General features: G+C 47.7%; 5 protein-coding genes, 5 long non-coding RNA genes and 3 pseudogenes across 16 annotated transcripts; 6 read left to right on the top strand and 7 right to left on the bottom strand.

Annotated features, from left to right (window-relative positions):
• Nucleotides 1–27,941: 27,941 nt before the first annotated feature.
• On the bottom strand, nt 27,942–28,623 carry LOC117191891. The gene is made up of 3 exons (XR_004474104.1): nt 28,527–28,623; nt 28,101–28,474; nt 27,942–28,030 (listed from the first exon to the last, which is right to left on the bottom strand). It is a non-coding gene; the product is annotated as an uncharacterized LOC117191891 (long non-coding RNA).
• A 9,676-nt stretch (nt 28,624–38,299) lies between these two features.
• LOC117191884 lies at nt 38,300–38,981 on the bottom strand. Its single transcript, XR_004474100.1, has 3 exons — nt 38,885–38,981; nt 38,459–38,832; nt 38,300–38,388 (listed from the first exon to the last, which is right to left on the bottom strand). It is a non-coding gene; the product is annotated as an uncharacterized LOC117191884 (long non-coding RNA).
• A 13,165-nt stretch (nt 38,982–52,146) lies between these two features.
• Nucleotides 52,147–53,012, bottom strand: LOC117190446. 3 transcript variants are annotated; one of them, XR_004473692.1, is made up of 3 exons: nt 52,910–53,012; nt 52,387–52,606; nt 52,147–52,325 (listed from the first exon to the last, which is right to left on the bottom strand). It is a non-coding gene; the product is annotated as an uncharacterized LOC117190446 (long non-coding RNA). The 3 variants fall into 3 exon arrangements; XR_004473693.1 differs by lacking the exon at nt 52,910–53,012 and adding an exon at nt 52,698–52,903; XR_004473691.1 differs by lacking the exon at nt 52,910–53,012 and having other exon boundaries at nt 52,387–52,903.
• A 1,647-nt stretch (nt 53,013–54,659) lies between these two features.
• LOC117190444 lies at nt 54,660–60,897 on the top strand (annotated as a pseudogene).
• Nucleotides 60,898–60,995: 98 nt separating this feature from the next.
• LOC117190445 (angiotensin-converting enzyme-like) lies at nt 60,996–63,441 on the bottom strand. The gene is made up of 4 exons (XM_033395521.1): nt 62,294–63,441; nt 61,665–62,228; nt 61,285–61,598; nt 60,996–61,229 (listed from the first exon to the last, which is right to left on the bottom strand). The coding sequence occupies exons 1-3, from the start codon at nt 63,334–63,336 to the stop codon at nt 61,574–61,576; spliced, it is 1,632 nt and encodes a 543-aa protein (XP_033251412.1). The 5' UTR covers nt 63,337–63,441; the 3' UTR covers nt 60,996–61,229; nt 61,285–61,573.
• Nucleotides 63,442–64,306: 865 nt separating this feature from the next.
• Nucleotides 64,307–80,311, top strand: LOC117190056. 5 transcript variants are annotated; one of them, XR_004473640.1, is made up of 4 exons: nt 64,307–64,372; nt 65,249–65,416; nt 66,960–67,626; nt 80,288–80,311. It is a non-coding gene; the product is annotated as an uncharacterized LOC117190056 (long non-coding RNA). The 5 variants fall into 5 exon arrangements; XR_004473641.1 differs by lacking the exon at nt 80,288–80,311 and adding an exon at nt 69,055–69,281; XR_004473638.1 differs by lacking the exon at nt 80,288–80,311 and adding an exon at nt 69,018–69,281.
• Nucleotides 77,529–79,006, top strand: LOC117190053 (loricrin-like). Its single transcript, XM_033395137.1, has 2 exons — nt 77,529–77,627; nt 77,706–79,006. Exons 1-2 carry the CDS (start codon nt 77,610–77,612, stop codon nt 78,786–78,788), a joined length of 1,101 nt encoding a protein of 366 aa, XP_033251028.1. The 5' UTR covers nt 77,529–77,609; the 3' UTR covers nt 78,789–79,006.
• Nucleotides 78,996–80,302, bottom strand: LOC117185713 (annotated as a pseudogene).
• A 2,756-nt stretch (nt 80,312–83,067) lies between the features above and the next one.
• LOC117190055 lies at nt 83,068–83,378 on the bottom strand. The gene is made up of 2 exons (XR_004473637.1): nt 83,268–83,378; nt 83,068–83,159 (listed from the first exon to the last, which is right to left on the bottom strand). It is a non-coding gene; the product is annotated as an uncharacterized LOC117190055 (long non-coding RNA).
• Nucleotides 83,379–85,354: 1,976 nt separating this feature from the next.
• On the top strand, nt 85,355–102,748 carry LOC117190052 (sodium channel protein 60E). Its single transcript, XM_033395135.1, has 23 exons — nt 85,355–85,642; nt 85,710–86,120; nt 86,186–86,405; nt 86,470–86,604; nt 86,669–87,404; nt 87,470–87,684; nt 87,739–87,909; nt 87,974–88,167; nt 88,230–88,332; nt 88,394–88,522; nt 89,863–90,114; nt 90,175–92,306; nt 92,381–92,708; nt 92,768–92,868; nt 93,460–93,634; nt 93,749–94,045; nt 94,357–94,511; nt 95,227–95,360; nt 95,442–96,111; nt 96,239–96,598; nt 96,705–96,813; nt 96,871–97,052; nt 101,930–102,748. Exons 1-23 carry the CDS (start codon nt 85,404–85,406, stop codon nt 101,940–101,942), a joined length of 7,461 nt encoding a protein of 2,486 aa, XP_033251026.1. The 5' UTR covers nt 85,355–85,403; the 3' UTR covers nt 101,943–102,748.
• Nucleotides 99,246–100,321, top strand: LOC117190054 (sodium channel protein 60E-like). Its single transcript, XM_033395138.1, has one exon. The coding sequence runs from the start codon at nt 99,549–99,551 to the stop codon at nt 99,855–99,857; it is 309 nt and encodes a 102-aa protein (XP_033251029.1). The 5' UTR covers nt 99,246–99,548; the 3' UTR covers nt 99,858–100,321.
• An 8,070-nt stretch (nt 102,749–110,818) lies between the features above and the next one.
• Nucleotides 110,819–111,677, top strand: LOC117191938. Its single transcript, XM_033396685.1, has 2 exons — nt 110,819–110,853; nt 110,919–111,677. The coding sequence occupies exons 1-2, from the start codon at nt 110,837–110,839 to the stop codon at nt 111,529–111,531; spliced, it is 630 nt and encodes a 209-aa protein (XP_033252576.1). The 5' UTR covers nt 110,819–110,836; the 3' UTR covers nt 111,532–111,677.
• Nucleotides 111,678–134,848: 23,171 nt separating this feature from the next.
• LOC117191622 lies at nt 134,849–137,029 on the bottom strand (annotated as a pseudogene).
• Nucleotides 137,030–144,179: the final 7,150 nt, after the last annotated feature.

Here is a 144,179-nt window from a genome sequence, read left to right as displayed (position 1 = left end):
TCGGGATCAGGAAGACAGCGACACGAATAGCCCAGAGGTACTACTGGCCCGGACTGCACCGAGATATCGCCCGCTATATCCGGCAGTGCGACAAGTGCCAGCAGTACAAGGTAAGCCAAACCAAAGCAGGAGGGAAAATGCACACTCGCCAAGCCCAAGAACCATTGGACATCGTCTGCGCCGACTTCATCGGACCATTGCCCCGGTCCAAACACGGCAATACTATGTTGCTGGTGTTCTTCGACGCGTTCAGCAAATGGGTGGAGTTGGTCCCCCTCCGCAAGGCCACCACCGCACTACTGGAGACCGCTTTCCGGGAACGGATCCTAAGCCGCTTCGGACTCAAGGAAATCTTCGCCATCGTACAGGAAAATACCCAGCAGGCATCACAGACGCAGAGCAGGAACTACAACCTACTTCGACGCGAATGGAGACCCACGATCGGGACGCTCGTGATGCTACGCCAACATCACCTATCCAAAGCGGCGGACAACTTCGCTGCCAAACTGGCTCCCAAATATGAGGGGCCTTACGAAGTAGTTAAATTTATTTACCCCACCATAGCACGACTCCAGAAGCACCCGGGAAGACAACGACGAACGGCCGGACTAGCCGACCTCAAGGCCCACCACGACCACGAGCACACCCTCACCAGCGATGACGAAGAAGACAACGATGAGGACGACCCCATCACCAGGAAAACCGCGAGTTCATGAGGGCCACTTATGGTAATGCGCTGCCATATTGTCCTCGCCCCACAAGGGGCAACCGCGTACACACGCAGTAAAATAGCTTAACTCCCCTTAAGGGATTAGAGTAAGAAATAGCCAGAAACTAGAAAACGCACCGATCAGGAAAACCCAGGGCCCAGGGCACACAAGTGGCACAGGTCAGGTTTTAACCAAACAAGGTTTCTTCCCCCCACCAGATCCGACATGGACAACCCAAGGACGAGCGACGCACAGCCTCTAGAGGCAGAGGATGGCACGGAGGTACATCCTAGGGGTGCGTTGCCGCCCAGCTCAAGGCAACCACGGTCCACGACCAGCCAAACACAAGCAACTCACCACTCCCCGACCCCGCAAGGAGAACAGGGCAACACCACGCAGCATGGCCCATCAACTGGAGCGATACCGCGACCACCTAGGCCGCCTAGGCCATCCCGACGTCGGGCCCAACGACATCGTCCATCCGAGCACGTCACAAGACAACCCGTCTGGGATCCTCACAGTGGAGGCAATGCGATCATCGGACTCAGACGAGGAGGTCCGAGCAGGCCGGGCCCAGCAGGAGCCCCCCAGACGCCCACGCCGCCGCAAGCATCCAGGCCAAGGAGCAGGCACCGCCGTCACCCCACGCGTGACTCGAAGATGCGTCGAGCCAGGACACGTCGACCTGGACCCCAACTCCGAGGTGCAGAACAGCTCCCCAGTCGCGCACAAACTGCGGCTGCGGTCCCCACCACCACCGCCCTATTACCTGTACCGCATGGAAAACCCGCAGACCCCACGGCCGAACCACGACAGCAGTCCCGACGAGGGGTTCACCAGCCAGACGATGGAGGCCGACAAGCACTGGGAGCCGACCCACCTGGAAAGCACCGATGATGAGGTCTTGCATGACCAACGTTTCGGAAAAGCGGGTGGCCGCCCATGGGTCAAGCACTCCGTCCTGGACCTAAAACGCCAAATGGAGGCCGAGCGGGCCACGACGGGCTCATACTCGGACGTGAGCGAGGACGAAGATGGGCCGGCCGATTGCCAGAAGAGCGCTCCAGCCAACATCGCGGTTGACGTGGCACCCTGGACCACCTGGAAGGACGCCGACAAGACCCTGCAGCTGCTGCTCGCCCATCCACGACCCATCACCCCACCCAGGCCCGAGAGGGAGATCATCCCTGCGTCGGACAACGCCACAGCAAGCAGCGACGAGGTACAGCTCCTAGGAGAGGACGAGGAAGCCTTGCCCCGACTGCTCCGGAACATTGCCCTTCACGGCGAGGACGAGCCACCGAGACGCGTAACCGGCAATGAGCTGACCCAGCTACTCCAGGAACTCGGCCTGGAGGACGGACCCGTGTCCCCGATACCCATGGATGACGGGGACGAGGAGGTAGCCCGCATTCTGGGAGGGCAGGAGAACCCAAACAGCCCGATCCCGGACACCAGCTGGGACGACGGTTGGCACGCCCAACTGCAGGAGTGGGCCGCGCAGGAGGAGGCGGCAGCCCCGGAAAGAAAGAAGAATCGCGATTGGCAGCCGCTGGACTACGCACCAATGGAGTGGCTATCGCCAGCTCCCACCGACCACAACGCCCCGAACCCGGACCCGACAGGCTGCACGGCCCGAGAGACCGAACCAGGAAACCCGAGTCACCCAAAGGAGGACAGCGACCTGTCATTGGGCTTGGAAGAGGCCGAGGCGGGCGTACTGCTCACAGCGTTCGAGGAGATGCCCGAGCTGAACGTGTTGCAGGAGGAACAAGCATGGTCAATCGCCCCAGTCGCCTGGCGGGTAAGCACGCCTGACCGCCGCATCCCGCAAAGCCTGCTGGAAGGCGCCAGCGCTCAGGCAAACGCGGCGCGGCACGAGCGCAGCCGGATCCGCAGCCTAGAATACCACGACGGCCAACGCTTCCGCGTGTCCATCAGCGGAAATTTGGTGCGCATTTCACCGCGCCCCACCCCGAAATAGGAAGGGAGTGTGAAGGCATAAGCCTCCACAAAAGAAAACCTGACCACAACACTATCCCCTGAAGGGACAGCCCCGGGGGGCTTATTATCCCATTATTACTTCATTTTTTATTACTTCATTTTTTAGTACTATTATGACAAAGACAACGCTGAATCTTTATTTTCCCCAAATTAAAAGTAAGAAATAGGCTAAGAGAACCCCAAATCGTGAGGCCTTTTTACTTAGTAGTAGGCGTTCCAACATCGCTGTGAAAGACTTTGCAAAAGCAATAAAAACGGACAAGCCCACTACAGTGGCAACAACAAACAACTTACTTGTGTGAAAACGTTTAAGCGCGCGGTACTCGTGAAACTAAGTGCCGCTCGTGAATCTAAGCGCGCGGTACCAGTGGGACTAAGCGCCGCTCGGGTTCCTTAGCGCGCGGTACTCGTGTGGGCCCCGTCGCTCGCGGGCCCCCAAAGCGGGCGCGACCTACGGTCAGTGCACGCGCCTACAGACTAGACCTCAACTTCGTCTGGGTTAAACGCCCAAATCTACCTGACTTAAAAATGGAACTACGTTCATCTAAGTCCCTTCCTAAAGTCTCTCGTAGCATTAACAAACCGTCAACTGCTAATCCAATGAGTTCTGCTACTGCCTCAGCTTTTAAAGCCCAGCTCACTTCAGAACTGACAATACTTAATTCTACGCAAAAGTAAGTTAACGACCAACGTGCTACGGATGGTCCCAATAACATTCCCCACTACCATGCCCCACAGCCAACTGACGACCCTCATGTTTCTTGGCAGGACAGAGGAGCTCTCCCTCCTCCAAAAAGGAAACTTCACTCAACTGAACGCAGTCTCCCAAGTAGTCGAAACCCTTCTTTCGCAAACTACTATGCGCCACTCGCGGACACTGACGACCCAACTGCCGACGGTACCGAAGATATGGACCTCAGCCCTCACAAGGAGTGTAATGAATCCCCTATAACCAAACGCAACCCTCTGCCTCCTCCAATCATCATACCCGGGGTAAACGACATCGCAATGTTCTGGTCAATGCTGGATACGTTGGCAAGCCCCGAAAATTACCGTATAAAAACAAGCACTGGAGGACAAATTAGACTCCTATGCAACGACTCAACCACTTACCGCAAAATCGCCTCCGCGTTGATGGCTAAAGGCGTTCTCTGTCATAGCTACCAGTTGAAAGAAGAACGGTCATATAGAGTAGTAATCAAAAATCTTCACCACTCCACCCCAACTGATTATATTAAGCAAGATCTCATGGCCAAGGGGCATCTAGCCCGATTCATCCACAATCCTCTTAACAGAGCGACCAAGAAGCAGCTCAGCTGTTTTTTCGTGGACTTAGAGCCAAATGAAAATAATAAAGAGATTTTCAAAGTATCAGACCTCTGCAGACAAAAGATAACTGTTGAGCAGCCACAACGCAAACAGGAGATATCACAGTGTCACCGTTGTCAAGAATACGAACACACCAAAAGATATTGCAACAAAAAATTTGTTTGTGTTAAATGCGGGGGTCCGCATGCCACCATAGAATGCTCAAAGCCACAAGACGTCGAGCCCAAGTGTGCCAACTGTCTTGGCTCCCACACTGCCAATTATAGAGGTTGTAGGGTCTACCAACAGCTTCTATTGAAATTGTACCCACAACCACCACAGGTAAATTGGGAAAACACTCATCAGGCGCAACCTAGGGGAAAGAATACTTCCGGGCGCACCCAGAAAAACTCTCGCTCGCTCTCGAGAAGCAGCAGACAGAGGGACATGCCACGCAACGATATGTCCATTTCCCAGCCAAAAAGTCAGGAAAAACATATATCCTATGCTGAAGTCGCTAGAGGAGCCCAGCACCGATCAAGGAGTATAGCAAGAGAACCAGGAAACCGGAACCCATCCCGTACTCGTACCCAACCAGAATCACCTCACAACACGCCTCTTGAGAACAAGCTAATGAATCTTGCAGATAAGGTAGACCAATTCATGCTAATGCAAAACAGGCTTATGAAAATGCAAGAGCAGATCCTCAAGATTCTCTCAGCCACTAGCCTCTCAAAATGCCTTACCGTATAGGTATTTGGAATGCGTCGGGCATAGCCAACAAAAGCCTAGAACTCAAAAACTTCATTGCATCGAATCAAATCGACATAATGCTTCTCTCGGAAACGCACTTCTGCAGCAGAACAACATTCAAACTAATAGGATACGAACTCTACACTGCAAATCATCCCTCCGATAGTTTCAGAGGAGGATCTGCTATCCTCATCCGCAGCAGCCTCAAGCACTTCCCAATCAACCCCATTACAGATGGCCAAATTCAAGCCGCTAACATGGTGCTAAGCACCTCTCTAGGAGAAACAACTATCTCGGCTATCTACTGTCCTCCTGCTACCTTATGGACAAGTTCTCAGTTCCGCTCTTTATTATCTAGTTTTGGGCCAAAATACATTGCAGCTGGGGACTGGAATGCGAAGCACCAATGGTGGGGAAACCCTCGCTCCTGCCCTAGATGTCGCGAAATCCACGACTATATAGTCTCAAGTGGAGCCAACATTCTTGCCACTGGCTCTGCAACCCACTACCCATACGACTCCAACAGATCGCCTAGTGCCTTGGATTTCGCTATCTACAAAGGCGTTCCCCATATATTCCTGCACATACAAGCGAACTTCGACCTTCCCTCCGATCACCTACCGCTTCTCATAGAAATGCACTTATCCCCTGTCAACTACCCCACTAAACAGAAGCTCCTGCACAGTCGAGTAAACATTGAGATTTTTCAAACCCATTTGGAAGATCACATCCGACTTAACGAGAGATTCGAGTCTCCAGAAGACATTGACGCGGCTGTACGCTCGCTTAATAGCCTCATCCAGGAAGCAGCTCTCTCCGCAGAACCACCCACGTCCGAGGAGCGCTCGACCCGACCTGCTGCATCACCTGACCCTCACATCGAAAACCTTGTGCGTATCAAGAGAAGACTAAGGAAAGCTTTCATAAGAACTCACGACCCAGACACTAAAGCTCAGATGCACAGAGTGGGCAGAAACTTAAAAAGGGCCCTCGCTGACAAAAGCAGCAAACACTTCGACGAAATGCTAAAAAGAGCCGATACAACCGAAAGTAGCCAGGTCAATCTCTGGAAACTCACCCGTGGCATCAAGAGGCAGCCACTGTGCAGCTTTCCATTAAGAAACGACAACGGTACCTGGGTGAAGTCTGACTTGGAAAAAGCAGAAGCGTTCGCTAGAAATTTAGAGACCAGATTCACTCCAGCCGATGTAGCACCTCAAGATCACACGCGAGCACTCTCCTGGTACTTAGAAGCGCCCCTACAGATGTCGATACCAACCAAGCCAGTTTCACCTTCTGAAGTCCAAGCGGAAATAAAAGCTCTTGTGAACAACAAAGCTCCTGGGCACGATTTAATAGATGCCCGCATCGCAAAACTGCTTCCACGCAAGGGAGTTATGTTTCTAGTTGCACTCTACAACGCCATCCTTCGCATCGGCCACTTCCCCACCCAATGGAAGTGTGCAATGATTGTGATGATACTAAAGCCAGGTAAACCAACGTCAGCCCTAGAGTCATACAGACCAATAAGCCTACTGCCAGTTTTCTCCAAGATATTCGAAAGAATATTCTTGAGCAGAATGGTGGCTGAAAGCTGCGTCAAGGAAGCTATTCCACAGCACCAATTCGGTTTCAGAAGACAGCACGGGACTCCGGAACAAGTACACAGAGTGGCTCAACAAATCCTCAACGCTTATGAAACTAAGCAATACTGCTCAGGGGTGTTTCTCGACGTGAAACAAGCTTTCGACAAAGTCTGGCACAAGGGACTTTTATATAAATTAAAGATTCTACTACCCGCCCCCCAGTATTCAGTCATAAAGTCATTTTTGGGAGAAAGAACGTTTATTGTCACAATCAAGGACGCTATTTCAGACATAAAAATTATCAGAGCTGGAGTTCCACAAGGCAGCGTCCTTGGGCCAATCCTGTACACATTGTTTACACGCGACATGCCGCTACCGCACGTCAACCCAAGCAACTTCCTGGTCGCCACTTACGCTGACGATACTGCTATTCTTTCGTCATCCACCTGCTACAGAGCCGTTGCTGAACAACTTCAAATCTACCTCGAATCCGTGGAAAAATGGGCAAAAAAATGGAACATCACAATTAACGAAACAAAGTCAGTTAACGTAAATTTTACTCTAAGAAGCAAGCACCCACCAGACCTAACCTTCAACGGAAATATAATTCCGCGCAAGAGCAGTCACTGCTACCTCGGTGTCCACTTCGATAAAAGCCTAACTTGGGGACCGAATATCAGAGCTACAGTCATCAAATGTCAAAACAAACTCAAAAAGTTGCACTGGCTCATGAACTCAAAAAGTAAGCTTCCCCTACGCAATAAAGTCATATTGTACAAGGCAACTATAATCCCTATATGGACATATGCCATTCAAGTCTGGGGATGTGCAGCGAAGACGCATCTGAATAAAATCAGAGTCATGCAAGCGAATGCTCTAAGGGCGATGACAGGTGCCCCGTGGTTTGTTCGGACCACAATGCTGGAAAGAGATCTCCTCATCCCAAAAATTGGAGATCAAATAAACCATCATAGCAGTCGATACAACGATAGGCTCATTAACCATCCAAATGAAACAGCTAGAGGATTACTGCACCCCCAAATCCCACGCAGACTCAAACGTTACACATCATTAAAATGTATATATAAACCTAATCATTAAACTCTTATAATATGTAGTAAGCCAATGTAAATATCACTAATATTAGATTATAGTTTAAGTAAAGCTGATTTCTAATAAAATAAAAAAAAAAAAAAAAAAAAAAACAACTTAGTAGTAGAATTAAGAGAACCGACACGAAAGAGAGACGCATACTACGCAGCAAAGAGAGCCAGCATGGAAGAGAGCGAAGCGGCAGAGAAGCCGTCGATCGGTCTTACGCCCACGCAGCCGAGGGAGAGAGCCGACGGCGAACCATGCAAACACCCCCGAGCCGAGGCCGGCAGCCGAAAGCAGCGCAGCAGCGAAGCAGCAGAGAAGCGGCAAAAAGAAAAGCAGAGGCCTGGCACGGGCCAGGCTCGGGAGTGATCTCCAAGGGCTGAACCAGAACGGTTGGGAAAAATAAACAGTGCCCCGACCCCGCGAGAAGTGAAAAAAAATATATATGTAAGTCGTGACCACCGTGACGAAGACCGGCCGCCGGACCCAAGGAAGGGAAAACAAGGGTGAGCCACCTCACGTATGTGAGCTCTGGGGGGGATAGATCGGTGCAGTGGGCAGGGGGTAAGCTCAGGAGTAGAAGTTTCCCAAAATGTTAAATGCGTATCGATATCCACATGGTAGCTATTAAATTTTTGTCGTTTATTCCCCCACAATAAAGACACCCACCTCAACCCACCGGTTTCAAAACTTTCGCCCGTAGGAGTCCCTCAGCCCCTCCCCCTCTCTTCCCTATTCCCTGGGGGCCCGGCGAAGTGTGTAAGGAAGTTCTCAGGCCGAGGTACAGCTTCTCAGTCTGTCTAGGGCCCGGTCCTTCCCCACAGCAAAATTTGTTGTGTGAGGACCTAAGGGGAGAGCCGTTCGCAGCGAAAGCGCACCCGTGGGGTGGATCGAGGCGCGGGTGAACCCGTGCTTAGGGAGCTGCCGAGACGTGTGTTGGGGGTCATGCGAGGCGGGAGGAGGGGGTTTGGGTCAGAGGTCGGAAGGGTAGGGGAGAGGGGAGCCCAGCTTAGCAGATGCCGCATGATCCACGACTCAAATCTGCGTCGCCGGGTCCCCAGGGCGAGGGTGTAGGAGAGGGAACCCAGCTTTGCGGATGCCGCGTGAATCCACGACTCACATCCAGCATCGCCGGGTCCCCCAGGGCGAGGGTGTAGGAGAGGGAACCCAGCTTTGCGGTTCGGTTCCGGGTTCGGGGCGTTGTGGTCGGTGTGAACTGGCGATAGCCATCGGGATTCCCCCTTCTTTCCGGGGCTTCCGCCTCCTCCTGCGCGTCCCACTCCTGCAGTCTGGCGTGCCACCCGTCGTCCCAGCTGGTGTCCGGGATCGGGCCGTTTGGGTTCTCCTGCCCTCCCAGGATCCAGACTACCTCCTCGTCTCCGTCATCCCTGGGTATCGGGGACACGGGTCCGTCCCCCAGGCCGAGTTCCTGGAGCAGTTGGGGCAGCTCATTGCCGGTTACGTGTCTGGGTGGCTCGTGTTCATCCTGAAGGCCGAGGTTCTGGAGCCGTCGGGGCAGCGCATCGCCCAGACTGCCGTCGCGGATCCGTAGCGGAGTGGTGTCGTCCTCTCCTAGGAGCTGTACCTCGTCGTCGCTTGTTGTGTCGTTGTCCGACGCGGGGATGATATCCCTCTCGGGCCCGGGTGGGGTGATGGGCCGTGGATGGGCGAGCAGCAGTTGCAGGGTCCTGTCGGCGTCCTTCCAGGTGGTCCAAGGTGCCACGTCAACCGCGATGTTGGCTGGAGTGTTCTTCTGGCAGTTGGCCGGCCCATCTTCGTCCTCGCTCACGTCCGAGTATGGGCCCGTCGTGGCCCGCTCGGCCTCCAGTTGGCGGTTTAGCTCCCGGACGGAGTGCTTGACCCATGGGCGGCCACCCGCTTTTCCGAAGCGTCGGTCGTGCAAGAACTCTTCATCGGTGCTTGCCTGGCAGGTCGGCTCCCAGTGCTTGTCGGCCTCCATCGTGGGGCTGGTGAACCCTTCGTCGGAGCTGCTGTCGTAGCTCGGCCGTGGGGTCAGCGGTTCTCCCATGCGGTACAGGTAATAGGGCGGTGGTGGTGGGGACCGCAGCCGCAGTTTGGGCGCGACTGGGGAGCTGCTCTGCCCCTCGGAGTTGGGGTCCAGGTTGACGTGTCCTGGCTCGACGCGTCTTCGAGTCGCGCGTGGGGTGACGGCGGTGCCTGTTCCTTGGCCTGGATGCTTGCGGCGGCGTAGGCGTCTTGGTGGCTCCTGCTGGGCCCGGCCTGCTCGGACCTCCTCGTCTGAGTCCGATGGCCGCATCGTCTCCACTGTGATGATCCCAGCCAGGTTGTTTCGTGACGTGTTCGGATGGACGACGTCGTTGAGCCATGCCCAGGTCATGGTTGTCGCCCGGCGGGGCGACGGTGGGCCTTCGGGGCGGGCCCGACGTCGGGATGGCCTAGGTGGCCTGGGTGGTCGTGGTACGGCTCCTGTTGATGGTCCAGGCTGCGTGGTGTTGCCCGGTTCTGCTTGCGGGGTCGGAGAGTGGTGGGTTGCTGGTGGTTGGCTGGTCGTGGACCGTGGTTGCCTTGAGCTGGGCGGCGACGCACCCCTAGGATGCCCCTTCGTGCCATCCTTTGCCTCTAGAGGCTGTGCGTCGCTCGTCCTTGGGTTGTCCATGTCGGATCTGGTGGGGGGAAGAAACCCTTGTTTGGTTAGAACCTGCCCTGTGCTACTGATGTGTCCTGTGCCCAGGGTTTCCCTGATCGGTGCATTTTCTAGTTTCTGGCTATGTCTTACTCTAATCCCTTAAGGGGATAGCTATCTTACTGAGTGTGGACGCGGTTTCCCCTTGCCTGGCGAGGACATTACGGCAGTGCACTACCATAAGTGGCCCTCATGAACTCGCGGTTTTCCTGGTGCTGGGGTCGTCGTCATCGTTGTCTTCGTTGTCTTCGCTGGTGAGTGTGTGCTCGTTGTCGTGGTAGGCCTTGAGGTCGGCTAGTCCGGCCGTTCGTCGTTGTCTTCCCGGATGCTTCTGGAGTCGTGCTATGGTGGGAGAAATAAATTTAATTACTTTGTAAGGCCCCTCATATTTGGGAGCCAGTTTGGCAGCGAAGTTGTCCGCCGCTTTGGACAGGTGATGTTGGCGTAGCATCACGAGCGTCCCGATCGTGGGTCTCCATTCGCGTCGACGTAGGTTGTAGGTCCTGCTCTGCGTCTGTGATGCCTGCTGAGTATTTTCTTGTACGATGGCGAAGATTTCCTTGAGTCGCTTGGCCTTGTTGGTTGGGGTCTCTGTCACTTCGCCTAGTCCTGGGGTCGTCTCTTCGTACAAGGCTCCAGGCAACCGAGGTTCCCGTCCGATTACGATGAATGCTGGGCTGAAGCCTGTGGTGACCGATGTGCTGCTGTTGATGGCTAGGCTGAGTTCGGGCAGCAGCTCGTCCCATGTCCGCTGGTCTCCATCGATGTACTGGGCGATCATGGTTTTGATCGTCCTGTTGGCTCGTTCCGTGGGGTTTTGTTGTGGCGTATAGGGCGCCGTATACTCCAATTCCATGCCTGCTAGTTTGCAGAACTTTCGGAACGAGCGACTTGTGAATTGGGTCTCGTTGTCGCATACGAACTTCCGTGGGGTTCCGAATCGGCTCAGGATCCGTTCCCGGAAAGCGGTCTCCAGTAGTGCGGTGGTGGCCTTGCGTAGTGGGACCAACTCCACCCACTTGCTGAAGGCGTCGAAGAACACCAGCAACATAGTATTGCCGTGTTTGGTTCGGGGCAATGGTCCAATGAAGTCGGCGCAGACGATGTCCAGTGGTTCTTGGGCTTGGCGGGTGTGCATCTTCCCTCCTGGTTTGGTTTGACTCACCTTGTACTGCTGGCACTTGGTGCACTGCTGGATATATCGGGCGATATCTCGGTGCAGTCCGGGCCAGTAGTACCTCTGGGTTATTCGTGTCGCCGTCTTCCTGATTCCGAGGTGTCCTGCTGTCGGATGATCGTGGCACTCTTCTAGCACGCGTCGGCGGTGGTCCTTGTTGACACATAGCTTCCATTTGATAGGGTCTTCTTCGCTGGTTCTGCTGCTGGCTCGTTTGTATATTTGGTCGCTCTCGATGATGAACTCCGGGTGTCCTTCCGGCTGTTCCTGGATCCGCTTGCGGAGCCTCTGCAGCCGGGGGCAGGGGCAAGGGTCCCGGTCTTCGTCCGCTCGCTGCAGGGTTTCTACTGGTTGTCGTGAGAGGGCGTCAGCCACAACGTTCTGGCTTCCTCGGCGGTAGTGGATGTCAAACTGATATTGCTGGAGCTCCAAGGACCAGCGGGCGATGCGTCCCGTTGGATTATCGATGGAGTTTAACCACTTCAAGGCGAGGTGATCCGTGACTACATCGAAGTGGTATCCTTCCAGAAAGCATCGGAGCTTCCGGATTGCCCAGACTATGGCAAGGCACTCTTTCTCGGTGGCTGAGTAGTTTTCCTCTGCCTTGAGTAGTCGACGGCTTGCGTAGGCGATGACTCTTTCTGCTCCGTCGATCTGTTGTGTCAATACTGCTCCGAGGCCATACGAACTGGCGTCCGTTTGGAGTACGAATCGCTCGGCGAAGTCGGGGCATGCCAGGACTGGTGCTTGCGTGAGGCTATCCTTGAGAGTCTCGAACGCCTGATGTTGTTCCTCTGTCCACTCCCACTTTTGGTCCTTTTTGAGCAGGTTGGTCATGGGCTGGACCACCGTGGCGAAGTTGGGGACGAAACGTCGGTACCAGGATGCCATCCCGATGCAGCGTCGCAGTTCTTTCAGTGTGGTGGGCGGTGCTAGTTTCTGGACTGCGCTTACCTTGTCTGGGTCCGTGTGGATGCCTTGTTCGCTGATGACATGGCCGAGGTAGACTAAACTCTTCCTGAAGAAGCTACACTTGTTTCTGTTCAGTCGGAGGTTCGCCTCTCGCAGCCTCCTGAAAACCTCGCGAAGGTGGTCGATGTGTTCTTCTAGCGTGGCTCCGATGACGATGATATCGTCGAGATATGCGAACGCATACGGCTCCATGGTGGGTCCGATGACGCTGTCCAACGCTCGCTGGAACGTCGCTGGGGCTGAGTGCAGGCCGAAAGGCATGACCTTCCACTGAAAGAGTCCTCTGCCGGGGACGGTAAATGCTGTTGCCTCTCTGCTGCCCTCGGCCACCGGGATCTGCCAGTATCCGTTTTTGAGGTCCAGCGTGGAGATGTAGCGAGCGTGGCGTAGTCTCTCGAGAATGTGGATCCAGTGGGGCCGTAGCTGTCTCTGCCAAAGTCCTTTGCTTCCTGCTGTGTCCTGTTGGTGACTCCTGGTTCGACGAGCTGGCCCTGGATTGATCCAGGGGGGCCGTAGCTGTCTCTGCCCAAGTCCTTTGCTTCCTGCTGTGTCCTGTCGGTGACTCCTGGTTCGACGAGCTGGCCCTGGATTGATCCAGTGGAGCCGTAGCTGTCTCTGCCCAAGTCCTTTGCTTCCTGCTGTGTCCTGTCGGTGACTCCTGGTTCGACGAGCTGGCCCTGGACTGATCCAGTGGAGCCGTAGCTGTCTCTGCCCAAGTCCTTTGTTTCCTGCTGTCTCCTGTTGCTGACTCCTGGTTCGACGAGCTGGCCCTGGATTGATCCAGTGGAGCCGTAGCTGTCTCTGCCAAAGTCTTCGTTTTGTTGCGTTGTCCTGTTGGTGTCGGGGTTCGTGCTGGGGAACTGGCCATGGTTGGTTCCATCGGTGTCGCAGTTCTTTCCGTCGTAGCTTTCTTCGTGTCCTGTTGTGGTGGCGTAGTCCTGGGGTTGTTGCTTGATCTTGTCTGGTAGGGCTTTGTTGTCATTGCGGTTGGATGGTTCGTGGTTGGCTGTGGGGTGTTGGTCTGCAAACGTGACAGACCGTGGGCGTGGCTGGGCGGTGCATGATGGTATCGTCCCGGCGGGTTTCTGCTGCAACTTCAGCTGTAGATATGCCCGTCCGCAGTGGATCCTTGCGCGGATGCCACAGAGGAAGTCGAGCCCCAAGATGAAGTCGTCTAATACCGTGGGGAGTATAAGAAGAGATACCTGTGTTTCTTACTGATCCAGGCGCACTGTGACTGCTATCGCTTGGTTGATCTCCTTCCTGGTTCCATCTGCCAGGCGGATCCTGGTTCTCACCTCTCGCTTGTTCTCGGTCGTCCCTATCTCCTTCGCCAGCCGCTCACTGATGAAGGATCGTGTGGCTCCAGTGTCGAGGGTGGCCGCAAATGCTCTCCCATTGATGTCCACCAGGGCAGCGATCCTTCCTCCGGTCATGCTTAATGGGTGGGTTTCTCCTGTTCCTGGGTGCGCGCCTCCGTCCATGTCCCAGTTGGGCGGAGACCCGACGTTTCCCGACGCTGGTTTCCGGCAGCAGTTGATGGTCCGGACCCCTCGGTGGCCACATTCCCAACAGAACAGCTTCTGTCGGTTTGTGCACGCACCACTGAAATGGCCGTTTTCCCCACAGTTCCGGCAGGCTCGTTGTACATCGATCGCTTGCTCTTCCTCCTGGCCGATTCCTCGGTTGGCGATCTCGGTTTTCCCCGGCTTCTCGTGTGTGTGTTGCCCCGTTGGGGGTTGGTTCCATTGCCGGTAAAGGCGGCACGGGGTCGATGGTTCTGCGTGGTCCCGATGCTGCGGAGTGCGTCTCGGTCCCGCGCGGTTTCGTAGGCCGAGACGAGCTGGGTCAATTCTGTGAGTGATCGGAAATCTTGTCTGCGCGTATACATTTGATACTCCGGACGGAGATTTTCGTAGATCCGCTCGAGTTCCTGTTCCCGAGTATACTGTGCTCGTTGCATCATCAGACGCAACTCGATAAGGTAATCCCGGAAGGATTCCTTGGGCTTCTGTTCCCGACTTCGTATGGTGTCTTCCAGCCGCTGGAAGTATCTGGGGGGCAGGAAGAATTCTAGGAATTCTTTCCGAAAGTCTGTCCAATTCTGTCCCTGCATCTGAAAAGTGCGGAACCACCCTTCGGCCTTACCTGTAGGGAGCCCGGAGATGGCTCGCGGCAACTGCTCTGGGCTCCCGCCGTATGATTCCACTCGCTCCTCGAGCCTTTCGATGAACGCTAGTGGGTCCGCGTGGCCGTCGAAAGTAAATACCCATTTCCGGAGTTTGTCCGCCAGTAACGAGTACGAGATCTCACCCCCTCCGGGGCGTGAAACCCGATGTCGCTCTGGAAAACGTGGCTGTTCTCCTTCCGTGGTTGTCGGGTGGCTAGGCGTGACCAGGGGTCCAGTGGTCGTGGGTCCTGGCTCGTGGTTCTTGCTGGACGCCTCTGGTCTGGTGCCTTGGAGTGGTCCTTGGGCAGCTCGTTGTGGTTGCTCGTCCTGGGCGGCCGGTGTCTCGGTTGCTGACTCGCGGTATCCGTGGGTGGATCCTCGGCTCGTGCTGGGCAGCTCGGGTACAATTAATCGCAGTTTTGGTCCCTCCTTGCTGTCTTCCATCTTCGTCCGGCTCTCTGGCCCGGGGGACGTGGCTGGACTCCGGTGGTCCCTGGGGCTCGGTATGTTCCCAAAGTGCGTAGCCAATTCGTCCAGCCTTGCCTGCACGGCTTCGGGGTGCCCAGGGCGTGCGATGAATGCGGTGATCCGGCTCCGTAGGTCCTCTACAGTCCCAGTTTCTCCTAGTCCAAACTCCTTAGCTAGGCTCTGCAGCTCGTCCTTCCTGCGGGACGCTATCCAGCGGATGTTCATCCTGATCCTGGTACACTAATCGGGGCACCGGTACGAGTCCTTATCAGCACGGTACTGGGTCTGGGGCTTCTGTACTAGGATACTCGGCACTGGGTGGAGAGTCCTGTTCGAAGTACACGCGGCACGGTACTGGATCGGTGATCCTATACTAGGATCCACGGCACTGGGGTGGGGGATCCTGTTCGAAGGGCACGCGGCACGGTACTAGATCGGTGATCCTGTACTAGGATACACAGCACTGGGTTGGATGATCCTGTCGAAGGATACGTGGCGCGGTACAGGGAAAGGTTCTGTCTGACTGCTCGGTGGTAACTGTGTGACTGCTCGGTAACAACTACCTGACTGCCCGGTAATGACTGTCTGACTGCTCGGTAACAACTGCCTGACTGCTCGGTAATGACTGTCCGACTGCTCGGTAACAACTGCCTGACTGCTCGGTAATGACTGTCCCGACCGGTGTTCCTGCTCCGCCTTATATTGGCCGTGGCGTGGCCATGGCTTTGTGGCCGAGGGCTCCTCTGCCATGTAGCTGCTCCTCTGCGATCGCCCTCTGTCCCCCGCTGCTCCGTTGTTCTACCGCTGCTTCGCTGCTTGGCTGCTCTGTCACTGCTTGGCTGCTCTGTCACTGTCTCGCTGCTCTGTCACTGCCTCGCTGCTCGGTCACTGTCTCGCTGCTCTGTCACTGCCTCGCTGCTCGGTCACTGCCTCGCTGCTCTGTCGCTACGCCTTCTCCGCTCTGCCGCTGCCACGTTGCTCTGTCGCTGCTGCTTCTCCGCTCTGCCGCTGCCACGTTGCTCTGTCGCTGCTGCTTCTCCGCTCTGCCGCTGCGCCGCTGCTGCTGCTTTGCTACTCTGTCGTTGGTGTCGCTTTGTCGCCGTCGCGTGCCAAAGTTTTAGGCGCCGTCCGCGGCCATTTTCTCCCGGCACGCGGTGCTGTGTCTTCGGCGTCTCTCCCCGTCTCTTTCTGTCGCGTAGGTGGCTGTCTGCGTGGTTTTTCGCGTCTCTCCCCGTCTCTTTCTGGCGCGTAGGTGGCTGGCTGCGTGGTTTTCGCCGGCGCGTCTGGGACACGTGCCGGCGGCTGTTGCTTGGGGGGTATTAGAGAAACCAGCCTCAGCTGTACATAAGTCGAGGGATCAACGATTGGTGCTGGCTATTTGCCGGGACTTTGATTTTTGGCTGCTGATCACTGATTTTAAGTTTTCCTTCCTTTTCTCCTGCTGCTTTTCCTGATCCGTCGCTCCTAAACATCGTTTGCCTTTTTGCTTTTGTGGGTCTTGACTTTTAATTGTTGACTGCTGCTTGGTTCCCTTTTCACTTCTAACTGCTTTTCACTTATTCCCTATGCTCACCGACTCTCCCCTCGTGTCCCTGCTCGGGCGCCATCTGTAAGGAAGTTCTCAGGCCGAGGTACAGCTTCTCAGTCTGTCCAGGGCCCGGTCCTTCCCCACAGCAAAATTTGTTGTGTGAGGACCTAAGGGGAGAGCCGTTCGCAGCGAAAGCGCACCCGTGGGGTGGATCGAGGCGCGGGTGAACCCGTGCTTGGGGAGCTGCCGAGACGTGTGTTGGGGGTCATGCGAGGCTGGAGGAGGGGGTTTGGGTCAGGGGTCGGAAGGGTAGGGGAGAGGGGAGCACAGCTTAGCAGATGCCGCATGATCCACGACTCACATCTGCGTCGCCGGGTCCCCAGGGCGAGGGTGTAGGAGAGGGAACCCAGCTTTGCGGATGCCGCGTGAATCCACGACTCACATCCAGCATCGCCGGGTCCCCCAGGGCGAGGGTGTACGAGAGGAAGCCCAGCTTTGCGGATGCCGCGTGAATCCACGACTCACATCCAGCATCGCCGGGTCCCCAGGGGAGACAGGTATGGGGAAGGGAAGCCCAGCTTGGGGGATGCCGCATGATCCACGACTCCCATCCCCTTCGCCGGGCCCCCAGGGAATAGGGAAGAGAGGGGGTGGGGCTGAGGGACTCCTACGGGCGAAAGTTCTGAAACCGGTGGGTTGAGGTGGGTGTCTTTATTGTGGGGGGAATAAATGACAAAAATTTACAACATTTTCGGGAAAACTTCTGGTTCTGTGCGTACACCCTGCCTACTGCACCGATCTATCCCCCCAGAGCTCACATACGTGAGGTGGCTCACCCTTGCTTTCCCTTCCTTGGGTCCGGCGGCCGGTCCTCGTCACGTCGGTGGCTTCCTTTGCACACCGCGGTCACAGCTGGTTTTTATTCATCGCGTCCGGCTTATTGCGTACACGGCGCGGTCACGGCTAGTTTTTAAATCTATTTTGGCTTCCGCCGCACGGTCTGGCTCAGCCCTCCGAGATCACTCCCCAGCCTGGCCCGCGCTGGACCGTGCCAGGCCTCTGCTTTACCTTTTGCAGCTTCTGCGCCGCTTCGTGGCTGCGCAGCTTTCGGCTGTCGGCCTCGGCTGCGTGGGCGATCGGCGGCTTCTCTGCCGCTTCGCTCTCTTGCATGCTGTTCCTTTGCCTTCGGCCGTTCTCTCTCTTGCTTTGGCTGCGTGGGCGTAAGAGCGACCGGCGAGTCTCTTCGTTTCCTTCTCTTCCATGTCGGCTCTCTTTGCTGCGTGGCCGTAGTAGGCGTCTCTCTTTCGTGTTGTCTCTTCGCTGCTAATAAGTAAAACGCCTCACTATTTTAGGGGTTTTCTTAGCCTATTTCTTATTTTAATTGGGGAAACTAAGGATTCATTGTTCGTTGTCTAAGTAATACTAATTATAATAGAAGTAATAAGAATCGGATAAAAAGTGATAATGAAATAATGAAATTAGATAACCAGCCGTCGGGGCGGTCCCTCTAGGGGATGGTGTCGTGGTTAGTGCTGTGGAGGCTTATGCCTTCACAAGTGGATGTGAGTCGTGGATCATGCGGCATCCACCAAGCTGAGCTTCGCTTTCCCATACCTATCTCCCCTGGGGATCCGGCGATGATGGATGTGAGTCGTGGATTCACGCGGCATCCGCAAAGCTGGGTTCCCTCTCCTACACCCTCGCCCTGGGGACCCGGCGACGCAGATGTGAGTCGTGGATCATGCGGCATCTGCTAAGCTGGGCTCCCCTCTCCCCTACCCTTCCGACCCCTGACCCAAACCCCCTTCTCCCGCCACGCATGACCCCTAATGCACGTCTCTGCAGCTCCCCAAGCACGGGTTCACCCACGCCTCGATCCACCCCACGGCTGCGCTTTCGCTGCGAACGGCTCTCCCCTTAGGTCCTCACACAACAAATTTTGCTGTTGGGAAGGACCGGGCCCAGGACAGACTGAAAAGCTGTACCTCGGTCTGAGAACTTCCTTACAAAACCAAAAATGTAACAAAAACGAGGGGGAACGCTGTGAGTTGCTGCGGAGACCGCAACTCTACATTTATACCCGATACTTAGTCAGTATGGCTCTCCTCCGGCAGACGCCGCTAATATTAAACGACACGACAAAGAGTGCGTGCGGGAGAGACAGAAAATCAGTATGATCGTGACGTCGGGAGCTGCGTAGCCACTGCAAATTGATTTGTTCCTTTTGGTTATAAAAGTTATCTGATCTGATCCAGATTCAGCAATCTGATAGATATGGTCATTATCTATGATTTTGCGTTTTTAGTTTTCTCGAATGTGCAATATTGTGGATGCAACAGATTTTCGTCCTTTGTGGGGGCGGAAGGGGGTGGGGCGAAATTCTGAGATATACGTTTTATAGTGAGATCTAACAGAAGTGTGGATACCAAATTTGGTTACTCTAGCCTTAATAGTCTCTGAGATTTGTGAATGCCCCAGACTTTCGTCCTTTGCGGGGGCGGAAGGGGGTGTGGCGAAATTTGGACACGAAACGGTCAAGGTCCGATATCACAGGAGTGTGGGTACCAAATTTGGTTGCTATGGCTCTTATAGGTTCTGAGATCCTTGAACTCATACTTTGCAATTGGCAAAACAGACCATGAAACCTGTGTGTTTGAGAGAGACAGAGCGAGAAAGAATGAAATTGTTTTCTTGATTCTGGCTATAATAATTATACGATCTGGTTGAGTTACAATCTAGAACATATAGTCATCCTCTACGATTCTGCGTTTTTGGTTTTATCATATCTTTAAAAATGTGGATGCCACAGATTTTCGTCCTTTGTGGGGGCGGAAGTGGGCGGGGCGAAGTTTTGAAATATTTTTGTAGCAGTGACATATCACAGAAGTCTGGATCCAAAAAATCGTTGCTCTAGCTCTTATAGCTAGTGGGACGGTCGGATAAAGGCTGATGGCTGGCTGGATAAGGCGAAGGTCACCCCAGATACCCACGGATATCCGGATGCGGCGAAGAGGCCAAGGGCCCCGAGAGGAGAAGTGTCCCGCTCTCGGAGAGAGAGAAACGCGAGAGGCAGAGGAGACGGCGGGATCGGGCCGGCAGCGATCCGACGCATGACCAAATAAGGGCATGGGATCACGCCACCGGCCAGGCCCCGTTACGAAACCAGGAGACGGCGATGGAAAACTACCAACGCCGAGCCGGGGCCCGTCAAGGGGCTATAAAAGGAGGCTGCGGCGACGAAGCGGGTCTCTTTTTCCGTGGAGAAGTGATCGCGCGCGCACGTTGAAACCCCGCCGCAACGTAAGAGTGATACCCGGTACGGTTCGAAGAAGTGCAGTGAAGTGAATAGCAACAGGAAGACAGGCCCCGCCTGCCCCCAGAGTGAGTCTAAGTTAAGAGGTGATCCACAGTGGCCGGCGGAAGCTAAGAGGGGAGTGCGAGACGTAGAGTGCGGATTTGCGTGGCGGGCCAAAGCAATAGCGGAGGTCAAATTGCCCCAATCATTAGCCTCAACGCTGCCACACCCGACGAGAGCCCACGCGTGGTGGAGATCCATAGATAAGTTAAATTGTAGCATCTAGCCCTAAGTCCTAATATAATTACGAATAAAGAGAAATTCGATTAAAGACGAGGGGGAACGTTGTGAGTTGCTGCGGAGGCCGCAACTCTACAGTTATACCCGATACTAAGTCAGTATGGCTCTCCTCCGGCAGACGCCGCTAATATTAAACGACACGACAAAGAGTGCGTGCGAGAGAGACAGAAAATCAGTCTGAGCGTGACGTCGGGTGCTGCGTAGCCAGTGCAAATTGATTTGTTCCTTTTGGCTATAAAAATGATCTGATCTGATCCAGATTCAGCAATCTGATATATATGATCATTATCTATGATTCTGCGTTTTTAGTTTTCTCGTATCCTCAATATTGTGGATGCAACAGACTTTCGTCCTTTGTGGGGGCGGAAGGGGGTGGGGCGAAATTTTGAGATATACGTTTTATAGTGAGATCTAACAGGAGTGCGGATACCAAATTTGATTACTCTAGCCTTAATAGTCTCTGAGATTTGTGAATACCCCCAGATTTTCATCTTTTGCGGGGGCGGAAGGGGGTGTGGCGAAATTTTGAAACAAACTCGTCTCGGTCCGATATATTAGGAGTGTGGATACCAAATTTGGTTGCTCTAGCTTTTATAGTCTCTGAGATCTAGGCGCTAATGTTTTACTCTAAGCAAAGCCGGCTATGCTACGTGTGTGTTAGAGAGAGACAGGGCGAGAAAAAATGAAATTGTTTTCTTGATTCTGGCTATAATAATTATACGATCTGGTTCAGATTTTGCACTCTAAAAGATATAATCATCTTCTACGATTCTGCGTTTTTAGTTTTCTCGTATCGTCGTAATTGTGGATGCCACAGATTTTCGCCCTTTGTAGGGGCGGAAGTGAGCGGAGCAAAGTTTTGAAATATTCTTGTAGCAGTGACATATCACAGAAGTCTGGATCCAAAACATCGTTGCTCTCGCTCTTATAGTCTTTGAGCACTAGGCGCTGAAGGGGACGGACAGACGGACAGACGGACGGACGGACAGACGGACAGAAGGACAGACAGACATGGCTCAATCGACTCGGCTATTGATGCTGATCAAGAATATATATACTTTATGGGGTCGGAAACGATTCCTTCTGGACGTTACACACATCCACTTTTACCACAAATCTAATATACCCCAATACTCATTTTGAGTATCGGGTATAAAAAGGAAGGTCTTATCATTTGTCGTTGGTGGCAACAATAAAACGAGGGGGAACGTTGTGAGTTGCTGCGGAGACCGCAACTCTACAGTTATACCCGATACTAAGTCAGTATGGCTCTCCTGCGGCAGACGCCGCTAATATTAAGCGACACGACAAAGAGTGCGTGCGAGAGAGAGACAGAAAATCAGTCTGAGCGTGACGTCGGGGGCTGCGTAGCCAGTGCAAATTGATTAGTTCCTTTTGGCTATAAAAATGATCTGATCTGATCCAGATTCAGCAACCTAATAGATATGATCATTATCTATGATTCTGCGTTTTTAGTTTTCTCGTATCTTCAAAATGGTGGTTGCCACAAATTTTCGTCCTTTGTGGGGGCGGAAGGGGGTGGGGCGAAATTTTGAGATATACGTTTTATAGTGAGATCTAACAGGAGTGCGGATACCAAATTTGGTTACTCTAGCCTTAATAGTCTCTGAGATTTGTGAATATCCCCAGATTTTCATCCTTTGCGTGGGCGGAAGGGGGTGTGGCGAAATTTTGAAACAAACTCGTCTCGGTCCGATATATAAGGAGTGTGGATACCAAATTTGGTGGCTCTAGCTTTTATAGTCTCTGAGATCTAGGCGCTAATGTTTTACTCTAAGCAAAGCCGGCTATGCTACGTGTGTGTTAGAGAGAGACAGGGCGAGAAAAAATGATGCTGGCTATAATAATAATACAATCCAATTCAGATTCTGCAGTCTAAAAGATATGGTCATTCTCTACGATTCTGCGTTTGGTTTTATCGTATCGTCGAAACTGTGGATGCCACAGATGTTCGCCCTTTGTGGGGGCGGGGGAAGTGGGCGGGGCAAAGTTTTGAAACATTCTCCTAACAGTGACATACCACAAAAGTTCGGATATAAAATTTCGTTGCTCTAGCTCTTATAGCCTTTGAGCACTAGGCGCTGAAGGGGACGGACAGACGGACGGACGGACGGACGGACGGACGGACGGACAGACAGACAGGGCTCAATCGACTCGGCTATTGATGCTGATCAAGAATATATATACTTTATAGGGTCGGAAACGATTCCTTCTGGACGTTACACACATCCATTTTCATCACAAATCTAATATACCCCTATACTCTTCGAGTACCGGGTATAAAAAAATACGTTGCGACGAATCGGCCGACCGCTGAGCGAGCCCAGCAAACTCAAGCGAACCAAAAAGCTGGTTCGTTACAACTGGCGCCCAACGTGGGGCCTACAACGACAAATAGTAGAACAAAGGGAGGAGAAATATAGACGAGAGAATGGGGAAGGGACAATGGATCCACCGGTTGAGAAAGGAGTAGCTTGTCCAATGCGGCCACGCCTTCGGCATGCGGCTGGAGGGCACAGTGGACGAAATGAGAAGAACATTTAAGGAGTGGATGAGGGAACACGAGGATGAGTCGGAGTGGGCCGATCTGATTGAGGTATGGGAGTGTCGGGCGGACAGGTCCTCGCCGACACCCCGGGCGGACGACAAACAAGCCGCGTACGAGCACCTGGCACCCCCACCCGGCGCAGCCGCGACGGCGCTGTGGAGGTCCCCAGTCGACATACAGAGAGAATTGATCGCGAGTCTCTCAGTGCCAATACCGGAACGCTCGCACACAGGGACGCCTAGCAGGCCCCGCCACCAAGGAAGGGATCGAAGCCGAGAGACCGAAAGAGGGAGAACCGAACCAGCCACCATACGGCCAGCACACCTGGACTACGCTAGAGTGGCGAAACAGGTGAGAGAGTGGTCGTTCCGGTTCGACGGGACGACGAAGCCTCTCGAGTTCTTGGAGCAGGTCGAGTGGTCGAGTGGTGGAGACGTACGGTCTGGATCCGGATCTGATCCCAAGGGCGATGCCGGAGCTGCTAAAAGGGTGGGCGCTGATGTGGTTCGTGGCGAACAATCAACAGTGGAGAACGTGGAAAGAGTTCTCGTCCAGCTTCAAGGCTTACTTTCTGCCGCGGGGATATTTTGAGAAGTTGCTGCAGGAAGTGAGGATGCGGAAACAGAAATGGGGTCAGCCATTCAAAGAGTATATGGTAGAGATGCAGACACTTATGCGACCCCTGAAATGTCCCCAAGAGGAGCAAACGGAGCTGATTCGTGAGAATAGCATGCCCGATCTGAGAGCGTACATGAGGCCGCACCGGTGCAAGGACCTCGACACCATGATGGAACTGGCAGACGAGTTCGAGGCGTTGGAGAGGGACCCTTCCACAAGCCAGCCGAGACGACGGCATGTCGGCGATGCAAAGACGGCCCGCTGGACGGAGCAGCACGGGAGGAAAGGCGAGCGCGTGTCCTTAAGCCGACACCGACCAACGGCAATATCGAGAACGGATATGTCAAGAATCCGGCCCAGGCGTGCCGAAGGCGTGGGAGCGCGGATCATTGGAGCCGGGAGTGCAACGGCCGACCTCTCACCTACTGCTGGAGATGCGGAAAAGTGGGCATCTCGGCATGGCAGTGCTGCAGGAAGACAATAAACGCCCCGCGACCCACGCCGCGGAGGGCCGTGCCAGGGTCGCAAGAAACGGTCCCTCAAGCCTAGTCGGCAGGCTGAGCAGCGAGGAGGAACAGTTATCCGCAGTAGTGGAGGTCGCGGGCATGGAGCTGCAAGCCACGGTGGATACAGGAGCTACCAGCAGTTTTGTGAGCCGCGAGCTGGCGGACCGACTAAAGGGTGAAGGCCGGGAGGCGGCGGAAAGGAAAAGGGTGAGGTTGGCGGATGGCCATAGCCAGGAGGTCACGTGCCAGATTGAAACGAAGGTATGCTTTGGGAACAAGGAGATCCCAATGGTGCTACTCGTATTGCCGGGTGTGATTGATGAGTTAGTGTTGGGATGGGATTTTCTCCGCGCGGTCGGGGCAGTGGTGACCTGTGCAGGGCACAGGGTGGTGATCCCTGCCCAAGATCGGGAACGAGGAGACCAGGAGGAAAGACTGTCCGTGGCGAAGGCCGAAGCTGGAGACACGGCTCCGGAGTCCGACAACAAAACTGACACGACCCTAAGAGTGGCCGCCAGAGAGGTGTCAGCGGGCATGGGGCAGAATGAGGGGGCGAGGGAAAAGCCAGTGGAGGACTTCTTAGCCCGAGAGTTGGAGGCATTTTCCAAGATCGAGGGGGTGTCTAATGTGGCGGTGCACACAATCACCATGAGTGACCCGCAACCGATTAAGCAAAGATATTACCCGAAGAACCCCAAAATGCAGGCCGAGATTAACCAGAAAGTGGACGAACTATTAGAAATGGGATGCATAGAGCCGTCAAAGAGGCCCTACAGTTCGCCTATAGTGATGGTAAAGAAGAAAAATGGCAAATTGAGATTGTGCGTGGACTTTCGTCAAGTTAACGCGAGATCAGTAAAGGACGCGTACCCAATGCCCAGGATCGATTACATACTCGACCAACTGCGGGAAGCGAAATTCATAAGTAGCCTAGATCTGAAGGATGGATATTGGCAGATCCCCCTGGCCGAGAGCAGGCGGCCGATCACGGCATTCACGGGGCCCGGAAAGGGGTTATACCAATGGAAGGTGATGCCATTTGGGTTACACTCCGCGTCGGCCACCTTTCAACGGGCGTTAGACCAAGTGATTGGGCCAGAAATGATGCCGCACGCGTTCGCGTACCAGGATGACATAGTGGTCATCGGGCGAACAGAGGAAGAACACCGAAGAAACCTGAAAGAGGTGTTTCGACGGCTGCGCTTGGCTAACCTGCGGCTGAACGCAGACAAGTGCGAGTTCTTTAGGAAAGAGCTGCGGTATCTGGGCCACAAGGTGACCGGCGAGGGGATATGTACAGACCCCGAGAAAGTCGCAGCCATAGCCGAACTGAAACCGGCGACAAATATCAAGGAGCTGAGACAGTACTTGGGAGTGGCCTCATGGTACCGGAGGTTCGTGCCCGACTTCGCCACCCTCGTGCAGCCCCTGACCGGGCTCCTCAAGAAGAAGACGGAATGGGTCTGGACACAAGAACGGCAAGAAGCGTTCGAGGAGGTGAAAAGACGACTAGTGGCGGACCCCGTGCTGGCGTGCCCCGACTTCTCGATGAAGTTCATTCTGCAGACAGACGCCAGTGATTACGGGCTGGGTGCGATTCTCACGCAGGAGACGGAAAGGGGCGAACGGGTAATATGGACCCGAAAGGAACTATTCGGCGACCGAGAAAGAATGTCTGGCCATTGTATGGGCCATCCGCCGGTTGAGGCCATACTTGGAAGGATATCGCTTCAAGGTGGTTACGGACCACATGGCTCTGAAATGGCTAAATAGCATAGAAAGTCCGTCGGGGAGAGTGGCGAGATGGGCATTAGAGCTACAGCAGTACGACTTTGAAGTCGCGTACAGGAAAGGACAGCTCAACGTGGTAGCCGACGCACTCTCCCGACAACCGGTGGAGGAGCGAGGCCGTCGGATAAGAAATGAGGAGGGAACACAACCAGTAGGCGAGCCTGCAAGTTGTTAGAGGGCATGGTAGAAAAGATCAGAAAAGAATCCCCAAAGTACCCAGACTATGTGGAGAAGGGGGGAAACTTGTACCGGCACATTCCTCACCGGGCAGTGAGCGAAGAAGTCGCCTCGTGGAAGTTATGTGTGCCGAAATATGCCCGAGAAAGGGTTTTAAAGGAAAGCCACGATAGCCCGGAAGCAGGCCACGCCGGCGGAAGGAGAACCGCGGCACGGGTGGCGGCAAGATATTACTGTACATCCCAGGGATGTACAGGGACGTGAGGGCCTACGTGCGGAAGTGCGAACTATGTCTTCGTTTTAAGCCAAGTCAGCTACAAGCGGCAGGAGAAATGTTGACACAGGTGCCGGAAGAACCATGGGCAACGGTATGCGCGGACTTTGTGGGTCCTCTGCCGAGGTCGAAGCATGGGAACTCGATGCTGTTGGTGCTAGTGGATCGATTCTCCAAGTGGACCGAGTTGGTGCCGCTGAGGAAGGCCACAGCAGAGGCACTAATAAAGGCCTGTCGAGAGCGCATAATAGCCCGTTTTGGGGCGCCCAAAGTCTTCATTACGGACAATGGGCTGCAGTTTGCAAGCAGGGCATTTACAAGATTCCTGGAACAGCTAGGAGTTCGCCACCAGTTTACGGCGTCATACACGCCGCAAGAGAATCCGACAGAGCGAACGAACAGAACGGTAAAGACCATGATAGCTCAGTTCACCGAGGGTGATCAAAGGTGTTGGGACGGAAAATGGCCGGAGCTAATGCTGGCCATGAATTCGGGAGTGTCGGATACAACGGGATATTCACCGGCGTTCGTGGTGCAAGGAAGGGAACCCCGGCTGCCAAAGGCCCTATATGACGAGGAGACGGTAGGCACGGGACAAGGCACAGAGACGCCGGATGAAAATGCGAAGAAATTAAAGGAGCTGTTTCAGTTGGTTCGACGCAACTTGGAAAGGGCAGCCCAGGATCAGGCCAGGCATTACAACCTGAGAAGAAGACCGTGGAGACCCAAAGTGGGAGAGGTCGTGTGGGCCAAACAGCACCACCTTTCCAATGCAGCGGAGGGATTCGCCGCGAAACTGGCACCAAGGTACGATGGGCCATACCAGATAGAGGACTTTATATCCCCAGTTATCTGCAACCTAAGAAAGGAGGGCGACAGGAAGAAGAGAACGGCACACATACGAGATCTGAAACCCCAACCCGAGGAGCGAGAGACACAGGGGTGAAGGAGAATGGCTGTAACAGGTCGCCCTAAAGGGTCAGGACACGCACGAGACTCGTCAGCACGCAGGGTGATGGACTTGTGCACTTAGTTTAAAAAAAAAAACGAGGGGGAACGTTGTGAGTTGCTGCGGGGACCGCAACTCTACATTTATACCCGATACTGCAAATTGATTTCTTGCTTTTGGCTACAAAAATGATCCGATCTGATCCAGATTCAGCAATCTGATAGATATGGTCATTATCTATGATTTTGCGTTTTTAGTTTTCTCGAATCTGCAATATTGTGGATGCAACAGATTTTCGTCCTTTGTGTGGGCGGAAGGGGGTGGGACGAAATTTTGAGATATACGTTTTATAGTGAGATCTAACAGGAGTGCGATACTAAATTTGGTTACTCTAGCATTAATAGTCTCTGAGATTTGTGGATGCCCCAGATTTTCGTCCTTTGCGGGGGCGGAAGGGGGTTTGGCGAAATTTGGACACGAAACGGTCAAGGTCCGATATCACAGGAGTGTGGATACCAAATTTGGTTGCTCTAGCTCTTATGGGTTCTGAGATCCTTGAACTCATATTTTGCAATTGGCAAAACCGACCATGAAACCTGTGTGTTAGAGAGAGACAGAGCGAGAAAGAATGAAATTGTTTTCTTGATTCTGGCTATAATAATTATACGATCTTGTTCAGAATTTGCCCTCTAGAAGATATAGTCATCTTCTACGATTCTGCGTTTTTGGTTTTCTCGTATCGTCGAAATTGTGGATGCCACAGATTTTCGCCCTTTGTGGGCGCGGAAGTGGGCGGGGCAAAGTTTTGAAATGTTCTTGTAGCAGTGACATATCACAGAAGTCTGGATCCAAAACATCGTTGCTATAGCTCTTATAGTCTTTGAGCACTAGGCGCTGAAGGGGACGGACAGACGGACGGACGGACGGACAGACATGGCTCAATTGACTCGGCTATTGATGCTGATCAAGAATATATATACTTTATGGGGTCGGAAACGATTCCTTCTGGACGTTACACACATCCACTTTTACCACAAATCTAATATACCCCAATACTCATTTTGAGTATCGGGTATAAAAAGGGGGAACAGGAAGACCGTGGTTGGAGAAATCTGGAAAAAAAAAGCGAAAATTAGTAGAAAGAAAGAAAAATAAAACGAGAAGAGGAAAAGCTCAGCAAACCTGAACAGGAAACGCGTCACCCAAAGCTGGGAGGCGAATCCAGGGTCGGGGAGGGTAATCTCAGACAGCGGATGACCAGGAAAAAAAACGCAGGGGCCAGGCTCACGCCTCAACGCGGACTCACGGGGCAACTACGAGCGTCGGGCCGGAACGACGGGTGCCGCTCATGCGTGGACTACCGGGCGAGGAGTCGGATGATCCTCGGGTCCGAGCCGCTGTGTGAGGGAGACACCTGTCAAAAGAGTCCGGCCGGTGGCGCATAGGAGTTGCCCTGGGATGTGAGCCAAAGATTGAAGCCCGGGCGGAGGGTCGGAGCACCCATTGTTCACGAGCGGAATCGCGGCAAGCGGCCCGCATTGAGGGCAGAGGGCGAGCTGGATAGGGAGAAAGGGTTGAGTAAAAGTCATCCGGGTCGGGAGAACTCACCCAGGCCAAGGAGGGTCCAAGCAGCACGAGATGAAGAAGACAGGTCGACGGTAGCATGTAAGAATAAATAGCAATTTGTATAGCAATTAAAAGTAAATAATTAGCAATCCATTAATCCATTAAATAGCAATTAAAATAAACAAAAATAAAGGGCTAAATAAAAATTATGAATAAGCAAAATAAAATGGGGGAATAAAAAGCCTAATAATCATGAACGGGAAGGGGGTGGGTCCATCAAAGATGGAAAAGTGTTATCCAGTAGCCAACAGAGAAACGCGGCGAGAACACAACAGTATCCAAAACGAGGTGGAACGTTGTGAGTTGCTGCGGACACCGCAACTCTACAGTTATACCCGATACTAAGTCAGTATGGCTCTCCTCCGGCAGACGCCGCTAATATTGAACCACACGACAAAGAGTGCGTGCGAGAGAGACAGAAAATCAGTCTGAGCGTGACGTCGTGCGCTGCGTAGCCACTGAAAATTGATTTCTTGCTTTTGGCTACAAAAATGATCCGATCTGATCCAGATTCAGCAATCTGATAGATATGGTCATTATCTATGATTCTGCGTTTTTAGTTTTCTCGAATGTGCAATATTGTGGATGCAACAGATTTTCGTTTTTTGTGGGGGCGGAAGGGGGTGGGGCGAAATTCTGAGATATACGTTTTATAGTGAGATCTAACAGAAGTGCGGATACCAAATTTGGTTACTCTAGACTTAATAGTCTCTGGGATTTGTGGATGTCCCAGATTTTCGTCCTTTGCGGGGGCGGAAGGGGCTGTGGCGAAATTTGGACACGAAACGGTCAAGGTCCGATATCACAGGAGTGTGGATACCAAATTTGGTTGCTCTGGCTCTTATAGGTTCTGAGATCCTTGAACTCATACTTTGCAATTGGCAAAACAGACCATGAAACCTGTGTGTTTGAGAGAGACAGAGCGAGAAAGAATGAAATTGTTTTCTTGATTCTGGCTATAATAATTATACGATCTGGTTGAGTTACAATCTAGAACATATAGTCATCCTCTACGATTCTGCGTTTTTGGTTTTATCATATCTTTAAAAATGTGGATGCCACAGATTTTCGTCCTTTGTGGGGGCGGAAGTGGGCGGGGCGAAGTTTTGAAATATTTTTGTAGCAGTGACATATCACAGAAGTCTGGATCCAAAAAATCGTTGCTCTAGCTCTTATAGCTAGTGGGACGGTCGGATAAAGGCTGATGGCTGGCTGGATAAGGCGAAGGTCACCCCAGATACCCACGGATATCCGGATGCGGCGAAGAGGCCAAGGGCCCCGAGAGGAGAAGTGTCCCGCTCTCGGAGAGAGAGAAACGCGAGAGGCAGAGGAGACGGCGGGATCGGGCCGGCAGCGATCCGACGCATGACCAAATAAGGGCATGGGATCACGCCACCGGCCAGGCCCCGTTACGAAACCAGGAGACGGCGATGGAAAACTACCAACGCCGAGCCGGGGCCCGTCAAGGGGCTATAAAAGGAGGCTGCGGCGACGAAGCGGGTCTCTTTTTCCGTGGAGAAGTGATCGCGCGCGCACGTTGAAACCCCGCCGAAACGTAAGAGTGATACCCGGTACGGTTCGAAGAAGTGCAGTGAAGTGAATAGCAACAGGAAGACAGGCCCCGCCTGCCCCAGAGTGAGTCTAAGTTAAGAGGTGATCCACAGTGGCCGGCGGAAGCTAAGAGGGGAGTGCGAGACGTAGAGTGCGGATTTGCGTGGCGGGCCAAAGCAATAGCGGAGGTCAAATTGCCCCAATCATTAGCCTCAACGCTGCCACACCCGACGAGAGCCCACGCGTGGTGGAGATCCATAGATAAGTTAAATTGTAGCATCTAGCCCTAAGTCCTAATATAATTACGAATAAAGAGAAATTCGATTAAAGACGAGGGGGAACGTTGTGAGTTGCTGCGGAGGCCGCAACTCTACAGTTATACCCGATACTAAGTCAGTATGGCTCTCCTCCGGCAGACGCCGCTAATATTAAACGACACGACAAAGAGTGCGTGCGAGAGAGACAGAAAATCAGTCTGAGCGTGACGTCGGGTGCTGCGTAGCCAGTGCAAATTGATTTGTTCCTTTTGGCTATAAAAATGATCTGATCTGATCCAGATTCAGCAATCTGATATATATGATCATTATCTATGATTCTGCGTTTTTAGTTTTCTCGTATCCTCAATATTGTGGATGCAACAGACTTTCGTCCTTTGTGGGGGCGGAAGGGGGTGGGGCGAAATTTTGAGATATACGTTTTATAGTGAGATCTAACAGGAGTGCGGATACCAAATTTGATTACTCTAGCCTTAATAGTCTCTGAGATTTGTGAATATCCCCAGATTTTCATCTTTTGCGGGGGCGGAAGGGGGTGTGGCGAAATTTTGAAACAAACTCGTCTCGGTCCGATATATTAGGAGTGTGGATACCAAATTTGGTTGCTCTAGCTTTTATAGTCTCTGAGATCTAGGCGCTAATGTTTTACTCTAAGCAAAGCCGGCTATGCTACGTGTGTGTTAGAGAGAGACAGGGCGAGAAAAAATGAAATTGTTTTCTTGATTCTGGCTATAATAATTATACGATCTGGTTCAGATTTTGCACTCTAAAAGATATAATCATCTTCTACGATTCTGCGTTTTTAGTTTTCTCGTATCGTCGTAATTGTGGATGCCACAGATTTTCGCCCTTTGTAGGGGCGGAAGTGAGCGGAGCAAAGTTTTGAAATATTCTTGTAGCAGTGACATATCACAGAAGTCTGGATCCAAAACATCGTTGCTCTCGCTCTTATATTCTTTGAGCACTAGGCGCTGAAGGGGACGGACAGACGGACAGACGGACGGACGGACAGACGGACAGACGGACAGACAGACATGGCTCAATCGACTCGGCTATTGATGCTGATCAAGAATATATATACTTTATGGGGTCGGAAACGATTCCTTCTGGACGTTACACACATCCACTTTTACCACAAATCTAATATACCCCAATACTCATTTTGAGTATCGGGTATAAAAAGGAAGGTCTTATCATTTGTCGTTGGTGGCAACAATAAAACGAGGGGGAACGTTGTGAGTTGCTGCGGAGACCGCAACTCTACAGTTATACCCGATACTAAGTCAGTATGGCTCTCCTGCGGCAGACGCCGCTAATATTAAGCGACACGACAAAGAGTGCGTGCGAGAGAGAGACAGAAAATCAGTCTGAGCGTGACGTCGGGGGCTGCGTAGCCAGTGCAAATTGATTAGTTCCTTTTGGCTATAAAAATGATCTGATCTGATCCAGATTCAGCAACCTAATAGATATGATCATTATCTATGATTCTGCGTTTTTAGTTTTCTCGTATCTTCAAAATGGTGGTTGCCACAAATTTTCGTCCTTTGTGGGGGCGGAAGGGGGTGGGGCGAAATTTTGAGATATACGTTTTATAGTGAGATCTAACAGGAGTGCGGATACCAAATTTGGTTACTCTAGCCTTAATAGTCTCTGAGATTTGTGAATATCCCCAGATTTTCATCCTTTGCGTGGGCGGAAGGGGGTGTGGCGAAATTTTGAAACAAACTCGTCTCGGTCCGATATATAAGGAGTGTGGATACCAAATTTGGTGGCTCTAGCTTTTATAGTCTCTGAGATCTAGGCGCTAATGTTTTACTCTAAGCAAAGCCGGCTATGCTACGTGTGTGTTAGAGAGAGACAGGGCGAGAAAAAATGATGCTGGCTATAATAATAATACAATCCAATTCAGATTCTGCAGTCTAAAAGATATGGTCATTCTCTACGATTCTGCGTTTGGTTTTATCGTATCGTCGAAACTGTGGATGCCACAGATGTTCGCCCTTTGTGGGGGCGGGGGAAGTGGGCGGGGCAAAGTTTTGAAACATTCTCCTAACAGTGACATATCACAAAAGTTCGGATATAAAATTTCGTTGCTCTAGCTCTTATAGCCTTTGAGCACTAGGCGCTGAAGGGGACGGACAGACGGACGGACGGACGGACGGACGGACGGACGGACAGACAGACAGGGCTCAATCGACTCGGCTATTGATGCTGATCAAGAATATATATACTTTATAGGGTCGGAAACGATTCCTTCTGGACGTTACACACATCCATTTTCATCACAAATCTAATATACCCCTATACTCTTCGAGTACCGGGTATAAAAAAATACGTTGCGACGAATCGGCCGACCGCTGAGCGAGCCCAGCAAACTCAAGCGAACCAAAAAGCTGGTTCGTTACAACTGGCGCCCAACGTGGGGCCTACAACGACAAATAGTAGAACAAAGGGAGGAGAAATATAGACGAGAGAATGGGGAAGGGACAATGGATCCACCGGTTGAGAAAGGAGTAGCTTGTCCAATGCGGCCACGCCTTCGGCATGCGGCTGGAGGGCACAGTGGACGAAATGAGAAGAACATTTAAGGAGTGGATGAGGGAACACGAGGATGAGTCGGAGTGGGCCGATCTGATTGAGGTATGGGAGTGTCGGGCGGACAGGTCCTCGCCGACACCCCGGGCGGACGACAAACAAGCCGCGTACGAGCACCTGGCACCCCCACCCGGCGCAGCCGCGACGGCCCTGTGGAGGTCCCCAGTCGACATACAGAGAGAATTGATCGCGAGTCTCTCAGTGCCAATACCGGAACGCTCGCACACAGGGACGCCTAGCAGGCCCCGCCACCAAGGAAGGGATCGAAGCCGAGAGACCGAAAGAGGGAGAACCGAACCAGCCACCATACGGCCAGCACACCTGGACTACGCTAGAGTGGCGAAACAGGTGAGAGAGTGGTCGTTCCGGTTCGACGGGACGACGAAGCCTCTCGAGTTCTTGGAGCAGGTCGAGTGGTCGAGTGGTGGAGACGTACGGTCTGGATCCGGATCTGATCCCAAGGGCGATGCCGGAGCTGCTAAAAGGGTGGGCGCTGATGTGGTTCGTGGCGAACAATCAACAGTGGAGAACGTGGAAAGAGTTCTCGTCCAGCTTCCAGGCTTACTTTCTGCCGCGGGGATATTTTGAGAAGTTGCTGCAGGAAGTGAGGATGCGGAAACAGAAATGGGGCCAGCCATTCAAAGAGTATATGGTAGAGATGCAGACACTTATGCGACCCCTGAAATGTCCCCAAGAGGAGCAAACGGAGCTGATTCGTGAGAATAGCATGCCCGATCTGAGAGCGTACATGAGGCCGCACCGGTGCAAGGACCTCGACACCATGATGGAACTGGCAGACGAGTTCGAGGCGTTGGAGAGGGACCCTTCCACAAGCCAGCCGAGACGACGGCATGTCGGCGATGCAAAGACGGCCCGCTGGACGGAGCAGCACGGGAGGAAAGGCGAGCGCGTGTCCTTAAGCCGACACCGACCAACGGCAATATCGAGAACGGATATGTCAAGAATCCGGCCCAGGCGTGCCGAAGGCGTGGGAGCGCGGATCATTGGAGCCGGGAGTGCAACGGCCGACCTCTCACCTACTGCTGGAGATGCGGAAAAGTGGGCATCTCGGCATGGCAGTGCTGCAGGAAGACAATAAACGCCCCGCGACCCACGCCGCGGAGGGCCGTGCCAGGGTCGCAAGAAACGGTCCCTCAAGCCTAGTCGGCAGGCTGAGCAGCGAGGAGGAACAGTTATCCGCAGTAGTGGAGGTCGCGGGCATGGAGCTGCAAGCCACGGTGGATACAGGAGCTACCAGCAGTTTCGTGAGCCGCGAGCTGGCGGACCGATTAAAGGGTGAAGGCCGGGAGGCGGCGGAAAGGAAAAGGGTGAGGTTGGCGGATGGCCATAGCCAGGAGGTCACGTGCCAGATTGAAACGAAGGTATGCTTTGGGAACAAGGAGATCCCAATGGTGCTACTCGTATTGCCGGGTGTGATTGATGAGTTAGTGTTGGGATGGGATTTTCTCCGCGCGGTCGGGGCAGTGGTGACCTGTGCAGGGCACAGGGTGGTGATCCCTGCCCAAGATCGGGAACGAGGAGACCAGGAGGAAAGACTGTCCGTGGCGAAGGCCGAAGCTGGAGACACGGCTCCGGAGTCCGACAACAAAACTGACACGACCCTAAGAGTGGCCGCCAGAGAGGTGTCAGCGGGCATGGGGCAGAATGAGGGGGCGAGGGAAAAGCCAGTGGAGGACTTCTTAGCCCGAGAGTTGGAGGCATTTTCCAAGATCGAGGGGGTGTCTAATGTGGCGGTGCACACAATCACCATGAGTGACCCGCAACCGATTAAGCAAAGATATTACCCGAAGAACCCCAAAATGCAGGCCGAGATTAACCAGAAAGTGGACGAACTATTAGAAATGGGATGCATAGAGCCGTCAAAGAGGCCCTACAGTTCGCCTATAGTGATGGTAAAGAAGAAAAATGGCAAATTGAGATTGTGCGTGGACTTTCGTCAAGTTAACGCGAGATCAGTAAAGGACGCGTACCCAATGCCCAGGATCGATTACATACTCGACCAACTGCGGGAAGCGAAATTCATAAGTAGCCTAGATCTGAAGGATGGATATTGGCAGATCCCCCTGGCCGAGAGCAGGCGGCCGATCACGGCATTCACGGGGCCCGGAAAGGGGTTATACCAATGGAAGGTGATGCCATTTGGGTTACACTCCGCGTCGGCCACCTTTCAACGGGCGTTAGACCAAGTGATTGGGCCAGAAATGATGCCGCACGCGTTCGCGTACCAGGATGACATAGTGGTCATCGGGCGAACAGAGGAAGAACACCGAAGAAACCTGAAAGAGGTGTTTCGACGGCTGCGCTTGGCTAACCTGCGGCTGAACGCAGACAAGAGCAAGTTCTTTAGGAAAGAGCTGCGGTATCTGGGCCACAAGGTGACCGGCGAGGGGATATGTACAGACCCCGAGAAAGTCGCAGCCATAGCCGAACTGAAACCGGCGACAAATGTCAAGGAGCTGAGACAGTACTTGGGAGTGGCCTCATGGTACCGGAGGTTCGTGCCCGACTTCGCCACCCTCGTGCAGCCCCTGACCGGGCTCCTCAAGAAGAAGACGGAATGGGTCTGGACACAAGAACGGCAAGAAGCGTTCGAGGAGGTGAAAAGACGACTAGTGGCGGACCCCGTGCTGGCGTGCCCCGACTTCTCGATGAAGTTCATTCTGCAGACAGACGCCAGTGATTACGGGCTGGGTGCGATTCTCACGCAGGAGACGGAAAGGGGCGAACGGGTAATATGGACCCGAAAGGAACTATTCGGCGACCGAGAAAGAATGTCTGGCCATTGTATGGGCCATCCGCCGGTTGAGGCCATACTTGGAAGGATATCGCTTCAAGGTGGTTACGGACCACATGGCTCTGAAATGGCTAAATAGCATAGAAAGTCCGTCGGGGAGAGTGGCGAGATGGGCATTAGAGCTACAGCAGTACGACTTTGAAGTCGCGTACAGGAAAGGACAGCTCAACGTGGTAGCCGACGCACTCTCCCGACAACCGGTGGAGGAGCGAGGCCGTCGGATAAGAAATGAGGAGGGAACACAACCAGTAGGCGAGCCTGCAAGTGGTTAGAGGGCATGGTAGAAAAGATCAGAAAAGAATCCCCAAAGTACCCAGACTATGTGGAGAAGGGGGGAAACTTGTACCGGCACATTCCTCACCGGGCAGTGAGCGAAGAAGTCGCCTCGTGGAAGTTATGTGTGCCGAAATATGCCCGAGAAAGGGTTTTAAAGGAAAGCCACGATAGCCCGGAAGCAGGCCACGCCGGCGGAAGGAGAACCGCGGCACGGGTGGCGGCAAGATATTACTGTACATCCCAGGGATGTACAGGGACGTGAGGGCCTACGTGCGGAAGTGCGAACTATGTCTTCGTTTTAAGCCAAGTCAGCTACAAGCGGCAGGAGAAATGTTGACACAGGTGCCGGAAGAACCATGGGCAACGGTATGCGCGGACTTTGTGGGTCCTCTGCCGAGGTCGAAGCATGGGAACTCGATGCTGTTGGTGCTAGTGGATCGATTCTCCAAGTGGACCGAGTTGGTGCCGCTGAGGAAGGCCACAGCAGAGGCACTAATAAAGGCCTGTCGAGAGCGCATAATAGCCCGTTTTGGGGCGCCCAAAGTCTTCATTACGGACAATGGGCTGCAGTTTGCAAGCAGGGCATTTACAAGATTCCTGGAACAGCTAGGAGTTCGCCACCAGTTTACGGCGTCATACACGCCGCAAGAGAATCCGACAGAGCGAACGAACAGAACGGTAAAGACCATGATAGCTCAGTTCACCGAGGGTGATCAAAGGTGTTGGGACGGAAAATGGCCGGAGCTAATGCTGGCCATGAATTCGGGAGTGTCGGATACAACGGGATATTCACCGGCGTTCGTGGTGCAAGGAAGGGAACCCCGGCTGCCAAAGGCCCTATATGACGAGGAGACGGTAGGCACGGGACAAGGCACAGAGACGCCGGATGAAAATGCGAAGAAATTAAAGGAGCTGTTTCAGTTGGTTCGACGCAACTTGGAAAGGGCAGCCCAGGATCAGGCCAGGCATTACAACCTGAGAAGAAGACCGTGGAGACCCAAAGTGGGAGAGGTCGTGTGGGCCAAACAGCACCACCTTTCCAATGCAGCGGAGGGATTCGCCGCGAAACTGGCACCAAGGTACGATGGGCCATACCAGATAGAGGACTTTATATCCCCAGTTATCTGCAACCTAAGAAAGGAGGGCGACAGGAAGAAGAGAACGGCACACATACGAGATCTGAAACCCCAACCCGAGGAGCGAGAGACACAGGGGTGAAGGAGAATGGCTGTAACAGGTCGCCCTAAAGGGTCAGGACACGCACGAGACTCGTCAGCACGCAGGGTGATGGACTTGTGCACTTAGTTTAAAAAAAAAACGAGGGGGAACGTTGTGAGTTGCTGCGGGGACCGCAACTCTACATTTATACCCGATACTGCAAATTGATTTCTTGCTTTTGGCTACAAAAATGATCCGATCTGATCCAGATTCAGCAATCTGATAGATATGGTCATTATCTATGATTTTGCGTTTTTAGTTTTCTCGAATCTGCAATATTGTGGATGCAACAGATTTTCGTCCTTTGTGTGGGCGGAAGGGGGTGGGACGAAATTTTGAGATATACGTTTTATAGTGAGATCTAACAGGAGTGCGATACTAAATTTGGTTACTCTAGCATTAATAGTCTCTGAGATTTGTGGATGCCCCAGATTTTCGTCCTTTGCGGGGGCGGAAGGGGGTTTGGCGAAATTTGGACACGAAACGGTCAAGGTCCGATATCACAGGAGTGTGGATACCAAATTTGGTTGCTCTAGCTCTTATGGGTTCTGAGATCCTTGAACTCATATTTTGCAATTGGCAAAACCGACCATGAAACCTGTGTGTTAGAGAGAGACAGAGCGAGAAAGAATGAAATTGTTTTCTTGATTCTGGCTATAATAATTATACGATCTGGTTCAGAATTTGCCCTCTAGAAGATATAGTCATCTTCTACGATTCTGCGTTTTTGGTTTTCTCGTATCGTCGAAATTGTGGATGCCACAGATTTTCGCCCTTTGTGGGCGCGGAAGTGGGCGGGGCAAAGTTTTGAAATGTTCTTGTAGCAGTGACATATCACAGAAGTCTGGATCCAAAACATCGTTGCTATAGCTCTTATAGTCTTTGAGCACTAGGCGCTGAAGGGGACGGACAGACGGACGGACGGACGGACAGACATGGCTCAATTGACTCGGCTATTGATGCTGATCAAGAATATATATACTTTATGGGGTCGGAAACGATTCCTTCTGGACGTTACACACATCCACTTTTACCACAAATCTAATATACCCCAATACTCATTTTGAGTATCGGGTATAAAAAGGGGGAACAGGAAGACCGTGGTTGGAGAAATCTGGAAAAAAAAAGCGAAAATTAGTAGAAAGAAAGAAAAATAAAACGAGAAGAGGAAAAGCTCAGCAAACCTGAACAGGAAACGCGTCACCCAAAGCTGGGAGGCGAATCCAGGGTCGGGGAGGGTAATCTCAGACAGCGGATGACCAGGAAAAAAAACGCAGGGGCCAGGCTCACGCCTCAACGCGGACTCACGGGGCAACTACGAGCGTCGGGCCGGAACGACGGGTGCCGCTCATGCGTGGACTACCGGGCGAGGAGTCGGATGATCCTCGGGTCCGAGCCGCTGTGTGAGGGAGACACCTGTCAAAAGAGTCCGGCCGGTGGCGCATAGGAGTTGCCCTGGGATGTGAGCCAAAGATTGAAGCCCGGGCGGAGGGTCGGAGCACCCATTGTTCACGAGCGGAATCGCGGCAAGCGGCCCGCATTGAGGGCAGAGGGCGAGCTGGATAGGGAGAAAGGGTTGAGTAAAAGTCATCCGGGTCGGGAGAACTCACCCAGGCCAAGGAGGGTCCAAGCAGCACGAGATGAAGAAGACAGGTCGACGGTAGCATGTAAGAATAAATAGCAATTTGTATAGCAATTAAAAGTAAATAATTAGCAATCCATTAATCCATTAAATAGCAATTAAAATAAACAAAAATAAAGGGCTAAATAAAAATTATGAATAAGCAAAATAAAATGGGGGAATAAAAAGCCTAATAATCATGAACGGGAAGGGGGTGGGTCCATCAAAGATGGAAAAGTGTTATCCAGTAGCCAACAGAGAAACGCGGCGAGAACACAACAGTATCCAAAACGAGGTGGAACGTTGTGAGTTGCTGCGGACACCGCAACTCTACAGTTATACCCGATACTAAGTCAGTATGGCTCTCCTCCGGCAGACGCCGCTAATATTGAACCACACGACAAAGAGTGCGTGCGAGAGAGACAGAAAATCAGTCTGAGCGTGACGTCGTGCGCTGCGTAGCCACTGAAAATTGATTTCTTGCTTTTGGCTACAAAAATGATCCGATCTGATCCAGATTCAGCAATCTGATAGATATGGTCATTATCTATGATTCTGCGTTTTTAGTTTTCTCGAATGTGCAATATTGTGGATGCAACAGATTTTCGTTTTTTGTGGGGGCGGAAGGGGGTGGGGCGAAATTCTGAGATATACGTTTTATAGTGAGATCTAACAGAAGTGCGGATACCAAATTTGGTTACTCTAGCCTTAATAGTCTCTGAGATTTGTGGATGCCCCAGATTTTCGTCCTTTGCGGGGGCGGAAGGGGCTGTGGCGAAATTTGGACACGAAACGGTCAAGGTCCGATATCACAGGAGTGTGGATACCAAATTTGGTTGCTCTGGCTCTTATAGGTTCTGAGATCCTTGAACTCATATTTTGCAATTGACAAAACCGACCATGAAACCTGTGTGTTAGAGAGAGACAGAGCGAGAAAAAATGAAATTGTTTTCTTGATTCTGGCTATAATCATTATACGATCTGGTTCAGATTTTGCACTGTAAAAGAGATGGTCATCCTCACCGATTCTGCATTTTTGGTTTTATCGTATCTTTAAAAATGTGGATGCCACAGATTTTCGTCCTTTATGGGGGCGGAAGTGGGCGGGGCGAAGTTTTGAAATATTTTTGTAGCAGTGACATATCACAGAAGTCTGGATCCAAAACATCGTTGTTCTAGCTCTTATAGTCTTTGAGCACTAGGCGCTGAAGGGGACGGACGGACGGACGGACGGACGGACGGACGGACGGACGGACGGACGGACAGACAGACAGGGCTCAATCGACTCGGCTATTGATGCTGATCAAGAATATATATACTTTATGGGGTCGGAAACGATTCCTTCTGGACGTTACACACATCCACTTTTACCACAAATCTAATATACCCCAATACTCATTTTGAGTATCGGGTATAAAAAAAGGGATAAGGCGAAATCGCATAGAGAGCGGAGAGCGTGACGGCACTCACACAACCAGGGGAAAGATGCCGTTAGAGAGCGCGGCCGGCAGAGAGACGAGGCTGAGGGCCATGAATACAAACGCAACAACCGTTAGAACCAGGCAAGAGAGACCGAAACACGGAGCACCGGCACCGTTAGAGGGAACGATTGGCTATGCAACGCGTGTATATAGGCGGGTGGAAAACGGAACACCGAACACTTGAAGGTAATTATCACCAGAGAGAACGCAAGAAAAAGTAGCAAGGAAAAAAAGATGGAGATGAAACGCGGGCTCAACCACGAGGATGGCAGCCCAACCGCTCAAGAGAAGGCCAGGTGGAGACGGCAGCAAAGGGCGGAGCCGGAGACGAGGAATAGAAGGCCGCTGACCCTGCGCGACAAAATCGAGGCGGTGAGGCGGAGATTTCAGGAGGCGACGCCGGAGGAGACGCGCCGGATGCACCGAGTGCTAGAGGCGGCGCGGGCGATCAGGCGGCGGAGGGACGAGCGGATGGAGGCGCGGCGGCGACAGGCGGAAAGAGCCGCCAGTACGGAGGAGCACGGCCAAGAGAGCGACGAGGCGCCGCCACCCCCACCATTCCGGGTGGTGCTGCCGCCGATGCAGCCCCGGACCGACGAGGCGGAGACCGAGGGGGCGCAGCCCCAGGCCACGGGCAAGCAGGCTACGAACCCCGAGGCCGAGTGGCAGCGGCGGCTGCAGCAGGCCGAGGAGGAGGAGGGCGAGCTGTGGCAGCCTACGCCACCGGCCGAGGATGACGAGGGCCCCGAGAGGCGGCAGCCGCAGGCCGAGGAGGAGCAGCACCAGCAGTACCAGCAGCAGCAGCAGCAGCAGCACCAGCAGCCGCATCACCAGCAGCAGGGGCAGGAGCAGTGGCAGCAGCAACCACAGTGGAGGGGACCGGAGGCGGCCGTAATGTGACCGTACGTATCGCAGGAGGTGCGGACCGCCGTGCGCCAGGTGATGGTGTGGCACCACCAGACCCTGCACATCACGTGGGCCTCGGGGCCCGCCCCGAGCGAAGCCCAGCCAGAGGCCGGCGCCCGGGTGTGGGAGGAGAGTCCACGCGGCAGCAACAACGGGGACCCGCGGAGGAGGGACCCCGGACCCGCCCCCACGACCTCAGAGGCAGCAATGGCGACGGCGGAGGCAGCGACGCGGACTGCAGAAGCGGCGAAGGTGACAGCAGAGACGCAGGCCGCGGAAATGGCGACGGCAGCCCAGACGGCGACGGCGGTCCAGACGGCGACGGCCGAGGCAGCGGCAGACACGGCGACGGCGGAGGCGGCGACGCGAACGGCAGAGGCGGCGACGGCGGCAGCCGGGACGCACACCGCGGAAACGACGACGGCGGTCCAGACAGCGACGGCCGAGGCAGCAGCGACGGCGGCGACAGCACCGACGAAGGTGGAACTCGCGGAAGTCGGGGCGTGGGAGCGCGGACCGTGGGTGTGGCCCGCACCGGAGAGGTCGACGGCGGCCGAGCGCCCGGCTCTGAAGCGGCAGGCCTCCTGCCCGGGGCCCCGTGCAGGACCGAAGCGGCCGGCCCTGCAACGGCAGAGCTCGGCACCGGCAGCCACTGGACGGCGATCCCGCGGGAGGAGTGGCCGGCGGCGGTGGTCCGCGCGCAGACCCAGATTGGCCTCGTGGGTAGGAGGGTGAAAAAGCTGGTGAGTGAGCGGGGTACCCGGTACCGCATTGCGATGTCGGCCACACGCACGGAGGTGTTCCGCGAACAAAAGTAGGAAAAAAAAGAGCAAAAGGGAACGAGGAAAAAAAAGGGGGGAAAAAACAAGGGCGAAACACGCGGGAAGAAAGTGAATAAAGAGAAGACGAAAAAGAAAGAAGTGGAATACTTACTGGGGAGAAATATCGAGTGGATCGCCTAAACGCCCCTACACCTTATCGATAGGCGGGATTCGGCCCCAGCCAGAAAATTGCAAGGGCTGGCAGCGCCGCCCGAGCAAAGGCGGCAGAGGGCGCCAGGGCGCCCGTGATCCCAGATGCAGTAAGGAGCGCGCTTAAAATGGGGCCGTTTGAATGGGGAAAGCACACTCCGTCGCAAGGTCGCGGAAAACGGGAGTATTCCGCTGCGGGAAGAAAGAGGGGGGCGTGAGGAACCGCGGTTCCCACAGGCCGAATTCGACCAAAGCATAGCCGGATAAAGGCGGTGGGACGGTCGGATAAAGGCTGATGGCTGGCTGGATAAGGCGAAGGTCACCCCAGATACCCACGGATATCCGGATGCGGCGAAGAGGCCAAGGGCCCCGAGAGGAGAAGTGTCCCGCTCTCGGAGAGAGAGAAACGCGAGAGGCAGAGGAGACGGCGGGAGCGGGCCGGCAGCGATCCGACGCATGACCAAATAAGGGCATGGGATCACGCCACCGGCCAGGCCCCGTTACGAAGGCCGTGGAAACCAGGAGACGGCGATGGAAAACTACCAACGCCGAGATGGGGCCCGTCAAGGGGCTATAAAAGGAGGCGGCGGAGAAGTGGAGAAGTGGAGAAGTGATCGCGCGCGCACTTTGAAACCCCGCCGAAACGTAAGAGTGATACCCGGTACGGTTCGAAGAAGTGCAGTGAAGTGAATAGCAACAGGAAGACAGGCCCCGCCTGCCCCCAGAGTGAGTCTAAGTTAAGAGGTGATCCACAGTTGCCGGCGGAAGCTAAGAGGGGAGTGCGAGACGTAGAGTGCGGATTTGCGTGGCGGGCCAAAGCAATAGCGGAGGTTAAATTGCCCCAATCATTAGCCTCAACGCTGCCACACCCGACGAGAGCCCACGCTTGGTGGAGATCCATAGATAAGTTAAATTGTAGCATCTAGCCCTAAGTCCTAATATAATTACGAATAAAGAGAAATTCGATTAAAGAAAAGGAAGGTCTTATCATTTGTCGTTGGGGGCAACAATAAAAATACGTTGCGACGAATCGGCCGACCGCTGAGCGAGCCCAGCACACTCAAGCGAACCAAAAAGCTGGTTCGTTACACTACATATATTGTGAATAAAGAGTATAATTTTATTTATTTATTTATGATAAGCGTAATAACACAAATTATACAATATGCATACAAAATAAACTAAACTAACCCAAAAAATCCTATCCTTTTGAATTTAAATTCAAATTATCATAAAAATAACTCTAACACCACCATTAAGCATTTTATTTTTTTTTTAAGAGTTGAAAGGCTTTATTTTGTTCACAGGCTTCCGTTTTTTGGGCTTAATTTTATTTCTTCCATTAATTCAAAGGCGATCATCTTTTCGGTCCATCGATTGACGCAAACATCGATAGTATCAATAGTGGTAATAGGGGTACTCTTTATGGTCGGTTTCCACTACACTACGTTTCTTTCCGTACAAAATTACGTTATTGTGCCTTGAGTTTATTCGTTTAAACCTTATTTAATACAAAATGCAAAATAAGGAGAATTTAAAATAACCCAGTCCAGTAGAAAATTGATTCCTTAATCGGATAAATTTTAGTGGGCAAGGCTGAGAGTCTGAGTTACTCAGCATTATTCAACGGAATATCAAAATTGAGCAAAAGGAACGATTTTTCTCTTACGTCTTATTAAGTTTTTTTTTTATTTGACCTTCTTCGCTAAAACCTTTTTTTTAGACTAAATCCAACAAAAGCAAGAGTTAAAAATCAACTAATCAAGTAGAAAATTTATTCATCAATCGTATAAAATTATGTGGGCATGGCTTAATGTTCTATGTTGCTGGGAATATTTGACGGAAGATCAAAAACTAGGAATTCGTTGTAAAACCCGTTTGACAACAATAATTTTCATACCCTATGGAAAAGGATATTTTAAATTGAGAAAATGTTTGTCATCCCAGGATGTGTAGGTATCAGGATCGAGATATATATATATACAAGATAATAATTGTCGGGTCAAGCAGCTTAAATATTTTAAATTATTGCCAGTGGTGCGGCCCAAAGGAAATGCATTTTGGTGTTGTCGTTTCCAATGCCCCCACTGCAAAGATCATTTGCTACCGCATATGCGCGTGCAGCGGAATTCTTTCTTCTCCTTATGTCGCAATCTCTCGGACTCGGCTTAACAGCGTCGCCGAGCAGCTCTAACGCTCTCGGGCTATCATACGCTCTCGCTCGCGTCTAAGCTTGCTGCATAGGGCCCGGCAATTTGGCCCGTCAGCCCTTGCATGGGCAGTCTTGAGCTAATCGTCGCTGCTATTAGACTAACATCCTCGCATCAATCGTTCGCCCCAATCATCCCCATATGTACATACGCGATAAGTTGGTTTACATATGCAAATAAATTGTGAATTATAAACAGCCTCTCGACTTTCATTAACTTCAAATTGCAACAGTTGTTAAAAACGCTTAATAGCTAAACATTTGGTGACCCCGACGTGATTGTGCAATAAATAATCCATCAGTGCAATCACAAACTAATATAGCATTCAAAGATCTTAACTAATTGCCATCTCAACCAGTGTCATCGACCACATAAGTTATCCATACATATATACACCGGCCTACACCGGTCGCCTTTGTATATACAGTTCGTACATAGCTGTTCGCTTGCTGGGCTCGGTTCTTGTCATCGTCTATTGCTCGTGTTACTCTTTGCGATCATCTTCCCGCTAGAGACGTTGGTCTTTCTGCTAACGCTGCCGCTACCATGGAAATTAATGCTGCTAACGAAATTCCAATGACTAGTGAGCAAAACAGGGTGTCTTTTTTGAAGCTTAAGTCAACGGAATTATGCGAGAAAATGAAAAGGTTAGCTACCGCTTGGCAGAATGAGTCGTCAGACTGTGACTACTACATGCTCGTGGTAAAGCAAGAGCAAGTCGAGAAGTTGATCAGCAAATTTGAGATGTTTCACGGCGAGCTTGAGGAATTGGATCGAAGCGAAATTCACAGTGGTTTGTGTGACATTTTTGAGTCACTTGCAAGCTCGCTGAAGGCGGCGATTATGAGGGAAATGGCTAAGAGTAGCGGCCGCATGCCGTTTCATTCTACCTTGGCTGGAGGAAATACTACGGTTGAGTTTGCCGGCTCGCAATTTCTACCTCACCGTAGACAAGTACCATCCCTGCCTCCTATAGAATTGCCGGCGTTTAGCGGCGGGTATGCGAACTGGACGGACTTTTATTCATCCGGACTTAACAAACATAGAAAAGCTCCAGCATTTGCGTTCCTGTCTGCGGGATTTGGCATTGGAGACTGTTCGGTCGCTGGAAATCTCAGATGGCAATTATGCTGTGGCATTAGATTTGTTGGAAAACAGATTCAATAATCGGCGATTGGTCTTTCAGGCACACATCAATGAGATCTTGGCGCTCCAGGCTGTGGAACCTGGGTCAGTGGTCATGCTTCGGGAGCTTTCAGACAAGTTCAATTCACATATGCGCGCGCTCCAGCGTTTGGGCACCACTGAGCAGATCGCAGGATGCATCGTCGTGCAGGAAATTCTCCGAAAACTGGATCCATCGAGCCAAGAGAAGTGGGAGGAACGATTCAACGACCCCGCATTCGCAAACTTAATTCCGTCGTGGGAATCATTGGAGACGATGGACTTTTCTATGGCAAGCTATGCGTTGAGCAATCAGGTGGGCTGAAGTAGAAAGCATAATAATTCTAGGTCCACATTGGTTACAACGAACCAAACCGTAGCACGCTGCGCGCTGTGCAACGATGGTGCTCACGAGGTCCAGCACTGCCAGAAGTTTAAAGCGCTGTCCCCCACAAATCGCCATAAAGAAGCCAAGCGGCTTTCGTTGTGTATAAATTGTCTCAGAACAGGGCATCGATTACTTTAGTTTTTTTTTTTTTTTTTTTTTTGGTCTCATTATCTTCTTTGTATTTTACTTCCGGGAAAAAAGATCGCGCGCGCACGTTGAAACCCCGCCGAAACGTAAGAGTGATACCCGGTACGGTTCGAAGAAGTGCAGTGAAGTGAATAGCAACAGGAAGACAGGCCCCGCCTGCCCCCAGAGTGAGTCTAAGTTAAGAGGTGATCCACAGTTGCCGGCGGAAGCTAAGAGGGGAGTGCGAGACGTAGAGTGCGGATTTGCGTGGCGGGCCAAAGCAATAGCGGAGGTCAAATTGCCCCAATCATTAGCCTCAACGCTGCCACACCCGACGAGAGCCCACGCGTGGTGGAGATCCATAGATAAGTTAAATTGTAGCATCTAGCCCTAAGTCCTAATATAATTACGAATAAAGAGAAATTCGATTAAAGAAAAGGAAGGTCTTATCATTTGTCGTTGGGGGCAACAATAAAAATACGTTGCGACGAATCGGCCGACCGCTGAGCGAGCCCAGCAAACTCAAGCGAACCAAAAAGCTGGTTCGTTACACTACATATATTGTGAATAAAGAGTATAATTTTATTTATTTATTTATGATAAGCGTAATAACACAAATTATACAATATGCATACAAAATAAACTAAACTAACCCAAAAAATCCTATCCTTTTGAATTTAAATTCAAATTATCATAAAAACACCACTCTAACACCACCATTAAGCATTTTATTTTTTTTTAAAGAGTTGAAAGGCTTTATTTTGTTCACAGGCTTCCGTTATTTGGGCTTAATTTTATTTCTTCCATTAATTCAAAGGCGATCATCTTTTCGGTCCATCGATTGACGCAAACATCGATAGTATCAATAGTGGTAATAGGGGTACTCTTTATGGTCGGTTTCCACTACACTACGTTTCTTTCCGTACAAAATTACGTTATTGTGCCTTGAGTTTATTCGTTTAAACCTTATTTAATACAAAATGCAAAATAAGGAGAATTTAAAATAACCCAGTCCAGTAGAAAATTGATTCCTTAATCGGATAAATTTTAGTGGGCAAGGCTGAGAGTCTGAGTTACTCAGCATTATTCAAAGGAATATCAAAATTGAGCAAAAGGAACGATTTTTCTCTTACGTCTTATTAAGTTTTTTTTTTATTTGACCTTCTTCGCTAAAACCTTTTTTTTAGACTAAATCCAACAAAAGCAAGAGTTAAAAATCAACCAATCAAGTAGAAAATTGATTCATCAATCGTATAAAATTATGTGGGCATGGCTAAATGTTCTATGTAGCTGGGAATATTCGACAGAAGATCAAAAACTAGGAATTCGTTGTAAAACCCGTTTGACAACAATAATTTTCATACCCTATGGAAAAGGATATTATAAATTGAGAAAATGTTTGTCATCCCAGGATGTGTAGGTATCAGGATCGAGATATATATATATACAAGATAATAATTGTCGGGTCAAGCAGCTTAAATATTTTAAATTATTGCCAGTGGTGCGGCCCAAAGGAAATGCATTTTGGTGTTGTCGTTTCCAATGCCCCCACTGCAAAGATCATTTGCTACCGCATATGCGCGTGCAGCGGAATTCTTTCTTCTCCTTATGTCGCAATCTCTCGGACTCGGCTTAACAGCGTCGCCGAGCAGCTCTAACGCTCTCGGGCTATCATACGCTCTCGCTCGCGTCTAAGCTTGCTGCATAGGGCCCGGCAATTTGGCCCGTCAGCCCTTGCATGGGCAGTCTTGAGCTAATCGTCGCTGCTATTAGACTAACATCCTCGCATCAATCGTTCGCCCCAATCATCCCCATATGTACATACGCGATAAGTTGGTTTACATATGCAAATAAATTGTGAATTATAAACAGCCTCTCGACTTTCATTAACTTCATATTGCAACAGTTGTTAAAAACGCTTAATAGCTAAACATTTGGTGACCCCGACGTGATTGTGCAATAAATAATCCATCAGTGCAATCACAAACTAATATAGCATTCAAAGATCTTAACTAATTGCCATCTCAACCAGTGTCATCGACCACATAAGTTATCCATACATATATACACCGGCCTCCCCTGCATATTCGGTAGTGCACGGAGCTGTTGGCTTGCGCTTCTCTTTTCGGTCATCTTCCCGCAAGAAACATTTCTTACACCGGTCGCCTTTGTATATACAGTTCGTACATAGCTGTTCGCTTGCTGGGCTCGGTTCTTGTCGTCTATTGCTCGTGTTACTCTTTGCGATCATCTTCCCGCTAGAGACGTTGGTCTTTCTGCTAACGCTGCCGCTACCATGGAAATTAATGCTGCTAACGAAATTCCAATGACTAGTGAGCAAAACAGGGTGTCTTTTTTGAAGCTTAAGTCAACGGAATTATGCGAGAAAATGAAAAGGTTAGCTACCGCTTGGCAGAATGAGTCGTCAGACTGTGACTACTACATGCTCGTGGTAAAGCAAGAGCAAGTCGAGAAGTTGATCAGCAAATTTGAGATGTTTCACGGCGAGCTTGAGGAATTGGATCGAAGCGAAATTCACAGTGGTTTGTGTGACATTTTTGAGTCACTTGCAAGCTCGCTGAAGGCGGCGATTATGAGGGAAATGGCTAAGAGTAGCGGCCGCATGCCGTTTCATTCTACCTTGGCTGGAGGAAATACTACGGTTGAGTTTGCCGGCTCGCAATTTCTACCTCACCGTAGACAAGTACCATCCCTGCCTCCTATAGAATTGCCGACGTTTAGCGGCGGGTATGCGAACTGGACGGACTTTTATTCATCCGGACTTAACAAACATAGAAAAGCTCCAGCATTTGCGTTCCTGTCTGCGGGATTTGGCATTGGAGACTGTTCGGGCGCTGGAAATCTCAGATGGCAATTATGCTGTGGCATTAGATTTGTTGGAAAACAGATTCAATAATCGGCGATTGGTCTTTCAGGCACACATCAATGAGATCTTGGCGCTCCAGGCTGTGGAACCTGGGTCAGTGGTCATGCTTCGGGAGCTTTCAGACAAGTTCAATTCACATATGCGCGCGCTCCAGCGTTTGGGCACCACTGAGCAGATCGCAGGATGCATCGTCGTGCAGGAAATTCTCCGAAAACTGGATCCATCGAGCCAAGAGAAGTGGGAGGAACGATTCAACGACCCCGCATTCGCAAACTTAATTCCGTCGTGGGAATCATTGGAGACGATGGACTTTTCTATGGCAAGCTATGCGTTGAGCAATCAGGTGGGCTGAAGTAGAAAGCATAATAATTCTAGGTCCACATTGGTTACAACGAACCAAACCGTAGCACGCTGCGCGCTGTGCAACGATGGTGCTCACGAGGTCCAGCACTGCCAGAAGTTTAAAGCGCTGTCCCCCACAAATCGCCATAAAGAAGCCAAGCGGCTTTCGTTGTGTATAAATTGTCTCAGAACAGGGCATCGATTACTTCAGTATTTTTTTTTTTTTTTTTTTTTTGGTCTCATTATCTTCTTTGTATTTTACTTCCGGGAAAAAAGATCGCGCGCGCACGTTGAAACCCCGCCGAAACGTAAGAGTGATACCCGGTACGGTTCGAAGAAGTGCAGTGAAGTGAATAGCAACAGGAAGACAGGCCCCGCCTGCCCCCAGAGTGAGTCTAAGTTAAGAGGTGATCCACAGTTGCCGGCGGAAGCTAAGAGGGGAGTGCGAGACGTAGAGTGCGGATTTGCGTGGCGGGCCAAAGCAATAGCGGAGGTCAAATTGCCCCAATCATTAGCCTCAACGCTGCCACACCCGACGAGAGCCCACGCGTGGTGGAGATCCATAGATAAGTTAAATTGTAGCATCTAGCCCTAAGTCCTAATATAATTACGAATAAAGAGAAATTCGATTAAAGAAAAGGAAGGTCTTATCATTTGTCGTTGGGGGCAACAATAAAAATACGTTGCGACGAATCGGCCGACCGCTGAGCGAGCCCAGCAAACTCAAGCGAACCAAAAAGCTGGTTCGTTACACTACATATATTGTGAATAAAGAGTATAATTTTATTTATTTATTTATGATAAGCGTAATAACACAAATTATACAATATGCATACAAAATAAACTAAACTAACCCAAAAAATCCTATCCTTTTGAATTTAAATTCAAATTATCATAAAAACACCACTCTAACACCACCATTAAGCATTTTATTTTTTTTTAAAGAGTTGAAAGGCTTTATTTTGTTCACAGGCTTCCGTTATTTGGGCTTAATTTTATTTCTTCCATTAATTCAAAGGCGATCATCTTTTCGGTCCATCGATTGACGCAAACATCGATAGTATCAATAGTGGTAATAGGGGTACTCTTTATGGTCGGTTTCCACTACACTACGTTTCTTTCCGTACAAAATTACGTTATTGTGCCTTGAGTTTATTCGTTTAAACCTTATTTAATACAAAATGCAAAATAAGGAGAATTTAAAATAACCCAGTCCAGTAGAAAATTGATTCCTTAATCGGATAAATTTTAGTGGGCAAGGCTGAGAGTCTGAGTTACTCAGCATTATTCAAAGGAATATCAAAATTGAGCAAAAGGAACGATTTTTCTCTTACGTCTTATTAAGTTTTTTTTTTATTTGACCTTCTTCGCTAAAACCTTTTTTTTAGACTAAATCCAACAAAAGCAAGAGTTAAAAATCAACCAATCAAGTAGAAACTTGATTCATCAATCGTATAAAATTATGTGGGCATGGCTAAATGTTCTATGTAGCTGGGAATATTCGACAGAAGATCAAAAACTAGGAATTCGTTGTAAAACCCGTTTGACAACAATAATTTTCATACCCTATGGAAAAGGATATTATAAATTGAGAAAATGTTTGTCATCCCAGGATGTGTAGGTATCAGGATCGAGATATATATATATACAAGATAATAATTGTCGGGTCAAGCAGCTTAAATATTTTAAATTATTGCCAGTGGTGCGGCCCAAAGGAAATGCATTTTGGTGTTGTCGTTTCCAATGCCCCCACTGCAAAGATCATTTGCTTTCGTCTCCTTATGTCGCAATCTCTCGGACTCGGCTTAACAGCGTCCCCGAGCAGCTCTAACGCTCTCGGGCTATCATACGCTCTCGCTCAATCGTTCGCCCCAATCATCCCCATATGTACATACGCGATAAGTTGGTTTACATATGCAAATAAATTGTGAATTATAAACAGCCTCTCGACTTTCATTAACTTCAAATTGCAACAGTTGTTAAAAACGCTTAATAGCTAAACACTAATCAGTTGTATAAATATGTCTAAAACATATAAATTTGAGAAAATTTCTTTATTAATTACGTTTTAAAAAAAGTTTGGAAAACAGGATCTTCATATTAAATTAACGAAATAGGGTATACACAGCTTGATCAGGGGTGACATAGGCAGCCCTGATCTGTTGAGCCGCATAAACTTCACGATTCCTATTAGACTTACAGGAAATTTTATACCGTTGTTCCTTCCACTTTTTTAAATATTTTGTTTATGCCTTGTTTTAGCCAAAATACAATAAAAGCAAAGACTCAAACTAGCCAACCTCGAAGAAAATTTATTCATCAACGGCCTAAAACTATGTGGGCAGAACTAAGAACTTAAGCTAGTAATATTCGACGGAATATTAGAATCGAGGAATATGTATGATAGAACTAGAATTCGTCAGTATATTTACGGTATATTTTGAAAAAGAGATGGTATATATTGGTATATTTCTGAGGGTCGATCATATCCCAGCAGTACTGGGAAATAGTTCGGAGGTGGTGATATCACCACTCCCTAACAGACCAGGGGTACTTTCTTTACTAACCCTTAACAATGCTTTTCATCATTTCCATTTTTAGCCGCAATGTCCTACGACATGGGGACCAGCGACACCACATCGTTTACCCCCGAACTAGTAATATGGGTACTCGTCTAGTAGCTAGTGAAAGGAGTACCCATGTAGTAGCTAGTGAAATGGGTACCCATGTAGTAGCTAGTGAAATGGGTCCCCATGAAGTAGGTTATCAATCTTCATTTCATTTCATATTTAAATTTTTATTTTATTATATATTTCATTTAAGTTTTTAAATTTACTAATTAAGGTCTGCTGTTCGCGGTGGTACTGTTTTTGAAAAAATGTTTTTTTTGCAGCTGTAGGGCCTTCCTAATCTGGACTTCAGCTGATCCAGTCCCCGTATCTACAGTTATGGCATCTATAAATATAAAATACAGATATAATAGGCATACAAAAAAACCAAAAGCATATAAGCTTACCAATCAAAACTCTAAAGAAGTTCTTTAAATTTTTCAGTGTCACTTTCCATTTGTTTCATTTTCGTCGATTGTCTCTCCTATTTCGCGGCCTTAAACTTTTTCTATTTCACTGCACGACACTGTTTCTCCGCTAACACGATTATGTTTGGCTGCATATTTGTCTTATATTTCTTTATTGAGCCTACACAAATGCCGTTTGCTATACATTTGCTTTGACTTACTGTTTAAAATTGAATAATTATAATCACTTGGACAGCCGCACTGACTTGCACAAACGCCAAACGCAAAGAACATTCCAGCAATGAAATTACCGAAAACAGAAAAGGGAAAGGAGAAGAGCAGATCAGCATCATTTGTAGCTACCTGCTCTCTTCATTTTCCTCTCATGCTTTTTCGTTTCTTCGTCTACTGGTGAGACGTTGCATCCAAACCGAACTAGTTCGGTGGCTGGTGCGCGGTGGGTTGTAGAGTATACAGAGCAACATTTTTTGTCTCTTCTTTGAGTGGTTCGGCGTACGTTTACCATAGGGTTAGTCCGGAAAGTACCCATGTAGGAACCAGCCAAATCAGTAGTTCGGGCATGGTCAATCGCCACCGCCAGTACTAGAGGGATACTTTATCGGATTTTCTTATTTTCTTGCCACCACGTCTAGCTCACACATCTTGCAATTTTTATACTTTTCATAGTATTTTGTAGTATTTTCCAGTATATTTTAAGACGCGTTATGGACTCACCCTCTTGTCCATTACACCAATGTAGAAACCGTGTAGAAATGCCACTTAAAGCTATGTCCCAGGCCACATTGAATGCTTATTCGTGATCAGCACCGAATTCCTGATCGTTTGCCATCAAAATCTCACTTATTAAAAAATGTCGGAAAAAAGGCATGTCAAACAGTGGATAACGGGTTTTTTCACACTGGCGCTTCCATGGGGATAATATGAAAAAAGCTACGGGCAAACGTACACATTTCCCAGTCAAGTGTAGCCTTAATTACATAAAAATGTATGTATGTATGTAGCAAATGTGAAGTTTTCGTGTAGTTACCATGTAAGGCTATTAATTTAGTGGAAATTTTTGTTGACCGGTTTTGTTTAAAGTTTATTTAAAAAATATTAAACTCTGCTCTGCCTGCTTATGTAAAATGGACAAGTGCAGATAGCGATAAAGCATTCCCAAACATATAGAAAGGGGTCAATTTTGTGATGCTTGTGCGTGTGGTTACACGTGAGTGTGAGTGAGACAGTGTGGGGCTTCCGTGTCCCCAACGAAATGAAATTCTGTTTTGTTTGACTCATATTCAGAAACGGAACCGAACCCTGAGCGCGTCATTCGTTTTATATTGAATTATTGCTGAGCCTGAAGCTATAGGGTTTAATTTGATTGCCAGAGCCAGTCACACAATCGAATTAGTATGCGAAACCAGAAAACTATAGAAACAAATATAGACATGGCGTAATTGAAGAGCGAGAGAGGGCTGCTGTGTGTTAATTAATTAATTGCTTATACTTGACCTGGACACTAGCCAGAACAGAACCAGAAAGCAAGAATATATGTACACATGCATATGTATTGTATATGTACACCAGAAATTGGGTAAAAGGCGAAAACTAGTGCGTGTGTTTAGTTTACGTTACGTTACGTGAAACCCTCGTGTGTTAGTGTAGTTGTAGTTATGTTCTGTGCCTGTGTGTATGTGCATGTGTGAGCAAAGTTTCTCTCGGTAGCTCCTGCTTCAATTATAATTTCAATTATAATTTCTTTTTATTTACTTTTAGTTCACACAGATCAGGTTTTGTTCAGCTTCATTCTTTACCCTCCAAGCGTCTACCCCTCCCCTTAGCATACTTGCAATAGCCACACATAGAGAAAGAGAGAGAGAGCGAATGAGAGAAAGAGGGAGAGGGACAAGTGTCTGCACCATGATGCAATTATACAAGGTGGTCTCGTCGGCAAAAGTTAGTCCCTTAACGTATGCTAGCAATAAGTGCGAGTGAAGGGCACATAGTATAGTGAGTGTGAGTGAGACGGTATATGTTGATGTTGATTAACCCTTAACAGGCCCGTGGGTCTTAAAATTTTAAAATAAAATGATTTTACTGATATATTAATATTTAAATTTTATGCAACCATTAATAAATTTTCTTCAACATTTTTAGTTATATTAAAATGTTCTTTTACATAATATATAAAGATTACTTCTAATTCTCTGGTATTTTTTTTATATGCTTTTTATAATTTTGTTGTTGTCGGGACATAAGGGTTAAGAATATATCAAAAAATTCGTCCGTGAACAACCTTCATCATCAACAAGCAAGCATGCACTGACGATAAGGGACAACACGAACGAACTTCGGCTTGACTTGACCAAATTCAACTTGCAGCAGCAGGCTGCCTGCATGTAATGTGGAAACTGCAGATAAAAGCGTAAAACACAAAAAACCAGATAAAAAGAGGCAATGCGATCAGGCTGAAGCGGAATAGCTGCAGCGATCGCAACAAAAGACCGGTAGAGGGAGAGTTAAAGAACCTTTAGCATACATTTCTGAATGGAATAATTATGTGATGGGCTCGTGCTCGTGTACGCGGCGACACTTTTTGTTGTCAATATGCTTCCTGCAAGTGGTGAGTATTTACTTGAAAACCTGTTTTTGTTTTTGCTGTTCCAGTTATCTGCATATTAAAAATCGATTGCATTTCCCCATTTCACAATGTATAGATTACGACTCTCGAACGCCAGGTATTCGACTTTCTCGGACTCATGTGGGCCCCCATCCTGGTGAATTTCTTTCACATTCTATTTATCATATTCGGATTCTATGGCGCATATCACTTTCGCGTTAAATACATCATCACAGTGAGTGCCCTGCCCCCAATCCCTTTTCCACCATTATCATGTACAGATAACCCAAATTTGTTTTCGTTCTGTATTTTCGTTTTACTGTGGCAGTATCTAATATGGAACTTCCTATGGATCGGCTGGAATGCTTTCCTCATTTGCTTTTATCTGAATGTGGGGCAGTTGGATAGGGTGAGTATTATTAGGCAATGAATAACTCTGGATACATATTCCAACATATGCATTTGTTTGTGGAAACAGGACAGTGATCCACTCAATCTCGGCACGGGCAGCGTTTCCTGGTTCGAGGGGAACGGTTATGGATGCCGGCCCACCTACAACATGACGGCGGATGATCCGTTCCGTCCACAGCGGCCGGAGACCGTAGAGGGCTGCCTGCTCGACTATACGCTGGTGGAGATTATTCACTCGGGAGTTCAGTGCGGTCTGGCGGTGAGTGGTTAACAGGCCTTAAGTGCCCTGAATTGTTGTAAATTGTTTTGTCTCTCTCTTTCTCCAGCTGCTCGGTATACTCGGTGCGATTCTGATCAGTTGCATATTTCTGGACGAGGACGATAGATGTAAGTGGCTGCCACCAATTCTATTCTATGTCGTTTGTCATACTCTTTCATTAACTGGAACCGGCTATTATCTAACCGCATCTCTGTCCTCTGTTGGGTATCACTCCGCACGGTATATACTGGTACATCATATCTTTTGTGCCCTTCCCCCTATTTCCAACTTTCTTGTCACCTAAACCGGATGTATGTATAAATACATGTTGTATATCCATGATTAAACCCAACCCCCATTGTGATCGTATCGTAGCCATGTGAACTGTGAACAACGCAACATAATCATACATATTTATATATACTCGTGCATATACATATATACTCGTTATTGTAATCAATGTTATATGTATGTCTAAGCCGCCATCAACTCATAACAACAAGAACAACTACAACATTGTATTTGCTTATCGATAACGACACTGTGCAACAAAAACCGAACAAGATCGATTCAACAGATAGATAGCTACTCGGTACTGGGATTTTAATGACATATTTTACATGTTCAGTACTGTTAAGGATCCAAAAGCTTTAGTTTCCCAAAAATGAGTTCGATTTCTGGTTGCTGTTGCACAGTGTCTTTCGACATTCGAAGTATCTATTGGATTGTTAAAGCATCTTTAATAAATTTCTGGCTTACAGTCGATTTCATGAACGGCGACGCGAAGAGTCCCCAGCACACCGTGGTGCACCCAATGTACGTGAGCTATACAAGTATACCCAGAACATCCGCAAGTGCCACAATGCAATCAAACAAGCATCTGCAGCTGCAACTGCAGAACCAGCAGCAGCAGCAGCAAAACTCACTGAAACTCTATCATCATCAGCAACAAGTATCACACTTAAACCAGAACTACCAACTGAACAACAGCAACAATAATACACTCAACAATAATCTTCACCAGCGTCAGGCGCCGCCTCAGCCGCCGCTAGGCACACCAATTAACCACAATGCATCATTCCAACACCACCACCAATCAGTCAATCATCTAACCCAGCGCACAAGTGGCGAGAACAGCAACAGCAGCAGCCTGAGGCGCCAGCGGCACCACCAGACCAGTGGCTCCGGTCCCAGTCCCATGTCCCCGCAGACTACTCCCTCGCTTTCGTACGCCTCGCTGCAGAACTCCAATCCCTATCTGGCCAACTCGCTGAGCAACAGCAACTATAGCATCTTCCAGGGCATCCCCGAGTGTGTGGGCAGCGGCACCCACTTTGCCCGCATCCACCACAAGGCCAAGGCTCCCAAGTCGGGGCTAATATCATCACCAGGTGTGGGTGTAGATTCAGGTGTAGGCATCGGCATGGCAGGCCACTCCCCAGTCCGTCCGCTCGATCGTCTCTCGCGCAATCTCGAGGAGGAAGAGGACAACTTTTCAATGCAGCAGCTCTCTTCTGGGGCAAATGGCGTCACATATGTGCCCTTCAGGAGTCCCACGCCCAGCACTCTCTTCGTGCACGAGAAATCGAAATGCGGAAAGGCCCCCTACATATAACACACAAGAGAGCCTGCATAATTATACCCGATACTCAAAATGAGTATTGGGGTATATTAGATTTGTGGTAAAAGTGGATGTGTGTAACGTCCAGAAGGAATCGTTTCCGACCCCATAAAGTATATATATTCTTGATCAGCATCAATAGCCGAGTCGATTGAGCCCTGTCTGTCTGTCCGTCTGTCCGTCTGTCCGTCCGTCCGTCCGTCCGTCCGTCCGTCCCCTTCAGCGCCTAGTGCTCAAAGACTATAAGAGCTAGAGCAACGATGTTTTGGATCCAGACTTCTGTGATATGTCACTGCTACAAAAATATTTCAAAACTTCGCCCCGCCCACTTCCGCCCCCACAAAGGACGAAAATCTGTGGCATCCACATTTTTAAAGATACGATAAAACCAAAAACGCAGAATCGTAGAGGATGACTATATGTTTTAAATTGTAAATCTGTAAATTGTTAAATCTCAACCAGATCGTATAATTATTATAGCCTGAATCAAGAAAACAATTTCATTCTTTCTCGCTCTGTCTCTCTCTTACACACAGGTTTCATGGTCAGTTTTGCCAATTGCAAAATATGAGTTCAAGGATCTCAGAACCTATAAGAGCCAGAGCAACCAAATTTGGTATCCACACTCCTGTGATATCGGACCTTGACCGTTTCATGTCCGAATTTCGCCACACCCCCTTCCGCCCCCGCAAAGGGCGAAAATCTGGGGCATCCACAAATCTCAGCGACTATTAAGGCTAGAGTAACCAAATTTGGTATCCGCACTTCTGTTAGATCTCACTATAAAACGTATATCTCAGAATTTCGCCCCACCCCCTTCCGCCCCCACAAAAAACGAAAATCTGTTGCATCCACAATATTGCACATTCGAGAAAACTAAAAACGCAGAATCATAGATAACGACCATATCTATCAGATTGCTGAATCTGGACCAGATCAGATAATTTTTATAGCCAAAAGGAACAAATCAATTTGCACTGGCTACGCAGCGCCCGACGTCACGCTCAGACTGATTTTCTGTCTCTCTCGCACGCACTCTTTGTCGTGTCGTTTAATATTAGCAGCGTCTGCCGGAGGAGAGCCATACTGACTTAGTATCGGGTATAACTGTAGAGTTGCGGTGTCCGCAGCAACTCACAACGTTCCCCCTCGTTTTATGTTGATCTGTGATAACTCTAAAAAAAAAATAGCGACAAAACGATTAATTATATAGCGAAAATGTCACAAAGAAAGTTGAACAAAAGTTGAAATTGAAAGAAACTAAAAAAAGAGATAAGGAAAAATAATTTATAGAGCCAATTGCAACCAGATGACTTGGATTAAGAATGGACTAGAGATTTATATACAAAAAGAAAATATATAGATGTGTTAAAAATGTGAGTGGGAGAGCGCAGCCTCCCACCATCAGCTGCCTTTTGTTGTTTAACTAATTAAAATACGATTTACAATACATACATATACCAAGCGTTACGACATAGACGTTAGTTTGTCAAACAAAGAAGTTGCCTAATGGAATAAGATTCGTGCGAGATTCGTTACTTAGACAAATAATTACATGAAAACGATCGATCTATATAGATATACACAGACATACATATATGTGAATGTTTAAGTTTAGTGTTAAGCTTGAAGCCACACAAAAAGTAGTTATAGACGCGCAAGCAACGCCAAGCAGAGCAAATCCAATTCATAGCTTAGTAGAATATCTAACTATTTACCTTATAGATTGTCACTGTGCTGATCTATAGTGGTGCGGATTGTGGTGCCAATTATCGACGACATTCGAAAGCGTTTCCAATAAATGTTCATTTACACCAAAACTCTCTGGAGTCTCTCCTCTTCTTTCTCTTGTATTTTTTAGTTTGTATTATGGGTATAGCTCTACAATATAGTATCACCTGGTAGAAGGCTTTCTGTAGCATTTGTGTCTCTAACCAATCGCTAACGACTTTCTCTCTCCGCCAAGTAGCTAATACAACTTACTTAACAGCCCCAATCACACAAAACATACACTATCAAACCTAACCCCAGGTAACTGCTATTAGATATTGTTTCTTATAGACTACCCCATCACGATCACTTACTGATATTACATCTTTTTATAGTGAAGCATATTAGCGAGCAGTCGAAACATCGCCAGTCGTTGTACTCGATGGAGTTTTGCAGCAGCAGCGACACCATCCGGCATGGCAGCAGTCACACCATTATGGGCATGGGGCTGGGTGATCCGCGAGGGGACCAGGATGGCGGAGAGCTGAGCCCCAAGCCGATGACACCAAGGCGCGTGAAACGGAGGTCGGTGATGGCCAGGGGCAGCCAGGGGAGGCAATCTAGTGGAGGAGGAGGCAGAAGTCGTCGTTCTCATCATGGCTCCAGCGGCACACTGAGATCCAAGCATGGAGGCGGTCATGGAGGAGGAGCCGGGGACAGCAGCAGTGGCAGTTATGTGAGAAGCAGCACTCGCAGTTCCCGCAGGAAGTACCAACAGAACCCGGTGACAAAACTGATCGACCAGCAACAGCTGCAGCAGCAGCAACAGCAACTGCAGCAGCCCCACCTGGGCTCCTTCCATCGTCAGGACAAGCTCTCGCTGACCGTCTCCAATCTCCAGTCCCTTAACGATGACATGCTCAATAACACGAACATCTCCGGCACTCAGCTAGGCAGTCTGGCAAAGAACAATGGCCACTTTTATCACAGCTACCGCAAAAACATTCCCCTGGATCCGATTTACTACAACACCAACGGGCAGGGCGTGATCCAGCAGCAAGAAGAACCCGTCTCGCCCACCCTACTTCCTCCACCGCCTACACTTCCAGCTGTGCCAGCTCCAGCAGCGTACCTCCATGGCGGAGGCCACTACAATCCCAGTTACCAGCACTCCACCACCCACCTGAACGATGTGGGTCATGGCGACGAGGTGTTCAACAATAGGCCGCCGTCGGTGCGCTCTAGCTATTCAAACTTTCACGGGTCACGGCCCTTGTCCACTGCCTATGCCAATGCGGGCGAAAACGTGTTCGTCGGACTAGGTGGAGCCAATGCCAGTCCGCCCCAGCCTCCCTGCACTCCACCTCTCTACCAGCAGCATCCCCTCCATCAGCAGCAACAACAGCAGCAGCAGCAATATCTTCCACCGCCGCCAATGGAGCCGGCACCGGCCTATGTGAGCCGCATGTCCTTCTCAAAGCGCACCGCCTCGCGGGAGAGCATCCGTTCCATGGCTTTCCTAAACAACGCACGCTTACAATCTCAACTATCACACGCCACCGGACTCGGAGACAACTATGTGAAACCGGTCTGCCGGTCTATCCTAAGCTTTCAGTTTAAACATTAACTTCACCAAGGATCTCGGAATCTATGGAGGCCAACACTATCATCATCACCAGCCCGAAATTATATATACTTGTGCAACAAGCCACATCCATAGCCAGAGCAGAACTGTGTGAGTGCACTCCCTATGAGTGCCTTGACTATATAGAAAGTGTATAATTAATCCTTAACCATACGTACATACATATGTGTAGTGCCTAAAGTATATATAAGTTTCTGTCGTTTTACCAAAGTGCCTTTGTAAATAAACATCTAAACAATTAACGATGCTTTTGTTAGAGAACAGTATTGATTGATGGAGAGTCCCTTTTTAAAGAAATTATATGTGAACGAATAGGGCTCGGTTAATGCATCATCCATGCATCATAGAACAGCATCGAAACCGCTTAGGGTTATATTTGTATCAACTTTATATCTAATACTTTTATGATATGCTTTTTTGTAAAGGTTCCAGGGCGAAGATGCCCAGTTTAATAGGTAAATCTGCCAAGCTGTTTCATATGATATTTTTACTTGGAACTTAATACGTAAAGGATATATGTTATTTGCAATATGTTGCCCCTTTTTGGGGTGCGGGTTTTACTCCTTTCGGCATACTGAAAAAATAAGAATAAATAATGAAATAATCAATGAAAATCCCAAGATACTCACGATCGTCGGCATCCCAGCCGGGCTCAATGTCCAGCTGCTTGTTGCGTTCCTTCAGCCAAGTGAAGAGCGGGGCAAAGTACTCGAGAATACCACGACCACTCAACTTTCGCTCCCCAGTGGCAATTTCCATGACATCCCGCCAATGCCGGGAGGCCACCAGCTGCATCATTTCCCGCATCATATCGCCCGCCTCCTTACTGTCGTAGAAATCGCAGTTGTGCAAAGGAAACTTTGCATCTCCGGGCTAATACTGGCCACTGACCAGGCAGAAGGAGCGATAGAACTGGAATCACAGTATTTCCGACAGAAATTTCCTACAAAAAAATGACGAGAAGGTTTAATTAGATTCCCAGCTAGTTAAGAGAGGATGGTTAATCTACTTGGTGTTGGATGTTTCCGGGTTCATGCCCCGATAGAACTTAAAGTCCGGATCAAAATCCTTCGATGAATGCAGGGCAGGAGGCTGGACGCCGGCGAACTTGTCCTGAAGACGCCAGGCGCAGCTGTACTCCTTCACCCCGATCCGTCCATCCATCACGTCCACCAGGAACTTGTCGTTGATGAAGTACTGCGGCACAGCCACGAGGGTGTGCACCCCCATGTGGAACAGCCGATTAAGGGACTGCTCCTCCGTGAGGCTCTCGTTCAGCAAGATGTGCAGCCGATGCAAGTGCCGGGCCGGACCCGAGGCCAGAACCACAGTCTCGGCCAAGGCACTGCCGAAGCCCGGACAGGGCTCGGTGTCCAGGCCAAAGGGCAGATTCCGCTTGTAAATATTGTACTGCAACTCGGCCATCGTTCCATGGATCTGCATCATCTTCTTATAGTCCAAGTTGGGGCAGTAGCGCAGGGCCACATCCGGTGGGAAGTAGTAGACCTGAGACTTGCAGTCCGGCCCGCCCTCGTCATCGTTCATCCGCCGAGAGTAGCGGTCGTAGAACCCACTGGAAAGACAGAGAGTGATCGGTTTTAAAGGAGAAAGGATAGGTTCGGAACGGTTTGCACTCACTCGGACATGTGGTTGAGGCCCTGCGACTCGAAGAACTCGGCAGCCTTCTTGTTGATCTTTACGGGAGTGACTTCTTCGAGACGACGATGGACGGACGGCAGCTGGTGCTGCTTGCTTGGGTGAGGAGTGCGGAAGAACTGGTGTGGATACCAGTCCTGGGACAGGATCTGATCCATAACCGGTGCCACAATAGCGCCGTCGCTCTTGGTGTCCGCCTTCGGGTAGGTTACCTGCACCTCGTGCCGTAGATAGGCGTGAAGTTCGCGGTAGAGCGGCATGATCTCCCACACTACCGCCTCCATCTCGGCCTGGAAGTTCTCCATGTCGTAGTGGAGGTACCACGTCCTCGACGGCGTTACATGTCCATTGTAGGTAGCCGCAATCCTGAGCAGCCGCACGTAGTCGATGAACGTGGACTTGGCCGTGTCCTTGTCGTTGATGGCCCGTCGCCAGCTGAACCAGTTAAGGACCAGGTCCTCGTAGTGCTTGGCCCGCATGTTCTTGTTGACAATGTGCGGATACATGGCCAGGGGGCGACGCGTGGTGCACTCCTCGAAGGTGCAAACCAACGGACCACTCACAAAGTTCCTCATGGCCCGCAGCAGATCCTTGGCCTGCTCGTAGTTCCGCGGCCGCAGTCCCTGCAACTGCAGCTTGCACAGGCGCTGGACGCGACGTCGCAGCAGCGGATCCTCTAATTCTTTCACGGGCACTACGCTCAGATTCGCCGCCAGCTCGTACATCAGGTGGTAGGTCTCCATTTCGACCTCCTGCTTGCTGGGCGCCTGTCCGCCCAGCGGCGACTTTCCCTTAGATGTCAGCTGGAGGAAAATCCTCTGCTTCATGTTCCAAATGGTTTGCATCCGCCCTGTGGCTCTATCCAGGATTTCCCGTGTGGACGCCTCATAGTTGGCCGAGTGATTGGAATTGGCTTTATTGATGCTACAGTCCACCAAGGTCGGGATCAGGGCCATTACCATGACCAGGATCAGTCGAAGGTACTTCGGGGAGAGCCCCAGATTCATATTGGGCTGGGATGGCATCCGCTTTTGGGGCTGAGGTTCTGATAAGCTTATCGCTTTGGGGCACTGTGCTTAGCCCACTCAATTTTTGCGCTGTTTCTTCCGAGTCGAACGGAACCGCGACGAGTACTAAGCGCTGAGCTCTGTGAACGGCTTGAATTCGGTTGGATCATACAGTGGCACATCGATAGAGCGAATAAAAAAGAAAAGTTCATGTAATATGGATTTTCGAACAATATATTTCCTACTTTTAGCCCTATTTAACGTACCGTAACAGCATTTTTTAGTTAAGCGAGTGTTCACTGTAGCCGCTTATCAGTTGGACCAGGGTTGCGATCGAGTGTGGGTTATGAAAGAGAACGCTCTGAGGTTGATCTTAAAATAGAGCTCTACAAATAAATATTACGTATACGAACCGTTGGAATTTTACGTATACGCATCTTTTGCCTTAAGATACGGAAATCGAATTGAATTACTGACCAGACCTATTCCATTCCCCGTGCCTACTTTCCATGGAAATAGATGAACAGTGGCAGCTGCAGCAGTGGAAGGCGCAGAATTGCCTCCTCCTGGCTTTGTTAGCCAGTGGCCCATATTCAAGCTTAATCATTTTGACATTTTCTTAGGGTTTGCGGGCGGAGGAAGTAGAAGCGAGCGTGAACATTTGCCCCGCGGTGCAGCAGTGGCAGTAGAAGGAGCAGAATAGGGGGAAGTTCTGCCAGAGCATGTGGCATGGCATTTGTTTATGCCGGCAGGCCTTCAACACATATAGAGAGAGCGAGATAGGGAGCGGAGGAGAAAAAGGGCTTGCTGACATTTCAGTTGCAGAGAGAGAGAGAGAGCGTGGGGGAGAATTTCCCTGGCTGTCCTTTTAGGGCATTGGGGGACATTGGGGGGAATTTTCATTGGCTGGCAGTGTTGCTGTTGTTGTTACTGTTGCTGTTTCATTGCTCTGCATCGCGGTTGCTCTGCAGATTACGTCAAACGGCAAGGAAAACCCGTTTTACAGCTCAGTCACACGACGAACCTTAGAGTAAACGCACGCGTCCTTTAGAACGTACGGTATATTCCTCATCTGCCACACACACACACACACGCATACCCATTGAAAGCCCAAGGAATACTGTATAAAAAGAAAGGAGGGAGGAGGAAAAAAAATGTTTAAAAGGAAACCCCAAACCTACACACACACACGTCTATGTACATTCTGGCAAATACTGTTACACACGCACAAGTGCAGCAAAGAAAAATTCTTCAGCGCCCAAAAATAAAGTGAAATGTTCTGCATGATAGTGCTGTTGTTGTTGCTTCTGCTGCTGCTGCTGCTGTAGGATAGCGCAAGAAAGGAAGAGTGCGGAGTGCGGAGAGTGAAGAGCGGAGAGGAGTGGGGGGACACAACGGAAACTAAGCACGCTTTCGCACACACACACACACAAACACACACGCACCTGCAGAGCCATGGTATATTCGATAGGAGGTATGACTGTCCGCAAGAGAAGGCAGCGGATAACCGGACTCCCTTACATTGTATTGAATATAACTTGTGCAGAGCCAACTGTGACGCTCGCTCTCTCTCGCAAAAGAAATCAACAGTAAATTGTAATAACACTTCTCAGGACGAAGTCTGTGTGCGAGAGCGAGCGAGAGGGTGTATGTGTGTCAAACAATGTGCGTGCCTGAAGTTTTATACTTTTGGTTTTGCTTTTGTTTTTGTGGTTGCCTTCCGCTCAACTATCCCACTCCACTGTTGCTAAATAAAAATGTAATTAATGTAAAATAAAATCAAATGAAACACAGCAACAACAATAGGCGTAGTGTGTGTGTTTGTGGGCCCAGGCCAGTGTTGGGAAGTGAAAGTGAAATGCAAAACGTGTGAAAAACGCATGAAACTCCTTTTGCGGGGGCTTTCACTGTTTGTTTGTGTGCTATGCAGCTGAATACAACGCGTATATAAAAATAGATATACTGCACTCACGTTTAACTATTACATAAAGTGGCACATCATCATTTATAACACATCGACAACATATAAAATTCAACAAAGGAAACAACAATTGAAACAAACTAAAAGTAAACAACAATTAAAGGAACATTTTTAAAGGTAAAATCGAATAAATGCTTAACAGAAAGACAGAGCCGGAGATTGGAGAAAGCATGCATTTGCATGAATGTTTGTGCAACCCACAACAACCACAACTCATGTGGTGTGGTATAGTGTGCGGCATAGTGTGGTGTGGCACGAGGATTGGGCCATAAATTAGCTCTTGATGTGCACTTAACTAGGCGGCCACACTTTTCATTCGGTTCGCTTTCGTGCGAGAGCTAGTGTAGCGGTAGCATGTCGCACCGTCAGTGGGGGCATAACAAAATTTGTGGCACAACTTTGAGGGTCGCAATGGCAGAGAGACTTCAGCTTTTTCCCTTTTATGGGGCAACTTTAAAACCAACCGCTGGTCACGCCCAAAAAAACAGCAGCTCGGAAACAACAACAGAAACCCGTAGTACTTCCCCCTTGGGGAAGGCTCCCGTTCCGATCCCCGACCTTCTCATAAAATTGTAAGCCAACAACACATTGTTTAACGCCTTTGTGGGCCTTCTCTTCTCTGTGTAACGTAAACAGGGATGCAGGTGAGGATTGTAGGTAGGAGATCTTCTATGGCGTCTCGGGCGCCTAATGGCTTTTGGCCCACCGTGCCCCACCCTCCCGCCACCGCCCACAGCAAATTTCCGCCAGCAAACATCACCTGCCTGCCATCACAGGAGAGTGGTGGAGTGGTATAATGGTAGAGGTAGAGCAGGGGGCAAACTTGATATTGAATATTTTATGGGCGCCTTCATCTAACGTTTTTCCATTTTTGCCCGTCCGTCAGTGACGCTTGCAGCGCGCTCAGACGTGTCAAGAAGTTTGTAAAACACAACAGGAAGAAGGCCTATAGCAACGCCAGCAACAATGGCAGGAGGAGCATCAAGAAGAACATCCGACAGACACAAAGCACTGAGCAATGAGCAGCTTCCAAGCGTGTCCTCATTTACCCACCCACCAACCATCAGAAATTCGCACACTACGCCATTGCCAACGCAACCTCATTGCTTTCTGTTGGGCGCCCATTTATCAATTCTTGTATCTTGTATCTTACTTTGTGCGAGCATCGAGCAAGTACGTACATATAAGGGGTGTGTGTGCGCTTGACGCCCATAATGTTAATTAACTGTATCTTTGTTAAGGTTTAAGTCTTAAAGCGGCCTTCCATCTTCCGACCCTCGTCTCAATCAGCTCTTGGTCTCAGCATCTTTCTCTCCCACCTTTGTGGGTGTGTTTATCTTTTCCGTTACGCACATATACGTAATGTGAGTAAGTCGTTACGTACATGTGTGCACTGTGCACGAGTACGTATGGTACTTACTGTTTTGAGCAGCGCCTCTAAGCTGCCGGGGATTAGCGCGTTGCCAATTACCCTTACATGACACGAAGAGCAATTGCGGCGTCCATGGGCTAAAGACCTGAGAGAACAGATTTAATTTAATTTTGCCCTTCCCGTTGCTTTTGGGATGAGGCCATTACATAAGTAAAAATCTCTCCACTAGTACATTTCTCCAAACTCCCTAATATCTACAAAACTTCTCTCCCTCTTTCTTCCAAACAGACGCATCACAAAATGTAAGGCAATAATCAGCACAAAAGCCAGCAAAAGCTTACAATAGAAGTAGAAGAAGCACCATCGCTTGGCTTGGCTCTTGAAGCTTGCTGGGAGGAGAGTGCTGGGTAAGAGGAGAGGACTGGATTGGATTGGATTGGGGCAGTAGCAGCAGCAGCAGTAGCAGCTGCAGCGATGCCAAGTGCCATTATTGGAAACTGTCGTAATCATAAGATTTGCATACTATAGCCATAGTATCATCATGAAAAGCACCAGCGTGATAAGCACAACAACAACAAAAACAAAAACAACAATCATAGGAGAAATAGCAACAAAATGGTTAACAAAGGGAACGGTGACAATATTAACGGTAAACGAAGCGATCCGCATGCATGAAAAGTGAGAGTGAGGGAGTGAGACATATGTACATATGTATAGTACTACATACATACAATACATTCCGTTATCGAGTGAGAGCCGAGCTTTAAGAGAGGGAGAGAAAGAGAGAGACATGACGCTACGCTGAGGAGATAGGATATATATATATATATATAGCATAGGACACAAAATACAGGAGACAACAGCATCGCAACAACCGCCAGAGGCGCAGAACAAACAAAACGACGACAATCAGTCAAGATGAGTGATGATCAAGCCGGGGCCAATGATGAAAAAGGTGAGTCTGAAATATTAAACTCCAGCTATTGATAGTTTTCTATACCACCGTACTCCCCACTCCGCACTTCCCAAACCACATGTCCAAATCCCTACTGGCCACATACATAAATGTTATGCTTTAGTTGGGGATTTGGGGCCATCAAATCTGGATACGATACGAGGGCATGCATACGAAAAGAGGGCCAAAGGCGAAGATAGGGCCAAAGACTCCTTCCTCCTCTGACACTCTGACAGCGACACCTGCACGCCAACTCAGCAAAACATGCGGCACAGTGGGCGTTGTGTGTTGTGCGGAACATCTACATCCATATATACCCAAAAACATTCCAGAGAGTGCTTAAACGAGAGCGTATTTTCCTGTGACTGTTAATTTGTTCCCAAGTCTCATCAGAAGACAACCACTGTGCAGGAGGTAGAGATTGGAGATTCAATAGAAGGAGCAGAAGGAATTTGCTCTTTGTGCGTGTTGCCTTTTCCTTTTTGAGGCTCCCGCTCGGCCAAGGCTCATCAACATAATTAAATAGCATTGATCATTGTGTGTGCCCTTGGTTCAGTACGGGTCTGGGGCCTGCCTCTGATTCTGCTTCTATGTCTGGGCCGATAAAATGTGGATCGAAGCCGCTTAATGGCGGCTTAAGGTTGTGCACTGGATCCGGCCCTAAGGCCGGCGCCATTTAAATAAATGATAAACAAATCGAAAATGTGAGGAACTTCTTCTTCCAGCCCCCGGACAAACTTTCGACTGATGACTGGCCATAAGTTACGCAACCGTTTTCCACAGGCAGGAACCTTCCATGGCAGAGGAAGAGGCGGGGCGCCAGGGACAGGGACAGCGCCACAGAGCACAGACAATTTGTCCTCTCGCTGGATGGGGTGGGTGGGGCGCTAGCAGGCTATATGGGGACCATTGTAAGTGGAGGATATCCATGGGGGGGAGGGTTAACAATGCCAGCTGCGGATTACGAATATCAACGGAAACGGAAACTAATTAAATATGTAGAGCAATGGCTGCATTTGCCTTTATTCTCCTCCTTTGGCCCATTCTTTTTTTTCATCTCGTTCTGTTTTCAGTTTCAGTTTACCTTGTGCCGCATTCTTTTTCTCATTGTCCGCCTCGAATTGGATTCGCATGGGGCCAGAAATCCATCCCCAGGGAGCATAATTGCAACATCAGTCTGTTGTCTCCCTCCATCAACCATATAACATCTCCAGTCCCCAATCCCATTCCCATTGCCCATCACCATTGAACTTGTACAAAGATGTACAAACATGCCAACACAGAACCCACCTTTGCGGTTGCCTAGATGAAAGGGATTTTGGCAAAAGCCAAAAGGCTCGCTAATTTCTATGTCTGTGCGTAATTTCCTATTTGTTTCTCGACGTTTTAAGAATTACTTTACTTTCGTATGCACATATGCCATTCAAGTCTGGGGATGTGCAGCGAAGACGCATCTGAATAAAATCAGAGTCATGCAAGCGAAGGCTCTAAGGGCGATGACAGGTGCCCCGTGGTTTGTTCGGACCACAATGCTGGAAAGAGATCTCCTCATCCCAAAAATTGGAGATCAAATAAACCATCATAGCAGTCGATACAACGATAGGCTCATTAACCATCCAAATGAAACAGCTAGAGGATTACTGCACCCCCAAGTCCCACGCAGACTCAAACGTCTCCACCCATCGAACATAAAAAATAGAAAAATTTGCTGAATAACACATCATTAAAATGTATATATAAACCTAATCATTAAACTCTTATAATATGTAGTAAGCCAATGTAAATATCACTAATATTAGATCATAGTTTAAGTAAAGCTGATTTCTAATAAAAAAAAAAAAAAAAAAAAAAAAAAAAAAATAAAACTTTCGTATGCGTCAAGCATGCACTCCCATGGAGCATAATTGACCCATCACTCTCTGCGGTCTAATCTCAGTCCTAGTTCCAATTATAAGCCCATTTCCCGTTACCAAGGACCAAGCTCTACGCAGCTGCAGCTTCAACTTCAATGTCCCAACACTCGCCACTGTCTTTTGCGGTTTCTTAGATGCAACTGGTGTTTTGGAAAACCAGAGACTGCCTGTTTTCTGCTTTAGTGATTAGTTTCCGGTCAGCCTTTGGGCATTACTGCTTCGATGCAGTTTTTATTTGCAGTTTACCTTGCGCCGGCCGTCAGCCATCGGGTGCTACAGGGGGACAAACGGATGACGGGTCGGCTCGCACAACTGTGAACTCGGAACTGAGGCGCAGCCGCTCCGGTTAGTAATAGCCGGTGAGGCCTGCGTCCCACACCACCCATGACACAGAGGGTTGCGAGCGAACCGTCACCCGCCGTAACTGTACGCAGCGGTAGAAGTGCGACTACACTCTCCCCGTGAGGGCGGCTGGAAACAGGTCCTGGCACGGTCATGTCTCTGCCAGGATGCTGGCGAATGGAAGTCGGGCGGAGAGAAGAAAACTCTCAGTGAAATTACTCCAATCCAAGGTGACACTGTTATATGCCGAGGGATGCATGGCCGGGGGGTGCCCGGTCACTAATATGCGGACTCTGGATACCTGCCGACCTCCAGTTTAAATTAGGCTTCCCGGGGCAAGCGGGCTATGCCTCGGGTGACCAACCCCTTCCCGCCTACTCGTGGGATCAAAAATGCCAAATATATCAAAAATACAAAATAAAAACACCGCAAAGGATCTCGGTACTCCTCTTAAAGTACCGGAGGGACAAACCAATCCCTCTGTACCAGCGCCTGGGAAAACAGGTCCAAAGAAGATGGGGAAGGAGACTGAGTCGGTCCACCGTCTTCAGGCAGCGGCCGCAGCGCGGGGGGGCCCGAAAAGCCAATCGGGTCCTTCCAAGTCGGGTGGCTCCAAGGGCGAACCGGAGACCGGGGGGGCTGCCAAGCAGAGCGTAATCGCGGCTGGTAAGCGCACCGGGACCGAGGAACCCATGGGCGCCCCGGCGAGCAGCGTCTCTGCACCACGGGGAGGAAAGCCGTCGTACCAGGACAGGAGACGAGCGTCTTTCATCCTGTCCAACGAGGACCCGAACTTTAGGGCGTCAGCAGAAGGAAAGGAGCAGAGGCTGTGGTCCTCCTCAATCCTGCCACTCTTCCAGCCAGCCAAAGCCGGAAAGGGCGCAGCAAAGGCCCCCAACAAGCGGCAACGCTCAGCGGAGGACCCCGCTAACCAGCCAGGCCAAGCCCAGCAAGCCAAGCGGGTGAAGACCCACCCCACGAACCGGTCGTTCGCTGAGGTGGCGAGGGGCAAGACCCTGATCGGCGTCCTGGACAGGGGCGCCGAGGACGGCCATGCCCCTCGCGATAAGTGGCACCTGGTGGAGAACGAGCTCCAGGACCGGTTCCTACAGGAACTGGAGGAGAACGGCGGACCACCGCCAAAGTGTGAGGACCCAGGGTGGCATCAAGGCAAGGTGAAAGCCATCGCCTGCCAAGACGCTCGCTCTGCGGCCCTCTACATGAAGGCGGTGGCTGCTCTGAAAGAGGTCTACCCAGGAGCGAAACTGGAGGCCGTGAGATGGGAGGATGTTCCCAGCCGCCCGAGAGCCAGAGCATGGGTATCGGCAAAACCTGCAGAACCTGAGAAAATCCTCAGGCTTCTGCAGGTCTGCAACCCCCACCATCCCACAGCCGATTGGAAGGTGGCCAAGGTAGAGGACATCAAGGGGCAGAGGCGCCAGATTATCCTCGTCCTAAATGAGGAATCGCTAGAGCCCCTCGTCAAAACGGACGGTGTGGTCGACTACGGATACAAAAAGGTCACCATTACCACCTAAAGTCGGATCGCAAGGGCAGGCAAGCGGAGGTCGAGCCAGACCCGGAGCTGCCGAAGATCCCGAAAGAGGGGGCCTCGTGCGAGGAAGACAACCCGGCGTCGGATGCGGCGTCCATGATGTCGGATGACATCCTGGACGACTACGCGTTCGACGAGTTCGACCTAGCCAGAGGTCTCAGCCATATCGTTGTCGGGGAGGAGCCAGATTCCCCCGACAGCGATCTAGAAGCAACAATGGTGGAGGTGAGACTCAGGAATGTCACTGACGATCCTGCAGATAAACCTCCACCATTGTAAGGCAGCATGCGCTGCTCTACTGCTCCACCTGGCCAAGGGTGGAGTCGACATAGTCCTCATTCAGGAGCCCTTGATCCTCGGAAACAGGGTCTCCGGTCTGAGGACTTCTGACTACAAACTATACGTAGCTGAAACCGCAGGTAAAAGTCGTACCTGCATTCTTGCAAAAAGAGAGTTGCACTTATTTTTGCTCCCAAATTTCAGCAATGAAGACCACACCGCAGTGAGCCCCGAAGGCCAGGAGCGCTCACTGAGGATCTGCTCCACATACATGGGGCATGATCAGCCAGACCCCCCTCCACACGCGCCTCTCAGGGATCTAGTCGCAGACTGTTCGGCCAAGGACTTCGGCCTAATTGTGGGATGCGACGTAAACGCGCATCACTGTCAGTGGGGAAGCACTGACACAAACGAAAGGGGTGAGTATCTTTTCAGCTACTTACTGACCACTCAGATGGTCTTATTAAACCGGGGTAGTGAAAAAAGGTGGGAACCTTTATTATTAAAAACCGCAAGGAGGTCCTGGACCTCACGCTTGCCTTTCATGAGCTCCAGCGTAACATTGTATCCTGGAGAGTCCTGGAAGAGCACTCCTTCTCGGACCACAGGTACGTGGAAACTGTCTTCTCCTTCTCAGTACCGAAGCCAGTCCGATTCCGGAACATCAGGCGGACAAACTGGACTCGGTACTCTGATTACCTCTGTCGTGTTCTCCCTGAGCCCCCTTCTGAGGAGGAGTTCTCCACGGAGGCCACGACTCGTCTTCTTAAGATCTTTACCGACCCCTGCAATAAGGCGCTCGACAAAGCATGCCCCTCTGGCAAGAACAGAGGCCGGAAGAAACCTGAATGGTGGAATCCGAAACTGGGTGAACTCCGGAAAGCCGCCCGGAGACTCTTCAATAAAGCTAAGGCTGAAAACGTTGAGCAAAACTGGGCCGAATACAAGGCCAGTCTGTCAACCTACAACAAAGAACTTAGAAAAGCCAAACGCGCCTCCTGGCGTAAGTTCTGCAGCGAAATCGAGAGTAACTCAGAAGTCTCACGCTTGCGCAGAGTTCTATCGAAGACAACACCCACCCTGGGCTACTTGAAGAACACCGACCAGTCGTGGACTACGTCCAGCGATGAATCGCTAAATCTTCTCCTAAATACTCACTTCCCTGGCTCCGATGAAAACAGACCCAACTACTTCGCGCCTCCTTCTGTCGTCTCAAATGCCCTCCTGAGCCTGCTAAGCCGGGAGAACATCTCCTAGGCGATCAGAAGTTTTAAACCTTACAAATCCGCGGGCTCAGACGGCATTTTCCCTGCCCAACTGATTCACGCGGGACTTAAAGCCATTAACTTAATAATTAACTTAATTAATTGCTCAAAATAATTTACGAGGGAATCTTTTCCCACGGGTGCATTCCTGACATTCTGGCTTCAGACCAAAGTCGTATTCATACCCAAGGCAGGCAAGCCCTCGCACACTGCCCCAAAAGATTTCAGGCCCATTAGTCTATCATCTTTTCTTCTAAAGGCGATGGAACGGCTCTGGGGCTGCATCTCACAGCGTCTATTCCGTCCAGTCTGATCTCAGACTCCCAGCATGCCTATCGGAAGGGAAGATCCACCGAAACGGCCCTACACTCGATCACATCGATCATCGAAGCGTCCCTTAACTTTAAGGAGTACACCCTAGTAGCCTTCCTCGACATAGAAGGCGCCTTTAACAACATCCTTCCGACCGCCATCACGGGCGCACTGACGGATCTGGGCGTTGACTCCAGGACGGTGAGCCTGATCGATCAGATGCTACAATGCAGGACGGTTGAGGCATCACTGGGGACGTCAACGTGTACGATTTGTCAGCAGAGGTACACCGCAGGGCGGAGTCCTCTCGCCCCTCCTATGGAACGTGGCAGTGAACACACAGCTGCGGGAGATAGAGGGGGGTGGCTGCCGTGTGGTGGCGTATGCGGACGATGTTGCCATAGCATTCTCCGGAAAATTTCCGCAGACGTTGTGTGAGTGCATGACAAGTACTCTCACGAAAATGTCGAAATGGGCAGCATTTGTCTGCGTCAACCCGTTAGGCGTCAACCCGTCTAAAACGGAACTGGTGCTTTTCACTAGGAAGTACAAAGTTCCGGTACTGATTCCCCCAAGACTATGTGGGGAAACGCTAGTCTTCAGCAACAACGCCAAGTATCTTGGCCTAATCCTCGATAGAAAGCTCGATTGGAAATTGAGCATAGAGGATAGAGTAAAGAAAGCCACAGTGGCCCTCTATACTTGCAGGAAAGCCATCGGACTAAAATGGGGAATGACCCCCTATATAGTCCGGTGGCTCTACACCGCCATCATACGACCGATCATGCTCTATGGAGTGGTGGTATGGTGGCCAGCCTTAGACAGAAGGACATGCCTCAATAAACTCAGCAGAGTTCAACGCATGGCAGAGCTATGCATCACTGGCGGGCTACGCACTACTCCAGGGGAAGCCCTGGATACTGTGCTGGACCTCCTCCCTGTAGATCTTATGGGAAAGAAGGTGGCAACACTTTCTGCCCTCAGAATGAGAGAAGCCAGACTGTGGAAGGCGTCCGCGGTTGGGCACTCGGGACTCCTGATGAGACTTCCGCAATTACCAGAGAGGACAGATTACTGTATTCCTAGTGATCACCTCTCGACGCCCTTCCAGGTATCAATCCCACCTAGGGAGGACTGGGAGATGGGCGAACCAGGACCTGCAAATGCGGTTCACTTCTACACTGATGGCTCAAAGCTAGACGGCCGCGTGGGAGGCGGAGTCTACTGCAGCGAGCTGAAAATCAGTCATTGCTTCAGGCTCCCGGACCACTGTAGTGTTCCAAGCGAAGATTGAAGCCATCAAGGAGGCCATTTCTATAGTCTCCAAACTACGTCTAGACACGCACTTAGTGTGCGTCTTCTCGGACAGCCAAGCGGCTATTAAAGCTCTAGGCTCAATATCGTCGAACTCAGCGACTGTAAATGACTGCCGCAGGTCTCTGCACGAGATCGCAGAGCAGTTGGATCTCTTCCTTACATGGGTCCCCGGCCACAGGGACATCGAGGGGAACGACGCCGCCGACGAGCTAGCCAGGCAGGCTAGCCAGCCTCTCCTATCGGAGAGGGAGCAGGTAGCGATGCCCTTAGCTACGTGCAGGCTCCTAACGCACGAATTGTTCGAGCAAAATGCCAATAGGAGATGGCAGCAAACCGTCTCCTGTAAAGTCTCAAGATTGATTTGGCCATATCGATCGAAGAAGCGCTCAGCAGAGCTGTATAGACTCAGCAGAGCACAGTGCTCTGCAGTTACTCGAGCCATTACGGAACACTGGCAGATCGGCACTCATGCCTCCAGACTGTCAATCCCTCATAACGACTTCTGCAGGAGTTGTCGCGACAAGAAGGAGGAGGAATCGGTCCTCCACTTCTTCTGCCATTGCCCAGCCCTTGGAAATCGTCGTCTTCGTATTCTCGGGGCCGCTTCCTCACGGACATTTCGGACCTGTCCGAAATCAAACCAGGGACCTTGTCCAAATACATCCAAGCCACCGGATGCGACTGCCTTTAATCCTGCAGTAGTCTGCTCTCACGGTTCAGGCAACGAGAAGGGGCACATGCCCACGCGGCAACACAACGGACCTTCTATAGGTCCAAGTGAACTCGGGGGCGGGAGGCTCACATCCCCCCTCCCGGCTACCGCCTTAACCTAACCTAACCTACCTTGCGCCGTATTCTGACTCGCTTTGCGGATTGGAACTCGATTCGCCTGGGGCCAAGATGTGCAACCCATAGAAAGTGCAGCCAACCCCTTTGGTGCATAATTGGCCCTGTAGTCTGCAGTCCCTACACCACTCATCACCTATCTTCCATCTCCAATCACAATCACAATCCCAATCGCATTCCCATTTCCCGTCACCATTGAACTTGTGCAAAGGTCTGCAACGGCAACTGCAACTGCAACGTGCCACCACTCTCCACCCACCCCGTTTCGCGGTTGGCTAGATGCAACTGTTTTTTTTTTTGGAAATCCAAAAGACTGGCTGCTTTCTGTGTCTGTGTGTAATTTCCTTTTTGTTTTTGGGCGCCTTGAGAATGACTTTGCTTCCGCATGAAGATGCGGCAAGCGCTCCGACCTGGTGGGACCATTATGCAATACGGGGAAGATGCGTCTTTGTTGCATTTAATGTTAATGTGCGACCGCCAACCGGTTGCCCAGACCCATCATCATCATCATCATGAGCATCGTGGCCCTCGATTGGTGGCTTTGCCGAAGATGTAATCCCCATGGAGTGTTGCACGCCAGTTTTCCTGTTAATGAAATGCATTTTCGAATGCCACAGAAAGAGCCGCAGACGCAAACGCAGTCGCAGTCGCAGACTCCGATCCGATTCCCAGTCGAACAGATCCCATCAGCAACATCATTATGATTATGATTATGATTATCATTATCATTCGATTGGCAACAGCTGGTTGCGTTGGCGTCGCTCTGGTGGCTGCTACTAGTTCCTTATGTAAGCATCCATTCCATCCCCACTTTGAGGGGGCCATGCCATGCCACGCTTTTGTTTACAAATTTGACTGAATTTAAATGTCTATTAATTGATTTGGCAATATGAATGGGGACCGAACCGAGATGAAAGATGAGGCATGTTAATCAACTGTCGGGTGTTCGTAATCGAAATTGCCATATGGCCCCGTTTACGATGAAAATTGCAGCCCACTCTCTAGTACCCCCCTCCCGTACACTCCCCCTACCACTCAATGCTAATGAAAACTGTAGCTAATCAGCGGCGAAAGCAAAACAATGGACAGGGAAGGGAGGTGAGAGCGAACGAGACGCTGGGCGTCCAGTGCGGCCACTGGCCATGACCTCGCCTCTCCGCTGATGTAAGAGCCAGATGATGAGCGAGTCAAAATCTTACGGTACTTTTTCTCTGCTTCTCCAGCATTGTCAGAGGGAGAGGGAGAAGGAGAGAAATGCTTTCGCTCCAGCAAGCCAGCCAGAACCAGAGTAAGCAATGTTATCAGGTTAATTACCGGCACGGGAATGGCCATCAATGGGTTAATGACAAACGACGGCCAGCAGCAAAAGCAGACAGGCAGACCCTTGGCTTGGCCAATTCGTTATGCAAGTGCCCAGGCCCAGACATCCAGCAATAAGGAATTGCCAATAGGAAGTTCGTATCGTATCGTATCTGCATAAGCATGCATAAGCCATGCATAAACATTAACGAATACAACATACATAACTAACGGTTAACAGCCACACTGGACCGGCCCTGGGCCAAGACTTGGATTGAGACTAAAACTGGATCTAAAATGTCTATGATTATTAACGATTTTCGGCAACAGCCAACCCAATAATATGCAGCAGAGGCTTAGGGCCATTCGGATTTTCTCCCAGATCCAACGAAAGTGGAGCACAAAAGGGGCAGAGAGGGAGAGAGTGAGTGAGAGTGTTTTTGCAAAAGGGCAGTCAATGATGGCAATGATGATTAGGCTGATGTGAAAGGTCAACACTCTAGCCGATCGCGCAGAGAGGCAGAGAGACGTGGAGAGTAGAGAGAAAGAAAAGGTAAAACGAAACAATGTGGCCTTCAATGAGTCGTGCTGGCAGCAGACCCTGCCTCTGCCACAAGTTCAGTTCAGCTCAATTCATCTCGTCGTCGGAGAGATTATCGCCTGCACTTGCCACAGCGGCCGTCGCGTCGCACCACTTACATAACCTCAAATTCGGAGCTCGAGAGCTCTGCTCCAAGCGCGCGTATAAAACGGCGCGCAGAGACGATTGCCGAATCATTTCCAGCCACATAGTTCGTAGCCCAGCAGCCGGTGAGCTACAATCCAAATCCTTGGCAACTTTCGACATCAGGAGAAATGGCAGCTTGTTTCATTGTGAGTTGGCGGTGGACTCCACTCCCCTGCGAGCGAATACGGATTCTAATAGTGTCATCTTTCCCTTTCCCCGTATAGTTGAGCGTGCTCTTGCTGGCCAGTCCGGCGGTATGGGGCAAGCCCTCATTTGGACGGGAGCACGTCCACATTCGCATCCACCTGCCCGAGAGCAGGGGAGATCATGGTGGAGATCATCACGGAGGCGGTGGTGGCGGCGGAGGCTATGAGATTCACTCCCATGATAGTGGGCATGGAGGCGGTGGTGGCGGCGGAGGCTATGAGATTCACTCCCATGACGGTGGGCATGGAGGTGGTGGCGGCGGCGGCGGATATGAGATTCACTCCCATGACGATGGACATGACGATGGACATGGCGGTGGAGGAGGCCAAGTCAGTACCTATGCCATTATTACCGAGAACCACGGCGGATCTGGTGGCTACAACTCTGGCGGACACGGATCCGGAGGATACAGCTCTGGCGGACACGGCTCCGGAGGATATAGTTCCGGAGGCTACAGCTCTGGCGGACACGGCTCCGGAGGATACAGCGCTGGGGGACATGGCTCTGGCCACGATGATGCTCAGATTGCCGCCATCGCAGCTGCCGCTGGCTCTTCCTCTCACGGTTCGTCGGGTGCTGGAGGATACAGCTCTGGCGGACACAGTTCCGGAGGCTACAGTTCCGGTGGCTACAGCTCCGGACACGATTCTGGTCATGCTATAGCTAATATTGCGGCCATTGCAGCTAGCGCTGATACCTCCTCCCACGGCTCTTCGGGTGCTGGCGGATACAGCAGCGGAGGCTACAGCTCGGGAGGCTATAGCTCGGGGGGAGGCTACAGCTCTGGTGGACACGATGATGCCCATATTGCAGCCATTGCAGCTAGCGCGGGCTCTGGCGCTGGAGGATACAACAGCGGAGACTACAGCTCAGGGGGCTACAGCTCAGGGGGCTACAGTTCCGGCGGACACGGCTCTGGGGGCTACAGTTCCGGCGGAGGAAGCAGCTACGATAGCCAGGTGGTGACTGCTGCTGTCGTTTCCAGCGGAGGATATAGCGGTGGCTCTCATGGCGGTGCATCCTCCGGGGGTGGGGACGGTTACAATTACTCGCCCCCCGCCGTCGGTGGCTGGTCGGGATCTGCCTCCAACTGGTCGTAGGGGCCGTTTCCTGCATTGGCCATCCGGACATCTAGTCTATTGCTCATTCCCACAAGTTCACCCGATTCCATTGGACTTTTAACTTATAATACTCGTATGGCTCGTTCGCTCATCCACATTCCACATGTCACATCTGAAGGAGTAACTACTCCCTCCTCCACTGCAGCTCACCAACGGTGCCGATGTACAAAATAAACCATGTTAGTGTAATAATTTAACTCATTCCCGGTGTGTTTAATCGTTTGTGTCTATGGGTCAGCGGTGGGATGTTTAGGTCTCACTAACGAGACTGTGTGGTGCTGGCATCACCCATATGGGGCATCTTTATTAGGTCCAGCCGGCCTTTTTAGGTGCGGCGCTCTTGGCCTTCTCTTCCTTCAGACGCTGCTCTTCCCGGTCCTGCACAGGATGGATGACGTAGCGGTTAATGTAGTCATAGAAAGTGAAGTAGAAGGCACTGGATAAGCCGGAGGGGCTTATTGTGGGGGGCTAACCCCCTTATAAAAGCCGGAGATGCCCTCACCCTTTAAGGTGATCATGAAGCATTGCTTTGCCGTCGGACAAATGGGATTCCGACCGAACGTTTGTCGATCCTGGTGAAAACCGTGCAGCTGCATGCGCTTCTTCATCAGATCTGCTGGATAGACCAGTAACTTGGACGACACCCCGGCGAGGGCACCATTGACGAGGAGGCAGAGACCAGGAATGTTGTGGTCGGGATTTTACTTCTTGACAATAAAGAGGACAAGGGCGTTCAGGTACTTGTAGATGAGAAAGTTGGCCCCTACTAGCGGAAAGATCTGCGCCAGGGTAAAGACCAAGCCACGGGACAAGCCTCGCAATCCTTCAGTAGAGTGTACGAAGTGTACACCTTTCCGGGAGCTCATGCGACTCCTCTTGCTGGTGGGATCGGCGGCCACCACTTGAGTGCGGATTACATCGAAGGGCTGAGCAGCCACGGTGCCCAGACATCCGGCCAATCCCCCGCATACAAAGTACAAGAGTAGCGGTCGGTCGTCGAAGAAGGGCATCTTGTGGGCCTTGACTCGAAGCTGCTCGTACGACCAGAACTGCACGACTGCATAGGTAATGCTCAGCACCTGACCACGCCAGATTCCCCGTAGTCCCTCCTCTTTGTATATGCTACGAAAGGCGTGCAGCAGACCCTGGTACTTCGATTCGTATCTGTGCTTGCCCACCGGCTCCACTTGCATCTGAAAGCGAATTTTGATCACGTCGAACGGCTGCACCAAGGTCCTAGTCAAGCCCCCAGCGACACCGCCGCCTAAGGCTTGCAGCAACTGTACGAGCGGAGTATTATCAGGCATATTTCTGATTGCTGGAATAGAAAGGGCGGCCGATTAGCTATACTGGGGGTGGTAGGGGTGTGGCACTAGATAATGCACGCATATTCACCAAACCAAGCCAAAACAGTCCATTCTCAACCAAAACTCTGTACACCCCTGATCATCTTTCTGTTGTGCTTCCTCTCCTTGCAGCTGTTGCCAAACACCAGGTCTTTGACTACACGCAGAGGTCGCAGGTCAAGCACGAGAACCGGCACATCCAGCTGGTGCGGGAATATGGCTTCCACCCGCGCACCAAAGCCTCCGTGGAGGACGGCGATGTGCTGCCGCGGAAGTTTGAGCCCTTTCCGAAGGATATGTACGGCAAGCCGCTCGAGGAGATTGACACCTTCATACACGAGGAGGAAAGTGGCTCAGTATCCATTATCTGCAGACCCAAAATGTGCCGGGGCCAAGCCGAGCAAGCCCTGCTGCCCTGCCACCCCATTTGGCCTCCATTGCCACTAATTAAAAAGTCACACACAGACGCGACCCAGTCCCAGCCAGGGGCAACAATTGAGGGGCGGGGCGGGCGACCACTGCAACTGCAAGTGGCACAACGGAAATGGAACGCGACGCGACTTTGGTTTTGTTTTTGCTGTTGATTTTGTTGCGTTTGCATTTGCATTGTGTGTGCACCAGTGGAAATGCACTTTTTCCTGGCAAGCGACCAGCGGCGGGGGTTAATGGAAACGCCTAGAACGACCCTCGTGGCCCTCTCGAAAGCCAAAAAGGAAATCAGCGTAAATGCCGCCGCGCGGGCTCGTTAAATTTCAAAAGTAAGAATAAATTTTTGGAGCTATGGGCAAACAATGAACCAAACACACACACATCCACTCACATGTACTTTACTGGCAGGGCAGGAATATGGGTCATGCCATGGCATGCACGGGGCTACGGTACCGACTCTGGGGCAGAGGAAACTTGCGACCGTATTTACGTGACTCAAACCAAACTGGCCAACACAGCCGCAGCAGCCCGCAAGAGGACAAATTATAGACGAACATGCAAGTGTACCAAGACTTGGCGACTTTTCATGCCACGTGTCGTGGAGAAATAATTCCAAATAACGGCACATATACCGGGCCGGGCTGGGCTGGGCCTGGAAAAATAAACATGCAATTGACCAGGATGGGAGATGAGCCTGTGACCAAGTACCTGACGTCGAGTGATGTTCTTTATCGATTGGGTACTTACTCAAGGCAAACAGTCTGCCAATCTATAATTAAATCTTATTGTTTACTAAAGCTTAGTCAACCAAAAGTTCATAACGAACAATGGCAACTTGAGCCAGTCACTGGAAGACCATATCGTGACTACTAAAATCACTGCACGACCCTGCTCATCTCTGATTAGAACATGTGCCGCAATGTTGCCGGACTTTGCACGCATCCATTGGCAGCGCCAATGCAATGTTTACTCATGCATGTACACGTTAGAGTGTGTGTGTTTGTGGAACAAAAATCTATACAGACTTAGGCGGAGGAGAATCAAAGTGCTTAATTGCATTTAATGGGACACTTTTTATGCAAGTGGCAAATGCCGGCCAGGCAAAGCAAACAACTAAACGATGGCGACGTCGGTTGTCTGCTCCAGTGATAAGACACAGCCACAGACGACACCGCATGTTTGCCCGAACAAGACCCTACACAACTTTCCTTCTGTGCACTTAAAAGTACACATGCTTATCCTCCACAGCTCTACTCGCCACCATACATCCCTAGAACGGACTGGTAGGGCGTTATATGGGGTGTGGTGTGGAGGGGGCGACGACAGCGGCAGCGTAGCGTAACCAAAGGCGCATGCAAATTTACAGAAAAGGCACACAAAATGGCAAATGGCAAACTGCCACCCAATCGCAATTTTTGCTTGTTACATTAAAATTTCTGCTTACTCGGTTGAGCGACGTTTATGTGTGTATTACAGTGACAAACGACCTTCAGAATAGTGGGGGAGGAGTGGCGGGAAGACAGACAGAAACATCATCCTTAGCATGAAAAACAGGCAGGCCAGGCCGCTCTGGCTGGCACCTCTGCATACATATGTATGTATGTATGTATATAATTGAAGAAATCAAGGCGCTAATGAACAACGCTCGGCTCGGCTGCCGCTCTTTTTCTCCTCTCCGTCAAACAAATCGATATTTCCGAATGGTGCCCCAGGAACGGAGCGGAGCCGGCTAATCTGACGAGCGCACGACACGCGCTCCCAAGGGGCAAGCAACAGCAGCCCTTGGTCTGATTGTACTTTGTGTAATTGTATTAGCCGATTAAGTGGAAATTTACTGCCTTGGCCGGGAGCACGATGATCAATGTTTAATGTGGTCAGTCAGTCGGTCGGACGGTGTGTCAGCTATGTTGGATTTAATTGGTTTTGGTATTTGGCTACCAAACGCTACTCACTCTCACTAATCTTCTTGTTTCAAGCGATTACTTTCTCCAGTTTTCTGCCGGCATGGCGTCATAAACTTCCAAGCTTGAGAAAAAAATTACTCTATATTGCAGGATTAAAAATTATCGGAATGTCAAAAATTAGTGTAACATTTTAGCCAAAACGTGCTCTGTGCGCTACATACACACACACAGATGACATACAAATGTGGTTATGTTGAAACAGCACGCTGGGTGCCGCTTTTTTCTCTACCACTCAATTATTAAGAACACATGATTTGATTCAGTTGGAACTTTTGTAAAAATCCAGTAATTTATTAGAATCAATTTAAACGTGAAATTCGGAAGTGTATTTTAAATGCACATTTTCTTGTTTTGCGTGAAAACTGTTTTTACAAAATTACTTTCGGGCCACAATGTGGGGCCCAGACGGCATGTTTCAGTAATGGTGTGCTTATATGTCAAAAGTTCCTGAAACGAACAAAAAACGGCAAATTAGAATCTTGCGTGTCGCTAGGGCTCCTGTGGCCAAGCGGGTACTCACCAGTTAGTGGTCGATGGCGCTGCACCTACTTGGAACGTGCACGCATCTTTCTGCGCTTACGCTTCAACCTACGCATACGCTTCTTACGCCACTGAAAATGAGATAAAAACAATTAAATTGCAGTCTTAATCTGTTTCCACTTTTAGTCTTGCTCTACTCCAATTCTTTTCTGCACTTATTATCTTGACTTACAAATTACCTTAGCTCTCATTTTCCTTGTGGTCGGTTTGACGGGTCGAGAACGAAAGAACGATGGTCGAACGGAAGTCTGGCTGCTAGGTTCGCGTTTCCTCTGACAGCACGAATATCGTGCAGATATTTATCCGCAGCCCGACTATCGCATCCAAGGTTGACTTTTATATATCGATATAAATATTCTTTTGACAATGGTTTTAACTAAACCTAAGATTATTATTGTAGCCGTCTCCAGGCTATCAGAGCACTTTATTTTTTTATATTTTTATTGTCGACTGCATTTTTCAGATTTACGCTAAAATTTTCATATTTCATCGATACTTTTGTGCGATGCACGCAGTTTGACTTATACCACTAACCATACATCATGAGAGAGAGAGAGCGCAGAGAGAACATGTGTTAGTACACACGCAATATATATTGCGAGTGTTATTAATATTATTTTTATACCCGATACTCAAAATGAGTATTGGGGTATATTAGATTTGTGGTAAAAGTGGATGTGTGTAACGTCCAGAAGAATCGTTTCCGACCCCATAAAGTATATATATTCTTGATCAGCATCAATAGCCGAGTCGATTGAGCCATGTCTGTCTGTCCGTCTGTCCGTCTGTCCATGATGCAATTATACAAGGTGGTCTCGTCGGCAAAAGTTAGTCCCTTAACGTATGCTAGCAATAAGTGCGAGTGAAGGGCACATAGTATAGTGAGTGTGAGTGAGACGGTATATGTTGATGTTGATTAACCCTTAACAGGCCCGTGGGTTTTAAAATTTTAAAATAAAATGATTTTACTGATATATTAATATTTAAATTTTATGCAGCCATTAATAATTTTTCTTCAACATTTTTAGTTATATTAAAATGTTCTTTTACATAATATATAAAGATTACTTCTAAACCTGTGGTATTTTTTTTATATGCTTTTTATAATTTTGTTGTTGTCGGGACATAAGGGTTAAGAATATATCAAAAAATTCGTCCTTCATCATCAACAAGCAAGCATGCACTGACGATAAGGGACAACACGAACGAACTTCGGCTCCCGACGAGACCACCTTGTATAATTGCATCATGCGTTTGTCCGTCCGTCCGTCTGTCCGTCTGTCCGTCTGTCCGTCCCTATTAGCGCCTAGTGCTCAAAGACTATAAGAGCTAGAGCAACGATGTTTTGGATCCAGACTTCTGTGATATGTCACTGCTACAAAAATATTTAAAAACTTCGCCCCGCCCACTTCCGCCCCCACAAAGGACGAAAATCTGTGGCATCCACAATTTTAAAGATACGAGAAAACCAAAAACGCAGAATCGTAGAGAATGACCATATCTTTTAGACTGCAGAATTTGAATAAGATCGTATTATTATTATAGCCAGCATCAAGAAAACAATTTCGTTTTTTCTCGCCCTGTCTCTCTCTAACACACACGTAGCATAGCCGGCTTTGCTTAGAGTAAAACATTAGCGCCTAGATCTCAGAGACTATAAAAGCTAGAGAAACCAAATTTGGTATCCACACTCCTTATATATCGGACCGAGACGAGTTTGTTTCAAAATTTCGCCACACCCCCTTCCGCCCCCGCAAAGGATGAAAATCTGGGGATATTCAAAAATCTCAGAGACTATTAAGGCTAGAGTAACCAAATTTGGTATCCGCACTCCTGTTAGATCTCACTTTAAAACGTATATCTCAAAATTTCGCCCCACCCCTTTCCGCCCCCACAAAGGACGAAAATCTGTTGCATCCACAATATTGAGGATACGAGAAAACTAAAAACGCAGAATCATAGATAATGACCATATCTATCAGACTGCTGAATCTGGATCAGATCGGATCATTTTTATACCCAAAAGAAACAAATCAATTTGCACTGGCTACGCAGCACCAGACGTCACGCTCAGACTGATTTTCTGTCTCTCTCGCACGCACTCTTTGTCGTGTCGTTTAATATTAGCGGCGTCTGCCGGAGGAGAGCCATACTGACTTAGTATCGGGTATAACTGTAGTGTTGCGGTGTCCGCTGCAACTCACAACGTTCCCCCTCGTTTTAATATAACTATTTCAGGAATTTGAAGTATCGATACTTTCGATGGTTATTCAGCCCTAATTCGGCGCTGCGTCCACGAGCAATATAGTTTCAATATGATTCTTCTTATTCTGCTGACATTTCAGACATTCTGTGTGGTTTCGAAACGCTTTCGCAAGAACTACATCCATCGTTTCACAGGCACCAAGAGCCTATTCCTCTTCCATCCATGGAGTCCAGCGCGGCGCGTGTGCGTCTATATCGCAACGAACCAATTTTTCGACTACTGCGTCATGGCCACCATTCTGTTCAACTGCATTTTCCTTGCCATGACCGAGACGGTGGAGGAGGCTGAGTAAGTACCTCAAATTCGAGTGGTCACGGGACGACCCTTTCAAACCTTTACTGTTACCAACCCACAGGTACATCTTTCTGGCGATTTACTCCATCGAAATGGTGATCAAAATCATTGCCAAAGGCTTTCTGCTCAACAAGTACACCTATCTGCGCAACCCATGGAATTGGCTAGACTTTGTGGTCATAACTAGTGGCTATGCCACCATTGGCATGGAGGTTGGCAACCTGGCGGGGCTGCGTACCTTTCGCGTGCTGCGCGCTCTCAAGACGGTTTCCATCATGCCCGGACTTAAGACAATTATCAACGCGTTGCTTCACTCCTTCCGTCAACTGGCGGAGGTCATGACGCTCACCATCTTCTGTTTGATGGTCTTTGCCCTCTTCGCCCTGCAGGTCTATATGGGCGAGCTGCGCAACAAGTGTGTGCGCCACGTGCCCTCCGAGTGGTCCAACGTCTCCCATCTCGACTGGCATATGTATGAGATTGTAATTCATGATTAAAGCTGAAAGCTAATGGAGGGATGGTCATTGTTCCTTTCAGGTGGGTCAACGACACGGACAACTGGCTATTCGACGATGAGGAGATGCCCGTGCTTTGTGGAAACTTGACGGGCGCCCGTCACTGCCCATTCGGCTATATGTGCATCTGTGTCGGCGAGAATCCCAATCATGGCTATACCAACTTTGACAATTTCATGTGGTCAATGCTAACGACCTTTCAGCTGTTTACATTGGACTACTGGGAGAATGTCTACAATATGGTCAGTGTAATCCTTGCTCCCATTATCGAGATGATCTAATCGATCAGATTATCCCTTTCCGCAGGTGCTAGCAACTTGTGGTCCAATGAGTGTCATATTTTTTACGGTGGTTGTGTTTTTTGGCTCATTCTACTTGATTAACCTGATGCTAGCCGTTGTCGCGTTGAGTTACGAGGAGGAGGCGGAGATAACAAACGAGGTGAGTGGCCCCAAACTTGGCCCGCACCCTGATCCTCTGATCTAACCTCTTTGATTTGTTGCAGGAGCGGAAAAAGGATTTGCTGGACCATCGGGATGATTCCACGTTCAGCTTTGATCCATCCGTGCTGAATGTTAAGAAATTTAACAAGAACAACAATAAGAGGATCGACTCCCGCAAGGGCGTCCTCCTGGCCTCGTACAGCAAGAAGAAGACGCGCCGAAAAAAGACCAAAGGCGGAAAAGAGACTAATGGCAATGGGAATGGGAACGGCAGCAATGGCCATAAAAACGATACCAACAAATCCCCTTCCGCCACGCCCAGCCCGGGACCAAGTCCGCGACATAGTGCCACGGAGCGTCCCTCCGCCCTCACGCGGCAGGCTCAGAAGCAATACAAACAGATAGAGCAGCAGCAGCAGCAGCATCATCAGAATCTGCTGGCCAAGGTGCCCGCCGCTGCTACGCCCAAGAACCGCATTAGCTTCCAGGAGGAGCCGCAGAAGAACGCCAACATGCTGTACCCCTCGGACAACAAGGGCCAGCTCATCGCCAGCAGCCGTCAGACGAGCTACAACTCAAGTGGCGTCAATCGCGAATCCTCGCAGGATGATTCCGGGGTGGTCGACGATCACGAGGAGCAGGATCCGGCCAACGAGCTGGGCCACGTGTCCACCGTGGAGTTGGCCCTATCCCCGCGTGAAGTGCGCCTCATCAAGTGCAATGGGAACATAGCCCGCATCAAGAATCATAATGTTTATGCCCTGCATCAGGAGTTCTCCTCGGAGGTGGTGGTTATCGGTGAGTGCTCTCTAAGAAACTTTTTGGGGGGAATGGGTTTTTTAATTATTTTAATTTCCAATCAGATGATCTTCCCGACCGCAACTGCAATCGCTGTGTCCACTGCTGCGCCGACTACGAGAGCTGGCTGCAGTTCCAGAACTGCCTCTACAAGGTGGTGAGGGATCCGCTCTTCGAGCTGGCTATCACGCTGTGCATTGTGCTAAACACAGCCTTTCTGGCTATGGAGCATCACGGCATGAGCGAGAGCTTTCGCAATGCCCTGGATGTGGGAAATAAGGTAAGTGAACCAAGAATCGCCCAAGAATCTACTAAATTCGTTTCTTTTCCACAGGTTTTCACGTCCATTTTCACCTTTGAGTGCATTGTGAAGCTGATGGCCCTGTCCAAGGACTTTTTTCTGTGCGGCTGGAATATATTTGACCTGCTCATTGTCACGGCCAGTTTGCTGGACATCATCTTCGAGCTGGTCGATGGCCTTAGTGTCTTGAGGGGACTGCGACTGGTACTGCGTCCGTGCGATATTAAATCGAAATATATTTCATTTCAAACCTTTGCTACATTTCCAGCTGCGTGTTCTAAAGCTGGCCCAGTCGTGGACCACAATGAAGGTGCTGCTGAGCATTATCATATCGACAATTGGGGCGCTGGGTAACCTCACGCTGATCTTGGTCATAGTCATCTATATATTTGCCGTCATTGGCATGCAATTGTTCTCCAAAGACTACACGGCGGAAAAGTTTGACCCAGATCCAGTTCCAAGGCAAGACTTGAGTCATTTAATTATATTCTCGTATATTCTCTTATCTGTATCCTCCTTTACAGATGGAATTTCAATGACTTCTTTCACTCATTCATGATGATCTTCCGCATATTGTGCGGGGAATGGATCGAGCCGCTCTGGGACTGTATGCGAGCCGAAGAAGAGGTTTGTAGACAGCTTGGAAAACGGACTTACAGATCGCACATATACTAATTATATCTTGCAGCAAGGTGCCTCCACATGCTTCGCCATATTTCTGCCAACTTTGGTCATGGGAAACTTCATGGTGCTCAACTTGTTCTTGGCCTTGTTGCTTAACAGCTTCAATTCTGAGGAGCTCAAGTCGAAGAAAGAGGCAAGTCACAGGCTTCTCGCCTACCTTTTCAATGTTTCTTAACGTTCGTGAATGTAAATGTCGTATTTCTTGGTGTGTGCCACCAAAAGTTTCTTAAACAATCTAACAACTAAACGTGAATAATTCCGGAATGGACAGGAGAGCAATCATGCTTCTCCTTGTCATAAAACCAACCCACTAAAAGAAAAGATATATATGTTACTTCAGACGATCGCTGGTCAGATCGTTAGATCGTTTCCTAAATGATGTATTGCACTTTGATGTGATTTCCGGTATTTCTATTTATGTGTGTGTCTGATCCTTAATCTGTGTGTGTTTGTGTGTCTGATCTAAGCCTTCATCGTATTATCGCTCAATTAGCATTGGTATACCACACAATTGAACCAATTATATCATACACCATACGATCTGGCACTCTTCTCTTCTGTTCAGACAAGCAAATTATATTTACTTTTCACTTTTATGGTTAAAATTCCCATTAAAAACCATCAGACTCTGCATTGTGTTACTACTTTTGCTACATGTTTGTGTTCTACTAAACTTAAATCTAATTTTGATCCTTAAAATTAGACCCAGCACAATGTATTTTGACTTGTTCTGGGCCTCTACAGTTCGGCTCTGCTCGAATTTTGTGACTATGGGGGTTTGTTCGGGTCTTAACTTTACCACTTCTTATGTGTATGTACATACTGAACAGACCCACATACTCCTACTCGTACTCGTACTCGTACTCGAAGCTAACAATGTATGTCTCTTGTCTAAGTATCAATGTTAAAACATTCTCTGAAATGCACTGAATACCTAATCGAATTAACCAAATCTTCTGTTGTCAACTTTGCACCATGCGTTTAATCTTAATCTTAACTACTTGCCCACACAAAATACACGACACTAAATCTACACTTAACCCGAAAACCAAAACAATTTAAATACACTAAAAACCGTAAACAGATATTCAAGAAGAAGGTAATTTTTCCAACTAAATCGTTTTAACTTGCTTTAAACTTGCTTGCTTCGTTTAAGTTAGCCAAACTTTAATCTAAATCCCAACAAAATAAATGTGTATATACTTCTAAAGTAGACCAAAGCTGATCAGGCAATATTTATACATATGTATATATGTGATAAATGTTATAACCTTTTGTGTTGCCTGCCCTTAACCCTTACTTTTGTATGTATTGGAACCCCGAATTCTGATTGTAACTCCATGTCGATGTATCGATGTCAATGTCTAGTCAAAAAATATACAAAAAATCTTGTAGCGAACTCTTTTGCTTTCTGCTCTGCCTTAGATTCGACCATTGTCTAATGATCTTTTCATGTTCTTTCCCCCGATATAGGAAGTGGGCGAGGAGTCTAAGCTGGCGAGAAGTATCGAACGGGTGCGGGATCTGATAAGGAAGAAGCGGCAAGAGCGTAAGGATCGTAAAGAGCGAAAGTTTGCCGAGAAGTTCCAGCAGATCGTGCTCGAGGCCCAGGCCCAGGCCCACGCTCAAAGTCAGGGTCAGGCACAGCTCCATTCCACGGGGGGAATGGAGATGGACAAGTCTAATCTGTTGGCCGAGACTAAGTTCCATAGATTGAGCTACCAGGTGGGTGTTTGAAATTGAACTCTCTTTAAAATCCGACTAATTTACGTTCTTTTCTTTCAGGAATCTTTGAATCGGCCAGTCTCGGGCTCTGACTTTGGCTTCCAGATCCCCTTGAGGGACGGCCTGCACACAATTGTTGATGGCCTCGAGTACGACGAAGCCTCGGATGTGCCCGAGCAGATCCAGCTACAGGATCAGCCACTGCCACCAATTACAGACTCGCTGCCGCCCACCTACGAGACCGCCATCATGTCTGCCCACAGCAACAACCTAACTCCGTTCGCCCTGGCGGAGCGATGGCTGCAACACCAGATCTCCTCGGGGGTGAGCACCCAGCAGAACGACTCTAGGGACGAGGCCACCTACACGGAGTCGATCGATCTGCGTCTTCTGGGCCAGTACAACTCCACGGACACGGATCCATATGCCAACGACCAGCGAAGTGGCTCTTTCAACCACGGAGACTCTTTTCAGGATAACTCCTCGCGGCGCTACGGCAGCGAAGAGCACGACGAGGCCTACCTTAAGTACCAGAAATCGTTGCTAACCCGCTCACCCAGCTACAGGAAGTCTCTGGACCGACTCTTACAGTCCAGCGGTCACTCTCAGCGCTCGCTGCTCAAGTCGGAGGAGGCGGAGATGCGAAGGCACTCTAGTGGCCACTCCCTGAACTCCATATCGATCGAGCACGACGAGCTGCTCTCGCAGCAAGGGAATCTGCGCGAGGAGCTTCTCAATTGCGAGCAGAAGGAGCTCTTTCAGTTCCTCCAGGAGGATAACGAGATGCCGAAGTCCAATCTCAGCTACATTTCGTCGAACCTCATGCGGTCGCGCCGATCCTCCAGCCAGGGACATCAGGAGAGCGAGGCGCTGGTGGAGCACTCGGAGTTCGATAACATCATCCAGAGCTTCGAGAAGGAGTTGGAGGAGATCAAACGCTCGACTACGTCGCTGGAGCGCAAGCTCTCCACCCTATCAGAGCCCTCGCCGGCGGCCGACGAGGCCACCAAAGCGATCATGGAGCACATTGCCATTATCACGGGCGCCTCGGAGCGCACAGCCGTCGATGAGGTAGTGCATCCACACAATCCTTATGACAGCTACGACCTATCTAGCGTTCCGAGACGCTCCCAGTCCGTTAGCTCCACCGCCCAGCGGCAGTCCGTGAAGATAAAACGCCGCCGCCTGGAGAAGCAGCGCAAGATCGACGAGGACTTTAGCATATCGAATGAAATACGCAAAATCTGTGATCAAATCCATGCGCCTTTCGTGGCCATGGAGGCCATGGCAGTGGCAGCCACCAGCCAAGGTCCAGGCGCCAGCCAGTCGCCCTTCACGCGCCGCAAGTTCGACCCATTCACGGTTCAATTCGATCGCTTCAAACGGTTGTCGCTGATCGAGCGGCTAGAGGAGCTGCCGGAGGAGGAAAAGCCAATCTCCACGCTACGCATCGAATCGGAGAAGATGCCGCGCAAGTTTCTCAACAGCGACCAGCTGCGCCTGGACAGTCTCTCGCTCAAGAGTACCAACTCCTACGAGAACCTGCTCATCCAGAAGCAGAAGCTTGTTCTGCCATTATCCACTGGTGTACCCGCCACGCCACCCACCTCCTTGAAGTCGAGCCTTGAGCCACCGACACTGGCGCAAATTTCATCGCTAAAGGTCACGCCCACGCCCCCGCTGGCCGCCCTCACCGAGCACCAGCAGCACTTTCATGCTACGAGCATCCAAACGGCCCCCTCTCATGGTCACGGCCAAAGGCACACCCATGGGTCTGGCCATCGGCACGGCAATGGCCACTCACAAGCACACCCAACGGCAGGACAGAGGCGACGCCCCATGGAGCATCCACAATCGACTTTAGACAAAGCCGCTTCCTTCCAGTCCGCGCGCACCGAGTCGCACAGCTCGGGCGCCGCCGACACCAGCTCGGCCCTGGCCCTGGCTCTCGCCCACACCCACAAGACTGAGCAATCCGATCAGCCGGAAAAGGCGGCACAGAAGCCGGCGGCATTCACTCGACTGACCGAAAAACCATGGCATTGTTTGGTTTCCTACGTAGACGACCTCACCGTCGGTGGGAGACGTAACTCGCAGGGCGCTTACAATGATCCCATGACTTTTCCGAGCTATAAGCAGGCGAAGCCGCCGAAGGTGCCAGATGACTGCTTCCCCCAGAAGTGCTACGATCAGTGAGTATTTGAAAAGATCCCCAATTACATCTTCTTATGCTACTTCCCTGTTTTCCCTCTTTTCATACTGGCAGCTTTTACTTCCGCTGCCCTAGGTTTATGTCCTGCATGGACACGCCGAGCGCCAAGCAGTGGACCCGCATTAGGACGGCTGTCTTGACGGTTGTCGATACTCCGGCCTTTGAGTGGTTTGTGCTAGTGCTGATCTTTGCGTCGAGTATCACGCTTTGCTTCGAGGACATCTACCTGGACAGCAACAAGACGCTGAAGCGCGTACTCTACTGGACCAACTTCTCCTTCTGCCTGATCTTCGTGGTGGAAATGATACTCAAGTGGCTGGCGCTGGGATTCTCCAAGTACTTCACGAGCTTCTGGACCATACTCGATTTTATCATAGTGTTTGTGAGTGCATCTACATAAATGTAGATGCACATTCTCTGATTGGTCTTTTTCTTCCATAGGTATCGGTTTTCTCGCTGCTAATTGAAGAGAATGAGAACCTCAAGGTTCTGCGGTCATTACGCACACTGCGTGCCCTGAGACCCCTGAGAGCGATCTCTCGGTAAGTCGACCAGTCGCTGGTCTAGTCTATAGGCTGCACCACAACCTTCTCAAACACCTGTGCATCCAATGAAGTAAGAGCTGTCCACATAGGCCACTTCTTGCCTTTTTGCAACTACTACTACTACTCTTCGTACTTTCTTGTATCTCTTACTATTTCTGGGAGATGTCGGTCAGTCCTCGATACGGCTTTCGTCAGAGCTGTGCATTGTTTAATACAATCTCGTCTTCTTTATGGATTTCGAATAGAAATACGTAGAACACTTTGCATTGCATCCTCCTCGCCTCTGTCTAGTCTGTAGCCCGAAGCCTTGATTTGTCTATCCTCTACCTTCACAAAAACTACATACATATATGTATAATCTTTGTAAATAACCTAAAATTTATAATAAGTAGACAATATACATATGCATAGTAATAGTACTTGTAATGGTTAGATGAGAATCATTCCAAAAAGAACTCCACTTGTTTGCACCAGAACCGTAATCAATTAGCACCCATTGCAAAAACAAATAGATGTGCAACGAAGCGACGATCTCCAGTATACATCCCAGTAATGACTAGCATTTCATCCATTCCATTTCTATTCCAGGTGGCAAGGAATGCGGATTGTAGTAAACGCTCTCATGTATGCAATACCATCAATTTTCAATGTACTTTTGGTTTGTTTGGTTTTTTGGTTGATCTTCTCAATAATGGGTGTTCAGTTCTTTGGTGGGAAGTTTTTCAAGTGCGTCAATGAAATGGGAGAATTGCTGCCAATTACTGTGAGTACACTACACACTACACTCCCAATATGGAGCAGGAGAACGATCTACCTGTCCTGTGTGACTGTACAATTCCACCCTACTCATATTTCCTTATCCATTTATTGCGTGCAGGAGGTGAACGACAAGTGGGACTGCATTGAGCAGAACTACACGTGGATCAACTCGAAGATCACCTTCGATCATGTGGGCATGGGCTACCTGGCCCTGCTACAGGTCGCAACCTTCGAGGGCTGGATGGAGGTGATGGCGGATGCCGTGGACGCCCGGGGCGTGGACCTGCAGCCGCAGCGGGAGGCCAATCTCTATGCTTATATTTATTTTGTTATATTTATTGTGTGCGGATCGTTCTTCACACTCAATCTGTTCATTGGAGTTATCATTGATAACTTCAATATGCTCAAGAAGAAGGTAAGTCCATTGGCCTATGGTACATCTGGGCCCCTGCATCTGGTCCGCATCTATATATATATATCAATTTATATCTACATATATATAAATGTATAATCTGTACATACATATAGTACATATATCCATCCGTCGTCACCGATCTGTTTGATTGTCCACTCCATCAATTTGAGTACCCCGATCGTTAATGTATTGCTGATAATGTTTCGGATCTGTTGTGTCGAGTTGTATATAGCCTAGAGCGTTACGTTACCTAACTGTGGACTGTATATATATGATTAAATGTTCATTCTATTCTCATCACTTTTATATAGTATGAAGGAGGAGTGTTGGAAATGTTTCTCACCGAATCTCAAAAACACTATTACACGGCTATGAAAAAATTGGGACGAAAGAAACCACAGAAAGTTATTAAGCGACCTATAAATCATTTTTTAGCTATGTTTTATGATTTATCCAATTCGAGAAGGTAAACAAACCATATGATCAAAACCAATATGATAAAAACCAGCTCAATCTAAGACAAGCAAATTACGTATTCCTACGAGTATCTTATAGTTTATGCCTACTATTAGTTACTATTACTCTTTCTCTACCTCTCTCTTGTCTCTTGTCTCTGGCCTACTCTAAATCTAACTTTAAATCTAACTCTAACTGTAAATATTAGTTATCTATACGGATAGGCGTTCACACAACTCTCGGTTGTTTCTGATTTGGTGATAAAAATCATTTGAACACTTGAAATTCCCAGCATTTTTGATCATCACCAGGGTGTTTGCCGCCTCTTCAGTGATGGAGACCCGGCCAAACACCATCAAAAATGCCTCCTAACTCTCTGTATCTGTATCCCATATCCCGAAGCATATAATAAGTAATACTTGTAGTACTCTGGGCATGAGTAGCTGTCCTGGGGCTGTTCGAGTCATCCGTAAGGGTGGGGTTTTACCTCTTGGTGTGTTTTAATGGAATCAGCATGTACGATTTAGCCTTAGATATAGTTTACTCTCTCACTATCTCTCTATAAATCTATCTATTAGCAACCTATGGTGCTCCTTTCACTGCCTGTAAATATCCCCTTTATTGTCTGTATCTCTGAGGAGCACCACGACTTCGGCTCGCCCGAAGTTTCTACTTTGAAGAAAAACATTAATAGATATTTGTGGTATCTCTCTGACGACGTGCAGGTTCGAGATTGCGATCTTTGTACTGATTTTTCTCAACATGCTTACCATGGGCATCGAGCACTACGATCAACCGCATGCGGTCTTCTTTATACTGGAAGTGAGCAACGCCTTTTTCACCACGGTCTTTGGTCTGGGTAAGGGAGCGAACAGGAAACAAGCCAAGGAATAACTTGGATCTACTGCTGATCCTTTTGCCAATATTTTTCTTCCTGCAGAGGCCATTGTCAAGATTGTGGGACTACGCTATCATTACTTCACGGTCCCATGGAACGTATTCGACTTCCTTCTGGTGCTGGCCTCTATCTTCGGCATTCTAATGGAGGACATCATGATCGACCTGCCGATCAGTCCGACACTACTGCGCGTCGTCCGAGTATTTCGTATAGGGCGCATCCTCCGACTGATAAAGGCGGCCAAGGGCATAAGGAAGCTGCTTTTTGCGCTGGTAGTGTCGCTGCCAGCTCTCTTCAACATTGGTGCCTTGCTGGGACTGATTACCTTCATCTATGCCATACTGGGCATGTCGCTCTTTGGGCACGTGAAGCTGCAGGGCGCCTTGGACGACATGGTGAACTTCCAGACCTTCGGGCGGAGCATGCAGCTGCTCTTTCGGCTGATGACTTCAGCCGGATGGAACGACGTTCTCGAGTCGCTGATGATCCAACCACCCGACTGCGATCCCTTTTTCAACCGGCAGACTAATGGCGACTGCGGCCACCCTTTGCTGGCCATTACTTACTTTACGAGCTTTATCATTATCAGCTACATGATTGTGATCAACATGTACATTGCCATAATTCTGGAGAACTTCAACCAGGCGCACCAAGAAGAGGAGATTGGGATTGTCGAAGACGACTTGGAGATGTTTTACATACGTTGGTCCAAGTAGGTGTCCCCATAAGTAGGTCCCCATAAGAATAGCAGACGAACACCTCCAGAGCAGCCACAAGCTAGATTGGAGAGAGAGAGAGAGCGATGTTGGTTAATGGATTTGCAATTGATTTAATTTCAGATATGATCCACATGCCACCCAGTTTATACACTTCTCGCAACTGTCCGATTTTATTGCCTCTCTCGATCCACCATTGGGCATCTCGAAGCCTAATAATGTCGCTCTAGTGTCATTTAATCTGCCCATCTCTAAGGGTAATAAAATACACTGTCTCGATATTTTGCACGCGCTCGTGAAGCACGTGCTAGGTCATGTCGAGGAGACCGATAACTTCAAACAGTTGCAGGAACAAATGGATGTCAAGTTCAAGAAACAGTTTCCAACGCGCAAAGAATTGGAAATTGTTTCGTCGATGCGGATCTGGAAGCGCCAGGAAAAGGCGGCCAAGACCATACAGACCGGCTGGAAGGACTATTTGCGGTACTACATACTACACCACCAGTTCACAACTTAACTTTGAACACTTTTTACTTTTCCAATAATACGTATATGTATAACTCGCTGTGGTGTCTCTTCAACTTCACAGGCGCAAAAATGAAAAAAAGCGCTCCAATTCCGCCGACAGTGCCACCCAAACCTCCAGCCCCGGCGGATGGCAATCGAAGCTCTCGGCTCTAAACTTTTTCCATCTGCAGGTGAGTCGCCATCCGATTTCTTACTATACTTATGGATAACTTTTCGAGTTCTTGCAGGTCAGTCGTCGGGGAACCGCCTGCTCCAGTCGTGCCTCATCGCGGAAGTCCTCGCGTGCCTCTGATGGCTCCGATCTGAGTGAGCTGGCCGGGCCCTGGCTGAATCTGCCGCTGATGCTAGTCTCGGGGGCCGACGATGTCGTCAAGGATATCAAGCAGCAAAGTGACGATATGGGCAAACGGTAGTTATCTCCAGGTCCACCCTCTTACACCCAGCAAAACACACACACACACACACTCCATCCACACACAGACACACGTACACACTCACCCATACAAAGACACTCCATATATATGTGTATGTGTATCCATGGCTGCGATGAATTTGAAATGCAATTTTTAGACGAATACGAAATCGAAAGGCTTTCCATGCTCATGCCGCCTTCAAACCATGCAACCAGATAACCAAAAACCAAAAAACCAAATAACCAGACAACATACCCGTCGATCCATGCTCGATAAATTTAATGTTTTGTGTGTCCACAGTGTACCTATATGAACTTAAGCCCTATTTCTAACATATCCTCTTGTATCTCCCTAAACTATGAGTCCCTGCTCGCAGATATGGTCACAGCGGTTCTCAGAAGTGACTCCCAGCCTAGTGGCTGGCTTTACCTAGGTAAAGGCTCAATCACTCCTATTCAATCCTATAACAGCTGCTTAGCTTAGCTAGCCAAACCCATAAACCTACAGTCTTAAAAACAGCAAAAACAACAATCAGAAAACAGATCAAATCAACCAAATGCAATAAGCAAACTTACAAACTTCGTTTTTAGTTCTCGTCTATAACTCACTCATATTTGTTGTATACTCTGCTATATTAAGTAAATGTATATGTATTGATTCCACCATTCAGTACTCGTACCAGTCGACTGCTCAAAAATGTATCTTATCTAGTTTCTAGTTACCATCCAAACTCGCTCCCAAAAACTCAACTTAACTCAACTCAAGCTCAATTCAGATCATTAAAACGAACGCAAAGCTCTGTCAAATACTCATTTGCCGTCTAAAACGCCCTCTCTCTACAACAACTAAACAACTTTTTTTCAAAAAACTATCTGAACAACAACTTATTGCAGCTCTAATAAAATTTGAGTCTATGTATTATTCAATTATTCAAGTAGTGGCCTTACCGGAATTCGTTGAACTTGTAGATCCACTCCCACCTCCGACTACACCCGACTCCGACTCTCTATGGCATCGAGAATGCCTGTCCTTAAATAGATCGTTTTTCGTTTATTTTTGCAAAAGATTTTCTGTAGATTTCATTGTAGCAGCATTGATACGTACAACCATCCAAACTCACCAGGTAAATTGGAATTATGGAGCTCTGAAAACCCGTAGAATCCCATCCAAGCTCATGCATAACGATGTACAGCTTATTAACTATTTTCTCCTATGTAATATCGTCGAAAAATTGCAGAAAAGTTTCTACGAAACAAAGGCTCTTGATCTATAGCTACTATAAGTAATCAAATAATCTAATCTACCCACAACCGAGCATTCTACACACATTTTCTCAAATCTCAACATCCACATCCAAATCGAATCCAGATCAAATGACCAATTACTCATGTTTATGATTGTTACTATTACTGCTATTTCAACTACTTAACTATTACTATTATTAGCGGTAGCATATTTGTGGAAGCGCCTAGAGCAAGTCGTCGCCGAAGCTTTTATAATTTCTTTTTGCGTCATCAGGATGCTGTCGATGACAGCTTAACCTCACCTTCAGTACATAGAAAAAGTAATTATTGACAAGTGCCTTATCACCCACCTATCCACTCAGTCAGTTAAATCATTCACCACGTTTGCTATTTGTAAATACTCCCTGTACATAGCCACCGAAAACACTGAAACGACAGCACCTTGAACCAACGAACCAACCACTGCACCTCAATCTTAATCTGAATCTAAGCATCAATCAAGATCATATCCATATGGCTTCTACTTCTCATTGTGATGCATTTCATTGAAACCAATCTGTGAACTCTCGCTCTCTACCGATAATAATGAGTTTTTCTTCATTCTCTATATATACTCTCTCTCTCTCTCTCTCCGACATATGTTACTCTTTATCCTTATCCGTAACTGTAATTGTATCTGTATTTGACCTATCCACACAACCTATTTTGTATTATTCTGTGCGTTGTGTCAACCACTAATGCGTGCATTTCACCCACAACAGCTGCTATCAATCCCACGACCAACACTACCACCTCAGCCTCTGTCTCCGTCAGCGCCTCTGGTGCGGCCTCCGCCACCGCCACTGCGAAAGCAGCATCCGCCTCCGACAGCGACAGACAACAGGTGGTGGGGGGCCGGTTAACTCACGTAAGCGCGCCTCTAGTTTCATACGAAAGAAACCCCCCTTGAAAGAGGTCTGTCAGCACAAAGCGCTTTAAGAGTTAACAAGAACGCTTTTGTCTGTATGTGTAATTTGTACTTGAGACTCCCTCCACGAGAGCAAACCCCACTAAAGTCATCTTTGTTTTGACAAACTTTCATCGGAGGGACCTGCCCCCGAGGTGATAGTCCATGTGCTGGTGCACCGCGAGAGCGAAGAGTACAAGGATGAAGACGAGGGTAGCTTCTCCTCAACGGGCAATGGCAATGGGCACGATAAGCCCAAGCCGCCGCAGATTCGCATCAGCACGGGTTCGTCGGAGAGCCCCATGAACACGTCCCTAATGCCTACCGTGCAGATAATGGTGGACAGTCCCAAGGAGCCGCCACGCGGCGACTTCAGTACGGAATTGGCTGCTACATCCACAGCCGTAACGATCGGTGTCGAGGTGGATCCATCTCCCATCGATGTGATCGTGCAGGGGGACACATCGCAGGTGTTCTACGACTACAATCCCGACAAAGCCACTGGCAACGAAATTGTCGAGATGGATACACTCGACGAGGATGAGGAGCAGACAGCAGCTGAAAGAGGAGTTGAAGCTGAAGCACTTCCAGCCGAGGACCAACAGAGATGACCTTCGGTCAACAGTCGGCAGCAGGATTCCAGCAGCAGCAGCAGTAGTAGCACCAGCAGCAGGATCAGTGCCTGCTGCTCGTCAACATCAACATCCTCGGCTGTCGCTGGCCGGCGTCCAAGTTGACAACCTCCGACCTGAGCGCAAATCCAATGCCGATTCCTGTGTGCATTTGTCTCAGAACTCGTAGTTTCTTAGGCTTAGGCTTAGGCATAGGCGCTTTATACGATATATACACATATACATATACGGAACTATCCAAATTTATATACAATATCAATCTACGCTGGCCAGAAGATGGTGGGGGTGGAGAAGAAATCAATATTAAACTCTGTGTTAACAAAAACGTGCATTAAACAAACCGTACATTGTGTACACGTATCGCGAATCAAATCAAAACAAAAAAAACGAGGGGGAACGTTGTGAGTTGCTGCGGACACCGCAACTCTACAGTTATACCCGATACTTAGTCAGTATGGCTCTCCTCCGGCAGACGCCGCTAATATTGAACGACACGACAAAGAGTGCGTGCGAGAGAGACAGAAAATCAGTCTGAGCGTGACGTCGGGCGCTGCGTAGCCAGTGCAAATTGATTTGTTCCTTTTGGCTATAAAAATGATCTGATCTGATCCAGATTCAGCAATCTGATAGATATGATCATTATCTATGATTCTGCGTTTTTAGTTTTCTTGTATCCTCAATATTGTGGATGCAACAGATTTTCGTCCTTTGTGGGGGCGGAAGGGGGTGCGGCGAAATTTTGAGATATACGTTTTAAAGTGAGATCTAACAGGAGTGCGGATACCAAATTTGGTTACTCTAGCCTTAATAGTCTCTGAGATTTGTGAATATCCCCAGATTTTCATCCCGATATATTAGGAGTGTGGATACCAAATTTGGTTGCTCTAGCTTTTATAGTCTCTGAGATCTAGGCGCTAATGTTTTACTCTAAGCAAAGCCGGCTATGCTACGTGTGTGTTAGAGAGAGACAGGGCGAGAAAAAATGAAATTGTTTTCTTGATGCTGGCTATAATAATAATACGATCCAATTCAGATTCCGCAGTCTTAAAGATATGGTCATTCTCTACAATTCTACGTTTTTGGTTGTCTCATATCTTTAAAATTGTGGATGCCACAGACTTTGGTCCTTTGTGGGGGCGGAAGTGGGCGGGGGGCGGAAATTTTTGTAGCAGTGACATATCACAGAAGTCTGGATCCAAAACATCGTTGCTCTAGCTCTTATAGTCTTTGAGCACTAGGCGCTGAAGGGGACGGACAGACGGACGGACGGACAGACGGACAGACGGACAGACAGACAGACAGACAGGGCCCAATCGACTCGGCTATTGATGCTGATCAAGAATATATATACTTTATGGGGTCGGAAACGATTCCTTCTGGACGTTACACACATCCACTTTTACCACAAATCTAATATACCCCAATACTCATTTTGAGTATCGGGTATAAAAACAAAAAAGATTCGGAATAAGAATCAGAATCCTAGAATAACTATCACAATCAGAACACGAATCGGTATCGGAGAAACATTTGTCAATAGCTTACCGGCCGTTCGGTTCTAAGTTGTAGTCATATCGAGGTATTTCTTTGATATTTTCGAAGGTTGTTTTTGAACTATACAATACGATACAAAGAGATTGGCGTTGCATGCATGCTCGAGTATTCAATACACACATTTATCCATGCATATGTGTAACTATCGCGGTCAGATCTAGGCTCATGAGAGCAGATTTGATTTTTTTCTCAATTATCGATACATATAAATATATTTTGTACATTTGCCAAAGGAAGTATTTTAAACTAATGAGCTAATACTAAACTTATAGATATACTTTAAATAGCGTATGCCGTACGGTACCAGGTCTTAGCATACGTACATATGTATAACATTAGTTAGTGCAAATTTAATAAAATATTTATAAAGGTTTTTCGAAGTACAAAAGCGAAATATTAGTAGTTTTGATTATCATGTATTGTACATATGAGTATTTGGATATCCACACCCTCAACTTACCCGTACATATGTCTCTCTATCCATCTCTCTTCTTCAGCATCCTTCAGTAATAACTTAAGTCGAAGAACAATGTCAAGTGAATCTAATATTAAACCCAATTCAATCGGGAAATAATATACTATCCAGAAGATAGCACTAGAATCGAAGTGGAATCGTAATCGAACTAATCCAAACCAAACCAAACCAAATCGAAATCAATCAGCAATCAGCCAGATGAACCGCAGTCCTACCTAACGAATAACTTTTATTGTTGTGAACTAATGATTAGTTAATTTATTATATGATTTAGAGTAGCTTAAATCAAAACCAACTTGCAACAATTGTGGTCTCCTATGAAACAAAATAACAAACCAGTAAGCTTCCACAAGAACTCTATTTTAACATAATGATTTACACTTTACAACTATGTACGTGACATCTTTGTACAACTTTGATAAGGGCTTGGCCCTGGGCCAAGTTTCCAAGAAACTTGTCATGTTTTTGTTATATTTTAAGTGTTGTTCTCTCGCTCTTAAGTCGTCATTGTGATCGCATTAAGTTTACACATCGAACACGAGTTTTGCGGTATGATTATTATACATAGTACTATACGGGGAAAACCGAAACCGAAATACACCAGCAGCCTTCAAAGCAGTGCACACTCCACTCGACTTTTTTTTACTCTTACTCTTACTCTATTTTCGAAACCTAACAACAACAGACAATCAGACAGCGATTGATAGTAAATTGAAATTCTATGGTACCAACTAAATCATTTTCTCCAAGAACAAACAAAATATCGTACACACAACAAATTAATTGTGATTTTAACTGCAATTTTTACACACAAAAAACAACAAGAACAAGCAAAATAATAAAAAAAAAACTAAAAAAAAACCAAACTAAAATCGTAATTTTTAATTAGAAATGTTAACAGAGATAAAAGAAAAAACCGACACAAAAGCAAAAGCAAAAGCAAAACAAAACCAACAACAGACAGAAACCAAACACTCGTCAATTAAGTGATATTTAATAATGGTACATTGCCTAACAGTTGCAAGGATTATATATTGTATGACATAGGATTTACAATATTTAGTACTCGTATTCGATTGTACATAAACGGTAAACGATGATGATTAACGGTAACGAAATAGCAATAGAACCTCTCATCCAATCATCAAAGAAAATGAAAACCCAAACAAAGAAGCTTTAATTTTAGTTATCTTTCAATAATAATCGCTCCAAACGATGTTTACGATTAGAGAGCGACGCGAGACGAGCCGAGCCGAGCCGACGCAATGATGCAATATGGGAGGTTTAATTTAGTCATAGAGTATAACGACAATAAAATGAATGAGGCATATTCAATTATATAGACATCGTTACCAAAACCGAAACCAACTCAAATGAACAGAGATCAGGCCATACACACGCAGCAACGGAAAACGAATAATGATGATTTAAAAATTTAGATTTTAGACATTATCGAATCGTACTCGTAATCGCAGTAGATAATGCTTTGCTCCCATTCAAGTCGAGTCAAGAACCAATTCAACCGAGCAGAACCGAGTCCTATGCATTTAAAGTTCATCGCATTGGCACCGCAGCAGCAGCGAGAACAGAAGTCCCTAGGGACTAGCAACTGGAGACGGATTAGGGGCTGATTACATATATTACATACAGATATACCTATAGTTAGCAATACGGCTGGTTTGATTAGGCATGCCTTACAGAATACACGATTTTATTTATATATACATATTGTTGAGATTAAAGTATATGTATATGGATGATGAGGTTGACGTTTCAGCGGATGGAAAAAGGACAGATAAAAGGGAAACAGTGGAACACAAAGAACCAGCAATAAAGATAAATATTTAATACGTACAGAAAACGGAAAACCAAAGCTACAGCAGAAGGCGTACAATTGTTTAACATGCTCTGAGAACTAAGTCAATTATTTTGATTTTCCACCTTATTGGTCGTTCTAGTCCTAGTTCTAAAACAGCAGCAGTAGCAGCAGCTAAGGTATAATAAAAGCAATTAAATATTACATAAACTAAAAGAGACAATGCATAGTTTTATAATAATTCCTATTCTAGCTTAGCTTAACCATTGCCTGCGCTCCACTCGCTCCCCACACGCTCCAGCGGATCAAATCAAAATTTCCGCTTAATTCGTCTCTTTCAAAACGATAATTGGGCAGCAGAAAATTGTTAACAAATTATTGCCACATGGTTTGCATAAATTTCCATTTGGATTTCCATTGCCATTGCCATTGACTGCCTCTTTAGCTAGCCCCATCAACTTTTGATTGATTTGATCCGATACGCTACGCTCCTCAGCTTAGCTAAAGATTAATTTATAAAACAAAAGATTTACAAAAAGGGTAATAAAAGAGTAACGAACAAGATTAAGAACCATTAACCATAATATGTGCGTAAACAACACACACATTTTGAACCGAATCATATCAAATGCAAAAAAAAACGAGGGGGAACGTTGTGAGATGCTGCGGACACCGCAACTCTACGGTTATACCCGATACTAAGTCAGTATGGCTCTCCTCCGGCAGACTCCGCTAATATTAAACGACACGACAAAGAGTGCGTGCGAGAGAGACAGAAAATCAGTCTGAGCGTGACGTCGGGCGCTGCGTAGCCAGTGCAAATTGATTTGTTCCTATTGGCTATAAAAATGATCTGATCTGATCCAGATTCAGCAATCTGATGATATGGTCATTATCTATGATTCTGCGTTTTTAGTTTTCTCGAATGTGCAATATTGTGGATGCAACAGATTTTCGTCCTTTGTGTGGGCGGAAGGGGGTGGGGCGAAATTTTGAGATACACGTTTTATAGTAAGATCTAACAGGAGTGCGGATACCAAATTTGGTTACTCTAGCCTTAATAGTCTCTGAGATTTTTGAATATCCCCAGATTTTCGTCCTTTGCGGGGGCGGAAGGGGGTGTGGCGAAATTTTGAAACAAACTCGTCTCGGTCCGATATATTAGGAGTGTGGATACCAAATTTGGTTGCTCTAGCTTTTATAGTCTCTGAGATCTAGGCGCTAATGTTTTACTCTAAGCAAAGCCGGCTATGCTACGTGTGTGTTAGAGAGAGACAGGGCGAGAAAAATGAAATTGTTTTCTTGATGCTGGCTATAATAATAATACGATCCAATTCAGATTCCGCAGTCTTAAAGATATGGTCATTCTCTACAATTCTATTTTTGGTTTTTTCATATCTTTAAAATTGTGGATGCCACAGACTTTCGTCCTTTGTGGGGGCGGAAGTGGGCAGGGTGACATATCACAGAAGTCTGGATCCAAAACATCGTTGCTCTAGCTCTTATAGTCTTTGAGCACTAGGCGCTGAAGGGGACGGACAGACGGACGGACGGACAGACGGACAGACGGACAGACAGACAGCCAGACAGGGCCCAATCGACTCGGCTATTGATGCTGATCAAGAATAAATATACTTTATGGGGTCGGAAACGATTCCTTTTGGACGTTACACACATCCACTTTTACCACAAATCTAATATACCCCAATACTCATTTTGAGTATCGGGTATAATAATAAAACTATTATAACGGAAAGAAAAAGAAATGAAAATTCAAGAATGCATAAATCTAACATTTGCAATTACAAAATATTTACTCTGGTACAAAATGGTACATACAGTAAAGATATTCGTTTATACAATATTTACTGTCTATATAACCATTATATACTACTTACTTACTGACAACAAATTATTAAGGGTTTTGTTCAATTTCATTATTCGTATGTTAATAAAAACAATTTCAGACTAACTTAAACTTACAGTCTGCTCTGAATACGGGTTAAATGCTAGTGCTGTGCTAGTTGATTATTACTCGTACAATAAATACTATAGCTTAGAGCCATCCTGCGTCCCTGGTCACCGGTGGATCAAGCCTTCAGAACAACAAAATCAATCAAACAATAACAATCAATTCAAAAATCAATCAAACAACAAACAAAAATTGAACACTACAGCTAAAAATCTTGTACAGGCTTCTACAGCTGAAAATCTTGTACAGGCTGAAATATTCTACATTCTACAGCTGCATATCTTGTACAGGCTGAAAATATTCTACATTCAACAGCTGAAAATCTTGTACAGGCTTCTACAGCTGAAAATCTTGTACAGGCTGAAATATTCTACATTCTACAGCTGAAAATCTTGTACAGGCTGAAAATATTCTACATTCTACAGCTGAAAATCTTGTACAGGCTTCTACAGCTGAAAATCTTGTACAGGCTGAAATATTCTACATTCTACAGCTGAAAATCTTGTACAGGCTGAAAATATTCTACATTCTACAGCTGAAAATACATTAATTATGTATAGTACATGTATAATACATACTACATAAAATAAATAAAATAAAAAACAAATTATTATTATTATTATTATTGTTATTATTATTAAAATTAATATAATTATACTACATACTACAAAATATTTTCTAACGTCTTATTTAATAATTTAATTTTTTGTTCCATTATTTGGAGAGCAATGAACACCACAGTTGTAGCATAATATACTGGGTTTCTGTTGAAATCTTCTTTAAACGATACTTTCATTATGTTTATAAAAATTGTTGATAAATGCTTGCCACGTTCCTCGAAGGTATTGCTGTTCATGTTGTTAAAACATATTGGTTCGTTTCTAAATTCGAAATGTTTTTCAACAGCGCGTAATAAGTTCATTATTTCATTTTTAATGATTTCTTTAACTTTATCAGACATTAGGTAGTCGGGCAAGTTGTCTACCGACTTCGTAGCCTCAAAGATACTCTTGTAATTTTCTTTCCTGTATTCCTTGACATACATATTTGACAACAACACATCCTCATGTATATCATTTTTTAGGATAACCTTTTTGAGGTGGGGCAGATCCCACAATATATGGAATTTTCCCCTTACACTTTTGCACGGCATGAAATTTGCCAAGCAGTGGTCGGATCCAACTGCCAACAGTTGACTTGACAAGCCCCCACTCTCAACCTCCCTCAATACTAAATCCAGTCCTTCCTTGACCGCATTCCTGCCTAGTGCAGATGTTTTGGAAACGAGACAAATGTGGAAGTACAAATAATGAATTTCATTCCCGTTAATTGGGATTGCAGCGACTGCAAGAATTTTCCATTTATGTACCGGTCCTTTTTTTTGCATATTGGTACCACGGCATGTGATACTCATCCATGTAAATGGAAAATTCTGAGTCGCTTAGTTTCTGTAAATTTACAGTCATATTAATGCGTCCATTCATTATGTTTCCTTGCATTTTCAGTTCTTCCAATGCGTCCGTTACCAGATTTTCGGGGGCCTGTACCTTTGTGCAATTCATTGCTCGCTTGAAGGCGACCAATATCGTTGACCAGATCATCGTTACCGACGATACCTGGAGGAAGAAAAGTCTGATTCACCTGCTCCAATGTAATTGCCACAATCTACTCACCTTCAGTGTCGTCGTCGTCAACATCCATAGGCAATGTACTAACCAGCCGGTCCAGCGGTCCACACGGCAGATGTTCCTCTGCCTCTTTGTCCTGATACGGCTCGAACAGATTGAGTTCATTTATGTCCTCATCGAAACACGACAATTGCGACGGCTCCAACAGATTGAGTTCATTTATGTCCTCATCGAAACACGACAATTGCGACGGCTCGAACATATCTTCCTCTATGTCCTGATACGGCTCGAACAGATTGAGTTCCTTTATGTCCTCATCGAAACACGACAATTTATGCATTTCTGAATCTATCTTTTTATCCATCTTGGCGCGGTTCTTGGGTTACTCTTATTAACTTATTTCACTCTTTTCTCTATTTTTGTCGATCGTCGAATAACTCGCCTCAGACTTATCGCAGTATAATATCGCATAAAACCTATCGCAGTATCATATCGCAGTATAATATCGCATAAAACTAATTGCAGTATAATATCTCGATCGGTTAGGGTTAATATATGTTGCCTTACAATTATTTTATTTTTATTTTTATACATGTTGAAATCAGGAAACTAGACGCGGAATTATGTGATATTTATCGGTCCGTATCGTATAGCAACAAAATATCTGTAAACGTTCTTCCTTCTTGATCGTCGTATTCGAATAAATGTGTGTTGGCATATCGAGTACATTGGTATTTCTTATAATACTATCGATGAGTAAATACCAAAACCATACATGCCCCGTTATTTAAAACATAAATAAAGAACACAAAATAAGACAAAGATGTACATTAATTTGGGAGGTGTAAGAATTGACGGGGTGGACAGTGCCCTTGTTAATGTGATATGCGGGATATACTGGGACCATCTGCAAGGCCGGAAAGTGCAAAGCCCGAAAGCACAGGAAATTGACAACATGACGTTGTCGTTCGGTGGAGCCCAAGTTTGCGACATAAGTGCAGCAGGAGTGATTAATTTGTACTTTTTTTTCTGGACCATCAACGTAAGGGTAAGTAAATTAGTTACATTTATATTATATTCTTCTAATAATGTATTCCATTCAGCGGGGACGACGCACGCGAAGTATGCTGAGACTGTTACTCCGGTGCAGAATATTTCTGTTCTGATATCTCAGGATATTGAGGATATTGACAACAATATGAACGGTGATACGGAGGAGTCGGCCACAACTCAGGATATTGAGGATATTGACAATATGCACGGTGATACGGAGGAGTCGGCCACAACTCAGGATATTGAGGATATTGACAACAATATGAACGGTGATACGGAGGAGTCGGCCACAACTCACGATATTGAGGATATTGACAATATGCACGGTGATACGGAGGAGTCGGCCACAACTCAGGATATTGAGGATATTGACAACAATATGCACGGTCATACGTAGGAGTCGGCCACAACTCACGATATTGAGGAGAATATTGACAACATTTCTGACAATATTCACAATATTTCTGATTATACAGTCAATGATATGGAGTGTACTATTTCTGATGAAATATATGATTCGTCTGAGCCAGTGCACCACGTGGAGGAGAAGCAGGAGCAGGAGGTTCGGGAGGATCCGGACTTAAGTAAGTAAATAAGTAAAATTTTAAAAAAATACATATAACTTCTTAATTCTCCAGACATGTTTACTGAAGACATTCTTAGTACTGAAAGTGGAAAGGACAATTTGAAAACACCGATTTCCCCTAAGGCTTCGCCCCCCGTGCATGGCTGCAAGTGCAAACTATGCGGCAAAATGATTGGAAGGTTGAGCACCTTGGGAAACCACGTAATGAACCAACATTACACAGCAATAAGAGGTATGGTTTCAAGAAATTCGAAGACAATGCAAAAAATTGCTGCCGTTTTTAATGAAAAAAAAGTGAGCATGTTAAGACTATCAGAGGAAACTGGGGTGCCGGCCGAGTATTTGAGGGCGATAGTCATGTGCAGCGATGACTATAAAAAAATTGGGTGCCGCTTGTGGGCCGCCAAGACGGATGCAGAGAAGCTGAAGGACATCAACCAATAACTGTTTCGTTTTTTAATTTTAATATTTGATTTGGCTTGAGTAGACTGATCCAGAGAAGCTGAAGGACATCAACCAATAACTGTTTCGTTTTTTAATTTTAATATTTGATTTGAGTAGAAAAACTCGCCTGTTATTCGTAAGTGTAACGACTGAAAATAAACTTATTGACAAAAAAGGGAGGAGTATTTATATTGTGTGGGCGCCTTTGGGCCAAGAAATCATCAAAGTTATTCACGTCGCACAGTTTGGGAAAAAACTGGACTGGAGTGGAGTCGACTGGAGGGACTGCAATGACACTTGCCGGCTGGCGGCCTCTTGGAAATTTTAAGCCTCGTTAAGCTTCTGGTCAACCGCCTGGCTGGTCTGCTTGAGCGCTCCATCGAATGGATTAACCTTCGCTCTGGATATACTGGATGCCCTTTTGGATTACAGGACTACCCTCTTTAGCGCCTTTGAATGGATAAACAAAGTGCATGTCCTTCATGGATTACAGCCGTATAGCGCATCATAAAAGGTAAGAAATCAAGCCACAAATTGAATGCCGAACACAGCAAATGCTTAACCCATGACACCACCAAAAGGGGGAGAGGGAGTAGAGGGGATGAGTGCCCCCTATTAATCCTAAGTGCTTCCTGTGATTTTATGTAAATTTGTACACGGGGAACAGAGGACTCCAAAGAGACCTCTCGAGCAGCAATTCAATGTACAAATGACAGGTTGGCTGTGACACAAAACAGCAGATTAAGGAAGATGTAAAGCCAAGCAAAAATATACCCCCCCCCCCCCCTCCACCACTCTCCTTAACCCTTAACCCTTAACTCCTTAATCCCAGAATGGTAGCCAACATTTCGGCCACACCAAGGAGTATGGTGGCATGGTATTTATCGCAAGTCCTATCCCAAACCAACAAAGCCGATCAACTATTGCAAGTCGCAGCTCTGCCCAGGGAAAGTACGTCACCTGACCTGTGATTCGAAACACAACATCGAAGTGGGTCCTGAACTATCACTTGGAGCCGTTCAGAACTGGCTCTGGAAATCATTCAGTACGAATATCTGGAGAGAGCGGCACAACACAGAGAACGGCAGCAAATATCGAAACCACAGGGAACATAAAGTAAATAAAAATACAAATACAAAACAAAGCCCATGAACGAATATTTCCTCACAGGTGCTGGAATAAGATGAATCCAACTATTAACAATCCACGTTCCCCATTCACCCGCTCGCGGGGTATTTTCGGATACATGGGATCCTTCGTCTTTACCGACCAACAGCAGCAGCATCAGCCGGGGCTGCAGGTCCCCCCGAAGGTTCCGCCGACAAGAATGGACTCAATGCGATGCCCTTCCTAGGCGAAATCCACACCAGTCCTCTGCTGTCCCGCCCAATGGGTCCAATAGGTCACGCTCACCCCCCACCTTCCCTCCGATGGGGGATTCAGATGGGTGAGCGGCAGCAGCCCAGACTCCCCTTACCACCAGGACATAACTTACCCCCGGCTCCCCTGCAGATTCAATGCTGTGCCACAGATGGCTTCGATGGGACCACCGCCCGTGTTGAGCTCCCTCTGGACAGGCGGCGCTTCTCCGGACAGCCGCGGAGACTACTACGACGACCCCCACGAAGAGTACTCCGACTGCCGCTACGAGGGCGACTACGAGGGCGACTACGAGGGCGACTACTCGATGCCCACCGAGGAGGACCAGGAGGAGGAGTCGTGCTCCTGTCAGAGCCAGACCTGTCAGAGCCAGAGCGAGTTCAGCTCGATAGAGCGCACCGAGTCGGACTCGGAGTGGGAGGAGCTCTCCGACGGCCCTTCCCCCAGGGTCTCCCCGGTGGAGTCCCTCGGCGCAGTCGTGCTCTCCACAATGCAGCCGGAGCACCATCAGCGCATGGTGGCCTTGTACCACCTCGTCTTGGAGACCGCTGTGGTCAAGGTCGTGCTGCTGGTGCTGCAACTGCTGTGCTGCGCGGTGTTCTGGCTGGTCGAGAAGACCGTGGGCTTCAACGAAACCATCGGCTCGAAGCGCCACCGATTGTGGAACAGCAAGTTCAAGCTGCGCACCATCCATCGCCAGTTGCACGGGGCGACGAGACGCTCGTCTTCTTTGCCGTGCTCATGACCACGCCCTGGCTGTTCTCCCTCAGCCTCCTGGGATTCATCCTGTCCCTGGCGGCACTCCTGAAAAAGACCGTCGAGCAGCTGGTGTTCCAGATACGCCTGCACCTCGTGCTCTAGGGGCAGCCATCGAGCAGAAAGCAGCAAGCAGTATCCAATCACACACTGCCAGAAGACACGGCCACACGCCCGACACTCCACCCCTCCCCTCAGATGTTTGCACTTCCATTTGGGCATCTATTTTCGTTGATGCTGGCATCGCAATACACGGAATCGTCTCTCCGTTTTTGGCCGCAATGAAAATAGATACCGAAATATTCGAAATTCAAAGTCAATTCCCACGAGAGAGAGCGAGACAGGCCTTCTTCTTTTGGTTTACGGCCTTTCTTTCTTCTGCCTTTGGCATCGCCCACTCCACTCTCTTTATTTTTCTTGCATTAAATTGGCAATAATATGAACTCGCCTTCTCTTTCTGCTTAGTAGTATTCCCCTGTCGCCGATAGCCCGCATCCTCTGCGTTCCAGAACCTGCGGAAGTTTCCAGCGGGGGCTACTGGCGTGCATCAGCCGTCGAGTAGATTGAATGGGAACGCTGCCAGCATATATGTACTATGTGTGTGTGTGCCCAACTAACGCAGACAACTGCATTCTAGAATGAAATATTAATTCATTGGATACGCACACACAGATCCCCCTTCATCGCTCTCTGTTTCCCTCGGAGGGTGGCAGGGTACTGGGTGTCTACGCTGCTCGGCGCTGGCCTGTATCTAATCGCGCCTGCCTTGCTGTGTACCCACTGTAGATGCATATGTACATACAGTTGTTAATCAATGTCCGTTGATTGTCGCATCGTTGCTTGGAAGGGGAATCCCTCTAATATTAAAGCTGGGATCCTATGCCAGAGCAGAACGCAATACTTTTCATATCCCACCTTGGGTTTCCTTAACCAATCCCATAACTTTCGACATTGACAATGAGGCTTCATCAGCATTCGTTCGCTCACAGTCATTATCATAATGATGATGATAATGATATAAATGTGCATGTGTGTGGTGTGTGACTCTCGTTTAGGACCTGAGCTCAAAAGTGCAATGCACGGCAGAAAAATCAACACGAGCTGATTCAAGGGGTAAAGATATGTATCTTTGGCACACCGAAGTGCCGACACTCTTTCAATTCAAGCTTGTTCACAGCCCAGCGATTCGCAATTGCGGCCAATGAGTATGTGTTGTGAGTATATAACAGCCCATCCGATCCGATCAGGCGATTCATCAGTGAAGATTTTCTCTCCTTTCGCTTTTCTGCCTAGTGGGGTCCCAAGTGTGGGAAAAGCCACGAGGGCTTGAAACTCAAGAAAAGCATGAAGAAAATTACGATTGAACCGGTGACTAGCTCGGGGTCTTCCTCGAGCGAACCGACTGCCTTTGTTCAACTGGGACGATGAGGTCTGAGCGTGTCCATCTCGGCCAGTGAGAACTTGCTCGTAGCGGGTCAGCAGATTGGTGCGGACAATGGCGCCGTTCAGTTCCGCCTGGGCCTTGATGGCCTGTGGGAAAAGAGAGGGGAGAAAACAGTTGGATAAAGCCGAGGAAGAAAAGGAAATATAAACCCACCTGAGTATCGCTGACAGCCAGACCATTCAGGAGATTGAACAGCACAATGGTCATGAAGAACACAAAGAGCAGGAAGATCAGGTAAGTGTAGACGCTGTCAAACTTTATGTCACCGGCATCAAATTCTCCCGTGAACATCACAATCGTCTTGATGAGCGCCTCGATGGGCACGGAGAATGTGTTGAAGTGACCATCATCTTCTCCCTCCTTTGCTGGCTCTGGCGTGCTGTCCTTCGGAGAGGAGGAATCCACCTGGGGCTTGCCAAACAGTATGTAGAAGCACAGACTAAACGTAAGCACAAAGATCAAGTAGAGAGCAAAGCTCTTGATGAAGCTGCTGGAGACGGCGCGCAGCATGAGCATGTGCGTCGAAATTGAGAGTACTGGCAGGGAGCCAACCAGCAGGCAGAACTCCACGGACACCAGCAGAATGGTGAAGACGGCCAGTGAAGGCCAGTGGCCAGTGGAGGCAGTGAAGAGAGAGGAAAGTAGAAAGTTCAGATAGAAGATCACCGAGAGGCGGTGCCACTTGAGGAAGAGGAAACTCGAGATTAGCGGGTGCTGCAGCAGGTAACGCAGCTCCTTGGAATCGGCGATGTATGCGATTGGAGTCATCTCGTCCTCCAATTGGTGAGGATGGCCAATGCTCCGCTTGTCCGACTGCCCGGGCTCTCGCTGGCGTCTCATCAGATTCTTGTAGTTGATGATGATCTCGAAACTCTGGTCACCGGGCTTCTCCCCGTTGGTGGTGATGCAGGAATCGAAGTGCTCCTCCAGCACTTTCGGGTCCATCTCCTGTATGGGAAGATCTCCGAACGCGCTTCTCGCCCCGATGTACGCTCCCTGCCGTAGAAGCTCCTGTGCCACCTTTGTGTTGCGATACTTGACCGCATAGGAGAGTGGCACCAGGCCAGCCTTGTCCGCCTCATTGATGTCCACACGATCGCTCTCGAGCAGCAGCTGGAAGCAGCGCTGGTGGTCACAGAAGTCGTCCATCGGCTGCTCACCCAGGGGACTGATAACCGCGTTCAGCAGCTTGGAATGCGATGTCAGCCTCAGCTGCGGATGCTTCAACAGCTTCTCTAGCGCCCTGTGGTTGCCCCATATTACGGCCAACTCCACGGGGCTGATGTCGCTCAATTTTGAATGATTAATGTTGATGTCCGTCTCGAGGATGGCCTCAAAGGCTCGCTGCTTGCCCCGCTGGATACTCTCCGCCAGCAGGGACTGATACTCCTCCTGGTTGGCATTGCATTGGTTGTCTGCGTTTCCGCTGACGTTCTGGTGGTACTCCGCGAACTGTTGCTCGAACTGGTTCTCGTCTCCGTCCCGCAGCGTGCGGAGGAGTCGCTCGCAGTCGATCTCTGCTCCGGCCTCGCGCAGCTCCGGCAACGGCAGTTCCGGATACTGATCCCTCAGCATCTGGCGTACCTGCCCGTTCCGATAGCAGTCAATGTCCAACTGTGGTTGTTTCAGGAAAAGTCGGATCAGCTCCAGCTTAGTGCCTGCCTCAATCTTTCTAATCTTCAGCACATGGTGGAGGGGCGTGAACTCGCCCTGATCCACCAAATTCGGAGAGGCTCCGTACTCGAGGAGCAGCTGAATGCAGGAGCCCACCTGAGAGGCATTCGATCGTCCTGGCGATTGGCCTGGGCACCGCTGTCCAGGGCAGTGTGGAATTCCCGTATGTCCCGATTAGCGAGGGCTGCGCTCAACTGGCCCTGCGGATCGATGAAACCGCAGTTGTTAGAGCTCATTCTGCTGTCTGCAAAGAGTCAAGTGAGAATGGGGAGGATGAGCTATGTCTATGTGGGCTTTCGTTAATCTTATCCAACCCACGCTGCGTATGAGTAACTTCTAATGCCGTTTCTATGAAAATGATGCCAGAACCCGCATTGTTAGAGCTCTGCTCTGGTCAATGGAGGGAGGTCTGACCCAACAGACGGTTTCTGTACAGACCTTGAAATGGCCGAAACAAAAGCATGAGAGTGGACCGACCCCCGCAACAAACGGTATTTGACAACGCTTCATGCTACGATTATTTTCACACAAATGACTGTCTGTCCATGGAGCTGGCCAGCAGCTGGAGGCAGAGCCACAGTCAGAGCCACAGTCACAGCCACATCCGCAGCCGAAAGCTACCCCACAGGTTTCTCGAAAAATAAAAACCAAATCTTCGTTTTGGGGGCAAGTAAAGAAAGCGTCTTTAAGTGGTTTTTGTGGTACCCGAACTACAGACTTAATTTGCCCTCCCGTGTAGTTATTAAATTATAACAATCCAACTGAAGACAAGGTAAGACAAGGCCTGAGAAGTACTCAGGGAGTGGCTTGATTGTTCAAAGTGATCTACAAATTTGAATCAAGTTTGGTGTTCGATCTCGCTCGCCTTTTGCTATATCAAAATTTAACGATCATAAAGAATAATCATAAAATAATCGACACATCAATATCAATTAGCAATCAATTGGTTACGCTTTATGCTTTGAATACTGTTCCGAATGGAGCTTTAGATAAAGCCCTGGGCAGTGCTGAAATCTTGCGATTTATAGGCGGCTCTTTTCGTAAATTTCAAGGCGGCTTCTTCTGTGGGATCTGATCCCTCCAGCCGTCAGCTCAACGTCTTCTCAGCTCTGTTGTGTTCTGTTCTGTTCTGTTCTGTTCTGTCTGCTGTCTGCTTTGATGCTTGAAATGTGTGAGAAATCGGCTAATCACACATGAGACCTGGCTAATTTGAATATTCCCCCACTGATTGTTTATCAATAGCCTACGAATTGGGAATCAGGAAAAATCGTCTTCTCTTTTGTAGGTAGCTCTTCGGCTAATGTTGCTTTAGTATGCAAACAAATTGAGGATTGTAAATGACGCCCCTGGGGTCAAAATTTGTCGTTGATAAGATAAACAGAATCGCACAATCACCTTCCTTAATTGGCCCTTTATTTGATATTTTCTTGTCTCCCATCTTAACCTCTTCCCCATTCTGGTATTTGTTTTTCCACCTGAGTACGAGTATTTGCCCAAGCAATTGACAAACAACTTCATTGTTTGTCCAAGCTGAAGCTCGACCCAAAGTCTTACTAAGACATCGGTTGACAGAATGGCGTAATATCACAATAATTAACAGAAAACTTAACAGCAAACGATTTCAAAAGTGAGCAACTCCTCTCTCAGTCGCATCTGACCCTAGCAATTAAGAGCACTACTTTCAGAAATATTGATGTAGTCACTATACTTATTGCGAAAAGCTTCGGAAAACACAAATTGCCCTTAAACTCTTAAACATTTTCTTCATCTACGGAAACCAGTCGAAATCACAGAGTATACGGAGTCTGGAGTGGAATTTTATTCCCCTGCGTTGGAGCTCACATATGTATATACTATAACACTGGTAAAAAAAAAAATTCCTCGTATCACTCTGGAATTTGAGAATAAAGTGTGTCACAAAGGAAAGGGAGTCCAACGAAATTATTACTAGTTTTAAAAGAAAAACGAGGGGGAACGTTGTGAGTTGCTGCGGACACCGCAACTCTACGGTTATACCCGATACTAAGTCAGTATGGCTCTCCTCCGGCAGACGCCGCTAATATTAAACGACACGACAAAGAGTGCGTGCGAGAGAGACAGAAAATCAGTCTGAGCGTGACGTCGGGCGCTGCGTAGCCACTGCAAATTGATTTGTTCCTATTGGCTATAAAAATGATCTGATCTGATCCAGATTCAGCAATCTGATAGATATGGTCATTATCTATGATTCTGCGTTTTTAGTTTTCTCGAGTGTGCAATATTGTGGATGCAACAGATTTTCGTCCTTTGTGTGGGCGGAAGGGGGTGGGGCGAAACTTAGAGATACACGTTTTATAGTAAGATCTAACAGGAGTGCGGATACCAAATTTGGTTACTCTAGCCTTAATAGTCTGAGATTTTTGAATATCCCCAGATTTTCGTCCTTTGCGGGGGCGGAAGGGGGTGTGGCGAAATTTTGAAACAAACTCGTCTCGGTCCGATATATTTGGAGTGTGGATACCAAATTTGGTTGCTCTAGCTTTTATAGTCTCTGAGATCTAGGCGCTAATGTTTTACTCTAAGCAAAGCCGCCTATGCTACGTGTGTGTTAGAGAGAGACAGGGCGAGAAAAAATGAAATTGTTTTCTTGATGCTGGCTATAATAATAATACGATCCAATTCAGATTCCGCAATCTTAAAGATATAATCATTTTCTACAATTCTACGTTTTTGGTTGTCTCATATCTTTAAAATTGTGGATGCCACAGATTTTCGTCCTTTGTGGGCGCGAAAGTGGGCGGGGCGAAGTTTTGAAATATTTTTGTAGCAGTGACATATCACAGAAGTCTGGATCCAAAACATCGTTGCTCTAGCTCTTATAGTCTTTGAGCACTAGGCGCTGAAGGGGACGGACAGACGGACAGACGGACGGACGGACAGACGGACAGACAGACAGGGCTCAATCGACTCGGCTATTGATGCTGATCAAGAATATATATACTTTATGGGGTCGGAAACGATTCCTTGTGGACGTTACACACATCCACTTTTACCACAAATCTAATATACCCCAATACTCATTTTGAGTATCGGGTATAACGAGGGGGAACGTTGTGAGTTGCTGCGGACACCGCAACTCTACGGTTATACCCGATACTAAGTCAGTATGGCTCTCCTCCGGCAGACGCCGCTAATATTAAACGACACGACAAAGAGTGCGTGCGAGAGAGACAGAAAATCAGTCTGAGCGTGACGTCGGGCGCTGCTTAGCCACTGCAAATTGATTTGTTCCTATTGGCTATAAAAATGATCTGATCTGATCCAGATTCAGCAATCTGATAGATATGGTCATTATCTATGATTCTGCGTTTTTAGTTTTCTCGAATGTGCAATATTGTGGATGCAACAGATTTTCGTCGTTTGTGGGGGCGGAAGGGGTGGGGCGAAATTCTGAGATAAACGTTTTATAGTGAGATCTAACAGAAGTGCGGATACCAAATTTGGTTACTCTAGCGTTAATAGTCTCTGAGATTTGTGGATGCCCCAGATTCTCGTCCTTTGCGGGGTCGGAAGGGGGTGTGGCGAAATTCGGACACGAAACGGTCAAGGTCCGATATCACAGGAGTGTGGATACCAAATTTTGTTGCTCTGGCTCTTATAGGTACTGAGATCCTTGAACTCATATTTTGCAATTGGCAAAACCGACCATGAAACCTGTGTGTTAGAGAGAGACAGAGCGAGAAAGAATGAAATTGTTTTCTTGATTCTGGCTATAATCATCATACGATCTGGTATTGGGTATATTAGATTTGTGGTAAAAGTGGATGTGTGTAACGTCCAGAAGGAATCGTTTCCGACCCCATAAAGTATATATATTCTTGATAAGCATCAATAGCCGAGTCGATTGAGCCATGTCTGTCTGTCCGTCTGACCGTCCGTCCGTCTGTCCGTCCGTCCGTCTGTCCGTCCCCTTCAGCGCCTAGTGCTCAAAGACTATAAGAGCGAGAGCAACGATGTTTTGGATTCAGACTTCTGTGATATTTCACTGCTACAAGAAAATTTCAAAACTTTGCCCCGCCTACTTCCGCTCCCACAAAGGGCGAAAATCTGTGGCATCCACAATTTCGACGATACGAGAAAACCAAAAACGCAGAATCGTAGAGAATGACTATATCTTCTAGAGGGCCAATTCTGAACCAGATCGTATAGTTATTATAGCCAGAATCAAGAAAACAATTTCATTCTTTCTCGCTCTGTCTCTCTCTAACACACAGGTTTCGTGGTCGGTTTTGCCAATTGCAAAATATGAGTTCAAGGATCTCAGAACCCATAAGAGCTAGAGCAACCAAATTTTGTATCCACACTCCTGTGATATCGGACCTTGACCGTTTTGTGTCAAAATTTCGCCACACCCCCTTCCGCCCCCGCAAAGGACGAAAATCTGTAACATCGACAAATCTCAGAGACTATTAAGGCTAGAGTAACCAAATTTGGTATCCGCACTTCTGTTAGATCTCACTATAAAACGTATATCTCAGAATTTCGCCCCACCCCCTTCCGCCCACACAAAGAACGAAAATCTGTTGCATCCACAATATTGCAGATTCGAGAAAACTAAAAACGCAAGATCATAGATAATGACCATATCTATCAGATTGCTGAATCTGGATCAGATCGGATGATTTTTGTAGCCAAAAGGAAGAAATAAATTTGCTGTATCGGGTATAAATGTAGAGTTGCGGTCTCCGCAGCAACTCACAACGTTCCCCCTCGTTTTTTTTATGCATTCTCAGCGTTTTGCTGCACTTAATGAACAACAGGCGATGGTCTGGCCCGAGACGCTTTGTTTACACTTGGCATTAAAACTGGAAAAACAAAGGGAAATAACCAAAAATTCTAGTATGAAGAAAAAAGTACTCGGGTGTGGCAGAAAAAAACTACAATCTTGATCTACAAATGAAGTTTTTTTACAGTGAAATATATACTTGACTTGTAGTGAAACGCAGCCCCGAAATTGTCATCATAAAAACTTCGTAATTAAGATGAATGCGTGAGGAGATGCGGCTGGAGCTGAGACCAAGCATGACTTCATGCTGAACCGCCTCCGAGTGGCATCCGCAGATAAAAAGCAACAAAATATAGTTGTATACAAGAAATGTTTAGCTGGCACCGAAATACGGACAGCTCACAAACACATGGACACATGCTTAACTTAACTAAAGTGGATACACACACATGCATCGCATATACATGCTCTATATTGGGTATATACATATGTACTACTCGTACTCGCTGTGCACTTCATAAACAATTGGCTGGCCTACATCATGTACTCGTACAACACACAAAAAAAGACTTGAGGGGGGTGTGTGTGGAGTGGGAGAATTGGGGGTGATGTCAGTCAGTGCCCCGCACGTTTCGATAATTTCGAATAATTTAATTAAGTCCAGACGAGGCGGCATTACTGGGACTTTCACGATTCTCCCCGGAACTTCCAAAAGCCCTGAAAATGGCAAGATTTTCAAAAAAAAATTAATTAAAGATCACTTTGATTTAGCACCCCTTTTCGGACTACGCCCTTGTGTCCCGCTAAAAGTAGAAAACGAATAAACAAAAGCTTTGTGGGCGGAGCCAGATCGGCAAACGAATGAACCCAGCCAACGATTTAGGTAGTAGTCGTATATGGGGAGGGAGGGAAACTGAGACCTGGTCGCTCGACTCTCCACATATCGCCTAATCGATGGATTATTTAATTGTAATTGGTAATAAGAAATGCAAATTCAGCTCTCGGTACATGTGTAATGTGGTATGTAAGGACGGAAGCACTCGACGCCAAAAGTCCATGCAAATGAAGCGAGGCTTGGATTACTCCCGAACCCGATTGGGTAAACATGGAACTGGACTCCGTTTACTGCTGTTGCACACTATCTGAGGGGATCGACTGACGGTCAGGCACGATTATTTCGTTTATTTCTTATTTATTTTCTTTTCTTGAAAGAAACAATAGACACTTGAGAAAACGAGCCACCTTCGGCGTTTCCTTTTAGGGCATCAAAAAAGTGATCGTGACCATTGCCGGCCCACATTCGAAAATCGTTTTTCAAAAACTCTCGTTCGTTCTGGCGATGATGTCACAGTTTGAGTGTATATATATAAAGTATATATATTCTTGATCAGCATCAATAGCCGAGTCGATTGAGCCCTGTCTGTCTGTCCGTCCGTTCGTCTGTCCGTCCCCTTCAGCGCCAAATGCTCAAAGACTATAGGAGCTAGAGCAACGATGGTTTGGATCCAGACTTCTGTGATATGTCACTGCTACAAGAATACTTCAAAACTTCGCCCCGCCCACTTCCGCCCCCACAAAGAACGAAAATCTGTGGCATCCACATTTTTAAAGAAACGATAAAACCAAAAACGCAGAATCGGTGAGGATGACCATATCTTCTACAGTGCAAAATCTGAACCAGATCGTATAATTATTATAGCCAGAATCAAGAAAACAATTTCATTCTTTCTCGCTCTGTCTCTCTCTAACACACAGGTTTCATGGTCGGTTTTGCCAATTGCAAAATATGAGTTTAAGGATCTCAGAACCTATAAGAGCCAGAGCAACCAAATTTGGTATCCACACTCCTGTGATATCGGACCTTGACCGTTTTGTGTCAAAATTTCGCCACACCCCCTTCCGCCCACGCAAAGGACGAAAATCTGTGGCATCCACAAATCTCAGAGACTATTAAGGCTAGAGTAACCAAATTTGGTATCCGCACTTCTGTTAGATCTCACTATAAAACGTATATCTCAGAATTTCGCCCCACCCCCTTCCGCCCACACAAAGGACGAAAATCTGTTGCATCCACAATATTGCACATTCGAGAAAACTAAAAACGCAGAATCATAGATAACGACCATATCTATCAGATTGCTGAATCTGGTTTAGATCAGATAATTTTTATAGCCAAAAGGAACAAATCAATTTGCAGTGGCTACGCAGCGCCCGACGTCACGCTCAGACTGATTTTCTGTAGAGGCGTCTGCCGGAGGAGAGCCATACTGACTAAGTATCGGGTATAACTGTAGAGTTGCGGTGTCCGCAGCAACTCACAACGTTCCCCCTCGTCTATGATTCTGCGTTTTTAGTTTAGTTTTTTTTTTAGTTTTGCCGCATGGCTTGCATAAATTTCCATTTGGATTTCCATTGCCATTGCCATTGACTGCCTCGTTAGCTAGCCCCTTAGACCCATCAACTTTTGATTGATTTGATCCGATACGCTACGCTCCTCAGCTTAGCGAAAGATTAATTTATAAAACAAAAGATTTACAAAAAGGGTAATAAAAGAGTAACGAACAAGATTAAGAACCATTAACCATAATATGTGCGTAAACAACACACACATTTTGAACCGAATCATATCAAATGCAAAAAAAAAACGAGGTGGAACGTTGTGAGTTGCTGCGGACACCGCAACTCTACAGTTATACCCGATACTAAGTCAGTATGGCTCTCCTCCGGCAGACGCCGCTAATATTGAACCACACGACAAAGAGTGCGTGCGAGAGAGACAGAAAATCAGTCTGAGCGTGACGTCGGGCGCTGCGTAGCCACTGAAAATTGATTTCTTGCTTTTGGCTACAAAAATGATCCGATCTGATCCAGATTCAGCAATCTGATAGATATGGTCATTATCTATGATTCTGCGTTTTTAGTTTTCTCGAATGTGCAATATTGTGGATGCAACAGATTTTCGTCTTTTGTGGGGGCGGAAGGGGGTGGGGCGAAATTCTGAGATATACGTTTTATAGTGAGATCTAACAGAAGTGCGGATACCAAATTTGGTTACTCTAGCCTTAATAGTCTCTGAGATTTGTGGATGCCCCAGATTTTCGTCCTTTGCGGGGGCGGAAGGGGGTGTGGCGAAATTTGGACACGAAACGGTCAAGGTCCGATATCACAGGAGTGTGGATACCAAATTTGGTTGCTCTGGCTCTTATAGGTTCTGAGATCCTTGAACTCATATTTTGCAATTGAAAAAAACCGACCATGAAACCTGTGTGTTAGAGAGAGACAGAGCGAGAAAGAATGAAATTGTTTTCTTGATTCTGGCTATAATAATTATACGATCTGGTTCAGATTTTGCACTGTAGAAGATATGGTCATCCTCACCGATTCTGCGTTTTTGGTTTTCTCGTATCTTTAAAAATGTGGATGCCACAGATTTTCGTCCTTTGTGGGGGCGGAAGTGGGCGGGGCGAAGTTTTGAAATATTTTTGTAGCAGTGACATATCACAGAAGTCTGGATACAAAACATCGTTGCTCTAGCTCTTATAGTCTTTGAGCACTAGGCGCTGAAGGGGACGGACGGACGGACGGACAGACGGACAGACAGACAGGGCTCAATCGACTCGGCTATTGATGCTGATCAAGAATATATATACTTTATGGGGTCGGAAACGATTCCTTGTGGACGTTACACACATCCACTTTTACCACAAATCTAATATACCCCAATACTTATTTTGAGTATCGGGTATAACGAGGGGGAACGTTGTGAGTTGCTGCGGACACCGCAACTCTACGGTTATACCCGATACTAAGTCAGTATGGCTCTCCTCCGGCAGACGCCGCTAATATTAAACGACACGACAAAGAGTGCGTGCGAGAGAGACAGAAAATCAGTCTGAGCGTGACGTCGGGCGCTGCGTAGCCACTGCAAATTGATTTGTTGCTTTTGGCTATAAAAATTATCTGATCTGATCCAGATTCAGCAATCTGATAGATATGGTCATTATCTATGATTCTGCGTTTTTAGTTTTCTCGAATGTGCAATATTGTGGATGCAACAGATTTTCGTCCTTTGTGGGGGCGGAAGGGGGTGGGGCGAAATTCTGAGATAAACGTTTTATAGTGAGATCTAACAGAAGTGCGGATACCAAATTTGGTTACTCTAGCGTTAATAGTCTCTGAGATTTGTGGATGCCCCAGATTCTCGTCCTTTGCGGGGGCGGAAGGGGGTGTGGCGAAATTCGGACACGAAACGGTCAAGGTCCGATATCACAGGAGTGTGGATACCAAATTTGGTTGCTCTGGCTCTTATAGGTTCTGAGATCCTTGAACTCATATTTTGCAATTGGCAAAACCGACTATGAAACCTGTGTGTTAGAGAGAGACAGAGCGAGAAAGAATGAAATTGTTTTCTTGATTCTGGCTATAATCATTATTCGATCTGGTTCAGATTTTGCACTGTAGAAGATATGGTCATCCTCACCGATTCTGCGTTTTTGGTTTTATCGTATCTTTAAAAATGTGGATGCCACAGATTTTCGTCCTTTGTGGGGGCGGAAGTGGGCGGGGCGAAGTTTTGAAATATTTTTGTAGCAGTGACATATCACAGAAGTCTGGATCCAAAACATCGTTGCTCTAGCTCTTATAGTCTTTGAGCACTAGGCGCTGAAGGGGACGGACGGACGGACGGACAGACGGACAGACAGACAGGGCTCAATCGACTCGGCTATTGATGCTGATCAAGAATATATATACTTTATGGGGTCGGAAACGATTCCTTGTGGACGTTACACACATCCACCTTTACCACAAATCTAATATACCCCAATACTCATTTTTAGTATCGGGTATAACGAGGGGGAACGCTGTGAGTTGCTGCGGACACCGCAACTCTACGGTTATACCCGATACTAAGTCAGTATGGCTCTCCTCCGGCAGACGCCGCTAATATTGAACCACACGACAAAGAGTGCGTGCGAGAGAGACAGAAAATCAGTCTGAGCGTGACGTCGGGCGCTGCGTAGCCACTGAAAATTGATTTGTTCCTATTGGCTATAAAAATGATCTGATCTGATCCAGATTCAGCAATCTGATAGATATGGTCATTATCTATGATTCTGCGTTTTTAGTTTTCTCGAATGTGCAATATTGTGGATGCAACAGATTTTCGTCTTTTGTGGGGGCGGAAGGGGGTGGGGCGAAATTCTGAGATATACGTTTTATAGTGAGATCTAACAGAAGTGCGGATACCAAATTTGGTTACTCTAGCCTTAATAGTCTCTGAGATTTGTGGATGCCCCAGATTTTCGTCCTTTGCGGGGCGGAAGGGGGTGTGGCGAAATTTGGACACGAAACGGTCAAGGTCCGATACCACAGGAGTGTGGATACCAAATTTGGTTGCTCTGGCTCTTATAGGTTCTGAGATCCTTGAACTCATATTTTGCAATTGACAAAACCCGACCATGAAACCTGTGTGTTAGAGAGAGACAGAGCGAGAAAGAATGAAATTGTTTTCTTGATTCTGGCTATAATAATTATACGATCTGGTTCAGATTTTGCACTGTAGAAGATATGGTCATCCTCACCGATTCTGCGTTTTTGGTTTTCTCGTATCTTTAAAAATGTGGATGCCACAGATTTTCGTCCTTTGTGGGGGCGGAAGTGGGCGGGGCGAAGTTTTGAAATATTTTTGTAGCAGTGACATATCACAGAAGTCTGGATACAAAACATCGTTGCTCTAGCTCTTATAGTCTTTGAGCACTAGGCGCTGAAGGGGACGGACGGACGGACGGACAGACGGACAGACGGACAGACAGACAGGGCTCAATCGACTCGGCTATTGATGCTGATCAAGAATATATATACTTTATGGGGTCGGAAACGATTCCTTGTGGACGTTACACACATCCACTTTTACCACAAATCTAACATACCCCAATACTTATTTTGAGTATCGGGTATAACGAGGGGGAACGTTGTGAGTTGCTGCGGACACCGCAACTCTACGGTTATACCCGATACTAAGTCAGTATGGCTCTCCTCCGGCAGACGCCGCTAATATTAAACGACACGACAAAGAGTGCGTGCGAGAGAGACAGAAAATCAGTCTGAGCGTGACGTCGGGCGCTGCGTAGCCACTGCAAATTGATTTGTTCCTATTGGCTATAAAAATGATCTGATCTGATCCAGATTCAGCAATCTGATAGATATGGTCATTATCTATGATTCTGCGTTTTTAGTTTTCTCGAATGTGCAATATTGTGGATGCAACAGATTTTCGTCCTTTGTGGGGGCGGAAGGGGTGGGGCGAAATTCTGAGATAAACGTTTTATAGTGAGATCTAACAGAAGTGCGGATACCAAATTTGGTTACTCTAGCGTTAATAGTCTCTGAGATTTGTGGATGCCCCAGATTCTCGTCCTTTGCGGGGGCGGAAGGGGGTGTGGCGAAATTCGGACACGAAACGGTCAAGGTCCGATATCACAGGAGTGTGGATACCAAATTTGGTTGCTCTGGCTCTTATAGGTTCTGAGATCCTTGAACTCATATTTTGCAATTTGCAAAACCGACTATGAAACCTGTGTGTTAGAGAGAGACAGAGCGAGAAAGAATGAAATTGTTTTCTTGATTCTGGCTATAATCATTATTCGATCTGGTTCAGATTTTGCACTGTAGAAGATATGGTCATCCTCACCGATTCTGCGTTTTTGGTTTTATCGTATCTTTAAAAATGTGGATGCCACAGATTTTCGTCCTTTGTGGGGGCGGAAGTGGGCGGGGCGAAGTTTTGAAATATTTTTGTAGCAGTGACATATCACAGAAGTCTGGATCCAAATCATCGTTGCTCTAGCTCTTATAGTCTTTGAGCACTAGGCGCTGAAGGGGACGGACGGACGGACGGACAGACGGACAGACAGACAGGGCTCAATCGACTCGGCTATTGATGCTGATCAAGAATATATATACTTTATGGGGTCGGAAACGATTCCTTGTGGACGTTACACACATCCACTTTTACCACAAATCTAATATACCCCAATACTCATTTTGAGTATCGGGTATAACGAGGGGGAACGTTGTGAGTTGCTGCGGACACCGCAACTCTACGGTTATACCCGATACTAAGTCAGTATGGCTCTCCTCCGGCAGACGCCGCTAATATTAAACGACACGACAAAGAGTGCGTGCGAGAGAGACAGAAAATCAGTCTGAGCGTGACGTCGGGCGCTGCGTAGCCACTGCAAATTGATTTGTTCCTATTGGCTATAAAAATGATCTCATCTGATCCAGATTCAGCAATCTGATAGGGGGTGGGGCGAAATTTTGAGATATACGTTTTGTAGTGAGATCTAACAGAAGTGCGGATACCAAATTTGGTTACTCTAGCCTTAATAGTCTCTGAGATTTGTGGATGCCCCAGATTTTCGTCCTTTGCGGGGCGAAAGGGGGTGTGGCGAAATTTGGACACGAAACGGTCAAGGTCCGATATCACAGGAGTGTGGATACCAAATTTGGTTGCTCTGGCTCTTATAGGTTCTGAGATCCTTGAACTCATATTTTGCAATTGGCAAAACCGACCATGAAACCTGTGTGTTAGAGAGAGACAGAGCGAGAAAGAATGAAACTGTTTTCTTGATTCTGGCTATAATAATTATACGATCTGGTTGAGATTTTACACTCTAGAACATATAGTCATCCTCTACGATTCTGCGGATCCAAAACATCGTTGCTCTCGCTCTTATAGTCTTTGAGCACTAGGCGCTGAAGGGGACGGACAGACGGACGGACGGACAGACGGACAGACAGACATGGCTCAATCGACTCGGCTATTGATGCTGATCAAGAATATATATACTTTATGGGGTCGGAAACGATTCCTTTTGGACGTTACACACATCCACTTTTACCACAAATCTAATATACCCCAATACTCATTTTGAGTATCGGGTATAATAATAAAACTATTATAACGGAAAGAAAAAGAAATGAAAATTCAAGAATGCATAAATCTAACATTTGCAATTACAAAATATTTACTCTGGTACAAAATGGTACATACAGTAAAGATATTCGTTTATACAATATTTACTGTCTATATAACCATTATATACTACTTACTTACTGACAACAAATTATTAAGGGTTTTGTTCAATTTCATTATTCGTATGTTAATAAAAACAATTTCAGACTAACTTAAACTTACAGTCTGCTCTGAATACGGGTTAAATGCTAGTGCTGTGCTAGTTGATTATTACTCGTACAATAAATACTATAGCTTAGAGCCATCCTGCGTCCCTGGTCACCGGTGGATCAAGCCTTTTGAACAACAAAATCAATCAAACAACAACAATCAATTCAAAAATCAATCAAACAACAAACAAAAATTGAACACTACAGCTGAAAATCTTGTACAGGCTGAAATATTCTACATTCTACAGCTGAAAATCTTGTACAGGCTGAAAATATTCTACATTCTACAGCTGAAAATCTTGTACAGGCTTCTACAGCTGAAAATCTTGTACAGGCTGAAATATTCTACATTCTACAGCTGAAAATCTTGTACAGGCTGAAAATATTCTACATTCTACAGCTGAAAATCTTGTACAGGCTGAAATATTCTACATTCTACAGCTGAAAATCTTGTACAGGCTGAAAATATTCTACATTCTACAGCTGAAAATACATTAATTATGTATAGTACATGTATAATACATACTACATAAAATAAATAAAATAAAAAACAAATTATTATTATTATTATTGTTATTATTATTAAAATTAATATAATTATACTACATACTACAAAATATTTTCTAACGTCTTATTTAATAATTTAATTTTTCGGTCCATTATTTGGAGAGCCATGAACACTACAGTTGTAGTATAATATACTGGGTTTCTGTTGAAATCTTCTTTAAACGATACTTTCATTATGTTTATAAAAATTGTTGATAAATGCTTGCCACGTTCCTCGAAGGTATTGCTGTTCATGTTGTTAAAACATATTGGTTCGTTTCTAAATTCGAAATGTTTTTCAACAGCGCGTAATAAGTTCATTATTTCATTTTTAATGATTTCTTTAACTTTATCAGACATTAGGTAGTCGGGCAAGTTGTCTACCGACTTCGTAGCCTCAAAGATACTCTTGTAATTTTCTTTCCTGTATTCCTTGACATACATATTTGACAACAACACATCCTCATGTATATCATTTTTTAGGATAACCTTTTTGAGGTGGGGCAGATCCCACAATATGGGGAATTTTCCTCTTACACTTTTGCACGGCATGAAATTTGCCAAGCAGTGGTCGGATCCAACTGCCAACAGTTGACTTGACAAGCCCCCACTCTCAACCTCCCTCAATACTAAATCCAGTCCTTCCTTGACCGCATTCCTGCCTAGTGCAGATGTTTTGGAAACGAGACAAATGTGGAAGTACAAATAATGAATTTCATTCCCGTTAATTGGGATTGCAGCGACTGCAAGAATTTTCCATTTATGTACCGGGCCTTTTTTTGCATATTGGTACCACGGCATGTGATACTCATACATGTAAATGGAAAATTCTGAGTCGCTTAGTTTCTGTAAATTTACAGTCATGTTAATGCGTCTTCCAATGCGTCCGTTACCAGATTTTCGGGGGCCTGTACCTTTGTGCAATTCATTGCTCGCTTGAAGGCGACCAATATCGTTGACCAGATCATCGTTACCGACGATACCTGGAGGAAGAAAAGTCTGATTCACCTGCTCCAATGTAATTGCCACAATCTACTCACCTTCAGTGTCGTCGTCGTCAACATCCATAGGCAATGTACTAACCAGCCGGTCCAGCGGTCCACACGGCAGATGTTCCTCTGCCTCTTTGTCCTGATACGGCTCGAGCAGATTGAGTTCATTTATGTCTTCATCGAAACACGACAATTGCGACGGCTCCAACAGATTGAGTTCATTTATGTCCTCATCGAAACACGACAATTGCGACGGCTCGAACATATCTTCCTCTATGTCCTGATACGGCTCGAACAGATTGAGTTCCTTTATGTCCTCATCGGAACACGACAATTTATGCATTTCTGAATCTATCTTTTTATCCATCTTGGCGCGGTTCTTGGGTTACTCTTATTAACTTATTTCACTCTTTTCTCTATTTTTGTCGATCGTCGAATAACTCGCCTCAGACTTATCGCAGTATAATATCGCATAAAACCTATCCCAGTATCATATCGCAGTATAATATCGCATTAAACTAATTGCAGTATAATATCTCGATCGGTTAGGGTTAATATATGTTGCCTTACAATTATTTTATTTTTATTTTTATACATGTTCAAATCAGGAAACTAGACGCGGAATTATGTGATATTTATCGGTCCGTATCGTATAGCAACAAAATATCTGTAAACGTTCTTCCTTCTTGATCGTCGTATTCGAATAAATGTGTGTTGGCATATCGAGTACATTGGTGTTTCTTATAATACTATCGATGAGTAAATACCAAAACCATACATGCCCCGTTATTTAAAACATAAATAAAGAACACAAAATAAGACAAAGATGTACATTAATTTGGGAGGTGTAAGAATTGACGGGGTGGACAGTGCCCTTGTTAATGTATTATGCGGGATATGCTGGGACCATCTGCAAGGCCGGAAAGTGCAAAGCCCGAAAGCACAGGAAATTGCCAACATGACGTTGTCGTTCGGTGGAGCCCAAGTTTGCGACATAAGTGCAGCAGGAGTGATTAATTTGTACTTTTTTTTCTGGACCATCAACGTAAGGGTAAGTAAATTAGTTACATTTATATTATATTCTTCTAATAATGTATTCCATTCAGCGGGAGACGACGTACGCGAAGTATGCTGAGCCTGTTACTCCGGTGCAGAATATTTCTGTTCTGATGATATCTCAGGATATTGAGGATATTGACAACAATATGAACGGTGATACGGAGGAGTCGGCCACAACTCACGATATTGAGGATATTGACAATATGCACGGTGATACGGAGGAGTCGGCCACAACTCAGGATATTGAGGATATTGACAACAATATGCACGGTCATACGGAGGAGTCGGCCACAACTCACGATATTGAGGAGAATATTGACAACATTTCTGACAATATTCACAATATTTCTGATTATACAGTCAATGATATGGAGTGTACTATTTCTGATGAAATGTATGATTCGTCTGAGCCAGTGCACCACGTGGAGGAGAAGCAGGAGCAGGAGGTTCGGGAGGATCCGGACTTAAGTAAGTAAATAAGTAAAATTTAAAAAAAATACATATAATAACTTCTTAATTCTCCAGACATGTTTACTGAAGACATTCTTAGTACTGAAAGTGGAAAGGACAATTTGAAAACACCGATTTCCCCTAAGGCTTCGCCCCCCGTGCATGGCTGCAAGTGCAAACTATGCGGCAAAATGATTGGAAGGCTGAGCACCTTGGGAAACCACGTAATGAACCAACATTACACAGCAATAAGAGGTATGGTTTCAAGGAATTCGAAGACAATGCAAAAAACTGCTGCCGTTTTTAAGGAAAAAAAAGTGACCGTTTTAAGACTATCAGAGGAAACTGGGGTGCCGGCCGAGTATTTGCGGGCGATAGTCATGTGCAGCGATGACTATAAAAAAATTGGGTGCCGCTTGTGGGCCGCCAAGACAGATGCAGAGAAGCTGAAGGACATCAACCAATAACTGTTTCGTTTTTTAATTATACCCGATACTCAAAATGAGTATTGGGGTATATTAGATTTGTGGTAAAGGTGGATGTGTGTAACGTCCAGAAGGAATCGTTTCCGACCCCATAAAGTATATATATTCTTGATCAGCATCAATAGCCGAGTCGATTGAGCCCTGTCTGTCTGTCCGTCTGTCCGTCCGTCCGTCCGTCCGTCCGTCCGTCCGTCCGTCCGTCCCCTTCAGCACCTAGTGCTCAAAGACTATAAGAGCTAGAGCAACGATGTTTTGGATCCAGACTTCTGTGATATGTCACTGCTACAAAAATATTTCAAAACTTCGCTCCGCCCACTTCCGCCCCCACAAAGGACGAAAATCTGTGGCATCCACATTTTTAAAGATACGATAAAACCAAAAACGCAGAATCGGTGAGGATGACCACATCTTCTACAGTGCAAGATCTGAACCAGATCGTATAATGATTATAGCCAGAATCAAGAAAACAATTTCATTCTTTCTCGCTCTGTCTCTCTCTAACACACAGGTTTCATGGTCGGCTTTGCCAATTGCAAAATATGAGTTCAAGGATCTCAGAACCTATAAGAGCCAGAGCAACCAAATTTGGTATCCACACTCCTGTGATATCGGACCTTGACCGTTTCGTGTCCAAATTTCGCCACACCCCCTTCCGCCCCCGCAAAGGACGAAAATCTGTGGCATCCACAAATCTCAGAGACTATTAAGGCTAGAGTAACCAAATTTGGTATCCGCACTTCTGTTAGATCTCATTATAAAACGTATATCTCAGAATTTCGCCCCACCCCCTTCCGCCCACACAAAGGACGAAAATCTGTTGCATCCACAATATTGCAGATTCGAGAAAACTAAAAACGCAGATTCATAGATAATGACCATATCTATCAGACTGCTGAATCTGGATCAGATCGGATCATTTTTATACCCAAAAGGAACAAATCAATTTGCACTGGCTACGCACTCTTTGTCGTGTCGTTTAATATTAGCGGCGTCTGCCGGAGGAGAGCCATACTGACTTAGTATCGGGTATAACTGTAGAGCTGCGGTGTCCGCAGCAACCCACAACGTTCCCCCTCGTTTAATTTTAATATTTGATTTGAGTAGAAAAACTCGCCTGTTATTCGTAAATGTAACGACTGAAAATAAACTTATTGACAAAAAAGGGAGGAGTGTTTATATTGTGTGGGCGCCTTTGTGCCAAGAAATCATCAAAGTTATTCACGTCGCACAGTTTGGGAAAAAACTGGACTGGAGTGGAGTCGACTGGAGGGACTGCAATGACACTTGCCGGCTGGCGGCCTCTTGGAAATTTTAAGCCTCGTTAAGCTTCTGGTCAACCGCCTGGCTGGTCTGCTTGAGCGCTCCATCGAATGGATTAACCTTCGCTCTGGATATACTGGATGCCCTTTTGGATTACAGGACTACCCTCTTTAGCGCCTTTGAATGGATAAACAAAGTGCATGTCCTACATGGATTACAGCCGTATAGCGCATCATAAAAGGTAAGAAATCAAGCCACAAATTGAATGCCGAACACAGCAAATGCTTAACCCATGACACCACCAAAAGGGGGAGAGGGAGTAGAGGGGGATGAGGGATGAGGCACTTAATCCTAAGTGCTTCCTGTGATTTTATGTAAATTTGTACACGGGGAACAGAGGACTCCAAAGAGACCTCTCGAGCAGCAATTCAATGTACAAATGACAGGTTGGCTGTGACACAAAACAGCAGCTTAAGGAAGATGTAAAGCCAAGCAAAAATATACCCCCCCCCCCCCCTCCACCACTCTCCTTAGCCCATAACCCACCATACGGTGGCATAGTCCTATCCCAAACCAACAAAGCCGATCAACTATTGCAAGTCGCAGCTCTGCCCAGGGAAAGTACGTCACCTGACCTGTGATTCGAAACACAACATCGAAGTGGGCCCTGAACTTTCACTTGGAGCCGTTCAGAACTGGCTCTGGAAATCATTCAGTACGAATATCTGGAGAGAGCGGCACAACACAGAGAACGGCAGCAAATATCGAAAGCACAGGGAACATAAAGTAAATAAAAATACAAATACAAAACAAAGCCCATGAACGAATATTTCCTCACAGGTGCTGGAATAAGATGAATCCAACTATTAACAATCCACGTTCCCCATTCACCCGCTCGCGGGGTATTTTCGGATCCATGGGATCCTTCGTCTTTACCGACCAGCAGCAGCAGCAGCAGCCGGGGCTGCAGGTCCCCCCCGAAGGTTCCGCCGACAAGAATGGAGCTCTCCGACGGCCCTTCCCCAGGGTCTCCCCGCTGGAGGCCCTCGGCGCAGTCGTGCTCTCCACAATGCAGCCGGAGCACCGTCAGCGCATGGTGGCCTTGTACCACCTCGTCTTGGAGACCGCTGTGGTCAAGGTCGTGCTGCTGGTGCTGCAACTGCTGTGCTGCGCGGTGTTCTGGCTGGTCGAGAAGACCGTGGGCTTCAACGAAACCGTCGGCTCGAAGCGCCACCGATTGTGGAACAGCAAGTTCAAGCTGCGCACCATCCAGCGCCAGTTGCTGTGGCGCATGGCCAATGCCCGGGGCGACGAGACGCTCGTCTTCTTTGCCGTGCTCATGACCACGCCCTGGCTGCTCTCCCTCAGCCTCCTGGGATTCATCCTGTCCCTGGCGGCGCTCCTGAAGAAGACCGTCGAGCAGCTGGTGTTCCAGATACGCCTGCACCTCGTGCTCTAGGGGCAGCCATCGACGGCCTTTCTTTCTTCTGCCTTTGGCATCGCCCACTCCACTCTCTTTATTTTTCTTGCATTAAATTGGCAATAATATGAACTCGCCTTCTCTTTCTGCTTAGTAGTATTCCCCTGTCGCCGATAGCCCGCATCCTCTGCGTTCCAGAATCTGCGGAAGTTTCCAGCGGGGGCTACTGGCGTGCATCAGCCGTCGAGTAGATTGAATGGGAACGCTGCCAGCATATATGTACTATGTGTGTGTGTGCCCAACTAACGCAGACAACTGCGTTCTAGAATGAAATACTAATTCATTGGATACGCACACACAGATCCCCCTTCATCGCTCTCTGTTTCCCTCGGAGGGCGGCAGGGTACTGGGTGTCTACGCTGCTCGGCGCTGGCCTGTATCTAATCGCGCCTGCCTTGCTGTGTACCCACTGTAGATGCATATGTACATACAGTTGTTAATCAATGTCCGTTGATTGTCGCATCGTTGCTTGGAAGGGGAATCCCTCTAATATTAAAGCTGGGATCCTATGCCAGAGCAGAACGCAATACTTTTCATATCCCACCTTGGGTTTCCTTAACCAATCCCATAACTTTCGACATTGACAATGAGGCTTCATCAGCATTCGTTCGCTCACAGTCATTATCATAATGATGATGATAATGATAATAATGTGCATGTTTGTGGTGTGTGACTCTCGTTTAGGACCTGAGCTCAAAAGTGTAATGCACGGCAGAAAAATCAACACGAGCTGATTCAAGGGGTAAAGATATGTATCTTTGGCACACCGAAGTGCCGACACTCTTTCAATTCAAGCTTGTTCACAGCCCAGCGATTCGCAAATGCGGCCAATGAGTATGTGTTGTGAGTATATAACAGCCCATCCGAACCGATCAGGCGATTCATCAGTGAAGATTTTCTCTCCTTTCGCTTTTCTGCCTAGTGGGGTCCCAAGTCTGGGAAAAGCCACGAGGGCGTGAAACTCAAGAAAAGCATGAAGAAAATTACGATTGAACCGGTGACTAGCTCATGGTCTTCCTCGAGCGAACTGACTGCCCTTGTTCAACTGGGACGATGAGGTCTGAGCGTGTCCATCTCGGCCAGTGAGAACTTGCTCGTAGCGGGTCAGCAGATTGGTGCGGACAATGGCGCCGTTCAGTTCCGCCTGGGCCTTGATGGCCTGTGGGAAAAGAGAGGGGAGAAAACAGTTGGATAAAGTCGAGGTAGAAAAGGAAATATAAACCCACCTGAGTATCGCTGACAGCCATGACAGACCATTCAGGAGATTGAACAGCACAATGGTCATGAAGAACACAAAGAGCAGGAAGATCAGGTAAGTGTAGACGCTGTCAAACTTTATGTCACCGGCATCAAATTCTCCCGTGAGCATCACAATCGTCTTGATGATCGCCTCGATGGGCACGGAGAATGTGTTGAAGTGACCATTATCTTCTCCCTCCTTTGCTGGCTCTGGCGTGCTGTCCTTCGGAGAGGATGAATCCACCTGGGGCTTGCCAAACAGTATGTAGAAGCACAGACTAAACGTAAGCACAAAGATCGAGTAGAGAGCAAAGCTCTTGATGAAGCTGCTGGAGACGGCGCGCAGCATGAGCATGTGCGTCGAAATTGAGAGTACTGGCAGGGAGCCAACCAGCAGGCAGAACTCCACGGACACCAGCAGAATGGTGAAGACGGCCAGTATGCGCTGCGTCTCCTTGTCGTAGCTGGCTTCCATGCAGGTTAGGATCGACAAGACAATGAGAGCCACCTCCATCAGGTTCGTGATGGACCTGAAGTACAGCAGCGGCGACATGGCAAGCTGTATGACCTCTCGGATCATGAGATACACAATCCCTATCCAAGAGAACAGGCCGAAGAGGGCAGTCAGGTCCGTGTGGTCGCTTTCGTGGAACTTAAGGAGCGTATGCGTGATAATGGAGGCAGTGAAGAGAGAGTAAAGTAGAAAGTTCAGATAGAAGATCACCGAGAGGCGGTGCCACTTGAGGAAGAGGAAACTCGAGATTAGCGGGTGCTGCAGCAGGTAACGCAGCTCCTTGGAATCGGCGATGTATGCGATTGGAGTCATCTCGTCCTCCAATTGGTGAGGATGGCCAATGCTCCGCTTGTCCGACTGCCCGGTCCCTCGCTGGCGTCTCATCAGATTCTTGTAGTTGATGATGATCTCGAAACTCTGGTCACCGGGCTTCTCCCCGTTGGTGGTGATGCAGGAATCGAAGTGCTCCTCCAGCACTTTCGGGTCCATCTCCTGTATGGGAAGATCTCCGATCGCGCTTCTCGCCCCGATGTACGCTCCCTGCCGTAGAAGCTCCTGTGCCACCTTTGTGTTGCGATACTTGACCGCATAGGAGAGTGGCACCAGGCCAGCCTTGTCCGCCTCATTGATGTCCACACGATCGCTCTCGAGCAGCAGCTGGAAGCAGCGCTGGTGGTCACAGAAGTCGGCCAGCGGCTGCTCACCCAGGCGACTGATAACCGCGATCAGCAGCTTGGAATGCGATGTCAGCCTCAGCTGCGGATGCTTCAACAGCTTCTCTAGCGCCCTGTGGTTGCCCCAGATTACGGCCAACTCCACGGGGCTGATGTCGCTCAATTTTGAAGGATTAATGTTGATGCCCGTCTCGAGGATGGCCTCAAAGGCTCGCTGCTTGCCCCGCTTGATACTCTCCGCCAGCAGGGACTGATACTCCTCCTGGTTGGCATTGCATTGGTTGTCTGCGTTTCCGCTGACGTTCTGGTGGTACTCCGCGAACTGTTGCTCGAACTGGTTCTCGTCTCCGTCCCGCAGCGTGCGGAGGAGTCGCTCGCAGTCGATCTCTGCTCCGGCCTCGCGCAGCTCCGGCAACGGCAGTTCCGGATACTGATCCCTCAGCATCTGGCGTACCTGCCCGTTCCGATAGCTGTCAATGTCCAACTGTAGTTGTTTCAGGAAAAGTCGGATCAGCTCCAGCTTAGTGCCTGCCTCATTCTTTCTATTCTTCAGCACATGGTGGAGGGGCGTGAACTCGCCCTGATCCACCAAATTCGGAGAGGCTCCGTACTCGAGCAGCAGCTGAATGCAGGAGCCCACCTGAGAGGCATTCGATCGTCCTGGCGATTGGCCTGGGCACCGCTGTCCAGGGCAGTGTGGAATTCCCGTATGTCCCGATTAGCGAGGGCTGCATTCAACTGGGCCTGCGGATCGATGAAACCGCAGTTGTTAGAGCTCATTCTGCTGTCTGCAAAAGTCAAGTGGGAATGGGGAGGATGAGCTATGTCTATGTGGGCTTTCGTTAATCTTATCCAACCCACGCTGCGTATGAGTAACTTCTAATGCCGTTTCTATGAAAATGATGCCAGAACCCGCATTGTTAGAGCTCTGCTCTGGTCAATGGAGGGAGTTCTGACCCAACAGACGGTTTCTGTACAGACCTTGAAATGGCCGAAACAAAAGCATGAGAGTGGACCGACCCCCGCAACAAACGGTATTTGACAACGCTTCATGCTACGATGATTTTCACACAAATGACTGTCTGTCCATGGAGCTGGCCAGCAGCTGGAGGCAGAGCCACAGTCAGAGCCACAGTCACAGCCACATCCGCAGCCGAAAGCTACCCCACAGGTTTCTCGAAAAATAAAAACCAAATCTTCGTTTTGGGGGCAATTAAAGAAAGAGTCTTTAAGTGGTTTTTGTGGTACCCGAACTACAGACTTAATTTGCCCTCCCGTGTAGCTATTAAATTATAACAATCCAACTGAAGACAAGGTAAGACAAGGCCTGAGAAGTACTCAGGGAGTGGCTTGATTGTTCAAAGTGATCTACAAATTTGAATCAAGTTTGGTGTTCGATCTCGCTCACCTTTTTGGTATATCAAAATTTAACGATCATAAAGAATAATCATAAAATAATCGACACATCAATATCAATTAGCAATCAATTGGTTACGCTTTATGCTTTGAATACTGTTCCGAATGGAGCTTTAGATAAAGCCCTGGGCAGTGCTGAAATTTCAAGGCGGCTTCTTCTGTGGGATCTGATCCCTCCAGCCGTCAGCTCAACGTCTTCTCCGCTCTGTTGTGTTCTGTTCTGTCTGCTGTCTGCTTTGATGCTTGAAATGTGTGAGAAATCGGCTAATCACACATGAGACCTGGCTAATTTGAATATTCCCCCACTGATTGTTTATCAATAGCCTACGAATTGGGAATCAGGAAAAATCGTCTTCTCTTTTGTAGGTAGCTCTTCGGCTAATGTTGCTTTAGTATGCAAACAAATTGAGGATTGTAAATGACGCCCCTGGGGTCAAAATTTGTCGTTGATAAGATAAACAGAATCGCACAATAACCTTCCTTAATTGGCCCTTTATTTTATATTTTCTTGTCTCCCATCTTAACCTCTTCCCCATTCTGGTATTTGTTTTTCCACCTGAGTACGAGTATTTGCCCAAGCAATTGACAAACAACTTCATTGTTTGTCCAAGCTGAAGCTCGACCCAAAGTCTTACTAAGACATCGGTTGACAGAATGGCGTAATATCACAATAATTAACAGAAAACTTAACAGCAAACGATTTCAAAAGTAAGCAACTCCTCTCTCAGTCGCATCTGACCCTAGCAATTAAGAGCACTACTTTCAGAAATATTGATGTAGTCAAGGTAATCTATACTTATTGCAAAAAGCTTCGGAAAACACAAATTGCCCTTAAACATTTGCTTCATCTACGGAAACCAGTCGAAATCACAGAGTATACAGAGTCTGGAGTGGAATTTTATTTCCCCTTCTTTTGGAGCTCACATATGTATATACTATAACACTGGTAAAAAAAAAAGTACTCGTATCACTCTGGAATTTGAGAATAAAGTGTGTCACAAAGGAAAGGGAGTCCAACGACATTATTACTAGTTTTAAAAGAAAAAAAATAATAATGAGATTATCTTCATTCGCGATTCGAAAACTGTTTCGACTTCTCATTTTTTCTTTGAGTGAATTTATATTTATAAACCTTTCAGCCCTGTTCTTCTTTCTGTCTGTGGGAACATCTGGAATTTGGAGACTGAGAGAGCTGGAGCCTAGGAAATTGCCCAACAAAATTGGCTCTGAGTTGCACACCGAATCCTCTACTAAAGTTCTTTGTGTTGGTGCAGCTGCAAAAGTGAAATCAGCAAATGACAACACTTCGGAAAGAGTAAGGGACAGACGTGATTAATGTAAAGTTTTTAACGCGATAAACTGAATATGTATATGTCCAGCTGCACAGGTTTAGCCGCGTTTCTCCGATCGTCTGTCAATAATTTATACTATATACGTACTGTCTTACACTGCTATAACATTCTCACATGATATTTTACCATACCCTTCCCGAATACGTGATGTGATCAGATCGAGAGACCCTCTAGCTGCGTGGGAGGAGGAGAGCAGAGAAAACACTAAACTAAATTGCTTGTCAATAAAGTCTGTTTTTTGGCAAACTGTGCTTGGATTGTTTATCCAATTTATTGCATTGTTATACCCGATACTCAAAATGAGTATTGGGGTATATTAGATATGTGGTAAAAGTGGATGTGTGTAACGTCCAGAAGGAATCGTTTCCGACCCCATAAAGTATATATATTCTTGATCAGCATCAATAGCCGAGTCGATTGAGCCATGTCTGTCTGTCCGTCTGTACGTCCGTCCGTCTGTCCGTCCCCTTCAGCGCCTAGTGCTCAAAGACTATAAGAGCTATAGCAACGAAGTTTTGGATCCAGACTTCTGTGATATGTCACTGCTACAAGAAAATTTCAAAACTTTGCCCCGCCCACAGAATCAAGAAAACAATTTCATTCTTTCTCGCTCTGTCTCTCTCTAACACACAGGTTTCATGGTCGGTTTTGCCAATTGCAAAATATGAGTTCAAGGATCTCAGAACCCATAAGAGCTAGAGCAACCAAATTTGGTATCCACACTCCTGTGATATCGGACCTTGACCGTTTCGTGTCCAAATTTCGCCACACCCCCTTCCGCCCCCGCAAAGGACGAAAATCTGGGGCATCCACAAATCTCAGAGACTATTAACGCTAGAGTAACCAAATTTGGTATCCGCACTTCTGTTAGATCTCACTATAAAACGTTTATCTCAAAATTTCGTCCCACCCCCTTCCGCCCACACAAAGGACGAAAATCTGTTGCATCCACAATATTGCAGATTCGAGAAAACTAAAAACGCAGAATCATAGATAATGACCATATCTATCAGATTGCTGAATCTGGATCAGATCAGATCATTTTTATAGCCAATAGGAACAAATCAATGTGCAGTGGCTACGCAGCGCCCGACGTCACGCTCAGACTGATTTTCTGTCTCTCTCGCACGCACTCTTTGTCGTGTCGTTTAATATTAGCGGCGTCTGCCGGAGGAGAGCCATACTGGCTTAGTATCGGGTATAACCGTAGAGTTGCGGTGTCCGCAGCAACTCACAACGTTCCCCCTTGTTTTTTATACCCGATACTCAAAATGAGTATTGGGGTATATTAGATTTGTGGTAAAAGTGGATGTGTGTAACGTCCAGAAGGAATCGTTTCCGACCCCATAAAGTATATATATTCTTGATCAGCATCAATAGCCGAGTCGATTGAGCCATGTCTGTCTGTCCGTCTGTCCGTCCGTCCGTCTGTCCGTCCCCTTCAGCGCCTAGTGCTCAAAGACTATAAGAGCTAGAGCAACGATGTTTAGGACCCAGACTTCTGTGATATGTCACTGCTACAAAAATATTTCAAAACTTCGCCCCGCCCACTTCCGCCCCCACAAAGGACGAAAATCTGTGGCATCCACAATTTTAAAGATATGAGAAAACCAAAAACGTAGAATTGTAGAGAATGACCATATCTTTTAGACTGCAGAATTTGAATTGGATCGTAATATTATAATAGCCAGCATCAAGAAAACAATTTCATTTTTTCTCGCCCTGTCTCTCTCTAACACACACGTAGCATAGGCGGCTTTGCTTAGAGGAAAACATTAGCGCCTAGATCTCAGAGACTACAAAAGCTAGAGCAACCAAATTTGGTATCCACACTCCTAATATATCGGACCGAGACGAGTTTGTTTCAAAATTTCGCCACACCCCCTTCCGCCCCCGCAAAGGACGAAAATCTGGCGATATTCAAAAATCTCAGAGACTATTAAGGCTAGAGTAACCAAATTTGGTATCCGCACTCCTGTTAGATCTTGCTATAAAACGTGTATCTCAAAGTTTCACCATACCCCCTTCCGCCCACACAAAAGACGAAAATTTGTTGCATCCACAATATTGCACATTCGAGAAAACTAAAAACGCAGAATCATAGATAATGATCATATCTATCAGATTGCTGAATCTGGATCAGATCAGATAATTTTTATAGCCAATAGGAACAAATCAATTTGCAGTGGCTACGCAGCGCCCGACGTCACGCTCAGACTGATTTTCTGTCTCTCTCGCACGCACTCTTTGTCGTGTCGTTTAATATTAGCGGCGTCTGCCGGAGGAGAGCCATACTGACTTAGTATCGGGTATAACTGTAGAGTTGCGGTGTCCGCAGCAACTCACAACGTTCCACCTCGTTTTTTTAAATCTTGCTATTTTCAGGGCTGTGATAGACTTCCAGACTTCTGTGATATGTCACTGCTACAAGAAAATTTCAAAACTTTGCCCCGCCCACAGAATCAAGAAAACAATTTCATTCTTTCTCGCTCTGTCTCTCTCTAACAAACAGGTTTCATGGTCGGTTTTGCCAATTGCAAAATATGAGTTCAAGGATCTCAGAACCCATAAGAGCTAGAGCAACCAAATTTGGTATCCACACTCCTGTGATATCGGATCTTGACCGTTTTGTGTCAAAATTTCGACACACCCCCTTCCGCCCCCGCAAAGGACGAAAATCTGGGGCATCCACAAATCTCAGAGACTATTAACGCTAGAGTAACCAAATTTGGTATCCGCACTTCTGTTAGATCTCACTATAAAACGTATATCTCAGAATTTCGCCCCACCCCCTTCCGCCCACACAAAGGACGAAAATCTGTTGCATCCACAATATTGCACATTCGAGAAAACTAAAAACGCAGAATCATAGATAATGACCATATCTATCAGATTGCTGAATCTGGACCAGATCAGATAATTTTTATAGCCAAAAGGAACAAATCAATTTGCACTGGCTTCGCATCGCCCGACGTCACGCTCAGACTGATTTTCTGTCTCTCTCGCACGCACTCCTTGTCGTGTCGTTTAATATTAGCTGCGTCTGCCGGAGGAGAGCCATACTGACTTAGTATCGGGTATAATTGTAGAGTTGCGGTGTCCGCAGCAATTCACAACGTTCCCCTTCGTTTATTGTTGTTATTTTTATTAAGAAATACAAATATTCTTTTGTTTCGGGAACCCATATAGATATTCTATGGCTACTGAATGGGGATAGGCAATTTGAGAACCAAATATGTAGAACTTAAGCCAACAAACATTTTGCGGGTGAACGTGAACCCCTGCTTTGGATTCTGTTGAAGCTTTCGGGGTTGTGGAGGCGAGGGGAAGAGGGGACTTGATTCCGGTCTATGCCTAATTAAAATAATATCGTAATTAATTGCATATTATACACATATAAATTGTACATGGGATAGATACAATAGATGTTTGCTATTGGATCGATAATGAAGCACATTTGTATGGAGGACGGAACATTGCTTTATTTTTTATTTGAGAAACGTTTCGGGTTTGGTTTGTGACTTGTTTGTCTTGACATCGAATTTCAACAAGGGGTACAACGGGGCACGGGGAATTGTGGGGTTGTTGGGGTATATTAATTCAGTTTTGGTATAACAAATCAAAGTTTAAGCTAAGTCGAAGCTTTGAGCCTTAATGCGATCACGACTATTGCGTAGGACTACACATCATCATCAAAATTTCATAACGATTACTTACAAAGATAACCTACATACAATACAATAGATACAGATACAGATACAGATACAGATACAGATACAAGTACAGATACACATACAAAATACATACAAGTCTTCCCATCTCCATTTGTTCTAGACTACAGACACTCACACACACCCCCCACCGGATCAAATCCGAATGGATCTGATCGGATCGGATGGGTGCAGGGGATGGGTTATGGGAATGGAATGGAATGGGCTAGTCCCAGTTACCTATCTACACTAAACTAAGACACCCAGAGACCGACCCTTCGATACGTCTACTGATCATATCATCATATCATCCAAAACTCGACAATCTCTAGTATCTGGCGGGCTGGGTGTCCTTGTTCTGCTTCTTGTTCATGTCCACTTGGTCGGTGGCCAGGTAGTTGGAGCCCTCCAGATGCAATTGACAAAACCGACCATGAAACCTGTGTGTTAGAGAGAGACAGAGCGAGAATGAATGAAATTGTTTTCTTGATTCTGGCTATAATCATTATACGATCTGATTCAGATTTTGCACTGTAGAAGATATGGTCATCCTCACCGATTCTGCGTTTTTGGTTTTATCGTATCTTTAAAAATGTGGATGCCACAGATTTTCGTCCTTTGTGGGGGCGGAAGTGGGCGGGGCAAAGTTTTGAAATATTCTTGTAGCAGTGACATATCACAGAAGTCTGGATCCAAAACATCGTTGCTCTCGCTCTTATAGTCTTTGAGCACTAGGCGCTGAAGGGGACGGACAGACGGACGGACGGACAGACGGACAGACAGACATGGCTCAATCGACTCGGCTATTGATGCTGATCAAGAATATATATACTTTATGGGGTCGGAAACGATTCCTTGTGGACGTTACACACATCCACTTTTACCACAAATCTAATATACCCCAATACTCATTTTGAGTATCGGGTATAACGAGGGGGAACGTTGTGAGTTGCTGCGGACACCGCAACTCTACGGTTATACCCGATACTAAGTCAGTATGGCTCTCCTCCGGCAGACGCCGCTAATATTAAACGACACGACAAAGAGTGCGTGCGAGAGAGACAGAAAATCAGTCTGAGCGTGACGTCGGGCGCTGCGTAGCCAGTGCAAATTGATTTGTTCCCTTTGGCTATAAAAATGATCCGATCTGATCCAGATTCAGCAGTCTGATAGATATGGTCATTATCTATGATTCTGCGCTTTTAGTTTTCTCGAATCTGCAATATTGTGGATGCAACAGATTTTCGTCCTTTGTGGGGGCGGAAGGGGGTGGGGCGAAATTCTGAGATATACGTTTTATAGTGAGATCTAACAGAAGTGCGGATACCAAATTTGGTTACTCTAGCCTTAATAGTCTCTGAGATTTGTGGGTGCCCCAGATTTTCGTCCT

This window comes from Drosophila miranda, assembly GCF_003369915.1.
Source record: "Drosophila miranda strain MSH22 chromosome Y unlocalized genomic scaffold, D.miranda_PacBio2.1 Contig_Y1_pilon, whole genome shotgun sequence".
NCBI lineage: Eukaryota > Metazoa > Arthropoda > Insecta > Diptera > Drosophilidae > Drosophila > Drosophila miranda.
Note: the sequence above shows the minus strand (reverse complement) of the source record. Positions and strands in the feature narration are given on the sequence as shown.

Excerpts from the sequence above, each read along its gene's own strand:
- LOC117190052 (XM_033395135.1), top strand. The coding sequence starts at position 85,404 with ATGATTCTTCTTATTCTGCTGACATTTCAGACATTCTGTGTGGTTTCG. Across the intron at positions 87,685-87,738 it reads CCCTGGATGTGGGAAATAAG|GTTTTCACGTCCATTTTCAC; the intron begins GTAAGTGAACCA and ends TCTTTTCCACAG. Across the intron at positions 88,333-88,393 it reads GTATGCGAGCCGAAGAAGAG|CAAGGTGCCTCCACATGCTT; the intron begins GTTTGTAGACAG and ends TATATCTTGCAG.
- LOC117190445 (XM_033395521.1), bottom strand. The coding sequence starts at position 63,336 with ATGCCATCCCAGCCCAATATGAATCTGGGGCTCTCCCCGAAGTACCTT. Across the intron at positions 62,229-62,293 it reads GGCCTCAACCACATGTCCGA|TGGGTTCTACGACCGCTACT; the intron begins GTGAGTGCAAAC and ends CTGTCTTTCCAG. Across the intron at positions 61,599-61,664 it reads CCGGAAACATCCAACACCAA|GAAATTTCTGTCGGAAATAC; the intron begins GTAGATTAACCA and ends ATTTTTTTGTAG.
- LOC117190054 (XM_033395138.1), top strand. The coding sequence starts at position 99,549 with ATGAACACGTCCCTAATGCCTACCGTGCAGATAATGGTGGACAGTCCC.